The following is a 144,179-nucleotide window of genomic DNA, read 5'->3' on the forward strand; positions in this document are numbered from 1 at the left end:
GCTTCCTCATGAGGCTTTCACCTGGGTTCAGAAAATCCTCAACGAACACAAAATGATATGCGTTCTCTGGACCTCAGCATTAAATTTAGGGTGACCAACTCCTTCTGGTTAGCCGGAGACTTTCCCAGTTTTAGCACTAAAATCCCACATCCTGGGAACCCCATCAATCCTGGGCAGACGAAGACAATTAGTTTCCTTAGTTAACTTCATGAGGTGCTAAAGAAAGGCATTTGGAATTATATTATTTTAAATCAATCTTGCACATAAAGTTTGCAAACACAAATCTTTTAAACCAGCCTGTGGCTTCCTTCCCATGTCACAGCTGTCTTGCAAATGATCCCTGAAGCCCTCAGGGTGAAATCTGAGCAATGGCCTTGGCCTGCATTCTACACTTTTACTAATATTCCTGTTTGGCTATATGTTGAATATGCTACAGCTCAGCATGTGAAATATAATTAATAGCATATTTCATAATTAAATTAAAAAACATGATACAGGAGCTTCCCAGAGAAAAGCTATAGCACTAGATCCTTCAGGGAAGGCAAGAGAAATCTGTTTATAATCTCATTAATTCTAGGGATGAATAAAGGCTTAGCTATCACGAACCATAAAGAACTCACACTCTCTAGCGCTAACATTATCCTGAAACTTCAGACAGTGCATTCAAGTATAATTTGCGGATTGAAAACAATGTCTTTGATCTGGTGCATTAGAGAGAACTGGAGAATATGAGCATTTTCAGATCTACGACCCAAGCTTCCGGTAGATGGATCATCTTGGAGATTCTTTTTCCCGGATGATTCACGGTGTTGAATGTTTGCATGTTTAGATTTTAAAATATTCTTCTCAACCAAAACCAAAACTTAGTGATGCAATCACCCTGGAGTTTGTTTTGCACATGCAAAAACATTTGTGTTACTAAAATCAACTGTTGCACATGACGGTGGCGTTTCTCTGGCCGTGTGTGTGAGGGGTTAACGGAGCCAGAGTTGCACAATCCAGCACAGTGCATTCCTCAGAGCCAGCAAGCTCTGTCTGAACGTGTTTACAAAGCAGATACAGAGAAACTGACCAAGTCTCCCAAGGGCAGCGTGCTCAGAGGAGCCGAAGCACCCATGCTGCTTTTCTTCTTAAGAAATTGCCTGAAGGACTCCAGAAAATGCTCTTTTCTGACTGTGTGAACTCTGCCATGTCCTACTTCTCGATCCTTCCAATCCTTCCACGGTATGACTCAAGTTCTTGGACGGACTTCACATTTTTGCTCACACCGGCTATTAGGCTCGCCACTTCCTTCCTTCCAGGCACTATTTTCGGTAGCAGAGCCCCTGCACCTGTTGTCAGTGTGGCCACAGAAGGAAACCTCAGAAACCCTTGTCTGTCCACCCAGCAGGGCCAGCGCTGCCCAAGCCAAGGCAGGGGATGGTGCCAGGGTCCAGAGGGCCGGCAGCCTCAGGAGCGAACATCTCACCCACCATCTTCTTGTGTCCCCTGACCCAAAGTTTGGCACAACCTGGGGCGCTCCTCTCCAGGTCTGTGGCTGGCCACGCTCCAAAGGGGGACAGCCCAGGGGCCTGGCCCTGTTCTTTTGACACTGGTATGTGGATCCCAGGGGAGGAGGAGGAGATCCCGGGGGTGACTGCCTAACTTCCACATGTGGGATGCAAATGTGACTGGCACACAACCTCGAGAAGCTCCCAGTCCCACGGACTGGGGTCCCCTCAGGGAGGGGTCTACTGCAGCCTGGGAACAGATGGAGAGCTGGTTCCCAGCCCCCTTGGCTGGTCAGGTTCAGGTCCCACTGGCTCTGACCATCCTGGCCCTGGAGGCGCCAGGGTGTGGCGTTTCAAGATGAGGTAGCTGAACACCATCAGGTAAAAGCCAGTTTCTGCCTCCTTTCTCTCCGTAAACCAAAACTGCTACTGAGACGCAGGGTACCTGACACTGCACGCCAGGACCCATCTTGGCTACCTGCTTGCAAACTTCTTCCTAGTGTGCTTTTTCTGTCTTGCCTCAGTAGAGATTCGGCAGAATAGCGGGCTTCTTATTCTCACCTTTTATCTGGGTCTGTTTGTCCATAGCTAGAATAACAGGGGGGCTTTTAAAACCTAATGAATTCAATCTTCAAAGAATGGCCTCAAGCAAATGGAATGTCTAATGTTCCATTAGGGCAGGAGGCCATTTGGGGCTTAACATCATTTTCATTCACATGCAAAATACTTCCAAAAGCTCAAATTTGAAAACTCAGAACCCTGAAACCCAATCGCGCACCTTCCTCATTCCTAAAATTTTGATCTCAGTAGTGGTTACTGATAGTTTAGTACACTTTAGATTTGGGAGGGGAAAAAAAAGGAGACTATTTTGGGGTTCTGATGGCCAATGGATTTGTGTGCATTTCTTTTCCATGTGTATTTCTTGTTCTCTATAAATACATTTAAATAGACTAAACACCTCCTTTGGCAGTTACTTCATCAAAACATGGAAAAAATGTTATGGTTGAGCATGGATTTATTTGGAGACTTGCAAACGGCATTCTGGAAGCCCTTTGTGGTTCAGGATGTGCTGGGTTCTCTCAACCTTCTGAGTGGGCGGAAGTTCCTGTCACTGGATTCACAGTTCACATCTGTACCGGCTCCTTCTTACCAAGGGGTGACCTAGGTGCTGGCTGCAAAGTAAGCCGCTGAGCTTGTTAGCTACACACACACACACACAAACACACACACACACACACACACACACAGGGGTGACCTAGGTGCTGGCTGCAGAGAGTAAGCCGCTGAACCTGCTAGCTACACACACACACACACACACACACACACACACACACACACACACACACACACACAAGCCCATCATAAAAGCATATCAGCTCACACAGACGCCAGACGAAAGCAGCACGTGTCCCCAGCACTTCCTGTAACGGACAATGAGGTCTGAGGCTGCAGTCCCCGAGTTGCCCCATCTCATTTGTTTTTCTTCCTCAGGCCAACCCTAGGCATGGGCTGACTAGCGTCCTTTCCTACACTCCTGGCAAGTAACACAGAAACACAACAGCCTTTCTCAGAAATAATTTAAACATGATTCTGTTTTCCGTGGCCTGCTTGGCAATGGATGGTCACCTTTAGTCCCTCAGTGGTGCATTTCCAGATCCCCCATCTTCTCTCACCTGGTAAGATGCTGTACTTCCGGTCATAACCGTGTAGGAGGAAGCACGTGAGGTGGCGTCTGGGCCCCGCAGAGCTGCTGACAGGGGTCAGGAAGTGAGCTGCGGGTTCCCTCTGCGTTTGGAAGAGGGAAGGGGCACAGGGACCAGGAGCTGGCCTTAACCCTTTGATCTCCAGGCCATGTGATTGAGCGCCCCCTTCCGTTATTGGTTTCTAATTTATTCTAAACCAGGATGATTCAGTAGAAGCATTTAGATACAAGTCGCAAAGAACTGGACCTGTTTATTCAGGATCTGGGAGAAGGGTAGGTCTCCAGTGACGAGCACAGAAAGCGAGGCTTTCCGTGAAGCGCAGGGAGACCCAGAGTCACCAGGGCGCTCCTCGCGGAAGCAGTCAACCATCAACCCCGGCATTTCAACCACAGCACAGCAACTAGTAAAATGCTTCAGTTAATTTTTGTTCAGGGCTGGATAATTTTATGGCCACTAATTATATCTGCAGCCACCCACAGAGAGAGGCATTAAAATTAGCCCTTTGTCCTTTCACTGAAGGAACCTTTTCAAATATTAACCTAGCAATCTCCTCCAGAAGCCCCCGAGAGGTAGTAGGGAGGCGGCTAAGTCTTCGTAGGCTGATTTTTTGGACATCGTGGAAGCATGAGGGGTGAGCGCCGTGGCCTTCTTTTCCAAGGTCAGAGACTGGGTGGTGGGTGAAGTCTGGGGTTCTGGAATTCACATTTGTCACTAGAAAAGACATGCCTTAAGTTCTGAGGGCAGGGCCTAGGTCTGAGGCCCCAGGTCTTAGAAAGAAGACTGACTTTGACGAGGAACCCAACAAATGTTTCCTGTTCTCAAAAACGTCTTATCTGTGAGCCCGGTATGTGACATAAACACAGAATTTTAGTCCTATGTTTAAGAACAAGAAAAACACAGATGTGGGTGGAATTTGCTGACAGTAGAGAGTAGTGGGAAAGGGGAAAAAAAGACTCCTCCAGAGTCACACCAGCCTTGGATTCTGACTACCTACGTGACCTTGAGTAAAGGCATTTTCCTTTTAAGTCTCCATTTCCTCCCTGTGAAACGGAGATAAATCTCTATCCTGTGCACAACCTGGATGAGTGAACAAGTGAAATCATCATGTAAGACACGCAGCACAACATCCAGCTCCGGGCGAGCACCTAACAGAGGAAGCCATCTCACAACAGAAACCTCCAGGGTCGAAAGGGGGAAAGTTCTGGTCCACCAGAAGAAACGATATCGCACCAGTCCAATCCCGTGACTGTGCTCTAAGGGACACACACACAAAGCCAGGCGTGATGCCCATTAAAAATTTAACTATATATCATATTCATTTATTATCAATCCACAGGATAATTTGATTGCTACATGAGCTCATAAAAGCTTTTTCACCTTTACAAAATTAAAAAAAAAAAATGTGCCACAAGGATGTAATAACAACTGCCGATAAACAAGAAAAGGAATCTTAAAATTATAAATTTGCTGTAGAAAAGATAAAAAACAATTATATTTTCTTTAGAATTTTACCTTGAATAAAATATTCCCCGGTATAAAAAATAAAAAAGCTTGCTCTGGTTAGAATTAGAGTATTTTTCTCTTCAAATCTGGGAATTTGCATAATCTCTCCATGATAGTTTTCCTTTGTACCGCGTGGCATTCAAGCATAGCAGATTAGAAAGATTTTTTTTCCTTTTTTTTTTTTTTTTTTTTTTTTTTTTTAAAGCAGTCTTTTAAAATGGGACATCTGTGGAGAAGTTCATTTTCTTCTCCTCCTCAGGGACGTGGAACACAGCCTTTGAGGGGAGGAAAAGGAGGAAAGAAAATGAAGGGGATAGGAGGGCAGGGGAGGGGAGGGGGTGGGATGAAGGGGAGGCAAGCGAGGGGAGGGGATGCAAAGGGAGAGGAGATGGGAAAGGAGGGGCTGGGAGGGGAGGGGATGCAAAGGGAGAGGAGATGGGAAGGGAGGGGCTGGGAGGGGAGGGGATGCAAAGGGAGAGGAGATGGGAAGGGAGGGGGTGGGAGGGGAGGGGATGCAAAGGGAGAGGAGATGGGAAGGGAGGGGCTGGGAGGGGAGGGGATGCAAAGGGAGAGGCGATGGGAAGGGAGGGGCGGGGGGGGGAGGGGATGCAAAGGGAGAGGAGATGGGAAGGGAGGGGCTGGGAGGGGAGGGGATGCAAAGGGAGAGGCGATGGGAAGGGAGGGGCTGGGAGGGGAGGGGAGCAGGGAAGAGAGGTGCTGACTGTGCTATGAAACAGAGCAGGATCACGAGAAGGTCTATCTGTAAGTGCTTTAAGATAAGGTGCAGAAGCAGACTGCAACGTCGCTAGTACTGCCCTATGTACATATTCACAAGAATAAAAAATTCCAGCTAGTTCACATTTTCTCCTCCATTCAGAGGCATCCGTTCCACCTTGCTGGCCTTGACCGCAGGCAATGCAGCACCTCACCGCCCGTGTGGGTGTTGGTCCTATGACGTCCTTGAACTTGAGGGAGCAGCCCTGGGAGATCCAGCAGGCTCTAGAGATATGCGTCTACCAAGGGGCTGGAGTCCTGAGTTAAAAAGAAGCTCCAGTACTGGAGTTGGACACAGCAATCAAAGTTCTATTGTCAAGGCTTTTTCCCTTAAGATTCGTCTAAAATAGGTGTCAGAAAGAAAAATATAATACAAACAAACAATAAAACAAAGCCAAGAAATCCCAACAACCACCAGGGGAAGTCGAAGGCTTAACAGCTCTTGACGCGGGCCTGGGTGATGTCGGAGGTCTTCTTGATGACGCTGGCCCGGGTCTCCCGGTCTGGCCGGCTGCTGCTGGGCGCTGGGGTCACGGAGGGGGCGAGGGGGAGGTCTGGGAACGGGGGCCAGGAGCTGTTGTAAGGCACGGGACAGCTCTCCTCTTTGATGGTGACCTGGAGGTCGGGCTTGTTGGAAGTGACGAAGGTCGCCATGCTGGGTAGCAGGTACGTGCTTCGGGTCCCCATGTTGCTGAGGTACTGTTTGCCTTCAATGTTCCTCTTCCGCCAGTGTGGTCGGCCCTTTCAAAGAAAATAATTATGATATACATTTCCTTTGCCTTCTCTTGAATGGCTTTTTAAAAAATGTGCCACTCTTCCCATGTGTTGGTGTCTGAATTTCTTAAGAGGCATGGAATAAACGAGAACCTTAGCGACTCCACACCCCTGAACTAAAATCCATTCCCAGCCATGCATGCCCCAAGCACAGTTTCTCTTCCCTTTTTATCCATGCCCATTGGCTACCTTCCAGAAATCTAGCCAAGACTGTCCTATGAAGGCAGGAAAACAAGGCAGCAACTTGGTTTCTGGTTCCCCTCTACTCCGGCTGCCCAGCCTCATGGTTAGGTAGCTTTGGGCCAGGATGGCTGGTGTGTCAGGGCGACTAAGTCCTCACAGATGGCCCGATCTGATCTTTGAGTCAAGCTGCATTTTCAGAGTGCGGGAAGCGAGGAACCCAATAAAAGACAGGGAACGCCCCTGGACTGCTTTCAAACGGGTACAGCTTAGAGCTCCAGAGTGCCTGCAAATAGCTGGCTTCAAGGGTGGCGTCATTCAGAGAAGGAGCTAGAATTCTGACCTTGAAGCATTCAGAGAAGGAGCTAGAATTCTGACCTTGAAGAAACAGGTTCCGAATGTATGTGCGCATCTACACCTACTGTCTTTTCAGAATTCCTGGACTATCCTTTAAAGTATTTAGTACATTGGGAAATGACTAATTCAGACAACCACTAGTCAGTCAGTCTGTCTGTCTGTCTCTCAATCACTCAAACACAGACACAAAGCAGGCTTCGCAGGAATGCTTCCCCTCACAGTTACAGCCATTTCCTGCCATTGTCTGAGCCCAGCCAAGAAGAGGGAGATCAGAAGCAAAGCCCCTGGAATCCGGACTGAACACATACCTGGCCCGTGGGCAGGGATCACAGGGCGGGCCGGGGGGAGGGGACACTCCGGTATCTGGGGAGCTACTTTTGCTTAGCACTTTCTGACACTGACTTCTTATCGTTGCCTTGGGCCACTTGGACCTTCTGTTTCTGCTTGTGAATTAGGATGTTTATGGCGGTAAGCATAGCAGCGTTTCTTGGCCTTTTCCTGCCGTCCTAGCCTCCTTTCTTACAGTAACATCTTACTCCCTTCCCTCCCGTTTACTTCCCAAAGCTTCATTTTGTAAGTCAAAATCCAAAAGCACTGTAAATTTTATGTGATGTATATTTTACCACCACCACCAAAAAAAATCCAAAAGTGAAACTCATGATCAAAAGAAAAGAAACTTCACTAGCAGCAGGGAAACCGACGTGCCAGTTGGGAAGGCTTTGCCCCGGTGCCACCATGCTTACCTCCGAGCTCTCTTCATCACTGGGCACACTATCGGTAGTTTCGCTTTCTGTTCACAGAGAGAAAAACACAGGCCCATCATTCCTGCCACTCAAACTGTTTCGAGGCTCAGGCAGTGTTTAAAAAAATACATCAGCACGTCTTTCTTCAAAAGAGAAATGCATCACTAAACTCATAACCTCCGTCCCCTTGTGTCAGGTCAAACGCGTGTGCCTGGGAGATGCTAGGGCAGAATTTATAGAGTTGAACGGTGGCTCGTTTTCCCAGGGCCAGGCTGTGTTTATTTATGGCCTCTCTTCCCAGGATGCGGTGCTGGGCCCCGGGCTGCCCATCTGCGTTCTGCCCACCCCTGCCCCCCGGCCCTCTGCTGGCTCCACTCAGGCCCTTTCCTCACAGCTGCTCCGTCACAAGCCGCTCACTGGTCTTCTTTTCCCATTCACGGCAGTTGGTTCATTTAAGTCCCAGCCCAGCCTCCCCAGATGAGCCCCATTCTCCTCAGATCCCTCCTTTCCCTCACGGCCCTTCAGTACTCATATCCTGGATTAATGAAGTGGCATCTTCCCCCTGGGTTACTGTGGGTGCACAGATTCTAGGGTGGCTCCCGTGAGCCTCAGCTCCTGGCGTTTACCTTCTTGTGGGGTTCCCTCCTCTGGAGGGCAGGCGGGGCCTGTGACTTGCTCTGAACCAACAGAACACAGTGGAGGCGATGGGATGCACGTGATTACGTTATGTAAGCCTGCAACCTGTCTAATGAGGAGACCATCTCCCTTGCTGGCTTTGAGGAAGCCAGCAGCCATGGCGGGGAGGCTCACATGACAGACAACTAAGGACCGCTTCCAGCCAAAAGCCCAACAAGAAACTGAGGGCCTCGGTTTGACAACCTGCCAGGAACTACATTCTGCCCCAAACCATGTGAGCCTGGGAGCAGATCCTCCCCGATCCCATCCTCAAATGAAACAGCAGCCCTGGACCAGACCTCAACTGCTGGTCTGTGCAGAGAATGCCCTGAGCAGAGGACCCAGCCAAGCCATGTCTGCTCTCCTGACCCTCAGAAACTGTGGGATAATAAATGTGTGTTGTTTTAAGGCACTAAGTTTGTGGTTATAGGGTCACGCAGCAATAGATAACTAACTCACTTACCATCCTGATTCATCCTGCCGCCTGTGAGACACAGAGCAAATTACTTAACTTCACTGAGGCACAGTTTCCCTATCTGTAAAATGGGAGTATAAACACCTTCCAAAGAGGATTACATAATGAGTGAGGGAAAGGCCTAGTACGGGGCCTGGAACACAGCCCACACCCAGTAAATGTTGGTGCGCCTTTGTCCTGAGCCTCATTCAACAGGGGACCTGCACCACACGCTAGGGTGACAGGGTCACAGTCACTAGCTAGTGATTACACATCACCTGTACATAGAATACAAGATTTTTTTTTTTTTAAGATTCTTTTAAGTCAAAAAAAATTTGATTTTTTTAAAGCAAACTAATTTTTTTTTTAAGTAGAAAAATGTTAATTGTTTTAAGTACAAAATTGATGGTGTGCAGTTTTTCAGGGTTCAGAACATTGAGAAAATGAAAGCACAGCGGGTAGAACTTCCAAAATACACAGACCCTTAGAGAGCCCTGAGTCTGGGTCATTCACTTCGCAGACATGGCCTGAAGGGAAGCTGTATTAGTGAACGTTTTTGGGGCACGTGGGCCGGTGCTCTGCACGCAGGTCTTGTTCAGTCTCTCAAGGACCCTAAGTCAGGGAGCAGGTCCTGTCACCCCTTGATTGTGCAGAAGACCTTGTGTGTTCTTGTGCCTTCTACCCCTTCCACCCCAAACCTACAGAGGGACTGGCCTCCAGCCTCACGTCTTGCTGGTGGCACAGCTGTGGCCAGGTGGCTCCCAGCCCAGATAGAGTCCTTCTGACGACCCAGGGCACCAGGCCCAGGCCAGGCCCTCCGTGAATTAAAGGCTAAGGAACAAACGGACAAACTGAGGCACAGATTCATTCCTCAAACAAAGAAACCGAAAGTTACTACACGGGGCCCACCCTGGGGCCTCTTTGCACGTTTCTCGGCCACTGTTCTCCTCCAGTGACTTCACCCGGGCACAAGTGATTGCCGAGCGCTGACCCCCAGCAACTAGAAGGCGGGCCCGTCCACTCCTCAGACTCAGCAGACTTCCCGAGGCATCCCCAGCGGGGGCAGCAGAAGCCCGGAGAAGGCCCAACCCTAGTTGTCAGGGCAAACTGGCAACGCCGGGCACAAGAGAGGTTTCCACACAAAAACAAATTATACACAACAGCAAGGGAAAATGCCCCTCCTCACTCAAACTTCAGGCTAGCCCAGCACCCCGAGGAGGCAGGAATCAGTGCTGCCACTCCCAAGAAAAATGCGGAACAGAGACGTTGAGAAACCAGCCAAAGTCGTCGTGGACTGAGTCAGCACAGAGGAGGGAAAACAAAGCAAGCTTCTGATTCCAGGGCCCCGGGCGCTGAAGCTCTCCTGCTGCCCCAGCCTCTGGTGAAACTTCAAGATCCCCTTTCCATTTTTATGGTTAGCTTTCTTAGTGCTCTGAAGCCCAGGTTCCTCTTCCCTTCCTGTAGGTCTAGGCCCCTCCACTCCTAATGACCCTCCATAAACACCATCATCTTCTGTTCCTCTCCCCTTCACGTAAAAACAAGATGCCACCAGGCTTGCTCTGGGCGCTGGAAATAGGCAAACACGAGCAGGTTAGACCAAGGTTCTGGGATTCCACGGCCCGAGTCACAGTTGCGGGAGGGGTGGGAAGGCAGACCCTGGGGAAGACTCCTTGGTAAAGCCTGGCACGAACCATGAACAGAATCAGAATGTTAATCGCCTGTAAGCACCCAGTTTTCAACTTCAGGGAGATAGTCGGAGACAAGACAAGTGCACACGCTCTGAACTTCTGTTTTCAGCTGACACAAACGTTAGCTGAAGAGCATCGTTTCTAAAGGAAGATCAACTGCCTCTGAAGTAGTTTTGAAGACTCTCCATATTAGCAAACTGGGAGTTCTCATTTTCATTGTTTAAAAGAATGGCCTTGAGCGCCTTCAGCCTAGGAGCAGGAGATGCTTGAAGCTCTAGCCTGAGGACCCCAAGCCCTTCTCTCTAGAGTAACAGTGGTGCCCCCGGCTCCCCCTGGGTCACTGGCTCAGAGCACTTTGTCGGGGGCACTCACGCCCATTTTCCTCTGTTTTCTTGGTTTTACTCCACCATTGCCATTTTCAAGATCGGTTCTTACAGAACAAGTGAATTCATGGCAGCTCCTGCTTCCAGATCAATGTTACCACCGACACAGCAACATTAGTTGTTTCATTTTTCCTTCCGATTACTTTGGATTTGGTTTCGTCCTTGCTTTGAGTAGAATGGAATTAAAAACAATTTTTTGGAGTTGCTTCCCAAGCACGGTCTGAGTAAGTTGCAAGTGTTTACAGAGTAATAACAGGTACCTAAGCAGTTTGTTTCATCTTTCTGGTCTCCGTTTCCTGGAAAGCGACTGGGGTGAGAGGGAAGGAAGAGGTTTGGATTAGAGGACCCCAAAGATGCTTCTTCCAGAGCTGCAGTTTTGCAATGATGCTAGTCTCAGGTTCATACTCCACTCAGCCCAGTTTTTTATCGTCAGACCATCTCAGGAACATGACGGGGAGGGAGACGTCTTTTGTCACAGCCTTTTTGCGCTACGACATCCTGGTACATTTTCTGGAAGGCTCTTGTTCAACAAGTTTTATTAAGAAGATGGACAAGGATTCCTTTGCCTCAATCATTTCCTTAATTACTTTCCCTAGAAGGCTCAATGAAGAGGTTCAAATCAGAGTCCTCTTACAGCACTTTTATCTTTGCCGCACCCAACAAAATGCAAGTCTGCTACGGTTTCCAGAAGGACCCAAAGTCTTTCCCGCTGGTCACTGGTCAGAAGGAAATCTCCCTTCTCTCAGTTATCACCAATCAATCCTTCGTCTTATACTTTCTTCTCCATACTCTCGTTCAGCCTTCCCCAAAATACTACTGTGGCTTTCTTTCACTAAACCACCCACAACCTAATAAAATCCTGGTGCCACACAGCAGGCAAGAGGCCACTTTGCGGTAGATCTTTAAAAATAAAAATGACTTGTCTCTAGAGTTTCCCAAGGTTGGGCTTTGGGACATCCCTCCCCAGGACATAGTTTTATGAATCCAACTAGAATTTCATGTTGTCTTAAAACAATCCAATGCAAGTACGTCCACTCAAAGGAACTGTCCCTTTTCTTGCTCACCGTGATATTTAGACCATGGAGAAGACAGACTTGCAAAAATGAATGTGGTTTTTGTAATACTACTGGGATTATATTTCAGTGATCAGTAGGGGTGGGGGAAATAGCCAACAGCCGCTTCCAAATACCGATTTCTAAGTGAATGAAGTGGTTTGAGGAGGCTGAAATTCAGTTCAGTAGTCCACACAAAGGGCCCCTGTCATGAAAAACAGGCAAACAGCCTATTCTCGTGGGGAACGTAAAGTTAGAAAGTGAATACCACCAAAGAGCTGCCTTTCCTAGTAGCAAGCTATGGAATCCCTGACTGAAAGATTTTAGCTACCCATGGTCAGTAACAGATAAGTTTCTTATGTGTCATAGGCTCTAGAAAAGTAGCAGCGATGACTTGTCTTGACTCTATCCAGGAAGCTTCCCTTCACAGGTTTCTAGAAAATTCAGACAGTGAAAACAATCGAAAGAACTAAAGGCCAGGCTGAAACACCAGGCTCCAACCAAACCCGCACTGCCTGCCAGCCTGGCACTAAAATCCTTCTTTTCAAATCTTGCAAATGTCCTGAAAAGGGTAATGAAATTTTCATTTCTCTCTGCATGAATCAGCTGTTCTTGGGATTCTTCTGCTAAAGCAAAATGCCAGTGCTGGCAGAACAGCAAGAAGAGGCCTTTCCAGAATCCTCAAGAAGACTTCAGAAAAGTCTAACTCAATAGATAAATAGAAAAGTCTATTCTAAAGCTCCAAGCCCTTAAGAAAAAAGAAAAAACCAAAACACTTGGGGTGTAATAATGCCTGCAGCAGCATGATACAGAGGAAAGTCACACATTTTCAGCCATCGTCAGGGAAATGTAAGCACAGTGGCTTAGTGTTGCAAGTTTCAGTTATCTCAACTGTAAAATTAGGGCATAAACATCCTGCTCTGCCTCCTTTGGCTGGTCCTTGAGATCCTGGGAGGTGGGCTGTTCTGAAAGGCAGAGCTCCACACGGTCCTGCAGGGCAGCGGCGCAGTCCAAGGGCTAAGAGCAGGCCTTTGGCATCAACCACGTGTGGGTCTGACTGTGCTACGGGTTGTCCGTTTCTGGACACGCTGCTTCACCCCACTGACCTCAGATACCTAACTTTTAAAGAGAGAATAATGACAGTACCCAGGCTGACGGGGTTATTCTCATGATAATCAAATAAGCCAATCGATTTCAAGCACTTAGCACGGTACCCTGGGTACAACAAACACGCAACAAATAGTAATTATTACGAGGACTGGCAGATATCCAAGAGGGCCTGGCACACGGAGGAGTTCAAAATATGTTTCATGAATAAATAACTGATGACAAGCTTATCCCGTCTGACAGATTATAGGCTTCTTGTAGCCAAGGTTCGTTCTCACTTTCCTTTTATGTTCCCAGCACGAAAGAAAGTCAGGACCTTGAGGACATTCTGCGAAGTGAAATAAGCCAGTCACAAACGAACGAATATTGTAGGATTCCGCTTATACGAGGTACCTAGAGTAGCCAAACTCAGAGAGACAGAAAGTAAAAGGGGGCTGGCCAAGGGGCTGGGGGGAGGGGGAGGGGGAGTTATTGTATAATGGGCACAGAGTTTCAGTTGTGCGAGATGAGAAAGTTCTGGAGACGGAGGGTGGTGCTAGTTGCACAACGATGTTAAGTCACTTAATGCTGCTGCAATGTGCACCTAAAAATGGCTAAAAGTGGTAAATGTTATGTTGTGGATATTTTACCACAATTGAAAAAAATAAGTTAAAATGAAAGAAAGTTGGGGTTCAGGAAATATGAGGTTAATTTAGCGGCGGATAATTCACAAACAACTTGTCATTTGAATCAACCTAATTCTAACGCTGACTCTGTGCCACTCACTGGGGTGGCGTCCTGACTGAAGGACACGCTATTTGGCAACACATAGAGGACACTGGCAAGAATTCCTGAACTATTTATTAGAGCGACTCTGGTTACCCATGATAGGGCCTCTGCTTTTTATCTGTAATATCTGCAAGCAAGAACCCTGACTCAGAACTTATATTTCATAATTATAATTGAGTCACCAAAAGTTAAGTGGAGATCGTCAGAAGGAGTGTATGAGGTGATGTAATTAATGTTGGTGGGGAAAAGGAGCCGTCACTTTATCCTGTAAGGATGGAAGAACCCACTGAACCTGGTGCTAAGCCTGTGACTGTCAGGGCCAATTCCTGCCATTCTGTGGCCATTCCCTGGGGAATTTGCAGTGGGCTCAGTCCCTGGCCCAGCTAGAAGCTGTATGAAATTGAAAAAGAAGAGGAAAATACGTGGAAGTGCCAAGTAAACTTGGTGAACGACAGAATGGAACTTGGGGTCTGAAGGTTTAGTTCGAGTCCTGACCCAAACACTTACTGGCCGTGTGGCCTGGAGGAATCCCTTCTATTCCAACGAAGGAACCGGAAGAGGTGATCCCTACGGTCCTATCCAGCTGGGTCAAACTCAGATTCCATTAAAAACATCCTTCCGAATTTCTGATAACTTGCGCAAATAAAATAGACTCAGATGAACTACTTCCCCAAAGAAATCTTCTTATTCGTTAGTCATGCACGAACATGTTATGGGTGATCAAGTAAAATGCTGTGACTGAGTCTTTGAATTGAGAACAAAAATATCCAAGAAGCTGTTGGTTGAGAACATTAAAGCAAGACTAGTTCCAGACAGAATAATCCTTAGGACACAGGAGAGGTTCTCTGCTATGTTGGTGAAACCAGTGACCCTAGACTAAAGGACCGCCCTCCCTGGTTCCTTGCTCAGTTCCAGAGTTTCCGACCCCCCCGCTTACCTGCGTAGGAAGACACGGGGGAGATCTGCAGGGGGTAGAGCTCGCTCATGCTGACCGGCTGCTCATCACTCTCGGTGGTCACTTCCACAACTTGGCAGATGTCTGGTGGATTAGTGACAATCTCTTGATCCTCAATGTTGCTCCCCAGATGTGACTGTCCTACGACTTCAAAGAAAAGACCGCCATCATGCACCAGCATCACCTGCCTTCACAATCCTAGCACACACTCTCGAGAAAGGAAACCTCCCCCCAGAGAGGCCAAGGGTCAGTTTCCTGGTCACCAAATGTCATCTGCCACGAAACAAGAACAAGCCTTAGCTTTGGGCTAATGTCCCTGGAGAAGCAACCTGCCAATAACCTGGCTCGCCAGGGCTATTTCCAGTGTGCCTGCCAATGGTGCTTACATGTGGCAACATCCCAAACTCAACCCGGCCACAGCCAAGGCTGCAGGACGAGAGCTGCATCCAGACCTAGCCCCAGGGCCAGAGAGATAAACAGTGCTTTGAACCTGACCCATTTCTGTTCTCTGCTCTTGCTCTAAAGGAAGCTGCTGTGCTAGTTTCTGGGTCCTGGGGTCCAGAGAGACATCATCAAACCTTCATAATGAGGAAGGACCACCAAAATCCACCCTATTGTGTCATTTCTAGCTGTGGGATGCTCCTTTCATACTCCCAGCCCTCCTCCTCCTCTGCAGACAATGGATGTCATATCAAAACAATGCAAAAGAAGGCTTTCCCAATTCTAACACACCTTCGGAGCATCAATTCCTCAAAACGCTGATAATATGAATTCTGACCACCCTGCCTCTGAATCCTGACTCAACTTTTTTTTAATTAAACTTTTCAGTCTGAGATCATTGTAGATTCATGCGCAGTTGTAAGAAATAATACACAGATCCCGCGTGCCCTTTACCCATGTGCAAAACTATCATACAGTATCAGGATATTGACATTGACCATCGATGCATCTTGTTCAGATTTCCTCCGTTTCACTTGTACTCCTTTGTGTGTGTGGGTTTGTGCGTGTACTTAGTTCTGTGCAATTTCATCACATACGTGGTTTCACATACCCACCTCCGCAGTCAACACACCAGTCTCATGAGCACAAGCATCTTCTGTAACTGTATCCACCTTCCTGCAGCCTCCTCCCCTGGTCTCTAACCCCTGACAACCACTCATCTGTTTCCCATTTCTATAATTTTTGTCATTTCAAGGATGCTTCATAAATGGACTCACAGTAACCCTTTGAGATGGGCTGTTTTCACTCAGCAGAATTCCCTGGAGATTCACCCAAGTTTTTGTGTGTATCAGTAGGAACTGTAGGTTCCTTCAATTGGAGGAACCCAATTCAATTCACCCATTGAAGGAATTGTAGGTTCCTTTCCATTCTTTGGCTATTACAAATAAGGCTGCTATGAACATTCATGCACAGGTTTTATCTGAACATAAGTTTCCATTTCTCTGGGACAAATGCCCAAGAGTGTAATTGCTGGATCACATGGTAATTATATGTTTAGTTTTACAAGAAACTGCTAAACGAGTGTCCAGAGTGGCTATACCATATTACATTCCTACCAGCAATGTATGGACAAGCTAATTTATGCACATTTTAGCCAGCTTTTGGTGTTGTCACTGCTTTTTGACTTTAAGTCATTCTGATAGATGTGTGGTGATACCTCATCTTTGTTTTAATTTGAATGCCCCTAATGCCCTGTCCTACTTTCAAACAGAGCTGACCTTATACTTCTGTTGACAATTGATTGGATGGAATATCTCTGAAAACTGGCACCCATAAACAAATGGGACCAACAATGTTTTCCCAAGGGCCTCTCTCAAAGCACTTTGCCCTCATAATCAATGTTTTACTCATGCCTGTATAAGTCATTTTAACATTTCAACACATGAGAATGACAGGGAAAGCATCATTATCCTGTTATAAATGAAGAGTGTCAGGCACAGAGGAGTACAGTCGCTTGTCCAAAGTCACACAGCGTGGATTATGGGCAGTGCTCTACGTCCCCAGCCACCTGTAAAATGTTCAGATTAGGCGGGAAGGCGGCCACATTCCAGTCTCCTTGAGAAGTTAGCATCATGGGCCAGTTCCTGTTTTCACTGCTCAAAGTATAATATTTTGATTACTCAAGTATTTCTGCTTATACGTGGGTTTCTGTTTTAATTACTTGAAGGGGGGTGATGAAGTGACTAAGCATTAAGGCAGGGAGAACATTACCTGATTTCTACTCAGGTAAGGTTTTAGAAGGCAGTGAGAATTCATGGATTTTCTAGCAAAGAAAAGAAAAGCACTGAAGAGGCTGGGAAAGGAGATTTGGGGATGTGATAAAAGACTCCACAAAGCCACAGCATACAGAATGGAAGGGAAACTGGATGCCGTGTGGGTTTTCCTGGAGGGGATAAAATTAAAGAAAAGGAAGGCAGGCTAAATATGGCAGGCAGACTCCCAAATTCTTATTTTATCCTTTGGACTATACTACTTGAGCCCGAGAGCATCAATTATGCAGCTCACCAGACACAGACTGAGCGCTGACACTGACCTCTCTCAAGTTTCTTCTGCCTCCTCTCCCAAGTAAAATAAGACGGCAGGAAAACAAGATGGGTCCTGTCCTTTCCCAAATTGGTGGGTGGAGACAGAAACCAAACGGGACGTGTGTGTGTGTGTGTGTGTGTGTGTGTGTTTGTGTGCGTGTGTGTGTGTGTTTGAGGAGGGGGTGGATAAAACTGATACCTTACATACTAAGAAAATTACGATCTTATATAGATTTGATTTAAATCAAGGCCCCTTTAACTTCCAGTCCTCCAAAATTCATTTCTCCCTTGCACTGTCATTCCTGGGAGTATAAACTACGGCAGCCATTCCAGCATCTTCCTAATTATGTCCCTTTGTTCTGACCAGGAATTCTCTCCCTCAGTGTTTTCCCCCATAAGTCCCAACTCAGCCATTCAACTAACAGAGATTTCTCGAGCATCCTCTTTGTACAAGGCACGGTTGTCAGGTAGGAAGGGTAGAGGAAGTGTAATCTAGTCCAGGATCTGGTTGGTAAGAAGTCCAGTAGGACTGGAGGCCAGCCCACAATGATCTAGAGAATAAACTGAGGACAGTAGTGAAAAGGAAAAGGGGGGAGGGGGGAGGGCCCGTGATGAAAGTTCAGGAAGTGGGATATTTTTTTTTCCAGTTCCAGGAAATCAAAGGCTTCGGTGAGGCGGCAGCGCGCTGGGCGGAAGGGGGGGGTGAGTGCCAGGCAGGAGTCAGATGCCTCTGCTTTCGGGGGGCCTCTTCCCGACCCCCCAGAACAGACTGCCCTCTCCTTCCTGCGGGGCCCTCGCTTGCTGTCCCCATGGCTTGGCCAAAACGACAGCATGACACGACCTTGTGACGTGCCTTCACTTTCGGCCTCGTGTGCCCAGTTAACGCAGTGTCCCTTTATTTAACTTTTTATTTTTACGTGTTGTCTCCCAGCCACACTGTGGCTCCGGAGAGAGTTGAGACCCTGCATTAGAACTTTTTGTCTCGAGTCACAGCACACGTTCACGGCTTGTACCAGAGAGCAGCTCAGTGAATATTTGCTGAGTAAAGAGATGAATAAACAGAGCAAGGCTCCCAGACTGCAGCCAGAGGCCCGCAGGAGTTCAGGACCATTTGTGAATACCGAATGGAACGACGAATGTTTTCTAGAAAATTTCAAGACTCCTGGCAAGCGGGTTTTTTAAAACCTAGGTGAAGGGATAAAGACATAGCAGGCCATAGCTGCCAGGGGCTGGAAGGAGGGAGAGGAAACATTTGGGGGTGAGGAAAATGTCCTATGTCTTAAATGTCTTAAATGTAGGATGTCTGTCAAAATTCATAAACCTGAACGCCTAAAGGGGGTTAGTTTTACGGTATTTCACTTAACACACATGCCTTAAGACAAAAAGTAGATAAGCATCTCTATTCAAATTTTAAGTGTATCCTGAATGCTGGTGACCAGGATAGAAAAATAAGTTTTAGTTTTCTGGGCTACATCTGGATACCCAGTTAATAAGATTACATGATCTCTAAGGCCAGGCATTGCCCTAGGAGTATGTGGCTTTGTGCCTGGGACGACCACTGCTCTCCATCTGAACACGACTGAGGGCACTTTAGAAACTTCTGAACTCGTAAGTCGCCAAGTCCAAGAGAGAAGCTGGGAAATCCCAACATGTGAGATGCTCTGTGGAAGGGCTTTACGCACCAGCCCTAATCCGTATCTCTCTCTTTATCCATCTATGGAGATGGATGAGAGCTGATTTCCCCTGAACCACCAAACTTTGCCCTAAGGGACAACACAGACAGTGCCACTGACTCCTAACAAATGAAAAGTCACAAGAATAGCAAGCTTAGCAAACTGCTACAGCACATAAGGTCAGAAGTGGGAGCCCTCTAGGTGCTACAGTATCATGACTGATAACCGATAATAACAAAACCTAGCATTTCCTGGGCCCTGAACTTTGTCTTTCTCACCTTGACCTATCACCTGCCAGACCTCACAACTCCACGGGAAAGACACAGCTATCACCCCATTTTAGACAGGAGGAAAAGCATCGTGGAGAGTTAAATAACTAACGAAGAGTTCAATGACTAATTCAAGGTCAGACAGCCGGAAAGTGGCAGCCTCAGGAGGCAATTCAGCTTTCCCTCTCAACAGCACCGTCTCCCTGAAAGAAAGAGTTAGGAAGTTCAAACTGAGTTTCCCGGGCTTTCTAAGCCCCTCTTAGGATAAAACCTTTCAAATCTCACCTTAATAAGACTCTGGGCTCATAACCAATAGTGAAATTGCTTTTCAACAGTTCTATATTGGGTGCCAAGGAAATTCCTGAATGGTTAGGGAACTAGAAATCCACTAAGCTTCTCCAGATTATGAAGGTCAGCGCATCAGGAAAAGAGTCCCCTGCAGGCATGTAATTTTATCTGGACCTCGGTGCTGAGACTTACAACAATATTATTCATGGCTGGTTACTGATGAACCGGTTTGATTCCTTAAAAGGTCATTCTTACCTTATTAACAATTGTTGACAATGCAGGGCTCCACCTGAGAAAGTAGTTGCCCCCATGCCTCAGAGAAAGCCCTTAAAAGTAGACTATTAGGAACGGGAAGGTTCTGTGAAGGTGGGTTGGTCCTATCACTTTGCAGCTGAAAAAAGCTGAAACCCAGGGAGGTTGGGTAAATTGCCAAGGTCACTCAGGCAGCTGCAGGGTCAAGATAAAAGCGTATAAAAGCCGGCCATCTGCATGCTGCCATGGAGAGAAATTTCTTCTTGCCCTGATCTGAAACTTCGAGAATTTAAACTGTGAATACCACCCCTGATGACGCAGCACAGATGGAGGCAATGTCTCTTAATCAAATATATTTTAATATGATTTGATAATACCACAATCATAATATTAATTTTACCACCTTCTAACCACACAGTGAGTTTTCTGTTACACCCATTTGGTCCTCACAACAATCCTGTGAGGTAGGTGGGATCAGTTTTATCATTTCCACTGTATTTAATTTTTTTTAAAAAAATGGACCATTGATGTGGACCATTTTCAAAGTCTTTAATGAATTTGTTACCACACCGCTTCTGCTCTATACCTTGGTCCCTTGGCCATGAGGCATGCGGGATCCTAGCTCCCTGACCGGGAACTGAAACTGCATCCCCTGCATTGGAAGGTGAAGTCTCAACCACTGGACCGCCAGGGAAGTCCCCTCGTTTCCACTTTAGATAACGAGGAAATTGAGTCTCAGAGAGGTGACGGAGTTTGCCTAGGATCACGTGATAAATAAAAACCTGCAGAACTAGGTCTAGAACCCCAGTCTTTTAACTTCTAATCTGGTGCTCTTTTTGTTTTCTTTTTTTTAAAATAAACTCTGGCCATGATTCGGTTTAGGCATCCAAGGGTGACGCTGGGAGACACAAGTCTCTACGGGGTTAGTACTTTCAGAGAAGGGGCCAGACTGCCTCAGCAGTGACAGGTCGACATGGGCGCAGGGTGTGGTACACACTCTGCATTTCCACGAGGAAACCGCATCACATGCTGCTCTGCTGTAAAGGGGGGCAAATAATATGTTCTAGTGAAAACTCAGTTGAGTTCATCGCCGTGTCTCAAGGGTCAGTGGTCTGGCAGCAGAAACCTGGCTAAGACCTCATGGGCTGGCAGCACACCTTTCCCGATGGACCCGCCTAACGCCCATTCCTTACTCTGCTGGGTTGACAGAGCTATAGCGTCCACCCCACAGTAACAAAACCCACAACCCAAACCTCTCTTTCTCGCTGGATAGGCACATGGAAGTCCAGCTGTTCAGAGGAATTCGAGTTCAAAAACAAGTATAAAAGAGGTGGACAGGGGCCAGGTCACCAGGACCCTGGGGACATGCGGGTCTTTGTTCTGGGGGGTTGGGGGCAATGGTGACATGGTAAGACTGGCATTTTTTAACAAATGACTGTGTGTGGAGAAGGGGCAGCATGGAAGCAGAGCTGAGGCAAGCACGAAGGTGACTGGGAGTCGCATCTGAAATAGAAAGAAGGGGACGGATTTGAGGAATAGGACGGGGGAAGACAGGATTCGATAGTTAATTATAAATAAGGTGGCGGTGTCAAGGCGGAAAAATATATACAGCCTCGTAAAAAGCTGGCAGCTTTCCTGGGTAAATAAAAACTCCCTAAAGGTTGAAAAAAACCTCCATGTCCACTGCCCTGGGTTGCCGGTGCACGTGGTGACCGAGGGCACATCCCATGCAGCCTCAACTCTGTGACCTTGGCTTTTCCAAGGTCCAGTTCACTGAAGAAAAACAAGATGTATTATCGGTTGTGTCTGGGTTTACTGTGAGACCTGGGTTCACACCTCACACGGACTTTCCTATTGCTAAGAGTTTTCTAGGGGTCCTGATAAAACTGGATGCCTTGTCACTGGCCCCCGCTCCTGAGGGATGAACCAGCATGGAAAGCCTTCACTCGCTCCTTCTCAAGAGGGGTGCCTTCCATCTAAAGAACCACCCCAAATCTACTTTTTATCTTGTAGATGGAAATTTTCATATCTTAAGCACCAGAGAAAATGGCAAAAAACAAAAGCAAACAAACAAAACAGGGAACAAAGGATCTGGAAAAGTTGAAGACAGTTCTACAGCCTGGCGTCACCTTTGGCCATCCTCAAGTCATTATGAATTCGGGTACCAGAGGCTGCCAGGCTTGAGTTATAACTGTGAGGCCCTGGGGGCACCCTAAGTTTGGTCTCTTAGTTGTGAATCTGTTTTGCCCCCTTTTTTTTTTTTTTTTTTTTTAACTTTTTTGTTGTTGTTCTGCTCCTGTCGATATTCAAGTTTCTAAGCTTGGCTGAAAAAAAGCTACTCAAGGTTTACTTTAGATAAAGTTGGTCAAATTTGGAAGCAACTACCAAAAAAAGGTACACCCTAGAAGGTGCATTTTGGGCCACCAAAATCGACAGAATTCAAATTACATTATTTCCTAATTGTCTATGTCTAGTCACCTAAGGCCAGCTTGATTTACTTCAGGGTCATGAAGAGCCTCCCTCATTTCACAGCAATCTTTGTTTTCTTGAAGGGTGGGGTTACCTTTTATCAAGAAACACAATGGGGTTATGAAGCCCCGCCTAGGCCAGGGAGAAAGAATGTCCGCACCTGCTAACTTCTCACACTGGCCTGGAGGTGATTTCAGTACAGCTCAGCGGAGGCCCTGCTGACCTGGGCAAGAGGCCGGCAGGGAATTATCAGAACCATCCAACATGTTGCTGGGTTCTTCCGCTTCCTAAAGACAGAAGTTGCCGCACACACAAAATAATTCGATGTGAAAGAAAAGTAAAAATAAAAATGAGTCTTTTTCTCCCTCCCCTTAAAGGGATAGCAGGAAAGATCTTTGGAGGTGCTGACCTGTGCATTTAAACAGGAGGGAGAGATGAAACGTGAAAAGACCTGGTTTAAGTAGTGAGATGCTGCCCTCCTGCTTGGAGCGCACAGCCTGCTACATCTGGATGTACATTCAGTCGTTCCGGACAAGAAGGCAAGAGCAGGACACTGCCCACTGACCATGAGCGTGTGCACACTCGTGCATGTGTGTGTGTGTGTGTTTTCCTGCCATGATCGGCCGCAGAAATAAAAGTAAAACACAGCAGCAATCCAGCAGGAGTTCAGCTGTCAGGGTAACAGTACATTTCGTGCTTTACCCCCTTACTGGATTCACTTACCAAACAGCACCCTTCCCTCCAGAATAAAAATGTACTAGGTGGCTGGCCTCCACGGGATTAAGATACTGATTTTCAATCTATCTCCCTAGTGACAGAGCCTACTGACAACGAGAAAAATGCTCTCATAGTAAGGACTCGTTTCAGCTCCCATTTTTAATCTTATAAACATGGGCTTATAAGAGTAGAATGAAAACATCTTGAGGTTTTCATGTTGGTGCCTGGATACAAAACTGGCCGGAACTCTGGGTTTAGAGACAAATGAATGGAAAGCAAGAAACGGTTTCGTTTTTAAATAAAGCATTTTTTAAAAAGTAAAGAGAGCCCGAAAGAGAATCTCTCAAATGCCACAGCGGCCTTGGAATCAGAACCCCTGTGCTTCTCATCTCGGTCCACACATCGCAGAGGCTTGGATTGCTAATTACTGGTCACTTGGGAGAGTGTAGACAAAGCTCTGCGAAGGGTTTAAAATCTGAGCTAGTGCTACTGTCAGCAATAATCACAAATTACCCACTTCTTTAAAATACTTGCATGGATCTACTTCATTTATCATTACATACCTTCACAAGGGTCACTGACTAATTACAAAGAGATATTCAAACTCATTTTACTGGCATCCATTATGATTTTATTGTTAGGAAGAGAATCATTTAATCCAGTAGGTGACTCTCTAACCAAACCTGGCCTTCGTCTTTGCCCCAGGATAGTGACTCATTAAATTAGTACCAACACCGTGTAGCACCAATCATACCATAAGGGCAATGAACAATTGACCTGGCAGAGAATTTACATACTGAAGGCTCAACCAAAATGTTAAAAAAAAAAAAAAAAAAGGTAAAGAAAACTGGTCCAATTCTGGCTTTTGTTTGGCATTTTATCTGAGGCTGAATTCACCTCCTTAATGAAGGGGAGCTCCAAAAGCCAACCAGCTGCCTCGAAATAAGCTGAATCTTAAGAAAGCGTGCCTGGGAGATTGGCAAATATCTTCCTTTTTAAAAAGGGCTCAGTGGGCAGAGGCTTTCCGAGGACAGCCTGCTGAGAAAGGGATGACAAAAAACCCAGGTGCTGGGGAAGCAGCTCTCAGCCGTGGAAAAAAGGGCCCAGGAGGGAGGAGAGCTGGGCTTCCGGTCAGGCGAGCGGCCTCACTCCAGAGGGGAAGTGAGAAAGATGCTCTCTCTCTCCGAGAGTTCGCGCGGCTCAAGATGACTGTGGGGCCATCTGTCTCTATGCAAAAGTGCCCCATTCAGACGTGAGCCCAGCGAGGAAGGCAAGGCCATCCCGACATGAGATACAGCACGTGCTGAGTCTCAACCCAGGCTTCGTTCTTCCTTCACGCTGCACGCTGCTGGAGACCTCAACGTGCAAGGGAGACCCTGCACGTGTGATTCGACTTCCAAACTCCAGACAAAGCCCAGGGGAAGGGGCAACGGCCATGGCCTCCTGTCCCTGCTCAGCTGAGAACCCGCACACGGAGGTCGTCAGATGTGAGGCCCGCTCTTGCAACAGGATGTTTCCTGTTCTTACCAGCATCAGAAGCCCTAATTGTTTACAAAATGGAACAAAATGTAATGAACCAAAAGGTACTGAGGTTCTGGATTCCAGGGCTGGAGTCAGAACACAAGGTCAGGCCTGGGCCTCCTCCACTCTTGCAGAGTCCCTACCATCCGTGCTGGCAGCACCCCAGCGGGACTTTAGTGAGATGTAATTCACACTTGTCACCCACCTGCTGAAAAGCCTCCAGGGGTGGTGCTTCCATGGCGTGTGTATGTAAAACATTTGGGCACTTTACTATCTGCTATACTTCAATTTTTAAAAACTTAAAAAAAAAACCAAAACAAAACCCACACCCTCCAGCAGTCTGGGGATAAAACCCAACCTCCTTCCCGGGGTCTTCAAAGGTCCCCGTGAGCCCGCCCCGCCTCCCTTCCGAGGGGCCTCACGCGCCCTCCCCAGGAGCACTGGCCTTCCCTCTAGTCCTCCAAGCGCGCTCCTGCGTCGGGACCCACGCTGCAGGTCCTCACCCACTGGCGGCATCTCATCTCTCCACTCTTTTCCTCTGGCACATTTATCACAGACGGTAATGCTGTTGTTACGTGCAGTTTTTATTTGTTTATTATGTGTCTTCTTCCATGAAACTAGGGATTGGGCCCGCCTTGCTCCCCAACCTATTTCTGGCTCACAGCGCTACGTCTGGTATACAGAAGGCACTCAACACTCTTTGTGGGATCACAGTGTGCCCTCTGGCCACGGGCCTCTGTTTCCCCATCTGTGAGATGAGCACCACCTCTGTGGCAGGCCCATCACGGAGCAGATGCTGAAAGGACTCATGGGGACAGTCTCCCCCCTCCTTGTTCCCAGGTTAAGTAAGTCACACTTTTGCCCACGTGACCAATTATTGAAAGATTGAGAACCGCTAATCCTTAGCCGCTGGGGGGAACATCCCCATCTCATCTACCTATTTTTTTGAGGCGGACCTGCCTCAGTTCCTTTATCTGATCCTCAAAGGCCTTTATTCTTCAGCCCTGAAATCTGGGGGCCTGAACTTGCATTTTGAAATGGTTCCAAGACCTCCTCCCGCTGACTAGGTTATTTCAAATCACGTTTTACAAATTCTCGACCCCAGGGAGCTACTCGTGTGTATAAAAAAATGAGATGTCAAAACAGTTTACCTATGATGTTCACCGTACTATCCACTTCATTTTTTATAGCTGAAGTCAGGGCCGCATACTCAGGAGAAAGATCACTTACTCCATTACTAAGCCCCAAAGATGACTCAACTGGTTCTTGCTAGGAAGAAGAAAAGAAAAAAGAATTGAGAACACTTCCTTTTCCCTCCCTGTGCTTAGCTTAAATTCTACCCTCTGTCCACTTTCTTTAATGCCAAGGTCATGTTCGTCTCCCAAACGCATTCCCTACGTGTTTTAAATCAGCCTGGAGCTTAAGAAGCACATTTCTGTGTAGAGTGTCTCGCCAAGGGTTCCCTTTCTTTCCTTTTCCTTGGAGGAGACGGTATCCGTGCACCTGGCTTGCCCTCCTGAAATGCTTACCCCTGCACAAGGTAGCCCTAGGGTTAAGCGGAGCTGTGTTACCGCCTAGGTAAAGCACTTTGCTGCCGAGATCCCAACTCATCCTTCTCTGAGGGAGGGGTGCGTGTAAGACTCAGCTCCTGGCTTTCTCTCTAAGGGAGGAATCCTGCCACCTCTTTTATAAATTCAGAGGAAAAGCTCTGCCTCAACTATCAGCCCAAGGACGAAATCCAGAGGACGTGGTGGATGAATTCTTCTTGGATAGGGTTTGCTCTGGATTCTGGCCACTTGAGCATCCTGCCCCAGGGTCGGGGGGCAGGTGGCCGGTCACACGGGCCAGACTCATAGCCAAAGCCTCTGCCACCCCGTGGAGTCCAGTGAAACAGCCCACACCCACGGCTCCACAGGCATGCCTTCCGAATGCCCATGCAGCCCAAGAGGCTACACATTCATATTAATGAAACTAGGAGAACAAACTCCTCTCCCTAAGCTTGGCTCTCAATTCTGCTTTACTCAAGTGCACCAGAGCCCTCCAACCTCTGAACGCGCCAACAGCTCTGGGAGAGCCAGCGCTGGAGTACAGACTGACTTTCAGCGTTTTGATGAGAGAGCTTCTCCTCAAGGGGAGATTACACTGGCGTCTATGACAGCAACAGAATCAGACAAAAAAAGCCACACGTGACAACTCCTGGGGAGACCAAACTGGAGAGGAGGGTGGAGGGGTGGGAAGAATCGAAGACAGGAGCGGAAGATCATGTGAGGTGGATATGACTGTGCTTTGAACAATTTAGAGTGGATGCTCCAAGGAATGCAGGGTGTTCTTATCAATTTATGTGCTGCTTGGAACCAATGATGAACCCCCCCCAAATCTTAGGGAAGCCACCTAGGGAAGGAGGGGGAAACTACCCCCTCCCTCCCAATCCCACCTGGCAAATTCCTGCCATGATAACCATGGCTTCAAAGACATCACCTCACTGTATAGCTCAGTTCTCAAAAAAACAAACAAACAAACAAAAATCACACACGGCAGGGTTGACCAGATGTACCAAAGGTTGAATCCAGGAAGGGCCCAGGACAGCCCCACTGGGCAGAATGTTGATCCCTTTCTCCTGCAACATCTCTTTTACAAATTCCAAAGAGTTTATCCTTTCTGGGAAGAAACTCCCTTGCCTGTGACTTGAGTCACCACCTTTCTCTTCCTTTAGAGGCAAAGTCCTGACTGTGCACCTGCCTTCCCACCATCACCTCCTCACTGCACCACCGTGAAGCCTGCAGTCTGGCTGCCACTCCACTTGTGGAATCAAACTCCCAGCTTCTGGGGTAGGGGTGGTGAGACAGCCTGGCTTTGGAATCACATGAGCCTGGGGTCCAAGTCTTCCTCTAGTTATAGGACTTCAGCCTCTTTAGTGGTCTCTTAGGATAATGTGGACAGCTGTAAACTGAGGACAGAGTAATAGGACCCACGTCATAGGGATAATGGGAAGATTAAATGAGATAAATATGCACCTGGCACCTATTATTAAATAAGCACTCACTATTATCTAAGGTCACCAATAAAACTCTACTATCCCAAATCCAGTGACCTTTCCGCAAGTCTCTTTCCCTCAACCCCACACTCTGACATCCAACAGGAAGGCCTGTACTCTCCCCCCTTGGCAACAAAATCTATCTGTTTCTCCACCTTTCTGATGGCATCCTTCTCCCTGGCTTCCTCAACGGCCCCCTTCCCACCTCCCCACCATCATGCCCCACGTGTCATCTTCTTCCCCTTCCACCTCTTCAATTCCCCAAAAGGAACTAAGAACATTTTAAGGAATTATGGAAAGAACTGCTCGTTTTCATGGGTTTCTTTTGTTGCCAAGTTATTATTCACTCATTCTGCCTCTAGGCTTCTTATAAAGGTAATGAGGCAGTCAGACTTGCATATATTTAAAAACCTAAATTATTCTGATTTCTCAGTTGGAGACTTCAAAGAGTTTCACATGATCTACAGTGTAATTAGTGGCAAGTGATACTTCTATCACACTACACTTGAGAAAACTATGACTCACAGATGAAATTAGTTTTCCAAGATCACACTGCTTTTACTCTGAGGAGATACAGGAACTGAACTCACATCTTTGGTCAGGCAACATGGTCCAATTCCAGTAGTTTCTGTCTTAATAAACCCCTGGATCCTGTACTAATTCCAATGGAGATTGAGACTGAACTATTTTCAACATTGTTCTACTCCCCAGATCCCCACCTTGCCTCTTGCACTCCTTCTGTAACGAAACAGAATACTCTTCCAATGGAGATTGAGTTGGACTACTCTGAACATTGTTTTATTTCCTCCCATCCCCACTTCCAAAATAACCTGCCAATCTCCAAGTCTTCAGTGCAAACCTTCTCACTGGTTTTAGGACAATATAGCAGATTGTATAGTGAAATGCAGCCAGCACCTCCCTGAAAGGTCTCCCTCCAGGGTGCAGAAAAACAGGGATCTTCACTACACTCAGCTGAAATTTTTGAAATGACTAGAATAAGAAGATCGAAACCTAAACTATGTATTTTTTTTTTAAAAAGGCAAGGAACCCAAATTAAGAAAATGGGTGAACATTTCTCTACGGAACATGTACAGAGATCCTGCAGGTCACGCACGGCCTTTTTGCCCACAGCATCTCCTCCTCCTCTGTGATGCCCACTCCTGCCCTGTCCCCCGCCTGGCTGTACCATGACCTGGCCTGGTGACTCCTGAACTAGCCTCCTCTTTCTGTTCCCTTTCTTACTTTAGATATAGGCTCTCCTGTAAATCACCTTGCCCCAAAGAAAACCAAAAAACAGATTGTGCTTGGGTTCGGACCGCTCCATGATCTATTAACTCTGCCAAATATTTATGCCCAAGAACCCTTCTTCTCATGATAGAATCCAAGGTTCGTTCTACAGTCTAAGGGGCTTTAGGCGGAGCAAACCAGCACCAGAGAGCGCTCAGGGGCGGAGGCAGGGGCGGCCTTCCTCGGACCGCGAAAATAACATTCCTCTGGTTGGTCTCAAAGCCATGCTTGCTGGAGGGGCTTGGGGGTGGGCCGAACGGAGGACAACCAGGGCCACTCATTCTGTCTCATCCTTGTGCCACAGCCCTTGTCTAGATGTTCCCTCCTTTGAGGCCAAATATAATGGCCGTGAGACCATTTCCCATCCCCAACCTCCAGAAATGCCCTACTTCATCTGTGCAAAGCCAGTCTCCTCAAAGCCAAATATTTAAGGGCATCTCCAGGTCTCTCTACCAACAAAAATCTCAGGCTGACAGCTGGGCTTCATGAAAGTCAAAGTCGGCCCGGGGAACTGCACACTCTATACCTCGGAGGCCCCGAGGCCACTAAGAGCAGGAGTGCGACTGAAACAGGCTGCGGCCTCCTGCCTAGCCCTGGGAACACCTTCCTCCCTTGAACTAGGCCGTCTTCATTCTCTTCCTCGCTGCTCCCACTGTAACTTCCCCTTAGACTTCTTTCTTTGGGTGGCTTTTCTCCTCGTCTTCTCCTTGGGTCTCCGTGTTCATCTCATGTAGCTTCCCTCTTGGAGAAGGCATCTGTTCCCACGGCCTCCAACATCGTTCTTGGGCAAATGACCACACACCTGGCCTCCAACACTCACCCGAGCTCGGTGCCTGTCAGATCCAACTGTCCACCTGGTGTCTGCTTTAGAGGGCCCTCTGCCCTTTCTAGCCCATCAAGTCCACAGTGAAACTCACCCTCTTCTCCACAAAACATGCTCCGCTCCCAACATCCCCTCCAGGAAGCTTGAGAAGTCAGGGCCACCTCTTGGATCCACACCTGGCTTCCTCCTCCACCTCCTCTTCCAGAGAAATGTCCCCTCCTCTCCATTCCAACTGCCACCATCTTCATCTAAACTCTCTACCGCAGTCTCTCCCCCCCCACCTGCTGCTTCCCATCACGGTGAGAAAAGCCTCCCTTAAATATCAACTCCTCCATGCTCCAGATCCTCCCCAGGGAGCTCAGCTGTGCCTTATCTCACAAAAGCATACACGGAGGTTATTCAGACAACCAGTTTGCAGACTGTGCTCTGAGCAGTCCTCTCAAGAGCCACCAGGAGGACAGGGAGGCACCAGAGCGGGCAGGGCAGGCCCCTCACCTGCTCCCTCCAGGGCAGCTCTGATTTCATCTCTTGAAAGTTCAGGTGGGTTGCCGGCGTGAGGCTTAAAAACTGAAGACCCCTTGCAACCCATGGAAGGATCACTCCAGTATCAGCCCTGACGGGTGGTCGGTCATTCAGCCTGTCTTTGGACAACGGCAGGGAGCATATTGTTTCGTATCCGGCTCAAGTCACTGTTGGCGGTGAGAGCTCTATTAGAAAGTTCTGCTCAGCCAATACCTGCTTTTCTGTAACTTCCACCCAGAGGCCTGCACTCAGAACTAATACAGACCAGTCCTAGTCTTTACCAAGTGACATAAGAGACAGTCCCTGATTATGTTTTCCATCATCACACCAATGTTTTAATCTGGAAGCACTTCACAGTTTCGAAGCATGCATATGTCCTCTGCAAACAATCCTCTGAGGCAGGAAGTATTAACTCCGAAGCCTCCCTACCTACATGCCTCTGTTTCCCCTTGTACCCTCACTCAGGCTCCGGCTCTAATGAAGCCAGTGTCCTGACTCATCCAGCGAAGACCAAACAGCAGCTCTGATCTCCAGGGCTTCACGTATGATCTGGTGCTGGGGAGTGTCCACCAATATACTGGAGAGTCCCCCAAGGCCTGGATCAGAGCCCACAGCTTCCGAGAGGCTGAGAGGCACTGAGCGCCGTGAAAGAGCACAGGTTCTGAGGTTGGACTAACCTGGAATCAAATTCCAATTCCATAAAGTGGAGCAACTCTGGGAAAATTACTCAACGTCTTTGTGCCTCCATTCCCACATATGCGAAAGAGAGAAAACCTGCCCATCACAGGAAGAACTAAATGAGATAATAATCAGAGCTGAGAACCGGGTAGGGGCTCCAAAATGTCAGCTACCACCTCACTGTTTTATCCACCTCTTTCCTTACTGATCTCGGCCTTGTGACATTTTCTGAAACACCAATATGCTCTGATGATGTCCCATCTCGTACCACTCACTACTGTGTTTCTTACTCATTTCCTTAGACAGCCAGTTACCTCCACGCAGGCAGGGCTTAGTTCAAGTAAAAGATGGCTCACTGAGTGCACAGCAAATACTCCCAAAGAGAACATCAGGGGATACAGGGGCAGCATTTCTGCACCTATTACATGGTCAATGAGCCTTGGGTCTCAGGGAAGCTATTTAGGGAGGAAACAAAGAGCATGGAGATAAATTGCCTGAATAGCCCAAGAAATGTTCTGACAGTGGGCCTGCATGCTCTAAACGCCCTTTGCTAGTTAAAACTTCAACTTGATCAACTCTACTCCAATAAAAAAAAATTAATTAAAAAAAAGATTAGGATTTCTTCAGGTATCTTAAAAAAATTCAACTTGAATTAAAGGAAGATTGGGAAGAGCTTGTTTTAACAGCAAATTTTCATACCTAGTTACTACATACAAGACAAATTTTCTCTGCGGAAGAAACCAACCTAGTCTATCCAGTTGCATATATATATATATATATGCACAGAACGGAAAACTCAGAGCTTAGGTGTTTGACAAACAATAAAAAGTAATGTATTAATAGCTCAGTAAGGATAAGGTCCTTTATATATATAATTCCAGACAACCTAGAGAATTAACTTTGGACCACTCCACAGAAACATTCACACTATGCAGTCATGAACCACAGAACTTGGGGAGCCCGCTCGCCTTATCCACGTTCCGAGGCTTCGTCATAGGACAGGTGCGAGTACGTTTAAATTCAAAAGTTAGGCTGCTCTTATTTCCGACGAGTCACCTGCCTTCTGCTGAAGGAACAATGTCTCTATGAGGGCCATGTTTCGGATACTGACCATATCTACATCACAGGAGGATTTCTCACTGTACTCTCTGCTGGGACCCACGTGGCGGCACCTGAGAGGAAATCTCTCACTTGCTTCCCTGGGTCAGTGCGGGGCCTGGCCATGTGGAAGACACTGCCATTGGTGATATGACTGCAGATGTCCTTTACTTACAAGAACACCATGTGTCATCAATTCTAAGGTGCACGTTCCTCACATTTCCACACCCCTGAAATGGGATGTGTCTTCTAATCAATTCTGTGTCATGATTTCACTGCAAGCAGTTTTTTCTTGCTTACAGAGAACATAAAATAATGGTGCATCTTCCAATCGCTGGCATCTGATATTCAGTGAAGTCTGGTGGTTATGTTTGAGCAAAGCTGGCTGAAAAGTGAACATCTGTTACTCCATTTTCATTTCTCCATGAACTGAGATTGTGAAATTAAATCTGCATTCTAACCCCCCCACTCCCTCCTCCCCATATATTACATTTATTTATGCATCTATTTAGTCAACAAATACTCATTCATCTATTCAGTGATCAAATATGTATTAATTATCTGTTCTGTACCAGACACTGAGCTAGATGCTGTGAAACTAGTAGCAAATATGATATAGCTGTACTTAAGATTATAGCAGATTCTTCAAAATCACATATTTGTGGAAGTTACACTTTTCTGACTAAACAACAATAATCAGAATGTAGACCCTAAAAAAATCCAAACTGTGGGGAACTTGATACAACAAATAACAGGGTTTTTTCATTGCAAGAAAAAAAATAAATTTTTTTAAAGTAATTTAGGGGAAACCCATAGGTTACAAAAACTTGAGACATATCCAAAAATCACAACATGTGGACCTTATACGGATCTTGACTCAAGTAAACAGACTGTATCAAAATTATGACACTTATGAGACAAACTGGAAATTTGAACACTGAGTGGATATTTGATGTTTTTGAGGAACTACTGTTAATTTTTTCAGATGCAATAATGATACTGTGTTATTTCTAAAGAGTGTCTATCTTTTAAAGATATATACTGACATAGTCATGAAAGAAATAAGATGTTTGGAATCTGCTTTAAAATTTTGGGCTGAACCATATGAAATTATTTTTGTAAGTCAAAAATGGTTGAACATCTGCAGTTTCATATTAGATGTATGGAAGTGGAGGGAAGTACTAATGAAATAAAATGGCCACGAGCTGATTAATGCTGAAATCGGGGTGATGGTCTACGAAGTACGTTTGACTCACTTGCCTCCTTCCTGTGTATCAAGTTTTTCCATAATAAAAAGTTATAACAAAATGAGGCCTATACTATGCTATATTTAAAATAAGTCACCAACTAAAAATACTGGAAGTGGAAACTGGAGGTCTCACTGCTAAAACACTCTAGCTAAAAAATTTATTTTCCATTGCAGGAGTAAATGTGTCTGAAACTTTAACAGTTTACCTAAGTTTTCCCTCTACCTTCACAAGTCAAACTGAAGTGTATTTTTTCCGATTATTTTGACTAAGTGGCTTGCTTTTAAACATTGTGCTGTCTGGGCAATTTGGTTTTTCCTTCAAGAGTTATTCTAGAGTACAAACCAGAATACTTGGCATCTCTTTTAAGTTCAGTTCTAAATAACCGTGTGAACTTGGCCACATGTCCCACTGCCCTTGGGTCCATGTCACTCAACTCTCTTGAGCCTCTGTTTCTTCATCTGCAAACAGGGCGCGGTGAAACAGACCATCTTCTCTCTGATGGTCTATCAGTCTGGACTGTAGTGTCTGCTCTTTGCTTAGCAACTGGAGCTCACCCTCGATTTTGCATGGGATATTTGGCAGCTCTCTGGCTATTGAACAAGGGCCACCTAATCTACACACAAAGACCCTCACATTGCAGTGGATTTCAGACTACACAGCCCACTGAAAAGCTCACACACACAAACGCATCCCTACGGAAAACTTTTGGAAGTTATGAAAGCTGGTTCTATAGTGGAGCAGGAAAAAAACTATTGAGATCCACACGAATAGAGGGCTTGAACAGAAATCTGTGTCCCCAAACTAATGGCTTGTCATGGAATATCTGCATACATACATACATACATACATACATACATACATACTGGGTTGGCCAAAAAGTTGGCCAACACAATACATATACATAAATATAGGTAATACATTCTAATATAAGTATATACTATTTAACATACTTTTAAAAATATTTAATGGCCTGAAAATATACTTAATATTATCAGATAGTAGCTGGTTGCTGGAGCTTAGCTGGAACTAAGTGACATGCTGGCAACAGTTGCAGGGACCAGATGGAGGCTTGAGACTGTCAAGCTCAGCATGGATTTGTGAGTTCATTCATAAATTGCTCAGGGAAGTTGGATGAAGCAGGGGATGTGTGTACTTGAGTCTACAAGTGGGTACATGCCAAAGAGGAGACGTGTAAAGCACATGAAACACAACAGCAAAAGAAGCAAGATTAAATACTTCACAGAGATCACATCACTTATTTTTATGAGACAGAATATGAATCGTTAGTCTGATCACAACTTTGGCCTCCTCTCCGAACAAAGATTACCTTGATGTGCTTCACTCTGTCTTCTTTTTCTGTCTTTGGTTTCTTTCCTGTGGCAACAAAAATAGTTCTGGATTAATTCATGAAGAACAGAGAGACATTTTCCCTAAGTTAAATTCTTTCTGAAACTCTCAATGAATTTATTGCTTTAATCTGTACATGGCCAAGATCCCAAATGCTTCTTTTACTGCTTTTGGGGGCCCTGAGGGTCATTTTCCCCAGCCAGGTAAGGGCAGAATTATCATCCACAGTGGGAACAAGGGTTGTATCCTTGCTGTGACTACAGATGTGGAAATAAAGAAATCACAAAGGCACTATGAGGTATATTAAGCGATCGTTGTTTTAGTCAGTAAATATCTTTATCTACCTTTCTTAGAAGGTCGTTCAGATAAAGGCAACATTCGGTAGACTCTGAAGGCATTGTTTCCTTTCTTTATGCTTTTATCCTTGACTTCTTCAATGTCAGGCAAAGAGTTCATGGCACATCGAAAATTCGCCTTCCATGTTTTTGGATCAGGTTTATCTACTCCTGGTTGATGCTTTCCTAACAAAATAGTTGAAAGAATTAAGGTTAAGAAAAAGAGGGGAAAAATTATTTCTAGAGTAAAAATTTCTGGAAACAGGATTGCTGGCAGATAGTACAGAGAACCCTTTTAATTCTAGGCCACACCTACAGTGAGCAAACCTCCTGGTTTATTTGGGGCTGAGAAGGTCCTTGGGATGCAGGAATTTTTGTTTTAAAACCCAACAGTTCCAGGCAAACTGGGACAAACTGGTCACCCTGGCTCTACGAAATAGCTTGAGAGAAAATTATAATGGTAGAAGAACGGACAATCAAGGTAAGGAAAAGACAAAGCTAGGAGGCCAGTAGACCGACAAGCACAGGCAACTGGAAGGTCTCTTTTTCATCTGATTCTCAAACATTAAGTAAAAGTCCGTTCCTGCAAATAGCTCGCTAGTTAAATTTTGTTACAAATAAATATAATCTTGACTACCTTTGGGGGAGATAAATTTGACCCAAGTTTATACGATGCAAAACAAATAAGTTCTATATTCCCCTGGTACACACCTGGGGAACCTCATCAGAAAACCACATTTACAGGAAATTTAAGGACTACATTTTCTATGGAATGGGTTAAGCATCACTCCTTTTTTTAAAAAATAAATTTATTTATGTATGTATTTATTTATTTATTTATTTATTTATTTATTTATGTATGTATGGCTGCGTTGGGTCTTCGTTGCTGCGCGCGGGCTTTCTCTAGTTGCGGCGAGTGGGGGCTACTCTTCATTGTGGTGCACAGGCTTCTCATTGCGCTGTCTTCTCTTGTTGCAGAGCACAGGCTCTAGGCGTGCAGGCTTCAGTAGTTGTGGCTCACGGGCTCTAGGGCGCAGGCTCAGTAGTTGTGGTGCACGGGCTTAGCTGCTCCGCGGCGTGTGGGATCTTCCCGGACCAGGGCTCAAACCTGTGTCCCCTGCATTAGCAGGCGGATTCTTAACCACTGCGCCACCAGGGAAGCCCGAGCATCACTTCTGAGTGATGCAGGCTGTACCCCACGTGTCCTAGATGTGCCTGGGAACAAGTCCCAGGTTTATCAGAGCTATTTTCATGAAGTCATAAGCCAGGAGATTTTATATATGTAGTAAAAATAAAAATAAACGATAGCTAACAGTCTACTGTATAACTGAAATTTGCCAAGAGAGTAGAACTTAAACATTGTCACCAAAAAACAATGTACACGTTAAATATTTTGCAATTTAATTTGTCACTTATACCTAAAGGCATGAAAACAACCACAAAAAAAGCAACAGTGCTGGGCTCTATAAACAATGCGGGGTTAATACCTGTATGGATGGCCCAGTTTCTAAAGAGCGGTGCATCTTTTTCCACATCCCACCCGTGTCTAGCTGCATGCATCCAGGGGATCTGAAAAATCTTCTTTTCCTGAAAAAAAAAAAAAGTAAATAAGCACTGCAGCCCTGGGTTTCAGGCCACCATTGCAGAGGATTATAGCTAGTTCTAGCTAGTAAGATTCCCTGCTAAGTATCACTGGGTTTGCTGAGTATCTACTGTAAACCAAACCCACTTCCCCACTGGGCCCCAAACCTTGACAGTCTACCAGGTGAGATTGAGAGGCAAGTGGAGTCTGGTAGGATAAAAATAAATTCCAAGGTCAATGGTGATGATCTGGGAAATGCCAATGTGCCTCCTTTCCTTTATAGGAACACAGGTAACTGGCCACTTAATGAAATTTCTAATGCTTAGTCTTATGATCTACTCCCATCACTTGGTAAAGAGGAACTCCTTCTGCCTTAGGTAAATTAAAAATTAGGCAACTCTCCAAATGAGCACTCATTTTGCTGCTAAAGGGAAGTTGGGGGTGTCTGCAGCCATCACAGAGACTAATTTGTCACAGAGACTAATTATCTCAATCTGCTCACGCAGCCAACAGAAATAAAAGATTTTGTTCTAATCCCTATGTGTCTACTACCCTGTATGAAATAGCAATAAATACAAACAAAGATGTACCAATTATATGAAGATGATACTCCTTTTCTGGAGAAAAGTCCCTCAAGTACAGTTCTTCTTATACCAGGCCCTCTCCATCTCTCTTATATCCCAAGAAGTAACTCAAAATTGCTTAAATCAATCCTGGCAAACATATGATTAGAAACCAGTGCTTTGGAAACAAAGTCACACTTGCAGTAAAACTACTTATGTGAAACTTGGTTCACTTGGCATGTTCACATGGCCTCAGTTTTGGTTTTTTGCAACACCCTAACGAGCTGCGTGTATGTTATTTTTTCTGCTTTACAGTTGAGGAAACTGAGAAACAGAATTAAATTTTCTAGCCAAGGAACGTATAGTAGTAAGTATCTAAATTCGAAACCGAGGTCGTGTAATCCCATATTCAGTCACTTACTCATAACACCCATTGTCTCCCAGGGTTTAGATTTAGATTTCCTGTCCTACAACAGATCTGGTGACTTGGACTCCATGGAGATTAAAACCCAGGAAAACCGTATTTTTTTAAGCTCTCAAGGTAGGTCTGATAATCTCTAGGTATGCAGATCTCTGCACAATACACTGGAGCAGGAAAGAAAATGTCAGTAGGGATTTTCCACAACTTTAGTCTCACACAATGAAAGATACAAACGGTCCCCACCGACCCAAAAGGGACTTGGCCCTCCCCATAGAACGTATTGCAAAGCCTGAACTAAAAATATGTCAGAACATTTGAGATCTCCCCAGAACTGTTAAAAGGGAAAATTCTATGTATTTAAAACTTAGTAAAGAAGAACTGAAAGCGAGAGATTTTTCATAAATCCCTCCTTGTTCACGCTGTATCATCCACCGAGAGAGGGCAGGGTTCCAGGTTGGCCAGATTCAAAAGGGCAGTGGTCAGAAGAGGGTTGAGTGAAACTTTATTTCTTACCGTAGATGAAAATGAGAGGGCAAAATCACTTAATGCAGTTTCTGACATTGACATGAAAGCGAAAAACACGCAAATGAATTTATCTCGGTGAAAGATTTTTTTCCTGAACTACACAACCAGAATCTAAAGGTTTATGCTTAAAGATATAGATCCTTAAAGAATCTGCTGTTGTACTTTGTTCTAGGACAAAGGAGACCTGGGGTGACACAATCTGAAATCTATCTCCTAAGACACAAAATTGATTTTATAAGCAGACCTTTTCAAGCATTTGCGTGTTTGCAGGCACACACACACACACACCTCCCAAAACTAGTCTCCCAGAAACCACGCTCAAACCATGAAACCACAAAAGTAATGACTGAACCTAGCAATTATCCACCATGGATCCCCTTTAAATGGGCAAAGGACGTGAATAGACCTTTTTCCAAAGAAGATAAATAAATGGCCAATGAGCGCATGAAAAGATGCTCAACGTCACCAATCATCAGGCAAGTGCGAGTCAAAACAGCAATAAGAAACCGTTTCATATCCTCTAGGATGGCTAGAATTTTTTAAAAAAATAAACAGAAAATAGTAAGTGCTGGTGAGGATGTGGAGAAACTGGAACCCTCACACATTGCTGGTGGGGATGTAAAATGGCGCAGCCATTCTGGAAGTCAGCTTGGCTGTTCCTCAAAAAATTAAACACAAATTACCACATGATCCAGTAATTTCACTCAAAGAATTACAAACAGCTGTCCATGCAAACATTTATACATGAATGTTCATAGCAGCACTACTCACAGTAGTCAAAAGACTGAAACAACCCAAATGTCCACCCACTGATGGAATAGATAAAGAACGTGTTATACATGCATAAAATGGAATATTATTCAGCCACAAAAAGGAACGCAGTTTGATACGTGCTACAACAGGGATGAACCTTTAAAGCACTGTGCTAAGGGAAAGACGCCTTCCACCAAAGGCCACATGTTGAATGAGTCCATTTATATGAAATATCCAGAAAAGGCAAATCCAAAGAGACAGACGGCAGATCGCTGGTGGCCACGAACCAGGGAAAGGAGAGTGGGGAGTGACTACTTCATGGTACAGTGCTTCCTTCTGAGGTGATGAAAAAGTTCTGGTGGTGATGGCTGCATAATATTGTGAATGTACTGAATGCCACTGAATTGCACATTTTAAAATGGTAAATTAAAAAAAAAAACTACATGTAACTTTTAACTAGTTTTTCAAATTGCAAAACTATGTTGAAAGATAAAGATGGCAAAACTCATTTTAAACCTGAAAGAGATTCTGACCAGTAAACATTCTGGTTCTATGGGACAGGGAGGGCGTTGCTCTGTGTAGACTCTGTGACGTCAGGATGTGCCATCAGAATCCCAAGCGCCGGGTCCCCACCCGTGGTGTCTACACACAGCGTGTAGGGAAGGACTAAATGCAGCAGCGGAGCTACTCATGTTTAGATACATAGAGACCTCTGCCCGCCTGCAGGCAGGAGAGAGAAGCCCCGCTCGAGTTGAGAAGACGAGATAATCTTGAGCAAAGCAGAGCAAACATACCTTGGCCCCAAACGGAAACTAGTCCTCTTATCTCCCTGTGCCTCTTCACTCCTCCAATATTTAGAAGATGTTCCAATGTCGTTTGCTATTTTTGTTTGGACTTCTTACTTTGTTCCGAAATGGCCTGATATTTACACAAGCACAAGCCTGCTCTCAAAGCGCAGAGCAGGAAAAGGTCGGGAGCTACCTGATGATCTCCCAGGCTTGGGGAGGGGCCTTGGTGCCCAGTCCAGGCAGATCTCCGGTGAGAAATAAGAACGTCAATAACCAAGGTTGGGGGACTTCCCTGGTGGCGCAGTGGTTAAGAATCTACCTGCCAATGCAGGGGACATGCAGCCCTGGTCCAGGAAGATCCCACATGCTGTGGAGCAACTAAGCCCGTGAGCCGCAACTACTGAGCCCGTGTGCCACAACTACTGAAGCCCGTGTGCCACAACTACTGAAGCCCGTGAGCCTAGAGCCTGTGCTCCACAACAAGAGAAGCCACCGTAATGAGAAGCCCGTGCACCTCAACGAAGAGTAGCCCCTGCTCGCCGCAACTAGAGAAAGCCCGCGCACAACAACAAAGACCCAACGCAGCCAAAAATAAATAAATTAAATAAAACAAAACAAAACAAAAAAAAAACCAGGGTGGGCATCAATCGGAGCGACAAGAAAAACGGTGAACCTGAATACTGCCGCCTCCTTCCTTCCTCAAGAAACAGCCCAGGGAAACCACAAGCAAGCATGAGGACAAATCCAGAACTGACCTGGTCTCTTCAACAAGCCAATGGAGAGACGGAAAACAGGGAGCGTGTACTGCTCATGGTCAGGAACCAAACACAACCTGTGGGCATTCTTTGGATTCTGATTGAACAAATCAATTGTAAAAAGGTATCTGGGGAATACTCAAGGCATTCTGAATATGAACAGGGCAGTAATGACATTTTAAATGACGATTACTTACGATTAATTTACGATTACCTAATTGATAGTGGTATTGTGGCTCTATAAGAAACGTTCTTGGATCTTATAGATGTACAGTGTCAGGGAGCTGCTTTACCACACACCGCACAGATCCTTTTTAAATGTTAATGATTGTTCAATCTAGATGTGAGTTTTAAATCTAGATGGGAATTTACTGCGCTATTCTTCCTAGTCATTAGATCGTTCAAGCACACTATGTCTATTTGCAAATATTCATAATAAAATGTAACTGGCCCAAGCCACAACCCCTTTCAAGAACTAGTTATAATATTGCTTTGCCAAACTTCCTCACCGCTCCTCCAGAGGAACCCAGAGGACCCGCTCCATCACCCTCCACCCTTCATGTACTGAAAGGAGGAGGCGGAAACACATTTAAGGCATTAATTAACCACCTATTTGTCTCTTACTAAGAATGCACTGGGTTTGACGGTGTCCCCATTTGAGAGACACGTGACAGCTGCCAACCCAGTGTTCTTAAGTCTAATTATCTTAACAGAACAAAAACAGAGTCACTGATGTTTCTCCCTTTCAAGTGCCCATCGTTCATCCATTCATTCTCAGCACGACGTTACCTCCTGAGTGTCGGGCACGAGGCCTGGCACTGAGCTCGTGGCAACAATCAAGACAGCCCTGGTGCCCGCCCTCTGGCACGGCCAGCCTGGAGTGCCTCACCGTGAGGACCGACACTCCGAACACAGCTAAGGCACAAGTGAATGACAAAGCGCCACAGACAGCACAGGTGTTCCAGGAGTCATAATAGGCTTCAGTGGGAGAAGAGAATTTGGAATGGCCTCAAACCACTCAAAATACGAACAGGGATTCTTAGGCTTATGAATGGGCAGGAAATAACAGTAGGGTCTGAGTGAAATATTTATGTGGACAGACGAATGCCATCCAGCCTAAGTTGGCAGAAACCTATAAATAGATGCCCTGGGGAGGGGTGGGTACGGAGAGGAAATGCCCTGAGGCCAGCTGAGGTCTACAGGGACAGGGACGGCTCTGTCCGCATTGGGCGCTCAGGCAGCCCACAAGCTCCTGGGGCAGCGCCGTCCTGAGAGGTGCCGTGTGCTGTAGCCACAGCGCACCCTCCTTCCTTCAGCCTGGCCCACACCAGCCCAGCAGAGGACAAGGGGACGCTCTCCTGTCCCTTTGTACCAGGGAAGGGAACTCACGAGCCAAGAGCCAGGTGAGTGAGACTCAGCAGGAAGGGCCGCCGGAGAGGGGCCAAGTGTTCACTTGCACCAAGAGGCATGCATTCACTTTCTGGTCCTCTATCCGAAAAACACGGGCACAGTGGCCGGAGGAAAAGGTGTCTCAGTGGAGAGTACCGGTGAGGAAGCTACCCTGCGAGGATGTGTAAGTTTCCTACAGCCGTCGTAACAAACTGCCACCCACTGGGTGGCTTACCACCACAGAAACGGATTCTATCACAGTTCTGGAGGCCAGCAATCCAAAACCAAGAAGTCAGCAGGGCTGCGCTCCCTTCAGAGGCTCTGAGGAGAATCCTCCCCTGCCTCTTCCGGCTTCCGGTGGTTCCAGGTGTTCTTGGCTTGTGGCTGCATCACTCCGGTCTCCGCCTCCTCTTCCGTGGATGTGTGTCTCCTCTTCTGTGTCTTGTAAGGACCCCTGTCATTGGATTGGCCCAGCGGGATAATCCAGGATGATCTCAGCTGCAAATCCTTACGTTAATTACACCTGCCAAGACTCTTTTTTCCAAATAAGTTCACATCCACAAGTTCTGGGGGTCGGGATGTAGACCTATCTTTTGAGGGGGCCACCATTCAACCTACTACAGAGAACAACAAACTGTAGCACATCAAGCACCCACCTGGTGCAGGAGATGCAGTGACACTGTAAGTGCGCCACTGCATCAAGCCAGTCAAAACGGGTGGGTGGGTTTTAAAAAAAGAAAAAGCAAAACCAAACCTACTTCTCTTCGGAAATCAGCAACATCTGCTTTAATTTCACACCCTAAATCAATAATAGGCAAAGTTACTTCCTTCTTCAAAATAGAATCCTACGAAACCTACAAGCCTTGGTTTCCTTGTCTGCAAAATGGAAAAAATAACAGCATCTACCCCATAGTGGGGATTATGGGAGTGAATGCACGAGCTTGTGTAGAGGAGTGCCTGCACTTCGTAAATTAGTTTTATTATGATCATTATCACTATCGTTATTCTTGTTCTTGAGGACCCTATGTCTCTTCAACTCTCCTTTGACTATCATCTCCCCTTTACTGACACCTCTACATGCGCCCCTGCTAACCTAGCAGGACAAGGGGCAACCTGATTTCTTGTTCGTTTCTTTGGAACAGGCTAATTACAAAGCCCCTCCAGGATATAAACCTAAAACACTATAGACATTGCAAGCCTAGAAAAATACATTGTTTGCCATTAGACCTTAAAATATATGACAGGTCACGTGAAGTGAGCATATGCTTAACTTAAAAGTATTTCTGTTTACTTCTACCCCATCTTGTTTCAGAAGGGACTCAGATACGTTCAAATACAATACACTGTTACAGTTAAAATAAGTGAAAAAATAGGTAAATGAGGGGAAAAGAACAAAAAGAAATAAGATTTGAGAGATATCTGAAAAAATAAAATGAAGCAAGGAGTAATATTAGTAAAAAAAAATTATGCTGCAATATTTTGTACACTTGTTAGGAACGGCCACAATCTGGCTCTAAGCTCTGGAGCACGTGATACAAAGGTAAAGGCTGACCTGCTAAATTATTCATCGTGTCCTTAAGATTAAAAACGCAGGGCGGAGGTAGAAGAGGAAAAAGACATTTGCTCAGAAGAACTGCAATATTCCTGGTAGTGGGAGAGCAATCTCTCTCTTGGGCCATCTTAAAGAAAGCATGATGTATTCGTTGCTTTTCTAGATTATAACTAAATGTTTTCAGGTGGTCTTTATTTTACATCCAAGGTTTTCCTGATTCCCCCCATGAGAGGCAGGATCAACTAAACTGAGAGTTTTCAGGTTGATAAAAGTAAGGAAGTATTTATGTATAGATAGGGGGTGTAAATGATGGAATACTGCTTTTTTAGGACACGTAGGCACACAAACAGGATTTCATGATAAAAATAAAACCATTTTTTAAGACAAAAACAAAACTTTTCTTTACATAAAGAATACTGAAAAGAATATCAATATGCTCCATTCCCAACAGAAAGCCCTACAGGTTCCATGTCCTCTAATCCTCGAAAACCAGAAGCAAGAAAGAAATTTAGAGAAGGAAAAGGGTGAGAATTACTTAACAGAAATACAGCAAGAAGCTTCCCATCAACAGTCATCCACGAGACCAGAGACTCACCTCGGGGTCGAGGCTACAGTCTGAGAGGATGATAAGTCTTCTTTGTAGGATAATTTCATATTTTCACGATCCTTTTTGCTTGGTTGTTTTTTGTAAATAATAAGCATAATATTTTGAACACGAAGAACAGTTTCACTTGCGGTGATCCACAGGCGCCGGCTTAGTAAGGATCTCTCTCACACAGATACACACACGCATGCGCATACAAGCAGACACGCGCACACACGCACTTACCTTGTTAAGCCACTTTAGCCCTGGTATCGTGTTTGAGTTGATCTGTTCTTCCAGCCACGGGCGCATGCGCATCCTCTCCACCGGCATGGTGCCCTTCTGCAGAAGAGAAGCACGACATCAGGCATTTCTGCTACTCACTGTCATGTCTGCACCGTGAAGTCTGACACCCCTGCCTGACCCTCTTCTATTTTCCTCTCCCTCAAAACCGCACAGCTTATGTGTACATGGGGGCTGGGGGGCTCTGAGAGCGTATCAGGGGCTTTGCCCTACAGCCCCCTGCCCCTGCTTTCGTGCGCTGCTCATTCCCCAGGGGCCGTCTCGGTGGGGCGGTGGTGCAGGTCACCCCTGCTCTCAGCTGAGAGGGTCCCCATGACGCAGAAACTCAGCCAGTCACAGGGCCCGGACACCTAACGCTAGGCTGTGTTTACGGCAGGTACCTTCAGAGGACCAGGGTCTGACAAATACCTTTGGGTATTATCCTTCCAAGAGCCAAGGGTGGACAGAGTAACCAAGTCATTCCTTGAGGGTATCTGGGTTACAGACATGCGTTGAAGCCCCGGCATGGGCACTTCCAAGCGCTTACGGAATCAATTCACGCGGTTCCAAGGCTTTCACCCACTGGCCACCCCTCCTGATGCGGTCTGTCTCCCTGCAGAGTGCACCAGCCTCTAGCTCTGGCTTCAGCATCGCTTTGACGTGAAAGCATCTCTTATTTGGAGTGTTCCCTCAAGGGTCTTGCCTCACTGCCATCCGCCTCCTCTGACCTGGGGTCACCTTTCCTCCACCAGCCCACGTTAACACCTCTCTCCCCTCCTTCCAGCTGCATTTCTAGACAGTCCTTCCCTTGTCCACCTAAATATACCCAGAGCGGGATCACTAACACACTGCTGTCTATCACTCGTCTTCAGCCTGTTTACACGGAAGTTTAAATTCGATGCAGGACTCAAAAGCAGAGACAATGGCGACCAAGCATCCATTCCACAGGACTTCGTGCACAGTGGGACATGATCCTCTTCTCAACCCCTGGCTGCCTCATCTTTCCTTTATCCATTTTCTCCTCCAGAAACGAGCTCTGAATATTCTATTCAGATGACTTCAGGCTGAGATGGTCAAAGTCTCAGTAACCTTCTCCTCCAGCTCACAGAGGCCTTCCCGTCTCCTCTACGTGCTGCCTGCAGCTCGCACCAGAGGGCAAGTGCCACTAGCGAGCCACCTGGGGCCCCGCCCTCTGCCTGTAGAGCCTAATTCAATTCTAGAACTAAATTCTAGCCCCTGCCTTTCCCTTGGACCTCTCCCCCACTTCTGACCGACTCGCCGTCTCAGACACGGCCTGCTCCTGCCTCTCTCCTCCTCTTTCCGGGCCTTGCCAACCCCCAGCCGTCCTCCAAGACGCAGCCTCCGCCCTCCTCCACCACAAGGCCTCCCCAGACGCTCCAGCTGAAGGAATCCCTCCTCCATGCCCCACAATACCCACGGATCCTGTACTGCTCATTTGAAAATCAAACATTGCTTCAGGGCAGCTATTCCAATGTTGTCTTTATTCTTACCCAGCTCTTATCTTAAATGTAAACTTTTCAGCTGTGCTCAGCCTCTCTTCCTAACCAAAGTGTAAATTCGCTGGGAGTAGGAACTCTACCTCTTCTAGGTCTCTGGATAATCCTACAAAGCCTAAATGCGGCCGTCCCGTCCCCCCACCCCGAGACGTGCAATACAAGGACCAGGCCAGTTCTGAAGATCAGCCAAGGTGCGGTCACCACTGCAGGCTGGCCCCGTGCACTCATCTGGTGGCTTCAGGAGTGACAGGAACTGCAGGGACAGTCCAAAAGGACACGGAACGGCCACAGGGAGCCCCCGACACAGCTGCTCTGAGTGGGTCTCAAGTGGTTCCACTCACTCACTCTTTCATCCACCCAAAGATCATATGTCAAGAGCGATGTTCCAGGAATAGGAAGAAAGAAGACAGTCCCTGCCGTCTAGGGACTCCCAGTCTAGCGGGAGACAGGGGAGCAGATAATTCCCACAGCCCACGGAGCATCCTGTGCCCAGGACGATAAGGAGTTATGGAGAGTTCTGGGAGCGTCAGGAAAGGCCGTCCACATTAGATCCACTGGGTGAGCGAGCCCTGTAAGGGCCCTGCCCAGTCAACCGGTCAGATCCTCCTTCTTGACAAGATCTTAAGACACAGAAAGGGCGCAGCTAAGTCAGGGCAGTAAGGAGGGTAAAGGAGGAGCAGAAGTTACAGTAGGTACGTAGTGACACGTGCCTCTGAGGGGACAAGGTGACAAGCAGAACCGCAGTGGCTCAGGACCCTGCGGCCCCGCCTAAGCTCAGCAACACGGAAACACGCCTGCTTCCGATCCGTCATCATAATAACATATCCCTCCCCTATGTTTTCCACAGACAACCCATTTGGAAAAAACGGTCGCCTGAAATAGTTCAAAAAGCCTTCTGTCTTTAAAACTAAAGCCTATGTGGGGAGATACAGTCAATTTTCATTATTCGAGGACTCCATCTTTGCAAATGTACCTACTCACTAAATATATTTATAACACCCAAATCAATCCTCAGGGTGTTTTCCTGGCCCTTCACAGACATGCACAGAGAGGTGAAAAACTTGAGTCATTCAATGCACACGCTCCCAACTAAGGTCAAACAGGTGACATTCTGCCTTCTTATTTCAGCTCTCACACTATAAATATGCATCCTTTTCACAGTCTATCTAGTGCAACATTTTTCACATTTTCCTGCTGTTTGTTGGTGATTTTGTCGTTTAAAATGGCCCAGAGAGTGGTCCGTCTGAAACGCGATCTAGCATTCCAAGCTGTGATGTGCCTTATGGAGAAAATATGTCTGTGAGATAAACTTCCTTCAGCTATGAGTTACGGTTTGTTGGCTTTGAGTGCAACGTTACTGAATCTACAATACGTATTAAATATGGAGCCTTTAAACAGAGACACACATAAAACAAGATTATGTATCAATGGGTTGATGAAAATGTTGTGACCAAAGGCTCACAGGAGCCTAATGTCTTTAGAAGAAGAGGGAAATTTGGACACAGACACACACAGAGAGAACATCATGTGCAGACAAAGACACAGGGCAGATGGCCATGTGAAGACAGAGGCAGAGACCAGAGTGATGCAGCCACAAGCCAAGGACTGCCTGAAACCACCAGAAGCTGGAAGAGGCAAGGAACGATCCTCCCCTAGAGATCTGAGAGGGAGAACAGCCCTATACTTCAATTTGGTGCTTCCAGCTTCCAGAACTGTTAGAAAATACATTTCTGTTGTTTGAAGCCACACAGTTTTCGGTACTTTGCTATGACCGCCCTAGGAAACCAGTATAGAAGGTAAGATACTCTGAGTCAGAAAACAGGGCTCCTACCCCATCTACAGGTAAAGGAAGGTGAGGAGGGTAGGCAGTGCAAAGGTCCTGGGGCAGGAGGACCAGCTGCAGAAGGCAACCAGCAATAGGGATGATGCCAGAGACAGGCTGACCCTGCAGGCCTGGGAAACCATGTCTAGGATTTTGGTCATCAACCCAAGACTAAAGAGAAAACTGGAGATTTATACCAATGATCAGTGCTGTATGATCAGTGTTGTTAATAGCAAAGATAAGAGCTGATTACAAAACCTAGACCAGTGCTTCACCAACGTTAACGCACGTACAAATCTCAGTTCAGCAGGGTTTGGTGAGCCCTGGGATTCTCTATTTCTAACAAGCTCCTAGGTCCTTGGGCCACACTGCGGAGCAAGGCTCCAGCCTCACCTGGCTCTTCCGCGACTCGCTACAAAGTCTGGTCATCCTGGCAGACAGGCCTCCCCTACTAGTCTCAGTGTGGCAGGTTCTGCTGCATCATCTACCCGTTGGCCCAGCCCCTATTTACATCCTGTGTGTTTCTAACAAGGATGCAGCTCAGCCAAACCTCAACATTTATCGCTCACCTAGCCAAAACACTATGGAAATCACACGTGTAAAAACTGTTCTAAATCAGTCATCAGGGCTGTCATTAATTACAAGCAGATTTTTAGGAAAAGCAAATATAGCAAATATCTGATCCAAGTAGGGAAAATTCTTTTATCAAGGGCTTCACTTATTCCAGGTTCTATGGTGTTGCTGTTTTTAACAGCTAGGACATCCCCGATGATACACAATGAAAGGTAACCCTTTTACCTGGAGGCACTTCCTCTGTCTTACTTGATTTTATAGCCTGCTCCCCCGCCCCCTGCCACAAACACACTGAACAGGTAATGAATTACCAGTGGCCTTGCCACACAGCCCAGAATAAAAAGGTTGCCATTTGACATAGATTTCTCATGACTATCAGAGGTCGAGTATGCATCCTCCGGTGAAAGAAAGGAAAGGTAGAATTCTACATGCAGCTAGCACCAGAAACTCATGCCTATGTGGCATGTGTTTTCTAGCTTCTATCAGTGAAATTCAAGACGATAGACTGGTCTTCCTTCTTTAAGGCAAGTTTCCCATGGGCAGCAACACCCAGGCCAGTGTTGCCTGAACAGACCTGAAGAAGGCATGGAACTCGGCAGAGAAGACAAAGAGGTGCTATTTTTGCCAAGAGGACCAAAATACACCAGAAATTGGGACGCTCGTGTTCCAGTCCTGGCTTTGTCATTACCACTGTGTGTCCTTGGGCCAGTCACTCAATCTCTCTGGTGGATACTTTGATCATCTAGAAAAAGGAGAGGTTTCACAAAGATAATTTCTGAGGTTATCTGTGATTCTAGGAATCCGTTTGTAATATGAAGGCTCATAATCTGATTTATCTTTTTTGTAAGCGTCATTTCTTGTACACTGTGCTGTTTTTAAAAGTGAAATGCTTAAATTTATGGTTCTATAAACCTAAAATATGAAGCTTCTACCCTCAAGCCTGACTTTGGAAAATCAGCTATCCTTACATCTTTGAGATTTCGGGTTGGGATCATCTTCAAAACCATGGCATTGGCTACAAATCAATTCAGTACATGGCAAGTATTTAGAATATTACTGGCACCAGGGCTGCTGCATAAAGGCACATGAGCTGTTCACTGTGACACACAGGACATAAATCGCATCCCCCATGAAGCTGACAATGCTAACTATGGTCCTGATTAGTGTTATTAACAGTGATCTTGAATTCTAACTTAGATAATTGAGGTTTGTGTCTTGGAATAGTAACAGCAATGGCTACCACTTACTGAGCACTTCCTATATGCCAGGCATGAAAACCAGGGTTTTCTGTGAGTTTCTCACTTCCCTTTTAACCCTAGGAGGTAGGGACTTTATTACCCCACATTTCAAATGAGGGGATAGGTTGGGGAACTGCCCAAAGGCAACCTGCTGGTCAGTAGGGGAGCCCAGACTCTCGTTCAGGTCTGTCTGCAATCCCCAGGCTCAGAAACCATAATGCCTGCCTTCCTCTCACTTCAGAAAGTATTCAGTTATGATGGTCTTTTAACTGTTCTACTTATGGAGATATTCCCAACTCCTCTCTGTTTTGCATACCACTGACATATCAATCATCCTAAAATACCACTTAAATCATGTTAGTGTTCTGTATTACAGACTTCTAAACATCTCTGCTAGATTTTAGATAATAAAATCCTTGGCTGACAGGGCGCTGCTTCTGGTAATGGCATGGTAGGTAATTCAGACCTAACTCTCCTGGTGAATAACTAAGAAACCTAAACAAAGTGTGTGTTTTTTGTTTTGTTTTTTTTAGCTGCATTGGGTCTTTGTTGCTGTGCGTGGGCTTTGTCTAGTTGAGGCGAGCGGGGGCTACTCTTCACTATGGTGTGCGGGCTTCTCCTCGCGGTGGCTTCTCTTGTTGTGGAGCACGGGCTCTACGTGTGTGGGCTTCAGTAGTTGTGGCACATGGGCTCATTAGTTGCGGCTCGTGGGCTCCAGAGCGCAGGCTCAGTAGTTGTGGCACATGGGCTTAGCTGCTCCGCGGCATGTGGGATCTTCCTGGACCAGGGATCGAACCCATGTCCCCTGCATTGGCAGGCGGATTCTTAACCACTGCGCCACCAGGGAAGTCCCACAAAGTGTGTTTTTAAAAATATGTTTAGAAACATCAGAGAACTAAGATGGTAGTAAAGAATTAGGAGGGCAAGATCTGGGAGAAGAAAGAAACCCGGGATGGTAAGCCTGATGTTTGGGGCAGCTCTTCTCCTAGCCTAGGGGAATCTGCTGAATCCAGAAGAGGAGGCTTTAGGGCATCAAAGCTGAGCAGAGCTGTTGACACACTCAGTGACTAGGGGGATAAGAATTTAAGATAAAGACCCAGCTAGGAAAAGGGAGTCCTGGAAACCTCCCCCTTTCCAAACACGCAAGCTTTGTAAGGGATAAAACTAAATGGAAATAGACTAACCTCAAAGACTAAATCCCAGCTTTGATTAATCTCAATCCTTGACCAAATTAAAATGATCTGGAACTACCAGAAGTTAATTTAAATCATATCCTGAGGAAAGATAACATTATCCTAAGATTCATATTCTCTCTGCTGTTTTTCAGATACAATGGCCAGCATTCAATCAATACAGCTAAGAATACGAGGCTAAAAGACAACAAAATAGAAAACCAAGGGAAGTAATGAACAATAGAAATGGACCAATAGGGATACATGCACAGATTTTATACAGATATAACAAATATACACATACCAAATGTTTCCAGACATAATCTTTAAAACAGCTATGCTTAATACATTCAAGGAAATAAAAGACAAGATGGAAAATTTTTTCAGAGAACTGGAAACTACAGAATTTATAAACTATAAATTCTACAACTAAAGTATAAATAATAAAAATTAAGAACTCGATGGATGGGTTTACCAATAGATTAGACATCACTAGGGGAAAAAATAGTTAAACAGAAGACAGGTCAGAACGAAACAGACAGAATGAAGCACTGAGACAAAAAAGTGGAACATGTAAAAACAGACCTAAAATCCATAAAATCCATAGACTGGATTTTAGACCTAAAAATGTCTAAACATGGGTAGTTGGAAGTTCCACAAAGACAAGAGAAAGAATGAGGCAGGAGCAAAATTTGAAGAGACAGTGATCAATGACCATCTAACCACAGGTTTAATACTCACTACAGACCCCAAACTGACAACTATAAATAAAACCACACCTAGGCATACTGTAGTACACTTGATGAAAACCAAAAATATAGAGAAAAATCTTTAAAAAAGCCAGAGGAAAAACAGGCTCATGACCTTCAAAAACCAAAAACCACAAAACCCAGAAGGCTTACAGTGACTACTCAACAGAAACAATGGAAAACAGAAGACAATGGAAAGATGCCTTTAAAGCACCCAAAGAAAATAACTGCTATTTTAAAATGTTACATACAGTGAAAATTTCCTTCGGGAACAAAGAGGAAATAAAGGCATCTTCACTCAGAGGAAAACGTAGAGAATTTCTACCAGAAGCCCCACAGCGCACCAGTTCCCAGTTACAGCGTCACAGGAGATAAGCCACAACCGGGCAAGAGGGAAAGCAAAGGGATGGGAGCTAAGTTGCTAAGCACAGGGCCTAACTTTGAGGCTGTGTCACAGAAGCCAATCACAGCAGTGCTCAGTGCCATCTCTTCTGCAGCTGCATCATTTGTTTTAAACATGCCTGTGCAGGCTCCTGTCCCCTAATAGTTCTCCCCACATAGCCATGCGCCACCCCTCTTATCAACCTACATAAATGTTACCCTCCCAACAAAAGCCAGCTCAAGTCTATTTTCATCCATTAAACCTTCTCTCACAACTCTAACCACTGGACCCTATCCTCCTGTGGATGTGCTGTCTGCAGTATCCAGTCATCCAGTGTACCAACAAATATTTATTAAATACATGTTATTACAAGGAACTGTGCAAAGTGCTGTGGAGGATTCAAAGACGTGTAAGACAGGATCGCTACCCTCAAGGAATTAATAAATTACCTGGGGGCATGAGACATAAATCATATAAAGCTAACTAATAATACTATAATTATAATAATAAAAGACTGCAATAGAGATCCGAAGGCAGTATATGATTAATTGCCAACTAGGTGAACTCGTTCATAAATCATTATGAGATGGGTTCGTAAGCGAAAGCTTTACGGTAAAGGAAGAGCTTATAAGGTAGGGAGGAATCACTTAGGCAGAGAAAAGGCTGCAAGTCAAGTCAGACAAGGTAAAGGTTGGTATTAATGGCCGAAGCAGAACGGAGGAAGATGTCTTTGCTGATGTGGGCAGAGCAACCGATGTGTGTACCAACACGGGGGAAGCTTCATAAGAGCCAGCCAGAGGGTGAGAAGCACGGACTGGGTAGTCTACATACATCATCACCAACCCTCACAACAGCCCTACTCAGTTAAATATTATTATCTTCATTCTAGAGATGAGGAAAAGTATAGCTTGAAAAGGTTAACTTGAAAAAAAAAAAAGAAAAAAGTGTCTAAGTCACACAAGCCCCCAGATGGGGAACCAAGATTTGAGCCCAGGCCTTTCTGGAGGGTCTCCAATGCCCAGCTAGACACTCAGCTTGTTTACAGGGGCTACTAAAAAGTTCTGAATGGCCTCGTTTCCTCATGAACCAAACAGCACTCTATACAGGAACACGTGGAGGCAAGGAAGCCAGTAGCCAGAGCTACAGCTCTGTCCAGGATGGTGGCTATGGGAACACACAGGAAAAGAAAAACACGCACACAAGTGGCAATACATTTGTAGGAATATAATAGCAATTTTTAGTGGTGATTTTTCCTGGATATGCAGTAATCCTTCCCAAAATATAAGTTCCTCTTACATAACATCCTACACTCCCCACACTGACTTTTGTGTACCTTTTTGGAAAAATAAGAATTTCAGTTCAAAATTATGTGAATTGAGAGGAAGCTGTAGTTGAAAACTGAATATCACCACCACCACCATTATCATCATCATCATCATTCTCTTTATCCCTGTCACATTGGCTCAGGCCCTTACTAAGAATGAGATACCAATGCTTTTCCTGCATTATTTCATTCCATCTTCAAACAATCTATATGAGGTATAGTATCTTATCTCCACCTCTACAGATGAGGAAATGAAGCTACTTCCCAAGATGCAGAGCTGTCAAGTGGTAAAGCTAAGATTCAAATCCAGATCTTCCTGACTGGAAGAATACGCCAGAAACCTCTAAAACAGTTTTTTTTCCAAACATCCAGTAGCAACCCATTAGAGGGTCAGGAAATCAATTTATTGGATTAAGATCCGAATTACAGAATGAAGATCAGCACTTTAGCTTTAATGTATGAGAATACAGAATAGAAACTATGAGAGCCCCCCAAATAAGCATAAGCATTGTTTCATTAAACTTTTGTTTCAATTTTATATTATTATATTGGTACTGTGGCCAAAAAAGTATAAAAAGCATCGTACTGTGCTAGACTGGTTCCCAGCTGTGTGTACAGATGTGTGTGAGCATGTGGATGGTGGGGGAGGCAGAGGTCATGGTGGAAAGTAGAAAACGGAAGAGAAGGATACAGAAGGGAAGCAGCAGCAAACCCTTACAGCGATAACTGACTCCCAGGAGACAGAAGTGAAATGTACAAGAGAAGTTCAACAGCATGTGCTTGGCAAGAAAATACCATGTTCAGAGCTAAGGTGAAAGGACTCTGTGCATTATGGAGGGGGTTTGAGACTTACCCATTTGGCTATACTTAATACTTCTCTGCCTACAATATTCAAATCACTCTACATACTCTGGTGGGGCCGTGGGGCCAAGTCAACAATTAGCAGTCAGGAAATCAGAAAGACATTCAACATTTGGATGGAGCGCTCGACACAGAAAAAAGCTTGCCTCTCAGCATAATATTATCCACACCAATGCAAAACCAATTTTAAAGTTTTGTGAAACTTCAGGAGAGCTAGTAAGCAATGGAAATCAATTGTATGCTATCCATTCTATCACGGATATAATTTCATGCGTTTACTGTTTTACTTTATTGAACGTTAAAAAGACACGTCATAGATTCATTTAAGTATTTTAGTCTCTAGCCCAGTGTTTCTCAGGTTTTAAGCAATTCAACCATGAATTCTCCTATCATATAGATTTTTCAGGAACCCAACCTTGAATGATGTGGCAGGGTTGCTATAAATAGCTCAATATATCATAACCCAGTATGGCTCAGTATATCATAAGCATACTTTGCTATACTTTCTTTCCACCTATACCAGCATCCCAAAACTGCCTGTGCAACATTATTACCTGGGGAATCAAAAAAAAAAAAAAAAAAAAAGGTTCCCTGGCCCCATCCTAGAACTACTGAATAAGAATCTCCAGGGCTTAAGAATCAGTTATTTTTTAATTATCCTCGGATAATTGTTATGCAGCTAAGTGTAGGTATCGCTGCCATTTAGTACCATTAGCCAATGGCCTTCCAGGTCTCGTATGTTTCCTGAATATCTCCAGTTGAGTCATGGGAAAACAGGGAGGCCAATGGGGAATAGATTTCATCATGAATGGAATATACATGCATACGAAATTAAAAGTCTAAATACTTCTAAATACCAAGAAACAGTTTCCCATACTGAGAATCATCCAAACTATAGATTTTGCATATTTGCCATTCTACCCACAATTTTCTTATTAGGCATGTTTTCTATACCCTTTTAGAAGACATTACCATAGCTCCTTTACAAAAATTTCCCTGCCTCTGACCACAATCTACCCTGGTACCTGAAAGAGTATGATTTAGACTCTGAATCACAACCATAAGCTGACAGAGAAATTGACTTATGGCCTCCACACATGTGCTCGAAAGACACCAAAATATCTCTGGCTTTCAGTACTGCAGGTGAGCCAACGGTCATTCTAGAAAACAGTTCTCAACGCAGCCTAAAGAGAACAGAAGTTCTCCACCCAGGGAGTAAGCCTTAGAAATATATGGCACACATTGCATCTGTGCACATGTGCACTTTTCCAAGAGAGGATCCATCCCTGCCCTTCAGGCTCCACTTCCCCGCTTCCTCTCCCTAGTATGTCCACTCTCTGGTCCCACTCTTCCCAAACACAGCTGCCCAACCACTTTACTACATATGGGTCTCTCCCTCTTGTTTGCTCCGGTGGCAAAAATTCTGGACTGGGCTGAAAAGTACCCAGTCATAATAATAATAATACCATTATAGATTTACGGTTTATCACCTCACCGGAGCTTTCAAAAAGTCTCTGCAGGTCTTTTTTTTTTTTGCTTCTCTCCCATCAGTGCTTCCTGTTCCCCATGGGAGCACTTTCAGATTTTTCCAACCTCACTTCCAGACTCATCAATCCCAGCAAATGATCTTGCCTCCAGCTCCAGAGAAAAAAACAGAGGTGGGCCACCACTCTTCTTTCTGAATGTCTGACTCCCTTCCTTCTTCAAACTTATCTGTGACCTCCTTTTGCCCTTCTTCAGGCCACTCCGCAACAGGGAATGTGGAAGGTTTAAGAGGAGAAATACTTTGTATGATCATCTTTGGGTCCATCCATGTTGCTGCAAGTGGCCTAGAGATGCTCATACTGAGCGAAGTAAGTCAGAGAAACACAAATATCATATGATATCACTTATATTGGATCTAAAAAAATGATACACATGAACTTATACAAATCATAAATAGACTCACAGACACAGAAAAGAAACTTATGGTTACCAAAGGGATAGTGGGGTGAGGGGAGGTAAATTGGGAGTTTGGGATTAACATATACACACCGCTGTATGTAAAACAGATAAACAACAAGGATTTCCTGTATAGCACAAGGAACTATATTCAATATCTTGTAATAACCTATAATGGAAAAGAATTTTTTTAAATATATATATATATATATATGTAAGCTGAATCACTTTGCTGTACACCTGAAACTAACATGATATTGTAAACCAACTATACTTCAATTTTCAAAAAAAGAGAGGAGAAATACTGAGATTGGTTTCAGGTCTTCTGAATTTGAGATGTCTTTGGGATAGCCCAAGAGACGTTGGATGGGCAATTAGATATCTGAGGCCAGAGCTCAGGAGAAAGGTCTTGCCTGGAAATAGTCAGGCACCCCTCTACAGACTGTTCAAATGCCATCTCTTCCACAAAGCCCACCCTGGCCAATTCACAACTGCCCTTGAATCCATAAAACACACTGCCTCTAACATACATCTTATGCTGCCTTATATTCTTTGCTGCAATTTTATGTGCCTTTCTCCACTGAAACAAACCTCTGTTAACATTGCTACATATGTTAACATGTAGAACTAGTCAGCCTTGCACTATGCACCCAGCAGGTAGCCAATAAATGCAGACCAGCCCCATCCAGCGATACTGGACATGTTCTATATGCACACAGCTCAGCAAGGTAGCCACTGGCCACACACTGCTACCCAACACCCGAGATGTGGCTGGTGTGAATGGGGAACCATTTGTTCCCAAAGATAGACACACAGTTTCAAGGCCGGTTCTAGTCTTTCCAAATCACAGTGAGTGGTCCAGTGTTAGGTAAAAACAAAGTATCTTCAGAAGACACCCCTGTGGGGTTCCTGAAAAGGCAAGTTACCCACCTGAAACTGCACTCTTCTGAGTTTTTAGTCAGGCCAGTTTGAAAAGGCCTGACTCACCCTCGGCAAGCTGAATTAACTTTGGGAAGCCAGCCTGATGTTAAGTGGAGGAGCTTCTGTGTGAGCCATCCTTATTCCCGCCTAGACCTGCGAGCCCTGGAAAACAGGGATTGCCCAGAGTATCCCATGCCACACCACCGTGACACTAACACTAGATAACAAGGATGAAGTGTCAGGCAAGTTCTAAGCTGGTCAGGGGTATTACTTCACTTGATTCACAGCAACCTTGTAAGGTAGGTACTACTAAAATCCCCATTTGATAGATGAAGAAACTGAGGCACATAAAGTTAAGCAACTTGTCCAAGCTCACAGAAGGTGGTAGAGCTCAGATTTAAACAGGAGTCTTAGGCCCTTACTTAGCCTGTGGACTATTGAGGCCAAACTGGGGACCACATAAAGGGGCATTGAGAGCCCAGTGCCTCCCAGTCTGACCCGGCACCCGCCCTAGGAGCCCTGCCGGCGGGAGCACTGCTCAGGCTGCACTCGCCGGGCCTAAAGAATAGAAAGCAGCGTCCCAACCTGGTTACCCAGTCCACCCCCTTCAATGCACACTTCCTGCCCCTTTTAGTACCTTCCTGGCTGGTGGAAATCAGCAAGACGCACTGCATATCCTGTCCAGCTGGAGCTTTATTTTTGTAATTGGTACTAGGAAAACAGTATTTCTCTACTCCCATACTCCAAAATAAAAATATTTTTCCACTCTCCACCCCTTTACCTCCATCCCCTCTTTAGGAAGCAACAGGAAAGAATTAAGAGTTTTTTTTTTAAACTTGAGTCACTGGGTGTATTCTCCAGTTGTTTCATTTTAGTCTCTGCCTCTGCCATAAAACAGAGTCACCTGGCCCCAGCACTGGCCACCTGGGTCCTAGAGGGGTCTTATGAAACCAGGCAAGGAGGAAAGTGCACCCTGCCCGGCTCTGCCTATTACTGATTAACCTGGAGAACTATTTCAGGAACACAAATAAACCCCATGGAAGCCATGGTATACCATCTCAGAGTTAATTTCACAGGAACACTCTTGTAAGGTACTGAAAACCAATAAAGTGCTAGGCATTATGGGTATTTGTCAATTTCCACACCCTTCCGTGTGTATGAAGAGCAATCGCTTGCCTGTGAGGCCTTTTTTCTTCTCCCTCATTTTTAGTGTCAGGACCTCTGAAAAGTGCCAAACCCCCAGTCCACAAATTCCACTCCAACCAGCTTCAATCTCTCAGCGCCACTGTGTCCTACACGCTCTATACCAGCTCCCTTCTCTCTTGGAATTCAGGGGCCAGTTTTAAATCTACCCTTCCAAAAAAGCTTTCCCTGACCAATGCAGATTCAACTATTACCACAAGGATCATTTTGTTCACACTGATATGACAGCCCCAAGAAATATCTACATATTAATGATAATCGATCTTGTCGGACTCAGCTAATTAATTTGACCTGGAACTTCTGAATAAGTGATTAGATCTCCACAGGGCCTAGCACTGTCCTTATTTAACTTGGTAGCCAAGATGCAGGACATCATTGGAGGTCTGACTGCCACTGTGACTCTGGGACAGCAGGTCATCCACAGGTAGGTGGAGACTAGGGATGGCCTCGGCAGCTCCTGTGTCGACCACAGCTGGGCAAGGAGCGAGTCTGTGGCTACTGCCACTTCTTCATCACCATACCTTATGTGAGACGAGGACTGGGTAGTTGTGCCCTTAAATGAGAAATCGATGTGCTATTCCCCTAAAACTTCAGAAATTCCTTAGTCTCTGCCACTATCTCCACTCCTGTAGGAGCCGTCCAGGTCTGGGAGTATCTCCATTGGTAACTAAGGCCACTCCCCAGGGCAATGCTTCAGGAACCAAATGCAGAGGGTAGCAGAACCCAAGATCCTTATGCCTCGGTTTTCTCATCTGTAAAATGGGGATAATTGCCTTAGGGTTTGTGGCAATGCTTAAATAAGACATGCAAAGTGCCCAGTCTACTATCTCGCCCTCAGAATGGGAGAAAATATTTGCAAATGAAGCAACTGACAAAGGACTAATCTCCAAAATTTATAAGCAGCTCATGCAGCTCAATATCAAAAAAACAAACAACCCAATCCAAAAATGGGCAGAAGACCTAAACAGACATTTCTCCAAAGAAGGTATACAGATTGCCAACAAACACATGAAAGGATGCTCAACATCACTAATCATTAGAGAAATGCAAATCGAAACTACAATGAGCTATCACCTCACACCAGTCAGAATGGCCATCATCAAAAAATCTACAAACGATAAATGCTGGAGAGGGTGTGGAGAAAAGGGAACCCTCTTGCACTGTTGGTGGGAATGTAAACTGATACAGCCACTATGGAGAACAGTATGGAGGTTCCTTAAAAAACTAGAAATAGAACTACCATACGACCCAGCAATCCTACTACTGGGCATATATCCTGAGAAAACCATAATTCAAAAAGAGTCATGTACCACAATGTTCATTGCAGCTCTATTTACAATAGCCAGGACATGGAAGCAACCTAAGTGTCCATCATTGGATGAATGGATAAAGAAGATGTGGCACATATATACAATGGAATATTACTCAGCCATAAAAAGAAACGAAATTGAGTTATTTGTAGTGAGGTGGATGGACTTAGAGTCTGTCATACAGAGTGAAGTAAGTCAGAAAGAGAGAAACAAATACCGTATATGCTAACACATATATATGGAATCTAAGAAAAAAAAAAAAAAGGTTATGTCCTAGGGGCAGGACAGGAATAATGACGCAGATGTAGAGAATGGACTTGAGGACACGGGGAGGGGGAAGGGTAAGCTGGGATGAAGTGAGAGAGTGGCATGGACTAATATACACTACCAAATGTAAAACAGATAGCTAGTGGGAAGCAGCCGCATAGCACAGGGAGATCAGCTCGGTGCTTTGTGTCCACCTAGAGGGTTGGGATAGGGAGGGTGGGAGGGATGGAGATGCAAGAGGGAGGAGATATGGGGATATATGTATATGTATAGCTGATTCACTTTGTTGTAAAGCAGAAACGAACAAACCATTGTAAAGCAATTATACTCCAATAAAGATGTTTAAAAAAAAATAGTGGGTATTTAATAATAGTTTCTGCAGACACAAATTTAAGGTCAAGGATGTTTGATGGAGCATTATTTACAGTAGCAAAAATTTTAAGTTGACCCAAATATCAGACAGTAGGAAGATGGTTAAATAAAATGTGGTAGACTCAAATAATGGAATATTGTAACTATGGAACAATATTTCATTGGCATGGGAAAATGCTCAGAATATATATGTTGATATAGTTAATAAACATAATTATATATTCTATGTATGTATTTTTATATATTCTATACAAGTAATATATAAGTTAATATAGCTCAGAATATAATACAAGGTAGTAAGTGAAAAGAAGCAGGGAGTGGGGTCGGTTTTCAGGCATCGGGGCAGTCAACTTCTAGGGCAAGCTGGGCGGTGGTGGCTTCCCCAGGCTGCTGGGTCCCAGCACGGACAGTGCTCCCTTCTCGGCCAGTGCTGATGACAGTCAGGGCTCACCCTTCCGAAGTGCTCCAGCGATTCTTCAGAGACAGCTGGCAGCACCGCCTACTACGGGACTGACAAGGGGCACCAAGACACTGTTGTTTGGAACTGGGCAGCTAGGGGACGGGGGGTCGGGGAGGGGGCACCCCAACCCCAGGCAGCACCATATCAAGTTTCCTGAACAGTTAGAGTAACGGGCTGCGATGCTTTCCAGCAAAGGTATCTTGAGGGGTGCAGTCCCCGTGGGGACTTGTAAAGTCCCACGACATGACAATGAGTGCCATCCTGTGCTCTCTCCAATTCCTGCATTTTCCAAGAGTCCTGATGTCAGCAGAGCACCCTAATTTTAGCTTAGAAAATAAGAATATGGCAACAGAGAACATTCTTCTCGAAACTACTAAGAGAGTTCCTTCTACCCTTCTTTCCTCCCTCCCTCCCTTTATGAACGATATAGTGCAAAAGCACATTAGGTGGAACTGAGCAAAGCAGAGGCAATGGATTGAACGGTGCTCCCCCAAATTTATGTCCACCTGGAAACTGTGAATGTGACCTTATTTGGAAATAGGGTCTCTGTAGATGTAATCAAGTTACAATGAGGTCATACTGCCTTAGGACAGGCCCTAAATCCAATATGACCGATGTCCTTACCAGAAGAGGGAAATTCGGACAAAGGCCCACAGACAGAGGAGAAGTGATATGAAGACAGAGATAGAGATTGGACTGATTGAAGATTGGAGTGATGCGTCTACAAGTCAAGGATTGCCAGCAACCACCAGAGTCAAGGAGAAACTTCTCCCCATGGAGCAGATTTGTGCTTAGAGCCCCAGAAAGAACCAAATCCTGCTGACACCTTGTCTTAGGACTTCTGGCCTACAGAACTGTGAGACAATAAACTCCTGTTGTTTAAGCCACCCAGTTTGTTGGTACTTATGGCTGCCCTAACAGACTTAATATGGCAGACATTAGGGAAGCAGGGCAGAAGCATACCAGTGTGGAGTATTGGCATAAAGAGGTGGGTGGGAGGAGGCCTGGAGTGCTGAAGCCCACGTGTGGCAGTGAGGATGGATGCAGGAGGGAGAAGCAGCCCAGAGCGGGGTTCAGGGCCCAAGCAGAAGGAAGGGTCTCCTGCACAGGAGGGCAGCAGTCTAGCCCAAAGTGTAGGAACCCACAGAGTGAAGTGAGGTGGGGCAGCCGTGGGAACATGAGATCAGAAACATTCAGGCAGTTGAGTAGATCAACTAATACATTAAGGATAATGGGACCCAGGTTTCTCACTATGGGAGAAGGAAGTTCAAATACAGAAAGAAAACGAGACTAACCCTGGGTGTTGCATTAGAATAGGACCGAATTCACGGTTTTTCATATATCTCCATAAATACAGAAATAAATATAGATGTAAATAGTAAGTGTATGTGTAAGTATACATATAAACAGTACAAATATTCCCTCACGCGCTCCACTAAGAGGGTCTGGGGACAGCAATACACCAATGGTGATGAGCACATGTAATGCCCAAGTCTTAGTTTCTAAATACCATTCTCCACTAAAAGGAATCAGGGCTTCTTGGGAAAATGGCTGATTCCAGGGCTAGAGCAGGGAAAGCAAAAGATGAGCCTGAAGCATCTTGGGGGCCAGAAAGTAAGGAATTGATCAAAGAACCCTGGGAACACATCAAAAGAACATAGCAGCCAACCTGAAGGGGCTCCCACTGGCCAAATGTGAGACAATCTGAGCATCAAAATAATGATAAAATTGTGTTATAGCCCATTGAACGAAGTAGGGATCTACGGAAAAACGAAATAGGGAGAAGAGGAAGCTTTTCCACAAGGTGCAGTGCCTGCCATGGAAAGACGCTGGAACTAGAAGATCACCACCTGGCCGCGATCCAAGTAGTAATTATTCAGTTAAGAAACATCATGGGGGCTTCCCTGGTGGCGCAGTGGTTAAGAATCCGCCTGCCAAGGCAGGGGACACGGGTTCGAGCCCTGGTCTGGGAAGATCCCACATGCCGCGGAGCAACTAAGCCCGTGCGCCACAACTAATGAACCTGCGCTCTCGAGCCCGCGAGCCACAACTACTGAGCCCGTGTGCCACAACTACTGAAGCCCACGTGCCTGGAGCCCATGCCCCACAACAAGAGAAGCCACTGCAATGAGAAGCCAGCACACCGCAACCAAGAGTAGCCCCCACTCGCTGAAATTAGGGAAAGCCCTCGTGCAGCAACGAAGACCCAACGCAGCCAAAAATAAATAAATAAATTTATTTAAAAAAAAAAAAAAAAAAGAAACATCACGGATGTTAAAACCAGTGGGTGAAACGTTGATGAGAAGAGGACACCTACATAGTCTCAAAGCACCTCCCACAAAATATTTTTTATTACAAAGGGGAAAAGAGTAACTTTACAACGGAGAAGCCTGACAGATACCTCTGTACTCAAACGATCAAATGAACATCACCAATAAAGGAACAAGTCAAAGAAATACACCACCTGAGAGGAGGCAACAAAAAGAACAGAGCATCACGTCTGAAATATCCTTGCAGAAAATGCATAATCTGAATCTAACCATGAGGAAACCACCAACAAACTCAAACTGAAAGACATTCTATGAGATAACTGGCTTATAATCATCAAAAATGTCAAATTCATGGACGTTAAGGAAAGGTGACAATGGCACGACACCTCAGCCTGGATGGAATTTTTTTTTTGCTAAGAGGGACATTATTGAGACAACTGGCAAACCTGAATGGGGTCTGTGGGTTAGATGGTCCTCATGTCAATTGCCTGATTCTGACGGTCACGTGGAGTGTGCCCTTGTCTGCAGGACAGACACGCTCAAGGATTCAGGAGTGATGGGACTTCAGGTTGGCGAGTTACTCTCCAGAGGTTCAGCAAAAAAAAAAATTCTTTACAAATATTTTTGCAACTTTCATAGAAGTATTAAACTAGTTGCAAAGAAAAAGACCTGGCACAAAAGACAATAGTGAAGCATTCAAGTGATTTACAGTCCGGAGGGAGAAACGACAGCATTTCTGCAAATACGACAAACTCTAGCAAATTCCCCCTGTGGTGCTTAAATTAAACTGTTGATAGTATTTTCTTAATCCAGGCACGGCGACTGTATTAAGTACACGCATCAATCACTTTATGCGTCCATCCATAAGGGGCCGCGCAATCAAACGACAATGATCTGAACAAGGAACCTCGAAGCTTCATTTCCTGGGGAAGATGGTCCACAAGTCATTTAAAGTGTCGGGTGTGTAGAAAACAAAAAGTGAGATGAACCAAAAGCCCACCTGCATATTTTATTTTACTTTTTAAAATAAATCATTTATTTTTGGCCGCATTGGGTCTTTGTTGCTGGGCGCGGGCTTTCTCTAGTTGCTGCGAGCGGGGGCTACTCTTCGTTGCGGTGCGCGGGCTTCTCATTGCGGTGGCTTCTCGTTGCGGAGCACAGGCTCTAGGTGCGTGGGCTTCAGTAGTTGTGGCTCACGGGCTTAGTTGCCCCGCGGCATGTGGGATCTTCCCGGACCAGGGCTGAAACCCTTGTCCCCTGCATTGGCAGGCGGATCCTTAACCACTGCGCCACCAGGGAAGTCCCCCGCCTGCATATTTTAGAGAAGGCTCTCAGATTTCAGCATCAAAGATTTACCTCCAGTTAAACTTCTGAACTAATATTTACATGAAGTTATTTAGATTCTAAAACATGAGGTTGGCTTCCAAGTGACATTGCTTCACCTCATAGGTTAAGTTAGCAGTGGAAGAAAGAAGTCATAAGCACCGGTCCCTGGGCTGCCAGTGACGCAGAGTTTAGATATTCAGTCCTCAGAGGCCCCAGCCACAGGATTCTCTGTAGGGCATTTCAGGCCAGTCTGAGTTGTCACCAGAGCCCCCGAAGCTGGCATTCCTGGCATAGTTTCATTTTCTTTCATGACAATAGTTCCGGATCCCACAGCTTTTCCACCACTTGGCTCAAGAAAAGCCCACCATGAGTAAGGGTTTTGCTTTTTGTTTCTTTTTTTTTTTCCTTTCTTTCTTTTTTTTTTTTTTAACAGATCTTTATTGGCATATAATTGCTTCACAATACTGTGTTAATTTCTGTTGTACAACAAAGTGAATCAGCCATATGCATACATATGTCCCCACATCCCCTCCCTCTTGCGTCTCCCTCTCATCCTCCCTATCCCACCCCTCTAGGTCATTGCAAAGCACCGAGCTGATCTCCCTGTGCTACGCTGCTGCTTCCCACTAGCTATTTTACATTCGGTAGTGTATATATGTCCATGCTACTCTCACTTCGCCCCAGCTTCCCCCTCCCACCCCGTGTCCTCAAGTCCATTCTCTATGTCTACATCTTTATTCCTGCCCTGCAACTAGGTTCATCAGTACCATTTTTATTTTTTTTTTTAGATTCCATATATATGCGTTAGCATACAGTATTGGTTTTTCTCTTTCTGACTTAACTTCACTCTGTATGACAGACTCTAGGTCCATCCACCTCACTACAAATAACTCAATTTCGTTTCTTTTTATGGCTGAGTAATACTCCATTGTATATATGCACCACATCTTTATCCAATCATCTGTCGATGGACATTTAGGTTGCTTCCATGTCCTGGCTATTGTAAATAGTGCTGCAATGAGCATTGTGGTACATGCTTTTTTTTTGTTTTGTTTTGTTTTTTGAATTTTTGAATTTTATTTTATTGCTTTTTGTTTCTTATTTACAACTCTTCCTCAACTTGGGGAAAACGGAAGCCTGAATAACCTGCAGTTCTACTTGCTCTCACTTGGCTGATCATTTCAGTAACTGCTCTGGCCTCCAAGTAACAAGCAGAGCACGTATTTACTGTTTCCCAAGAGAGTAACTATAACACTGTAAGAATAGAGAGTGAAACCAGCGGGTCCAGAACAATTCCTTCCTTCAGCAAAGCCGGCACCAAGCAGCCATTCTGACGGCCCCCCACCACCTCCCAACCCCAGTCTGCTATCCGCCAGGCAGCCAGAACGCTCTCGTAAAAGCATAAACATGATCTGCTTAAAGCCCACTGTTGTCACCCACACTGGCTCCAGCTTCCCCTCCCTCTGCTGGCCTTACTCCCTGACCCTCCGGCCAGCAGGGCAGCCCAAGGCCTCTGTACCTGCCATCCTCAAGGGCATTCCCTTTCACTGGCTGACTCACACTGTTCAAGTCTTAGCTTCAAAAGCACGTCACTGGCAGGCCAGGCCAGGCCTCAAATCTGTCTGCCTTCCTAGACAAGAATCTCCATGAGGCCCAAGACCAATTCTGTCTACTCACCACTCTGTTCCCAGGGCCTAAGAGTATGGCAAAGACTGATGCTAAGTTAATAAACTATGACCTGACTGTGGATGCCAGGCATCAAAGATAATGTGAAGGGGAACAGAGAGGGGGCTTGCAGCCTAGTAAAAGAAGGCTGGTACACAAGCAATTATGATAAGGAAAACGATGATTTGCCCTTAAAAAAAAAGTGTATATATAAATACTATGGAGAATTCGTCTAAGAAAGCAGTGGATATGTATTTTTACATTTTAAAAATTATTTCTTATAAACACTGCTTTACATTATTTTAGGCTTTCAAGATATAATCTGGAAGCTTATTTATTTCAAAGTTATACATATGGAAATTCACAAGAAACTTATTGATGCCCATCAGCATTCCGTTACCCAGAATGCATAGATGGTCAGTATGATGACCAATCATTTATTGTCCAAAATGGAACAATTCTGAGCGTGAATGGGGCCTTATTAATAATTATACCTTTCCTCTAAACAGATGTAAAGAGAAACTGTCCCTGGAAAAACCAGGATGAGGGGATGTTCAAGTCACGGGAGATAACTGCTCTTTTATTCCAAATCCTTGGACCAGATATGTTTCAGAATTCAGCAGCCTGGGGATTTTAGAGAGATAATATGGTGCCGATACCATATAGAACATAACACCCCCAGCAATCTCCAGAGCAGAACCCCTTAATCTAACACAGTAATATTTCTGCAGTAAAACGTGAGCATTCACACTGATTGGGATTAGTAAAAGCTATAAATAGCTTCATGCCAATTCGAGGCAGACTCCACTGACAAGTGAGTCATGATAAAAACTTTCAGTTTTCAGAGCTTTTTGGATCGCAAAGAAGGGATTTGGGATCTGTAATTAATTTCAAGTTATTTCTATCCTTGGAATATATTATTGTTCCCATGTTATACAAGAAAATCAGCATCTTCTTCCTTAAATTGTACTTACATTATAAATTAATCTGGCATGCACTGTGCTTGAGTTAGTGAATAACGGCACATTTTTAGTCCTGAAATGGAAAACTTTGATGCAAACTGCTTTTGCATATTAAAAAGTTAGGAAATACTTTTGCTGAATATTTTTTTTAATTTGACATCTGAGGTAGCCATTTAAAAATTATTACTGCCTTTACAGTAGTTCTACCTAGCAATATGTATACATTTTTCTTTACCAGTCTAATACAAAAAAGACTTACTTATAAGAAAAGCTTTAAATAAGATTCAAAATTTCTTTAAAATATCCTCCCTAGGGTTCCCTTACAATAACATTTGTAATGACATCATTCCTCTTCCTACATTTTAAATATTTGATTTCAAAAATTAGATTTATTACAAAGAATACTTTCATGGGTATCAAGTTAAATCACATTTATTTGCTGCTGTTCATTATAGTTTATGCAGCGTGAGAACTGCATCATCTGTTGAGACCGGTACATGAACCACCCTCCCACTTCTTATAAGCCCTACTGCTCTGTGGAAACCATCATGTGAAACAAGAAGACTAAATACTCCAAGTGGCACAAATGTAAATTCACTCAAGGAATTGTCTGGAAAGTTTAACTCTTACAATTAAAATAATTTTGAATGAAAGCACAGGTATATCATTGCCATGTGAGACGTCTAATGTACACTGAACTGTTTCGGTTCTGCGGGACTTGGGTAGAGATTCAATTCAGAGATCCTTGCACACACACTTCCTCCAGGCAGTGTGAAGAAAGAAAACATAGCAAGGCTAACGACGGTCAAGGTGAAGGAGCCCCAGAGACCTCCTACCAAAACGGCCAAGGCACTCGCCAGAGATTACATTTACATGCACTGAATTGAATTGCTTATAAATATATGCATTGAAAAAGTCGAACTTGCCTCCAAAAAAATGCTCTCCTGATTCCTCAGCAGGTAAAGATGATGGTGGCATGATGATGGCAATGACTATGCTACGTACCTGGTATTAAACTCTACGCTCTTTCTATATTATCCCCTTTAACCCTCACAATAACCCTATGAGGTAGGTACTATTATTATTTCCATTTTCAGAGGAGGAAGCTGTGGCTTAACCCCTGCCAAAGCTGCTTCTCCATCGCTGAGCTCCTTTATCATGAGACCCCAGCATCCAAGACAGGCTTCAACCTTGAGTGGACAGGATTCATCTACACGTGCCCTTTGGGTTCTCAAACATACACACTAGAAAACGGGTGTGTTTCCCAAGCTTATCTTGGACACCATGCTAGTTCTGACAGTTGCTTCCTCACGTCAGGAACATTTCAGGAACATGAGCGTTTAAGTCCTGCGGGCCTACAGATCCAGAAAGAAAACACAGAGCCGAGTCGTGGTGGCATTTCCCTACACTTTCTGTTTTGTTGGGTCTCCGTTCCGAGGGCAGAGCAACTAAGAATACAAATCACCCACAAACAAGGATGGAACAAGAAGACAGTGAGCTGTCTGGGGCTTTTCCTAAAAGAGGAAGTCTTTTGACCTTGTATGACTCCAGGGCTGCACTGGTGAAAATACTGTGTGTGTGTGTGTGTGTGCACGCGTGCGCGCGCATGATCCGTCTCACCAGATCCAGCAGCAAAGAGAAGCAAGGGTTTAAAAGCTGAAGTCCCCGAGCAAAACTCTGCAAAACCTTCCCACCTCTATTTGACATGCCCCCCGGGGAATGCTGGCACCCACTCGAGCCTCCCAACAGGCATCCATGATGGGTCCTACTAACACCTCCGTGAGGGAGAAGGAGGCAGGAAAAAGGGTCATAAGCGTAAGATTTTAACAGTCTCCTGACTGTCTAAGCCTGCAGCCAGAACAAGGGAGCAAGAAAGAGCTGAGGAAAGGGGCTGGATTTCAAAAGATCTCTCTTTGAGAACACTGTCTGAATCGTACAGTTTCTGAAAGAATGTAAAGACCAAAGTTTTTGCCTCAGGAAAATCATTCTGCACCTCTCTTATCTGATGCATCCAGAATAAGGGTTAAAAAAGAGCTTCTCTCCACACCCAGGGACTCACAGAAGGAAGAAAGAGTCTCTTCACAGCATCCCTTGGTTAATTTCCTCACAAGGGCTGCCATGGCAGTAACAGAGCAGAAAAGGCAACAGCGTGAACTCCAGCATGGTTCTAAATCCCAGCTCTATCACTTATTAGCTGTGTGACCTTAGGCAGGTTATCAAGCCTATCTGTTCCCAAAGGGCTTTGCAAGGATTAGATAAGGAACCCTGTAACACATCTAGAATAGTACTTTACATCTCATATGTACTATGGGTTGGAGTACAAATAGGTACAAATTTTCCAGACAGTAGCTTGGCCATAGGTATCAAAAATTTTAAAGGATACCTTTTGACCCAGCCATGGATCAAATGTTTCCTAGGCGATTTAACCATGTGTGAAACATGTTTTTTAAAAAAATAAACAAAAAAACAAACAAAAAAACACTACAATGATCTAAATCTATATGTATGTTACTATACAAATGTAATATTCTTTCTTGTAAAAATAATAAGATGAGAAAGCTGTGTGAAGTCACACAGATAAATTACTTTCCAGATACAACTAAATTATGAAACTCTAAGAGCATTTTTTTAAAATCCATCACCTTTTAAAAGAATATTTTCTAGAAGAACTCATGGAAGGCAGTAAGGACCTAAAAGGGTAGACTGATTTTTAAAAAATATTTCATAAATTTGAAATCATGCTGGGACCATTGGGTGTGTTTGGCCCCAGACCCAAGTACCTAGATGGCATCAGATTCTGCAATTCAGCAAAGCAAGAATCATGGACAGATTTCAAAGCATATGGACTCAGGCTCATACTGCATGTTCAAACCTTCTTTCCATATGGAAAATGGGAAAAGGAACGACCCTATTTTTCCCTTAATCAGCATGTCCTCTGAGCACTGCCTTTGCAGTAAAGCAAAGTCTGAAAGGCACGACTTCTCCTTTTGGCAGTTAAGTGGGGAATCATTTCAGACTGTCCCTCCTTCCATGAATAGATGGGTGAACCTGGAGCCATCCAGCTAAGCCAGCAATACAAAAGCCCGGAAAAGACATCTTGGTCCTCAAGTTCACGGGGAAAGTACAGGAAAAGTTAAATAAGATGGTGCATGTGAAAAAACTATGGACCACAGAGTGGATCGCTGAGACACACAAAGTAGCTTGGGAAGGAGGAACGTGGCAGGAAATGGGCAGGACCTAAATTCTCTGAGCTGTTTATATCCCCCAAGTCACTGCATACCACCTGCCACTGCCGGATGATTCTCTATGACCTACGATGGGAATGTTTTGGCCCACAGGGAACACAGGAAAGACAAGGGGACGTGAGGAAAAAGGAGATGGCAATGCTTTCATTACTTAAGTTTGGAAAGTCAAATAACAGGGATTCTTAGAAAGATCAGCATACTGGAAACTTCTAAGAAAACCTATTTGCATAAAATGGCAAAATTATTTGCTACCATCTGATTTCAAATCCATTACTGGCCGATGATGTTGAAAACCGATGCTTCCCCTAAGACAGTTGCCTGAAAATAATTTGCTCTGAAAAAGGTTGGCACTGAAGGGCAATGTCTATCTCTTCCCCTGGATAAGAATAAATGACTCCCTCCCTCATTCCACATCCACAGGGTCCCTGACAGCTTCCTTCTTGCTGCCACTTTTCCTCTGGGGATTTCCTCTGAGTTGTCCCCTCAGCCAGTAAACTCTCTGTAAAGGTTACTACTGTTGCTTCTTCTTTTTCTCCTTCTTCTCCCTCTTCTTCTTCTTCTTCTACTACTACTTATTATTACACTTGTACTACTACTTATTATTATATAATATTATAGAGCCATTCAATCAGCTCTTTTTGTTCAAATCAGGTTGAGAGCCAACACACAAACTATAACCGTACACACTAATGATTCTATTCCTACAATAAGGCATCCTGATCACCAATGAATTCCAACTGGAAATGAGAGGCGGCATGGCTAGCCACCCTACATACAATAAGACCTCTGAATCAAGAACACATCTCTCCTCTACAAGCTGCATAAACGTCTTCAAATATTTTTAAAAGATACTTACTGCCACTAAACAAGTTCCAAACGGTACCTGAAAATTGGATTTGGCATCCACTGTATTGTTACCATTTCTCCCTCTCTGCCAACCCCTCCCAGGACCACACTGGTTTCCTTCCCCCTCCTTGCAGAAGCAGACGGTGCTTGCAGAGAGCTCAGGTTTGGTGTCAAGCACACCTGACTGGAACCTCACCGCTCACAACCTGCAACCTCTCCGAATCTTAGTTTCTTCATCTATAAACACAGACCATAATAGCAACTTGGCAGAACTACTGTGAGGAAGAAATAGATAAAAAGGCAGCTTCTAGTAAAAGGAAAAGTACGGGATGACTGCTTTAGTCTCCGCTAGGACTTCCCCAAAGAAATTCCGAAGAGTAGAGCCAGTGCCTCACCTCATAGCAGAGTGGACCCAGCCAGAATCTCTCACAAGGAGCAGGAGGGTACCCAGGGTCCATATTCTGGAATATTAGCATCATCTCCACCCTGCACAGTGTTGGCCAGATCAATCTTCCCAAACATCTTATCACCTGACTCAAAACCCTTCAGTGGCTCCACAATGCCCACTGAATAAAGTCTGGACTCTCAGCCACCATAACGCAGCCCCGTCCCACCTTTCTGACTTCTTATCCCACCAATTCCTCCACCTTCTAAACTCAACCAAAGCTCACAGCTTCATGTACTTGAAAATAGGCATAGCTCTGGCTAAAGTCCTTGTGAGCAGGAATCACATCTTACTCATCTTCAGAACTCCCAACATATCAGGTACAGCTCCTTGCATATAATGATATGTAGTAATTATTTACTGATAAGAAAGTGGATGAATCCTTCCTGGAGAACCCTCTGGGGGCAGGGAATGGGGAGGAAAAGGCAGGTGACATGAACTACATGTTGTGATGGATAAAACTCAATATGAACAAGTAATAAACCAGCAGGGGAAAAATGACTATAAAAAAGCATGCAACCCAAAAAAGAATAATTTCACTATTTTTATGACATTTTCCAGGTGAATCGAGTTAAGTATGTTAACAACTTTTGAATTACATTTATTTAGCATTTCATTCAAAAAACCTTACGGAGCTTACCCAGATGACGGGGACATGATCTCCGTCCTCAAAAAGTTTACGTGGTAATGATGGAGGCTGGAACATAAACAACCAGCTCGAAAACTAGGCACCATGTCCTGAAGGTGATACTAGAGAAACAAACCACAGATGATAAAACTTTCCAGGATGTGGCTGATGCTACAATACACCCCGATTCTTTTTTTTATTAATTAATTTATTTATTTTTGGCTGTGTTGGGTCTTCGTTTCTGTGCGAGGGCTTTCTCTAGTTGTGGCAAGCGGGGGCCACTCTTCATCGCGGTGCGCGGGCCTGTCACTATCGCGGCCTCTCTTGTTGCGGAGCACAGGCTCCAGACGCGCAGGCTCAGTAGTTGTGGCTCACAGGCCTAGTTGCTCCGCGGCATGTGGGATCTTCCCAGACCAGGGCTCGAACCCGTGTCCCCTGCATTGGCAGGCAGATTCTTAACCACCGCGCCACCAGGGAAGCCCCTCACCCCGATCCTTGAACTCAAGCTTTCAACACAACTGTTTCTTGGTTCATTCTCTGCATCGGACTCACCCCAGTCATTTCATTAACCTCCCAATCCAAGGACCCTGCATTTTATATAGGTGAGTTTTTTGGAAGGCATTTCGGGGGAATTTTACTATATTATGCCAAAGCCCGGAAGAGAGAACACTGGAAGGCTTCAAAGAAGAGGGGGCGTCTGAAGTGGGCCTGGAAAGGCAGGGGATTCTCAGGCGGAAAGGAAGGAAAAACATTCCAAACAAAAGGAAGAATAACAACAAAGGCAAGAGGGAGGAAGCGTGATAGCAGGTTTGAACCATTAGCAATACGGAAAAGCTGTGCCCCAGGAAAACTGGGCGGATATGGTAGAGAAACAGCTGGAAGGCTCACTAAGGCTGGCCAGTTAACAGAGAGACATTTGTCCTTACACCTTAACAAGGGTCCCTGCCGACTGATGAGGGGAAACACCCTGGTACACCCCAGGGCACATGCACACGTGGTTAAGGTGCCTCCCACCTGCTGCCTGGTCCTCCTTTCTCACTAGAAAACCCAGCACATGAGCCCCATTAGCTCTAAGGTCCTACCAAGGAGTCTGTCTGGAGAGGAAATTACAAATGCAGAACTAGGTCAATCATTACGATTTAATTCATCCAACATTTCTTGAGTACCGGGTAGATGCAAGTCATTTTGCTGAGCCCTCACATAACGGCACTCCAAAATTTATAATCAGGTCAACAAGGCAGTCGTTGATAATAAATATAGAGCATGATATATTGAAATATGACACAGAAATATCTTGGGACTTTGAATAAAATCTTCAAACCTAAGTGAAGAGCCCAGCATATATCCAATAAATGCCATCAATGCAGCCATCAACCAAGTTATGGCCTTCATACCGGATGGTGGTGCCACTGTCACCTGGTCATGCTGTGGGGATGCAGATGGGAAGAAGCCCCACCTGGTGCACCAATACTCCCGGCTCCCTCCAGGCTTCCTAAGTCCCTGCAGTTGAGGCTTGACTCTAAGGTTCCATGAGCCAGCCCTTCCAGGGTCTTCCACGGTGTCTCTCAGAGAACATGGCCAAGCACACTGCATGTCCTACCGCAAATGCCAGTCTCACTGCTGAGATGACAGCCAGATCTAATCACTCTCGGAGCCACAGGGATGCCTTGCCCAAACACTTCCGCTGTGCGAAGCTGTTGTTTGGGGGCACCTTGCCATCATCTTGGTTCTCTAACTTGGGTTTCTCATCTGTATTAACGGCAGCCGTCTCTATCTCCCCCGCACATAAGTATTGTAAACCTATTCATAATAACTTCCCTCTCTTTATAAACTAAATCAAAACAAACAAAAGAGGGTACAAAAAATATTTTTGTACCTGTGTATCATTTCCTCTTACAAAGGTATGAAAGCATCACAAAGACAGGTCTGGTTATTATCAAGAGCACAGTCTGGTCCTTCCTGCAATGCCCATGTGTCTATGAGTGAAATGCATGCGTCATTCTTACACCTTCTCATAGCTCCTCTTAAGTGTGGCAGGCTCACAGCTCTGCCACATCCAACTGCCAAGAGTCATTACGTTACCATCTTCTAAAATGTAAGGGAGGTAGATGTTCCAAATCCTCAATAACCCTTCCTCCCAAAAGCTTGCTCTATGCTCAGAATAAAGCCTTTCCTTGCTAGAAAACACAGGAACACATGCACTGAAGGAACTTTTCGTGGCCACCAGGAACGGTCCCTGACACTCCCTTGACCTGCCTGTTCCCATCAGACCAGAGAACTCTCCATCCTCCAAGAGTGTAAGGAATCTCCAACCCTTCATGGTTTCGCTCTTACTGCGCTTTCGACCAAAGATGCCCTGAGCACCCATGGGCCACCGGTTGACCCTGCCCTCCTCCTACCGCAGGTGGGAGCTCATGGTGAAGCTCATCCCTGGTCAAAGATAGAGCTCCTTCCTCTTCCCTCCCGTAGCCTTTTGCTGCTGTGCTTCTATTAAGCACATATTTCATTCTTTTTGTTCCTATAGATGGTTATTTCCCTGCCTGTCTCTCTAAGTAAATGATAAGCTCTGTGAGAACGTGAAATTGTCAAGTTTGCATCTCCCCGCACCAGGCGTCACACCAGCAGTCCAAAAACATCTGTTTGAAGGAATTAACTCTTCTGAGAGTTGTATTTAAAATACTTGTTTGCTGAAAGGAATCTTCAACTTAACTTCATCATCACATTTCTTTTCATATTACTTGAGGCTAATTTTACAGACTTTTTAAAAGCCTTGGGGGACTTCCCTGGTGGCGCAGTTGTTAGGAATCCGCCTGCCAATGCAGGGGACACGGGTTCGATCACTGGTCCAGGAAGATCCCACATGCCACGGAACAACTAAGCCTTTGCGCCACAACTGCTGAAGCCCAAGCGCCTAAAGCCCGTGCTCCGCAACAAGAGAAGCCACCACAATGAGAAGCCCGCGCACCTTAATGAAGAGTAGCCCCGGCTCTCTGCAACTAGCGAAAGCCCGTGCGCAGCAACGAAGACCCAACGCAGCCAAAAATAAATAAATTTATTTTAAAAAATAAAATAAAAGCTTTGGCCCCAAGCCTGAAGGGAATACAAATTTTTGCAGTTATCTATCTGCTTCCCAATTATTTACAACTGACTCCTAGGTATAATCTGTATGTTATCTTGTCAGCCTACCTTATTCGATAAAGACCAACTTCTCAAAAGAATTGAGTGAAGTGAAAAATTTGAGCAGAGCATAAAAGTAAACCAACAATAAATTTGCTACTGCAAAGTTGATATTTCACTGCATTTTTTCATCTACTATAGCTCTTATAAGGACAAATAAATGGCTTCTCATTCTGTTGATTACTCACAATAAATACACAAATGCTTTTATTCATTTTTCCTAAGAGATCTGTTATTACAGCAATATTTTTTTTCATCCACTCAAGTAGTAGTATTGAACCATTACTGAATGCATTATGTTTAAATTCTCATGCCCCCAAATGTTATCCGGAGACTGCTTTTACTCACTTTTATCCTGAAATACCACAATACTAGGGCTTTTTGATGAGCCCCAAGTACTGAAGGTACCATGTGAGAGGCTGCTACGATTAATTCACTACCATATTCAAGCACTGCTATGTCTTTCCTCTCACCAGAAATTTTATGATTCAAAATATAACAGAAAAAAATTAACTCTTTACTACAGAGTTCAACAAAATGTACTAAGTACTTAATCCAGCCACATGACCCTGGGCAGGTTGCTTGATTTCTCCAGCTGTAAAAATGAAGGAGCAGACTATAATCTCTAGGAAAACTTCCAATTCTAGTACTCTATGAGAAGGTTAAGTACTTTTAGCTGATTCCCCATTTCCCACTCCACTCTGATGTGCTTTATTCAGTATAATTTAATTCCTCAATAGGTGCTTTATCAGCTCTATAACATCTCAAAATTTGAAAAATGGTTTTGTGCCACATGCTACACATACAGTAATGATGGAGAATCTTTTGAGTTTTCAGACCATACTTGTATGTAACTTTGGAACCCACAAAAAGAATGACTCAATCCTACAACTCAACAACAAAAAAACAAATAACCAATTCAAAAATGGGCATAGGGAGGGTGAGAGGGAGATGCAAGAGGGAGGGGATATGGGGATATATGTATATGTATAGCTGATTCACTTTGTTATACAGCAGCAACTAACATAACAACGTAAAGCAATTATACTCCAATAAAGATGTTAAAAAAAATGCGCAAAGAACTGGAATAAACATTTCTCCAAAGAGATATACAAATGGCCAAGAAGCACATGGAAAGATGCTCAACATCACCAACCATTAGGGAAATGCAAATCAAAACCACAATGAGAGACCACCACACACCAATTAGGATGGCTATTATCAAAAAAAAAAAAAAATTAAAGAAAAGAATTTTTGGCAAGGATATGGAGAAACTGAAACCTTTGTGCATTATTGATGGGAATGTAAAATGGCGCAACCGCTGTGGAAAATGGTTTCTCAGAAGGTTAAACCTAGAATCGCCGTATGATCCACTGGATTGAAAGAACTGAAAGCAGGGACTCAAAACAGATACTTTTACGGCAGTGTTCAAACCAGCAAGATTCACAATAGCCAATGGTAATGACAACCTAAGTGCCCATCAACAGATGAATGGAGAAACAAAATGTAGGAATATTAGTCTTTAAAAGGAAGGACATTCTGACACGTGCTCCAACAGGGATGAACCTGGAAAACACTCTGCTAAGTGAAATAAGCCAGACACAAAAGGACAAATACTGTCTGCTGCCACTTAGATGAAGCACCTAGAGGAGTCAAGTTCATAGAGACAGAGAGTAAAATGGCCCAGGCAGAGGGGGGTGGGGTTCTAGCTTAATGGGTACAGAGTTTCTGTTTGAGACGATGAAAAAAACTTCTAGAGAAGGATAGTGCTGACAGCTGCAAACACTGTAAATGAACTTTTTGCCATTGGACTTTATACTTAAAGATGATTTTAGGGGCTTCCCTGGTGGCGCAGTGGTTGAGAATCTGCCTGCCAGTGCAGGCGACACGGGTTCGAGCCCTGGTCTGGGAAGATCCCACGTGCCGCTGAGCAATTCGGCCCGTGAGCCACAACTACTGAGCCTGCGCGTCTGGAGCCTGTGCTCCGCAACAAGAGAGGCCGCGATAGTGAGAGGCCCGCGCACCGCGATGAAGAGTGGCCCCCGCTCGCCGCAACTAGAGAAAGCCCTCGCACAGAAACGAAGACCCAACACAGCCAAAAATATAAATAAATAAATAAATAAATAAAATTTAAAAAAAAAAGATGATTATAAAAGCAAATTTTCTGTTAGGTAACTTTTACCATAATAATAAAAAAAAAGAATGACAAACACGCATTTATGAATTCACTACTTGCTGTCACTGTTTCTTTGAGTCCTACCGTGGACAAGTCATTCTTTACTTCCAGGTAACTTGAAGGTAACTTACTGACCCCTCCCCTCCAGACACACACAGAGAGAGAGGGAGACAGAGGGAGAGAGAGGACGGATTTTCAAAATTAAATAAGGGCCCACTTCCCCTTCATGGTGATGCCATCTCAAGCCGTGTGAGGGAAAAGCCTCTCCTGGATGGTACGTGAAGAGAGAGGTTCTCCCAGCACAAACCTGCAGGGAGGGCTTCAGAGCCGTCTGTTATCAGCAGCGCTGCCAGTTGCCATCTCCCCTCAGGGAAAGGGAAGTAGAAAGTGGAGATAACTATCGAGACTCAGCCACTTCGTGACAAAAGACACCAGACTACAGCCAGCCAGCTGAATGCGACATGCCAAACTGAGGGGGGGGGCAACGGTAGAGAAACAGCCAGAACAACAAAACAAGAGGCTGTTTCATGCCTATTACATGATTTACGAAGACTCTGTCCTTTAGAAAATAAAATATACACAGTTGGCCCAAAAACGTGCCACGTTAGCACTGTCACCTCCCCTACAATCTGAGACAACCCCGTGCGGCCCATTGATGGGTGGAAGAAGACCTCTAAAAGGGATGCTCAGACACCGAAAATCACTGCCGGAACTGAGGTCTCGGCCGCCCAGACGCAGGCTCCTCGCTGCGGGGAGCGCAGGTCATCTACCGAGCTCACTCAATTCCAAGCTGAGGACTTCGCTACCTTTTTAGACCTACTCCCTCCACATGGAGCTGAGTACACACCTGTTAAGTAAGCGACGACTGGATGAATGACCAGAGTTGTCCACTGTTTCCTTTCAGGGCCCAGACTGCAGCCCAAATTGCACCCTGACTTTGAAAAAAAAAAAGCAAAAAGCAAAAAAAAAAAAAAAAAAAAAGAAGTCTTGATGCATTCAAAGCACCTGTAAGAGAGGCAAATAAATAAATCCTCTCCTATAATATTTTAAACTCACCCAGACTTCCTGAATCACCAGCAGAGCCACACCCAAAAGTGGAAATAGCAGTTCATCCACATTCCCTCCTGGGGCCTTTGGACTTTGCTTTTGTAAAGGATAGAAGAAAGGGGACCATCTGGGTTGGTCTTCCGGAGCCACCTAGAGCACCCCACATGCCCAGGGCATCCTCCGGGGGCACCAGCTTCTTGTCTCACTTCTCTGTCCCTCATCCCTGAGGACCTTAACTTTCCAGGTCAGCTCAACAGTGCACATGAGTTAAGTTTTCCCATACAAACAAAATCCCAACATCCCCACAAAGAGTCAATAAAGATTTACCTTCAGGATTACGATTTTAAAGTGAGATTACACTTTCCTGTTCTTCTGTCAGTTGCAAATCCCCAAACCTACTAGAATTCACTTAAAACTAATCTACAGTGTTTTCATTGGAAGAAAGCAATCACGAAAGCTCTGACCTGCTGAGCAGCTGGGAATTTCTTTGCTGAAGGTTTGGTTTAGTCTTTATTTTTCTAGCTGCTGGCCCTGCTAACATGATTCAGTGAAGGTCGTATTTAATCTTATACAGAAAAGCTACCTAAGCAGTTCTTAGGTAGGCTTCAGTAAAAATAAATTGCCTGGGCTCTGTGGATAAGTCTGTTGCTTCTACCCAACAATTACAGTCAAAGAGAACAAATGAAGGCAACTGTAAGATACCAGTGCTTGATTTCAAAAGAACTTCCCTGCACATAAGTTATAGGCTGAGTGTTTGTTAATAACAAAGTTATTGTTAATAATTAACCCACCAAGAAAGTAGCAGCTCCCAAATGTATACCTCCGGTTTATCAGCAAATACAGCTTATTTACATGTACAGGAAGGTATTACTATCAGCATTGGGACATAAATGTCAAAGGAATAGACTGATAAGACTTTTGTTAAGGCCTCGGTAAAAAGGAGAAAACCGAACAATTTTTTCCACCTTCTGGATGTTGAACGCCTAATACAAAGTGACAAATCCTATTGCAAAGTGACAAATCCCAATGTTTATGTGCTCAATACATATACCATTAGGTTTCTAACACAAAGGAGATCTAGGCCAAGGTCCCAAGCTGGAATTCAGCCTTTGAAGCTAACCTTTGCTTTAGGGCTGAAAATCAAATCAACAAATATTTATCTAGTGCTTACTGTGTATCAAGCACTAGTGGAGAATGCGAGGAAATACGACACAATCCCAGCTCTCAGATAACCTGCCCATGGAGGTGTTGCAAATGGGAAAATCCAAGGAATCGACCTTTTTCACAATAGTTCAAAGGGTGGAAAAGAGTCAAGATGTTTGTGACTAATTGCCAAAGGAATGGCACACACAGTGTGTTGCTTCTGAAGAGATTCAGAGCATCTTATTATTTCAAGCTGATGAGATCGGGTAAGGTTTGTGGAGGGAGGCACAGTGAGATGCAGTTATAACCAAACTACCTAACTCTGCTTTCCTCTGGTTTTTTTAGGTTTAGCCTTGTATTACAATGTTTCCCTGTATTTCTCTTCACAGCTTGCTTCATTTCCTAACCCTGCACCATCCAATATGGTAGCCACGAGCCACATGACTACTGCACACTTGAAACGTGACCAGATTGAATTAAGATGTGTTGAAGGTGTAAAAGATACACTGGATTTTGCAGATTCAGTATGAAAAAAAGAACGTAAATAATCTCATTAATACTTCTACATCCGTTTTATGTTGAAATGATAATATTTTGGACACATTGGGCTAAATAAAATAGTATTAAAATTAACTTCACCTACTTCTTTTTACTTTTCTAACGTGGCTACTAGAAAATTAAAAATGATACCTGTGGCTCACATTCTATTTGTATTGGACAGTATTGTCCTAATCAATACTCATTCTTCTCCGCTGTGCTTTGGCATTCTGCCTCTGAACTCCTTACGGTTACGCCCAACCCTAGTTTCATAATAAATGCAAAAAACGTCTCCCGTATCTATAAAGGGATCAAAACTATTCTAAATTTTTTTCCAGACACAAATTCAGGATTTGTAAGCTTCTTCAGTTATGGAAACTCAGAAGTCACACTCGGATTGAGTCACACGAAGTCGTTCTCCCGTGGGGACTTGTAAAGGTTGCTGTGTGGGGAAAATAAAACTTCCCTGGATTCCTCAGTGCTCCTGTAAAACAGCTGAGCCACCTGAGACACAGGAATGAACACAACATAAAGATAGTGAATAAAAGATAGTGAATGTTTGCATTCACTTCCCCTGGAAACATTTTACTCTTCACCTACCATGAGAATTGGATGTGTAGCCATTTGTCTAAATTAATTACTCTGATCCAGAAGGATAATCAAACTTCTCTTATCTCCTCAAGAGGGCCAAATGGTTACAGCCTTGACTAGGTCCCTGGGTTAAGTTTGCAGGGTTCCAGGAAGACCTATGTCTCTAAGCATGTACATTTCAAAAGGGATGAAGCCCAGACCTTAGCCCAGACCTTCCGAAAGGTTAGGATGAAAATCCTGGATCCTTTCCACCCTGACTCAAAGGAGCAGAGGCGCTTGCTTGCTCGTGCACTCTCTCGCTCTCTCTCTCTCTCCCCTCCCCCCAACCCCGTGCCCCCTCCTTTGGCAGAGGAGGGGGATGGTTGCTCTGACCGTACCACACCCACATTCCATCAGCTTTCATGGCATCACTTATCACTTCAGGGACTAGGTATGGGGGACCAACAATGCAACATCTCTCTGGCCGCTGACCTGGTTGTAAAGCTCAGTAAAGAACTCTTTCCTCCAACCTCCATGCCTGGGGCATCTGCAGTATTCACATACATAGAAGACATATCTGTGAAGTGGGGTAACATCTCAGACCCTCCACAGTTCTTGAGAAAACAGTGTGTCCCAGCCTCACCACAGAGCCATCAATCTCAGTGTCTTCAAGTAGTAAGAGATGAACAGGGACAAGGGCATCTCTCCGCACTGGCTGGGAAAGCCCTGATTCTAGAGCCTGGCTCTGCACATCAAGGCACAAGGGGCCCAGGAAGGGCCAAGTTCACGCGCACCATCCCCCTGAGCAACATCCAACTTACTTGTCCTCCGCCTATGTTTACCAGGCGTGAGGTCAGAGGGAACACTGCAGAGCTGTCTTGAGAATATTTTTCTGGTTATAAAAGTAACTGTGCTGTTGTATTAAATTTGGAAAATACAAGTGTTTCAAGGGGAAAAAAAGAGCCAAACATCCATAATCACACCATCGAAATGCTTCCTCCCAGTTTTTTCTTAATGATGTGTATACAGATACACACACACGTTTTAAAAATAAAATTAGGGTCACAACTGAACATCCTCTTCTTTCCACTCAGCATATTCCACAAACATCTTCCCACCATTAAATACAAACACAGGAATTTCATCGGCTATCTATACTCCGTGTGTGGACTGCGCCGTAACTCATTTAAACGTGCTCCTACTGTTGGGTGTTTAGGGTGTTTCCGAGTTTTCACTATTACAGAAGCTAACAGTAAACATCCTTGTACATAAACCTTCGCTCCACCTCTCGTTAGCTCACATATGTAGGTTCCTAGAAGTGGAATTACGGGAGCAGAGAGTTCAACATTTTAAGACATTAAGTGTAACATTGCCAAACTGAATTCCAGAAAGTTTATTTCAAAGTACAATGCCCCAACTACAGTATGAAGTGTTTAGTTTCAAAACCAGTGGTCTGCAGTACCAGCGATGCCATCCATGGTTCAGTCTTAACCTGTGCCTTCTATCCTTTAGGGAAACACGGTATCGGCCGATTCTATTTTCCTGACTCCCTATTTACCTCCTGCAGCCTGGTAAAAATAAAACAGCAGCGAGGAAGACCAGCATGGGGGAGGGAGGACAGCCTAAGAGCTATGACAGTACTGCTAATCCATTTCATCAACATGCATCTTCCTCGAGGGAACCACGGTTGCCTCCAAAGGCAATTTAGACTGAGTCTGAGGCCTCAGGTCAGGGCACCAATTCCTCCATCCTCTCCGGCTCCAACACTGCCTCTAACGTGGCTTCAACCATGCCCAAGTGGTGACCACTCACAGCCTCCTGTTTACTTGTCTAAAGTTGGCCGATGCCTAGCAATTTGCCCCCCCCAGATAAAAGGGCCAAACTTCAAAGTCAGAAATGGAGGGTCCTCCGGCATTTCATTTCAACTTGTCCTGCAGTCACTATCAATTAACTACCAATCTGTCCCCTCTACCTCAAGACGCCTTCAGTGACATTTGTGGCAGACACAGGGTCTACCTGCCTGACTCCCTCGGGTCTCCCACTCAGGAATTCAGGAGGCATTATTCTACTCTCCACCTTAGTCTCTTTTTTCATCACCTCATTCTCCCAACTGTCACCTTCCAACACCCTCCCCACTCATATTCTACCACCCCACACACCCACTAACATCCTAACCACGTGCCAGGACACTCTGGTCCACCACTGTAACTTTTCTCATCATCTTCAAAGATTGTAGGGTAAGGAGAACAGGAAAAGCTCTCTTCAAAAATAACACGTTAGATATTACTTGAAACAAAGTTATTTGTATGCACTTTCTTCTCACTCAAAATGTCAACCTCATGAGATGGGAAAATCAGTTGGATTTTAAGCTTACGGGGCCAGGACAGTGTCTTCTATCTAGAAGGTATTTCTTTGGCTCCTACAAAAACCTGACATCCATAAGCTCAAAAAGAACAAATTCAATAGGAAGCTCATCTTTCCTTTGATCACATTAGGTGTGTGAGTATCAAATGCTCTTACACATATAGCAACAGATTGCTAAGGACGCTGGATAGGAAATTATTTATGAAAATGACAGAGCAAGTAGTTAACTCTCAAAAATGTTTAATCAAATGGGCGGAAGACCGAAATAGACATTTCTCCAAAGAAGACACACAGATTGCCAACAAACACATGAAAGGATGCTCAACATCACTAATCATTGGAGAAATGCAAATCAAAACTACAATGAGCTATCACCTCACACCAGTCAGAATGGCCATCATCAAAAAATCTACAATAAATGCTGGAGAGGGTGTGGAGAAAAGGGAACCCTCCTGCACTGCTGGTGGGAATGTAAACTGATACAGCCACTATGGAGAACAGTATGGAGGTTCCTTAAAAAACTAAAAATAGAACTACCAGATGACCCAGCAATCCCACTACTGGGCATATACCCTGAGAAAACCATAATTCAAAAAGACACATGCACCACAATGTTCATTGCAGCTCTATTTACAATAGCCAGGTCATGGAAGCAACCTAAATGCCCATTGACAGACGAATGGATAAAGAAGATGTGGCACATATATACAATGGAATATTACTCAGCCATAAAGAGAAACGAAATTGAGTTATTTGTAGTGAGGTGGATGGATCTAGAGTCTGTCATACAGAGTGAAGTAAGCCAGAAAGAGAAAAACAAATATCATATGCTAACGCATATATATGGAATCTAAAAAAACGGTACCGATCAACCTAGTGGCAGGGCAGGAATAAAGATGCAGACGTAGAGAATGGACTTGAGGACACAGGGGAGGAAGGGGAAGCTGGGACGAAGTGAGAGAGTGGCATGGACATATATACACTACCAAGTGCAAAATGGATGGCTAGTGGGAAGCAGCCGCATAGCACAGGGAGATCAGCTCGGTGCTTTGTGACCACCTAGAGGGGTGGGATGGGGAGGGTGGGAGGGAGATGCAAGAGGGAGGGGATAGGGGGATATATGTATACATATAGCTGATTCACTTTGTTGTACAGCAGAAACTAACACAACATTTTAAAGCAATTATACTCCAATAAAGACATGAAAGAAAAAAAAACTGGATAGGCTTTTATCACACAAAACCCTAAAGTAAGATATTTTGTTGAACTAAATTGGTCTTGCCCTTGATATAAAAATGCTTAGAATCCATCACCAGAAAGAACAGCACAGCCTTCTGTTTCTCATAAACATGGGGCTACAAGGCATGCACACAGGGCATGGGACATACGGAGACATTTTTTGCTTGCCTCTGGTTCTTTCTTGCTTATCGAAGCTGAATACTAAATTGATAAAAGGGACTATAAGCCAAAACAGAAACAAACAAAAAACAAACCCATGACTCTGTGTCCTTCATAGAGAGAGACATACTCGTGAAACAAAGTCCTTCTTGCTTGTTCAGAATGGAAAATTCAAAGTATCACAACTGTACCACGAATCCCATTTTTTTTTTTTTCCCATTTTTGTATGACAAGCAAGGTCAACATGGGCAGAGCCAACAGGGAGGGACCACAGATTCCCTAATCAAAGCACTGCCTAAAAGGTGGGTAACAAGTTCCATCTGCTTGCTTTCCTGCATAGCCTGGCCTCAATGAAACAATGAAAAGGTTTGGCCCTGGGAAGAGATCCTTGATTCAGTGGTTCTCTGCCTTTGCTCTGGCCCACATACCTGAGTGATAGGGATCCAGGATACACTGGTGAACGTGAGAGGCTTAGTATGGAGCGGGAGGAGGGGTTCTAAGGTCGGGAGAGACAAAGAGAAGAGGGGGCTGCAGACAGTCTCAAGTCTGAAGGTTCTGTGTGGTTTCTAAAAGCCCCCTCCTCTCCATGATTCTGATACACACATAAGTCCCGTCCCTCGAAGATGACAGAACCATGCAGCCCCATTTTATAGATGTGAAAACTAAGGTCCAGAAAGGAGAAGGGATTGGAGAGTTAATGAAAGAGCTGAGTCAACTCTGGGCCTCTGGACTCTTGAGTTCATGCACCTTCCACTACCCAGAGCCTTGTACATATTTGTCTGTCAACAAATATTTAATAAATAAATGAAATAAGGACTCAGTGTTTGCGTTCATTGAACAAAATAATCGCCCGAGTTACTGCAATGGTTCATATCATGGGGTCCCTGGATCCCCAGTAGAACTCAAAGTTACTGATGGGAGTGGGTAGGTGGTAACTAGTTTTAGGACCTCAGAAGGCCCGATAGGTCTAACAGCTTATCTAAGAAACGGCTGCCCAGGCTGCCTACAACGTCGAGGTTCTCTATTTTGGGCTGGAATTAGATCAACTAGATTTGCTGATGCTGGTTCTCTCAAGCCAACCGGGAGTTCTGACTGCAAGTCTAACGTGTTTCTGAATAATAAAAATGGGCATATGAAGTCTTCCTAACTACACACAATCTGTTTCAGAGACCATTTGTCAAAAGATGGAGCTGGGGAGAGGGGAAATCATTTGAAAAGGCTCTCTCAAGGCAAAACGCTGGTGACTGTGGGTCCTCTGGACGGGTCAGAGCCCAGCCTCAGGTGCCTGTGGACGTGACTTCCTGCCTGTGTATTTCCCTTGGTATTATATATATAATACTGACTTCAGGTTTAAATCTGGACCCTATAGATAACTTACCATTCTTTGCTGAAAAAAATCAACATTTAATCAAATCTCGTCACTGCCAAGCCCACCAGCACCCCTCCACCGCGAGGGCCACTGCTTGACCCTGCCTTGGGCAGACATCACAACCAAATACTGATCACACTCAGGCCAAAAGTAGGGCACGAATGGGGCCAACAGGGACAGAAAGCCCTGACTTCCTACCCCTGTGTGAGAAGGAACACTGTGTCCCATACAGACCAAAAGAAGAACTGATTTTATTGTTAACAATGACTATTTCACAGCAATTTATGTTATTTTTATATACCACTTTATGTATTTTATATCTATTGTAAATATATACTATCTATCTATTTTCACATATGCTGTCACATATCATTTTCACATATATAGTGTTAGGTACATAGTAAGCATTCAATACATGCAAGTTCACTGAGTCCCTTTAAAGATGTTACAGCAAAAACGAAAATCAGTTAAGGGCATACAATTAATAACATAGTGAATTGAAGAGTCTTCAGCAATGATGAAGAAAATTCAGACTACAGCAAAGTGAGCTTGGGAAGGTTTTTTCTTGATATGAAGAGGGAAAATACATTGGTCCAATCATTTTTATTTCCATATCATTTGGTCTCCATGGACACCATCTAACTTCTCTTCTGACAGAAAAAATACTCACTGACAATATCATATGTCACTGTTAAATACTTTAATGCTTCACATAAAATAGTTATGCTGTGTTTAATTTCTTACCATTATTATTTTCTCTCAGAACAAGTAAAATCCCTCCTTGCTGAAAATTCTATAAGAGAAAGTCAGTGCTTAATCCACAGTCATGATTCCCTGGCTTTTCAAGTTAAGAATAACCTGATAAAATTCTGAAAGTGAATGCCTTACACATTTGTAGATTGCTATAACTTACGCAACCTTCTTTCATAACAGTATCTCATTTGTTCCCAAAAGCAACCTTATCAGATATACAGTTAAGTATTATCACCTTCCGTAGCACTCACCCCTAAAGGTAATTACTGTCTTTATTTTTTAGCTGGGTATTGTCAGCTCACCAACTAGAATGCAATCTCCCCAGAGGGTAAAGAAACTGTCTTCCTGTTCCCAGTTGAACCCACAGAACGTAGCACTGTGTCTGGGGCATAGTGAATGTTCTAGGAATAGTTATTAAATGAATAAACTCCCTTATCTGCTTTAAGCCTTTTTTGGTATAAAGAACATAATAGAACCATGTCCCAGATACCCCATTTAGAGTTCAGTGGTCTGTTCTCTATCAAAAGGAAACTGTGCAAAAATGCTCTAAAAACAAGGAAGCTTATACGCCATAATACTAAGAATAAAAGTACAGTGTCCTTGGAAACATGAGAAAATCGATGCATGTCAAACATCCAAAGTTTCAAATTTTCCACTACTAGGTTTAAACATGTTTAACTAGCTTTGGTATACTAAATATTGGCCTAATAAAGCGGGAAAGTAGAGGAAGAGAAAAGTTCGGTCATGGTTCACTGAGCTGTCAGGACTTTTGTTTGCCATTATTGGCTTCCAATTTAACCACAAACGCTTACTTTTGATTATGATGACATTTTTACAGGTAAGTAAGTCTGAAATATGCAGAGTTATCTCTAACTTCTGAATGTCAAAAGAAAAAAAAAACCCAACTCATTGAGAATAAAGTAAGTAAATGTTTAATATTAAGACTCAGTTACGAATCATAACAGACAAGAACCCGGATCTAAGAGGCCAAAATCTAACTTCTTACACAACAGGCTAAGTTATAAATTATAATCATTCACTAATTACAGTGAAATTCTGGACTCTGCCCCATCAATCAATAGATTTTTCAAGGTTACCCCTTAAAATTACCAGGTTAAGTCCTAAATATTCCATCTGCTGAACTCTCCTTAGAAAACACAAGTTTTTCCAGGATTTCACCCTTTCCCTCTCCAAGGAAGGAATGATGGGGGGTGGGGGGGCGGGTGAGAAAACTAGAAAATCCTGAATCTGTGCGCATGAAGTTAAACAGGCGTCCCCCTCCAGGTCGTGGCAAGGAGCGTGCATCTGCCTAACATCAAGACCATCCACCTTTCCCATTCAGCCTGTCACCAGGCCCCTGTCTGCACCTGCCCCTAAGCACCAAAAAGCGCAGGCTGCTAAATCCCAATGTTATCTGCAGTCGGTCTGAAACTAATAAATGAATGCAGGCTTGACAGCAACCTTGGTGATTCCTGAAAATCCACAACAGGAAATGTAACTATCCTCCACCCTCCCTCGCCATTCATCAAAAGCAGACCGAGTCACAGCAACTGGGAGGCCGGTGGCAGAAGGCAAATGCCAGCACTTTTCCTCAAGGAGGAAGCGTCTGCGTTTTCTTAACCAAGGACAGGACGCACTACCCGTTGCCCACACCGCAGGCAGGAGGCTGCAGAGGGAGCGAGCAGGTAAAACGTCCCCAAGTTCCAAACACTATACTCTGGGGGCGAAAACGACTGAAAGCCGCGCCGCTCGCATGTGGCAACCTCGACTGCTAGTGCCAGGGGTCACATTCACAGCGATGACCAGCGGTCCTGCCTACACCGACTGACCTCAGCGCCTCGCCTGGTCCCCAGAAGGCTGTTTCTGCGCCCGGCTCGGGCTGCCAGCCTCCTCCCCGCTTCTCCCCCTCTAAAGGGGTAAGGGGGTGAGGGCGGCCCACGCAGCCACACCTGGGGCCCAAACAGAGATGCCGGCGCGTCCCAGGAGGGGGATGAGCTGCATCCTGAAACCCTCTGAACTTAGAAAGGCTGCCCGAGCCCTCTCGGGGCCGGCTTCCAGGCCGTAGCACCCCGAGCGGGCGGGCGCCACGATCGGCCACGGCTGGCATCGCTCGGTGGGCGAGCCCGGCCCGCGAGGCGGAAAGGAAGTGGCTGCCGCGGCTTTGCACCAACCACGTTCGGCCGGCGGGCGAATGCCACTCGGCGCCCCGAGCGGGGTCGGAGGGCGCGGGGCGGGCACTCCCGTCCCCACCCCGCCGCCGCCGGCGCCCCGGGACCCTCAGGGGACGCCGGCCCCGGGCCTGCCAGCAGGGCGCCGCTCGGTCCCCGGAGGCTCCCCGCCCCCACCTCGCCCGCTCCGTAGCCAAGGCGGGTCAGGCCCAGCGCGCGAGTACGGCCCGGGGGCGCCCGCGGGGACCCGGAGGCGCCCGGCGCTAGGCCGCGGCCGGGCCGCTGACCCCTGGGCGCGGCGCCCTCCCGAGACGCGCCGCCCGAGCCCCCCGCGCGCCGGGACAAGTGCAGTGACAAAGCCCCAGGGCCAGGCCGGGCGCTGGCCGGCGGGAAGGAGGACGCGGCGTCCCTCCCGGGCGGTGGCGGCAGCGGCCCAGCCCCCAGGAAGCCGGGCGCGCCGGCCAGGCCCCGCGCGCAGCCCCGCTCCGAGCCCGCCCGCCGGCCCCGGCCGCTGGCACCCGACGCCCGCGACTCTTCCCCGAGCCCGGCGGGCGGGTGAGCCCCGGGACCGCCGCCGGGCGCCCCATCAAGTTTCCTTTGGCCGCGGCGGGAGGCGCCTCTCCCGGCCCGGGCGCGGGGCGCAGGCTGAGGGTGGACTGCGGGTTCCTGCCTATTTACGCCAGAGGCTGCCTGGAGAGAGGCACCGCCGCCGGGCAAGGAGAAGGACCCGCTCCCCTCCTTCGGACCTGGTGGCGACGGCCTCCGTAAACATACACACGCACACACATGCACGCGAGAATTTTGTTTTAAAAGGAGGCCCGACTCCAGCGGACCTGCACCCCCCCCAACCACCTGGGGCGCAGAATCACACAGAGCAGGTCTGTGTCCATGGAGCCACCTCTCCGCATCTGCAAATCCAAAAGTGAAATTAAACCTCCACCAACCTCCTCCTCCTCCTCCTCCTCCTCCTCCTCCTCCTCCTCCTCCTCGCAGCCTCAGCAGCCCCAGTGGCAGCAGCAACAGCAGCAGAACCTGCTTCCCCTAAAATCAGATGATCCATAACAGCGCCGACTGTTCCTCCAAAAATCAGTATTAATATTTATGAACCTCAGCATTTTCCGTCTGCAAAACATCGTGTCAAACCATCAGGACGCGCGCACACACGTATCCCCTCCAGTCCTCATAAACATGCCCTCGAGAAAAACACACACGCACAGTCACAACTATTATTTGAAAAATGTTACCTCTCAGTGTGCTTTTTCACGCTATCAATACAATTCCGCAAGGCTTAAGTGTTGCTAGGATGTGTGAAATGGAAATGAAAGCCCGTCAGTTGAATAATCGCAGGAACAAAACTAAAAGTTACTCCCCGGCTTGCCTGAGAACAGTCCAGATCGAAAGCAAAACAAGGAGAGGAAACTGCGAAGCGCTGAGGCTGGAAATCCCCCCACCCCCCGCCCTCCTGGTGCCTCGCTCCCTCCCTCCCTCCCTCCGTCCCTCGCTCGCTCCCCCCTCCGCCCTCCTCCCTCCGCCCTTCCTCCCCAGTGTTTGTTTCAAGCTTGTGCAACTGGGAGGTGGAGGCGGAGGGAGGGCGCGAGCTGCCCGGCCTGGAGGTGCGGAAGTTCGCCGCCGCTGTTCATTGGCAGGCAGCGCCGCTTTCATCATTTCTCAGAAAAGTCAATTTCATTTTCACTTCCCCACGTCGCGGCAGCGGGAGCAACAAGCGGCTGCGCGTGAGTCTGCTGCTCGCACACCCGGGCGCTCACACTCGAGTGGGGGTCCGGGGGGTGGGGTACTGGGCGCGAGCTTGGGTTCCGGCCGTAAGCTGGCGGCGGTAGGAGGGGACAGCAGGTACCTACCTGACTCTCCATCCTAAGGGTCACCTGAAGGTAGGGAAGGAGGGAGGAAGAGGGCGTGTCGGGGAGGCAAAGCTCTTGCCATGCAGTTGGTGGGGCAGGTGTCAGCGGTGTTTAGAGCCTGTTTTCTGAGTGAATAAAAATTCACTTTGTAACACTGCCCACTTCCAAGGAACACGAGGAGCAATTAACTGACAAGAGAGCATTACTTAGATACTAGTGCAATAACTGGGCCAAGTAACGCATCCTTAACTTTATTTGAACCCTTATCAGTAGCTGAGTGTGTAACCATTTGAAGGGCAGCTGTCATCAGGGACACCGCCTGGAGCTCCGTCTGGGGGCGAAAAGGAAGGCCTTCCCCTAGTAAGTCACCAGCAGCGTCCTCCCAGACTGAGTGTGCAACAGAAGTTCCCTCCCTGCAGGATGAGATGGGCAAGGGTGAGAGCTAATTTTCCTGAAAGATGTCTTAATGTGGCTGGTCCAGGAGAGGGGTTTTATACTGTAGTACATGCAGCTAGGTTCAAATTTGGCCTCTTTAACTTACTAACTGGGCATCTCCAGTCAAGTTGCTTAACCTAACGCCTCAGTATTCAATGCCTTGAAATGGGGATGAGTGAGAGAATGCAAGAATACAGGGGCAGCACCTGTCACCTTCAAGGTGTGTTAGCTCAAACTGATACAGTTCACTTGGGACCTGCCGTTTTTGGGGTCCCTTGTTTTAAAGTATAGATTCTCACCTGGTTATACCTGTTTCTTCCCCCACATGCAGTTTCATTGGCCTTCTCCCAAACTTCTCTCCCCGACACAGGAAGTCCCTTCCTGAGAGGCCAGAGCTACATATATGTAAACACTTTTCTAAAAACATAGCTCCAACACCCTCTTTGTCACAGAAGTATTGAGTTCTATGGACTGGAAAAAGAAAAGTATCTCAGTGCTTTTGGTGAGGAGACAGCTGAGGGTTTAGGCTTCTGTTTTGTGGCCGTGGTCTCAAAAGTAGATTTCCCATGCACCATTATTTCTTATCCCCTCATAGAATACTATTTGACCCAGCCAGTCACTTTCTTATTTCATAAAGCAATGACTATTATAGGTGATTAGAGTAACTGTATACAAACTCTGTAGGACAGTTGTCACTCTTTACCACCCATGGGCCCAAGTTAAAAACCCAGTAGTCCTTAATGTTTTCCTTCCCCCCAACACACATCCAATCAATAGTATCCTACTGACCTGTTGATGCTGACCCCAAATCTCTCTGGGCCTGGCCCCTCCTCCATCCCCTTTGCATCGCCTTTATTCAGCTATGACAGTGGCCTCAGAACTGGGCTTCTTAACTCGGGCTCATCCAGGTTAACAGCCAAGTTAAGCAGAAAATCAACTTCAGGTGAAGCACAATTCCAATCCAAACTCCACCCCTCAAAAATCTCTCCACAGCCTTCAGAATAAAGTCCATATTATTTGACAAGACATAAAAAGCCCATTATAATCTGGCACCAAACTTCTTTTCCAGCCCCATCTCCTGCTACTGTGCCCCACAAGCTCTACACCCCTCCCTTGTCAACCCAGCTTCCATTCCTTTTGGTAAAACAGCAGAGCCATCCTCTTGTTCGTTGTTTTGTCCTTAGCATGGTGTCCAGCACAGAGGCACTCAACTACTTGGGAATTAATAGGTACTTGCCCTGGGTTCTCAAAAAATATTTTAGACTTTATCAGAGTATTTTTAATATAAATGTAATCGATATTTATTGTGCAGAATGCAGGAAGTACAGAAAAGTTGAAAAGAAAATATGACACCTGCAATCTTACCAGTAAGGAATAGACCTGGTGATATTTTATGTATTTCCTTCTAGTAATTTTTTTGGCTCCACCACGCAGCATGCAGGGCTCTTAGTTCCCTGACCAGGAATCGAACCTGTGCCCCCTGCAGTGGAAGCACCGAGTCTTAACCACTGGACTGCCAGAGAAGTCCCTCTAGTAATTTTTCTAAAGGGCCATTTCCAGTCCTCATCTGCTCAGCGTCTCTGTATCATTTAATAATTCCCATCATACTGCCTGATGCCTATGTGACATCCTTCTCCTGTTTTATTTCTCGGCTGGCTCCTCTTCTGCTGCCAGCCTCCTAAATTATGGTGTTTCTAGATATTCTGTCTTCACCCCTCCTATTTTCTAATTCTACATGCTTTCTCTTTGAGTGCTCTCACCCACATCCAAAGCTTCAGATATCACTATTTGGTGATAACTCCATCATCTATAATTTCTAAGCTCTGGATGCATTTATTCTAGATGTTCCTCGGGTACAACAAATTATTTATGTCCAAAACTAAACTCATAACATCTTTCCCTACCACCTTGTATTTGTCACTTCATTAACCAGCCAGGAAACTGGGAGACATCACCAACTCCCACCTTTCCTGAGCCCCTGGAGCTCCCTGGGCATGGGTATCATTTCCAATTTCCAGGCCCCTAAACTCATAAAACATAGACTGAATTTCATTCTGTTCTTATGCCCTTGAAGACATGTAAATATGACCCCAAAATCCACTGTGTATTGATATACATCGTCAAGAAATATTTTAGCCCTTTGATGAGATGCATACAGTCATAAATCTCTGTGGAAAACGGATCAGTATAGCAAAATATAACCTTTTTGAAAGTTTCTGGAAAAAATAGCCTTTGCCATACCAAAGAAATCGGAACAAACACCTGGTCTAAAGCAACAGATGTTGTTTGAGCAGTGTAGTATATTGAAACTAGAGTGAGCTCCTGAGTGAGGCGTGTTTATGTTTCACCTGCAGGATGGAACATCCTAGGACCATCTACCTGGATGCATCAGGACTCATTTCTTTTCAAGGGAGTCGAGAAAGGAGAGTGATTACTTGGCCATGCAGCAATTGACCTCTCCATGATTGAAACTTAAAGATACATTCAAGGTTAGCCCCTCTCAAATGGGTTTTTAATTTATTTTTCTAATAAATGAGAATAGTTTGATAAAATAATCATTTAAGCAATAATCCTTTATTGAGTCAAGTAATAATAATTTATTGAATCATTTATTGAGTCAAGTAATAATCATTTATTGAATGCCCAAGAAATTTTCTTGTGAACAAAACAAATGAAAATATCTGCCTTCCAAGAAGTTTTCTTACAGTCTAGTAAATTGGAATGTTAATTTCCATTGTATCATCCTAGTAATGGCTCGGACATCACCTCCATCTATAATCGCAGTCTTTATAACTGTACGTTAAAGTTATGAATGTAGAATATGATGGCATGCTCACTAAAGGGTTAAGTATTTATAGCTGTGATTAAATCAGTGCCCCCCTCATCAGTCTGTCAGTTGATGCCCTAATTTTCCCCACAACATCTCTGGTACCACTTCGGTCCTGGCCACCAAGGCTCTCTTCCATGCTGCTATAATTTAGCAGAGGTTATAAAATCATGGAAAATGAGTGTTCCACACTTGCCAGAGCAGTTGGCCAATACAAAGCAAAGAATATCATTGTGAAGTCCACACTGAATAAATATACAGCCATATTAGATTGCAGTTGAAACAGCAGAACTGCAGAGATGTTGAAAAAGCCATCAATCAAAGTTCAGGGACCACAGGCATCAAGTCGGAGAAATATTACCTCATGTAACAGTTTCTTCCATTGTGCTAGAAACTCTAAAATGAGGTGCGTTTTGTTGCAATTATTCTCTGAAAATAATGAATTTAAATTGAGTAATATATTGCCCAATCCTTAGTAATAAATATTAATTTTGTCCTGTTCTTCTGATGAAGTAAGGGAAGAAATGCTCTTTAAAAGTGCCAGGATGTGTGTGTGTGTGTGTGTGTGTGTGTGTGTGTGTGTGTGTGTGTATGGGCAGAGAGGGAGAGAGAGATGAGTGAATTTTTCTTGTCCAAAAGGAAGGGTTTCAACTTTGAAAACTTCAAAATTTTTTTTTGCTATAATTTCTCTGTTTCATCCCAAATGGCTTTGAAATATTCATTATTTCTCTAAGGTGATAAACTATAAAGTAGTGCTTTTAAAGTCAGAAAGAAAAAGTGCCTATAGCCTTGCCTTGAGGTTCTTTAGAAAAAATTACTATAATAGTTTCAAGTATTAAAAAGATTTTAGGGACTTTGCTGGTGGCGCAGTGGTTAAGAATCCGCCTGCCAATGCAGGGGACACAGGTTCGAGCCCTGGTCCAGGAAGATCCCACATGCCTCGGAGCAACTAAGCCCATGCGCCACAACTACTGAGCCTGCGCTCTAGAGCCCATGAGCCACAACTACTGAGCCCGCGTGCCACAACTACTGAAGCCCATGCACCTAGAGCCTGTGCTCCGCAACAAGAGAAGCCACCGCAATGAGAAGCCCGTGAACCGCAATGAAGAGTAGCCCCTGCTCAACGCAACTAGAGAAAGCCCGCGCACAGCAACGAAGACCCAACGCAGCCAAAAATAAATAAATAAAATTAAAAAAAAATTTTAAAATAAATTTCCAGTTTGTAACATAAATTCAGCAAACCACATAATTCACTGAATCCGAATATTTGAAGAATTTTTGTTACAGCTTCCACCATTTTCCTATAAGCTCCTCATTCACAGCATGTGAACCTTGATGATGTTCAGTCTGTTCTCTTTGTCCCCAAACTTCTGAGCATTTTGAATAACACACCTTATCCTATTGGAAAGTGTTTGGAAGTTTGCCAATCAGAAAGACAGCAGAGTCAGAAAACAAAGGATTGACAGTATTTTTAAATACTCCTACTTCCTCAGAAAGTTTCATCTCCACTACATCCAAAAGGTGCACGACAATTCACACACACACCTCCCGGCGCTGCCTCCTTCTCCTGAGATGCAACTCCAAGGCATTTCCTAGCCATGCTCCTGACAAGCCGGTAAGAACAGGGCAGGACCAACCCCTGCTCTCCTGGAGCTTACATTCTAGTGGGGGTGATGTCAACAGACAGACAGACAAACCAAGGAAATAGTTACAGATTTGTATCCGTGTCCTGAGGGAAACAAACAGGACTTTGGATAGAAAATACTGGGGGATCTAGGCGGTCAAGGAAGGTTTCTCAAGGAGAAAATGACATTTAAGCCAAAACTTGGAGGAGAGGAGACTGTATTCATTTCCTGGGGCTGCCACAACACAGTACCACAAGCCAGGTGGTGGAAGTAACAGAAATGCATTGCCTCTCAGTTCTGGAAGCTGGAAGTCCAAGATCAAGGTGTCCACAGGGTTGGCTCCTTCTGAGGGTTATGGGGGAAGGACCTGTTCCTTGCCTCCTGGCTTCTGGTGGTTGGCCAGCAATCCTGGGCATTCTTTGGCTTGTAGCAGCATCACTCCATCTCTGCCTTCATCTTCACGTGGTGTTCTCCCTGGATGTGTGTCTGTATCCAAATTTCCCTGTTTTACAGGGACACTAGTCTTACTGGATTAGGGGCCCACCATACTCCAATATGATCTCATCTTAATTCATTACGTCTGCAAAGACAATCTGAGGTATTGCGGGATTGGGATTTCAACATATGAATTTTGAGGGGGACACACTTCAACACGTAACTGATATCAACTGTGTGACGAAGCCCCGAGCCAGGGGAAAGATTGAAGACAAAGGCCCTGAAAAGCAAAAGGGTCTGGCATATTCTGGAAACCAAAAGAAGGTGAATGTGACTTCAGAGTTCTGAATGAGGGTAAGGAGGACACAGGCAGGTGGGCAGAGTCCAGATCAAGGACTTCGGATTTTATTCTAAGATCAATGGGAAGATTTTGAAGGGTTCTGTGGTTTTAAAAGGTCATGCTATAAACTTCCCAACTGTCTCCTCAACGTCAGTGAGATGCAAGGATTTCTTAATTTGTGGATTTCTCAGAAGAATTTGTAACTGTTCTTGCACTGACCTCTCAGTTCATTACATGATGAATTTGTTGAGGAAACAATGCATTGGGGATATTTTGAAACAGTTTAATCTTCTTTTTCATTTCTTTTTGGTATTCCTAAGGTATTTCTTTCCCTTTAACTTTCTCTCTGATTTTCATCTCCACAAATAAATGAAGTAAATTTTTACTTCATTCTTTTTACCCTACCCCCATAAAAACTTCCCTTAAAAAAAAAGAAGATATATTCAACTGTGGATTCCAGGCACATGCTATTTTCCTCAGACTGTTTTGAGTGAATGATGATAATTTTCAGAGATTGTGTCACCACAAAATCAACATTCATTCCAAAATTTAATGGTTTCAAATGTATTTCTTTTTTTTGATTTCTAAAAATTTTCAAATTTCTTTTCCATCAGAAACCCCTTGTGTGTAATAAATAGTTTCCACAAAACTGAATTTTTGTTGGCAGAACAATCGGCGTAAGTAAAACTTCACGATTTGCCTTGGATGTTTTGTAATTTGAAAGCAAATGTTGATTTAAACAGCCCACCACTATTTTCTCAATGTCCAGCTGTGGATGCTGGGTTTTTAGCACCACTTCTCTCCGGACAACCAAAAAAAAATATCACTTTCTTTCCTGTTTTACATATTGAGTTTCTGCGTAAGATTTCATTTGGGGAAAAGGTTCTGTCGCTTTAAAAAAAAATGTGAAAAAGATCAAAGCCACCAATACCACTGGCAGTTAGTTTTGCTTCATTTTCCCATAACTGGAGATAAGAAAGAAAACACGACAAACTATAAGTGAAGAACCTTTAGACTGAAGGAGAGAAAGAAATATGCAGACCCAGGAACAGACGCCCGAGGGAGGGTTAATGGGTGAGTTCACGCTGGGTGGCTCGGCGGAGCCTCGGCGGAGGGGCCAACATTGTAGGTTCACCCTCACTTGAGTTGCTCAGATTGTCTCCATATTTCCTTGTCTTTATTTCCTACCTTGATGAGAACTTTTCATCTTTTCAGGGATGCAGAACCAACAGATTCATGACGACTCGTTTCACAATGTATGTGGTTGATGTCATGTTTATATGACACTTTTCACCAAGCCTTTTCCCTCATTGAGAAATTAGAGGAACACTAACCCAGCCCTGTCATCTTCCACAATGCTTACAAATATTTTACCACATATACACTCTTATTGGTATTTTTGCTTATGATGAACTTAAGTAAGATAGTAGGAAATTTATGCTCCATCGAGGGTAAAAGGAAAACAAAGTTTCATATGTACAGTAAGGTCACCCTAAAGATGTTCATATAAGTAAGGTGAAAAGGAACTACATCAAAACATTAATAGTGGGTGTCGTTGAGGAGTGGAACTATGGGTGATTTTCTTCCTTTTGAAAAATTAACATTTTTAAGAATAGATTTTCCTTTTATTAATGTAAACATTTTAATATATTTTTATAGGTGATTTCAGAAAATTATTTCTTGATATGCTTATGATTTTTATGTAAAGGACTTGTAAGGTTTTTTTAAAATTTATTTATTTTATTTTTGGCTGCGTTGGGTCTTCGTTGCTGTGCGTGGGCTTTTCTCTAGTTGCGGTGAATGGGGGCTACTCTTCGTTGCAGTGCACGGGCTTCTCATCGCGGTGGCTTCTCTTGTTGCAGAGCACGGCCTCTAGGCGTGCGGGCTTCAGTAGTTGTGGCTCGCGGGTTCTAGAGCCCAGGCTCAGTAGTTGTGGTGCACGGGCTTAGCTGCTCGTGGCATGTGGGATCTTCCCGGACCAGGGCTTGAACCTGTGTCCCCTGCATTGGCAGGCGGATTCTTAACCACTGCACCACCAGGGAAGCCCGACTTGTAAGTTTTAGCTAGTTTTATCCATGGGACTTCAAAAAACAAAGCACTGGTTAATACATCTTATATTTTACACTACATTCTTATAAGAATTTTTAAATCTCTGTGTAGAAGATAATTTTTTCCTACAAATGCTATATAGTTTCTCCCAGTTTTCAATTTTATCAAAATATTCATTTTTAATGACTCTCCAAACAGGACTCTTCAAAGGAACATATAAAAACAAACTAACGTGTGTCCAGATCAATGGCTATTAATAAGTGATACATTCCATAATCATTATTAATATTTAAATAAGCTTTTGCTTTGATTCACATCATGTTTTAACTATGCCGTTTGAAAAAGTTTGACTTAGGAGAAATCTATAACAACTAAAGAATCTCTTCTACTTGTAAAGTTTCATTTCATTTGTATGCAAGAATATTACTATATTCTTAGCAATCAAATTCAAATTCTTAGATCTCAAACATGAATGAAGACTCTAAGCAAAATATCAAAATTTTATGTTAAATTTTTTCTTTTTTTGCCTTTCTTCTTTCTGGCACTTTCACATTTAGTCATCATATTTCCTATTTTGCTTGCTCAATTTCCACGTATAACAGGATTAGCAGAAGGGAGAGAAAACAACTCATTTGAAGGCAGTAAAGGGTAGGATGTCTCTCTCTCTCTCTGTCTCTGTCTCTGTCTCTGTCTCTCTCTCTCTCTCACACACACACACACACACACACACACACACACACACACACACACAGTAGAGGAGGATTCTCTGCATGCAGAAACTCAATTCAGAACATTTTTCCCACAGAAGTAATAAGAAACCATGATGGTACAAGTATATAGTTTTCCTTCATTATGGGTTAAATTAAGAGTTTGTGGGCTGGCCCGGGAATACACCATTTTATAACATTGTACACATGGGAAACTTTCATTCTGAAATCTAGACAGCTGTTTTCAAAAGACACTATGAGGGCTCAGTGCGTTGTGTGGGCCTGCGGCTGCCCACCCTCCACAGGACCGTGCTCAGCAATTTTGGAGGCGACGAAGAAGAAAGAGGCCTGCTTCCCGATCTTGAGGCATTTGCGGTCCACGTTGGGAGACAGGGCCCACAGTGCAAAGATGATTATTTCAAGACAGAAATGGCATGTGGCCCCACTCCCAGGTAACATTTTAATACATTCATTTATCTGTTCATTCAGCATCTGTTTCTTGACTTTATAGTAATTATCTCTCTATTTTTATAGTCTAAATGATATTTTCTAATATAAATAATACATGATTATAGAAGAATATTAGAGCAATACAGACTTCTTTGTAGTGACAAAATCAGAAAGAACTTGAATGTTGATAACTGAATGATTGAATAAACTGGGGTTGATCCATTCTGTGGGATGTTATGCACCAATAAAAAAGAACAAATTAAGAATATCTGTTGTTCTGGACAGGGGACCAGGATGTATTATAAAGAATGAAGATCAAAATGCAAAGAAAGGTTCATATTTTGATCTCCTTTTTGCAAAGACAACAGTGGACACCCCCTAAAAAAAGTTTGAATTTAAAAGGATAAAGGTGTAGATATGAAGCTGTTAATATTGGTCACCTTAAGGACAGGTGAGCTACTAATTTTTTTCTTTATTTATTTTTGTACTGAGGAAAAAGATGATAGGGCTTCCCTGGTGGCGCAGTGGTTGAGAATCTGCCTGCCAATGCAGGGGACACGGGTTCGAGCCCTGGTCTGGGAAGATCCCACATGCCGCGGAGCAACTAGGCCCGTGAGCCACAACTACTGAGCCTGCGTGTCTGGAGCCTGTGCTCCGCAACGAGAGAGGCCGCGACAGTGAGAGGCCCGCGCACCGTGATGAAGAGTGGCCCCCGCTCGCCACAACTAAAGAAAGCCCTCGCACAGAAACGAAGACCCAACACAGTCAAAAATAAATAAATAAATAAATTTAAGAACAGTTTTTCCTTTAAAAAAAAAAAAACGATGATAATTTTAAAACAGAATGAAAATTTGGAAATACAGAGCAGATTAAAGAGAAAGATTAAAATCACTTTGATTTCTGATTTCTGTGTTGCTTGGTATTGTATGTGTGTGTCAGAGAGAGAGAAGGAGAGAGAGAGAGAAACTGCCCTTGATAATTAATTATCAATAGACTTTTTTTTTTTTTTAATAATTTTGCTTGTGGCCTTTTTTCAAGTTTATTTATTTATTTATGAAGACCCAACACAGCCATAAATAAATAAAAAAATAAAATTTAAAAAAAAATGCTCACACAATAAATAAATGAGCAATTAAAAATAGATTTGTGTGTGTGTGTGTGTGTGTGTGTGTATACTTAACAGCCAGCTTTAAAAATCCTTCACAGAAGCTTTCAGACTTTAAAATGTCCTCTCATCCCACACAGAACACCCATCTAACAAATTCATCTGGTCCTACAGTCCAGGCCAGTTCTGTGTTTAGGCCAAAGGGATTTTGTTGAATTATACATTAAATATATTGGTATAGTTAGGAAACTAGTTTTTTCAGTTAAAAAGTGGATATGGGGGCAGAAAGACTCCTACATCCAACATGTGGAAGAAATATGTGCATTTAAGAAGATCTCTAAGGCAGCTCTTTGGCCTCTAAAACTATAGGCTGAGAACTATTTCCTTGGGATACTTTAACTGATTCCATGGAATGAAAGCGAAAGGTGACAGTCACCAGATCAGTGCCTGCAGATAAAGAGCCTGGAAGCTCTTAGGTTAGGGCGTGTATCAGCGGACAGGCTGATGTAATGTAGTGGATCTGTCCATGGCCACGTTCAGCATGTACAGAAGAGTAGCCTCAAGTTATTTGTTAAATCAGCATTCCGCTCACAAGTTACTTTAATTACATGGCTATGATGATTCCAGACAGCGGTGAAAACTAAAGAAGAAAATATCTAATGCTCAGATGTTGAGCTTGTGGTCACGTAGGCAAAACACCTGTGCACTAAACTAGTATTTTATCTAGATGTTTGATGACCTCTAACCCTTTTTCTATATACTTCATTTCTTCCTATTAGCCAGTATAAAGCTCAAATTAGATTAAAATTTAATTTATCTCCAAGTTTAGGCTTTAATGAAACAAAAATAAAGGAATTATAAGAGTCCTGTTTTCTGCTACAAAAATGTGGGAGACTCTGGTTTCAGAATGACAGAGTAAAGACATACCCACCCAACCACCTTCTCTCAAAATTCACCAAGAAACATCAAGGAAAACAGGTAACAGAAATGCATATCCATCATTCGGAAACTAGGAGATGTCTGTGCCCACAGTATATAGAGAGAGAATTTGGAAAGATGAATATCAAAGACTAAGCAGAGAGAAGGAAGGTCGAACCTTAGTGGCTGCAAAGGGAGTTGAGGAGTGAGCTAATTTTCCATACAGAACCCAGAAAAGCACAGGAATGGGAACAACTGGGCAGGGGGCAGCAGGATTAAATTGATCCCTCCAGTTCTCCACCCCCACCCAGTTCCCAAGCAGTTTGTTGACCTCTCTTCTCCCTCCAGACTCTGAGGTGAGCAGAGGTGGAGTTCCATCTGAAGCAAGAGAATAGAGGGAGTCTGTGTGTGGAACAGTGAAATCTCCATTTCTTTTCTACTGCTCAGACCCAGAACACCAACATCCAGAATAAAATTCCAAGAAAGGAGATTGGAGGGTGCTACCCCAGAGAAAATACTTATAAACAGTGATATTTGCAGGGCCTCAGTAAAAACAACAACTGGTCCCCTGATCTGCCTCAGTGAAGACCACCAGTGTATAAGACCAACACATGTATGCTGAGCTTCTGGTCAGGTGAGCTTTTTGGTGCCTTACTTTTAAGAGTGAACACTCAAGGGCCAAGAGACACTCTAATATAACCATGATGAAAAAAAACAGAACAAAGAACTCAGAGGAAACAAAGATGGTGCGGGAAAGAAAATGTCAAAAAATGTAAATATCATTAAAGATGTGAGAGAAGATATTACATCTACAAAAGAAGAACAAAATGATATTAAAAGGAACAATTAGAGAATACAAAAGGGTTCCTAGAAATTAAAAATATGACAACATTTTTTTAATTCTATAGAATAATTGGAAGATAAAGTCAAGTAAATCTCAATATAAAGCATAATAAAATAATAAAGAAATGGACAATAGGAAAAAATAATAAAAAATGGATACTCAGTGCAAGAGATCCAGTATCTAGTACAAATTTTAGAAGATGAGAATTGAGATAACCGTGGACAGGAAATTAGTAGAGGCATAAGAAAATTCCTCAGGAAATTTTGAGGGACATGATTTTCCAAATTTAAAAGGCACCCCAATGTCTAACTCAATATGTAAATGAAGATATGATGTGAAGATCTATATCAAGACATCACAATTAAGAAAGGAAGGGATAGTTTGGCCATGAAAGAGTAATAAGGACTAGACTTGACAACCTGCAGTAAACAACTAGAAAACTGGACAAAACATATGAAACAACAGTTTTTCAGGCAGCACAGGACAATGATCCTTGAGAAAAGGAAATCAGATGAAGTGAGCCCTGGGCTTTCTGTTGCAGGTGATTTCCATGCTGCAGCTGCAGGGATGGGGGGACCCAAATAGAAGCAGGGAAGAAACTGAGGAAACAAAGATCAGACATCAGAGAAGCTTAGATAGATGGAAGTTGTGAGGCAGAGTTCTCAAAAAGACGTAGTACACATAAAAAGAGCTCCAGAAATTTGTACGGTCCCCTCTAGCGTTTGCTGAGTTCTGGACTAGGCATGTGAAAACCAGAACTCCAAAAGGCTGGACAAAGAATGACTGAGGCATGGTAAACGAAATATTCCCAGAGCTTACACAGACCTTGGAATTGATCAAATTCCCAACAGGCAGAATGGAGATGCCAAGCCATTTATGCCTCTCTGTTAGGGCTGAACAAACGCTGGAGCGGGGCTACTTTCCATATGTCTTAGAAAAATTAAAATCAGGTCTTGAAGGGATAAAGCTGAAATGCGAGTAAAACTATTTGCCTAGGGCTTCCCTGGTGGCGCAGTGGTTAAGAATCTGCCTGCCAATGCAGGGGACACGGGTTTGAGCCCTGGTCTGGGAAGATCCCACATGCCGCGGAGCAACTAAGCCCATGAGCCACAGCTACTGAGCCTGCACGTCTGGAGCCTGTGCTCCGCAGCAAGAGAGGCTGCGACAGTGAGAGGCCCGCGCACCGCGATGAAGAGTGGCCCCTGCTCGCCGCAACTGGAGAAAGACCTCGCACAGAAACGAAGACCCAACACAGCTAAAAATAAATAAATAAATAAATAAATAAATAAATTTAAAAAACAAAACAAAACAAAAAAAACTATTTGCCTAAACAAAGCCAAAAACTCATTAAAGATGAAAAATCGAACAAGAATTCAAACATTCAGCAACATAAAATACACAATCTAAAATCTAATCTAAAATCTAAAATCTAATAAAAAATTACTAAACATGCCAAGAAGTAAGAAAACATGACCGAGAATCAAGAAAAAAAAGCAGTAGGAATAGATACAAATAAAAGCTAGATATGATGGAAGTAGAAGACAAAGATTTTTTTTTAAAGATCTTATAATTGTGAACACATATTTAAAGGAAAATATGAACCTAATGAGAAAAAGAAAAGGAAGATATCAAAAAGAAATAAATGAAAATTCTAAGATAAAAAGTACACCATCTCAAAGTTTAACTGGATGAACCCAGAACCAGATCTTGGTTTCTAAATCCATTCTCCAATAAAAGAAACCAGGACTTCTTGGAGAAATGAGATTCTAGAGCTGAGGCAGAGAATATACAGAAAGCAAGAAAGTTCTCAAAAAAACAAAATGATGGAGGCATGTCAAAGGAACAAAGGAGCCAAATGAAAGACCTATGCTGAAACAGTTTGAACAACAATAACAAAAAAATATTGGATTATAACTCAAAGTATAAAATAAATATTGATGAGTCCATACTAATAAAAATCAATGATAATAAATAAATAAATGCAAATATGCATACAGAAAAATTTCAAATAATTTTATGTAGGTCCTACTCCCTCAAGGAGGTAGAGCATAATTCTAATCCCTTAAGTGTGGGATGCGCCTAGTGAATTCCTTCCAAAGAGAACAGTATGGAAATAGAGGCAAAGATAACTACATAGTGGAGAAACTTGACAAACTACCTCACCCAAGTGATCAAAGTTAACATCATCAGTGATAAATCATGTTGATAGCATGAACCCTTAATATGATGTAATGAAAATGACTCAGTGGCCTTTGTATCAAAAATCCGTAACTCCAATGTGGTAGGCAGAATAATGGCCCCCAAAATGTCCATATTCTAAACCCCAGAATATATTACTTTATGGGCAAAGAGACTTTGCAGATGAGATTAAGGATAGGGACCTTGAGATCCAGAGACTACCCTGGATTATCTGGGTGAACCCAGTCTAATCACATGAGTCCTTAAAAGTGGAGACCTTTTACTGCTCTGTCGCCAGAGACAGAGAGAGAGATGTGACGATGGTAGCAGGTCAGAGACGGAAGGTCAGAGAGAGTTGCTCGGTTTGTAGATGGAGGAAGGGACCCCCAGCCAAGGGGTTGTAAATGGCCTCTAGAAGCTAAGACAAGGACACAGAATCCCCCAGAACTTCCAGAGAGGAATACAGCCCTCTGACACTTTGATTTTGACCCAGTGAGACTCACATCAGACTTCTGACCTACAGAATTGTAAGTAATGTATTTGTGTTGTATTGTTTAAGCCACTAAGTTTGCAGTAATTTATTACGACAGCAAAAAAAACCTAATACACTCGGTCTAACCATGCAGAAAACATCAGACCAACCCAAACTGAGGGACATTCCGCAAAATACCTCCTCAAAACTCTCAAAGGCATCCAAAACAAAAAAGTATGAGAAACTGTCACAACCTAGCAAAGCCTAAGGAGGCATGATAACTACATGTAATGTGGCATCCTAGAGGTGAAAAAGGACATTAGGTAAAAACTAAGGAAATCTGAATAAAGTATGGACTTTAGTTAATAGTAATATACCAACGTTGGTTCATTAGCTGTAACAAATGTGTCACAGTAATGTAAAATGTTAGCAATAGGGGAAACTGGGTGAGGAGTATACAGGAACTCTGTACTATCTTTGCAGTTTTTCTGTAAATCTAAGACTCTTCTCAAATAAAAGTTTATTTCAAAAAAATTCACTGGATAGGAATAGCAGCAGATTAAGCACGAAAGGCCAGGGAATATGAAGTGATAGCAATACGATCTATCCACAATGAAGCACAGAGATTAAAAAAAAAAAAGACTGAAAGAAAATGAAAATATAAACAAAGACTGAGTGATCCTTTGAGGTAATGTGAAGCAATCTGACACACATATATTTAACTGAAATCCCAGAAAGAGAAAGAGAGAGGAGTGGGGGAGAGGCCAGAAAAAAATCTTTGAGGAAATAATGATCAAAAATTTTCCAAGTTTGATGAATCCCATAGATGCAAGAAGCTCAACAAACCTTAAGCAGGACAATCAATCAAACAAACAATAAAACACAGTGAGGCAAATCATAACCAAATTTCTGAAAACACATGATAAAGAGAAAAATCTTCAGAGCAGCCAGAGAAGAAAAAGGTATTATATAAAAAGGAACAAAAATAAAGATGACAGCAGACTTGTCGTCAGTTAAGGATCTGGAAATGAGATCATTCTGGGTCATCCTGGTGGGCCCTCAATCCAAAGACTAGTGTCCTTATAAAGAAGAGAAGAAGACACACCCACAGAGGACAAATCCACGTGAGGACAAAGGCAGAGACTACAATGGTGCAGCTGCAAGCCAAGGAACGCTCGGAGCCACGGGAACTGGAAGAGGCAAGGAAGGGTTCTCCCCAGAGCCGTCCTGGGCCAAGAACTACGGTCATATGTATGCTTTGCTGTAAATATAATACTAATAACTACTGATTAACCACCTCTACCTTTCTAAGTACATAAAATCAAATAGGTCTAAAATCTTTAACCCTACAACTGTCTTACTTCATGCCCAGATTCTGGATTGGTTAGATTTTTATCACGCCTCATCTCAACCTCATGGTCTTATGTGGTCCCATATGGGATCCAGGGTGATTCATCCCCCTTTTCCAAGTTGATAATTTGCCAATATCAGGCAAATTCGTGACTTTGGTGTTTCTTACATTTTTATGCCGATTCAATGCCAGATGAGATTAAGAGATTGGGAGAACATGGAATGGTGTATAAAGGTTGGTTTTTGTTAATTCTGGCAAAATGATCAAGTTTGTTTTTTTCTCTCGGTACTTAAGGATAATTTTTAAAAACCTTTTCAATATATTAATTCTTTTTTCCAGTTTTATTGAGAAATAATTGACATACATCATTATATAAATTTAAGGCATACAGCATGATGGTTTGATTTACATATTAATACTTTTAATGAGGACAACTAAATAGATTAAAACTAAATGTATTTTCAGAGCACCAATAAGGCCAGTGATCTCAATAAACCTTAATCAGTAGAAAATTTTAGCTATTTCATGTGGCTCAACAAAAATATGAATACACACACACACACACACACACACAAAACCTATCACAGAGTCATTAACAAAACTTAAGTGTGTGTCCACTCACTTTTCATGATATTATCTGACTTATTTTTAGTAGAATGACTCATTTTTCTGAGAGTGGTGAGAGATTTGGACCAAACCAGTATTCCAGCCTTTTTATCACCAAAGAAGGAAGGAAAGTGTAGGGAACGTACACTTACTGAGAACATGCTATGTACCAGGTGCTCTGCTCAAACACCTATCCCCCTGATGGGCCACTCCCTCTGAGGTTGGGGATCTAATTCCCATTCCAGGATTTTGTCGTCTCTTCCTGGTCTGATGGAGAAGGCTCCTTACTGGTATCTCTGCTTCTACTTTTGTCTCCTGACAGTCCACTCTAGACTCAGATGCACCAGAGTGTTATTAAAATATATCACGTCACACTCCTGCCTAAAGCCCCTCAGGCATTCCCCACAGCAATTAGAATAAAATCCGCTCTTGCTTCCATGGCCTACAAAACCCCTGCATGGGGTCTGGCCTGCGCCCACCTCATTCTCTCTCACTCCATCTGGGACTACTCTTTCTCCCACTCGCTCCCCATGCTTTAGCCCTGGGGTCAGCAAATGACAGCCCATGGGCAAAACCCAGCCAACTGCCTGTTTTTGTACAGCTCCTGAGCTGAGAATGGTTTTTACATTTTTAAACGGTTGGGAAAAAAATCAAAAGAAGAACACTATATTGTGACATGCGAAAATGATAGGCAATTCAATTACCAGTGTCCATAAATACGGTTTTGTTGGAACACAGCCATGCCCATCCGTGTATGCACTGCCCAGGGCGGCTTCTGTGCTACAAGAGCAGAGCAGTTGCGACCAAGACCGACTGGCCTAAAAGCTTAAGATATTTACTAGCTGGCCCTTTGCAAGGAAAGTTTGCTGAACCCCGCTTTCGTCACACTGGTCTCCTTCCCGTTTCTAAAACTCACCCTGTTCATTCTCTCCTCAGGGCTTTCTAGTTCCTGTTCTCTCTTCCTAGAATGTTCTTCTCCAGCTCTTTGCATGGCTGCTTTGTTCCATGAGGTCTCACTTAACATGGGCAAAACCAGCGGAAGGTCATACACTATCAGACTGCATCTCTTACCTGTAAGAGGGTCCCTGGGTAGAGAGACTGGATTGAAGGTCCGTTCTTTCCTTTCTGGCAGCAGCGAGGAAGGGAGACGCTTTCTGGAGGCCAGGCTCCGAACTGCACTGACCTGGTGATCCGTCCTGCAGTCCGGTCGGTGCGAATGGATGCTCCTCACCTGCACAGCAGAGCCTGAGGAGCTGCAGGAAGGGAGGGGGAGCTCCATCTCCCAGGCTCCAGGGAACAGAGGAGCCTGCAGGGACCCTCCCCGGGGCCACTGCAGCCACGGCCCTGTCAGATTATAGCCAGCGAGGCGGTGCGCACTGCCCAGAACTCTTGGCACACTGTGTGAACAGGGGAAGGAGGGTGGGGTGTTCTTTCATCACAGCGCCCTGGTCCACAGGAGAAGTCGGTCGCCCTGTGGATAAAAAGGAACCTAGGGGCAGGACAGGAGTAAAGACGCAGACGTACAGAATGAACTTGAGGACACGGGGAGGGGGAAGGGTAAGCTGGGAGGAAGGGAAAGAGTGGCATGGACATAGGTACACTACCAAATGTAAAACAGATAGCTAGTGGGAAGCAGCCGCATAGCACAGGGAGATCAGCTCGGGGCTTTGTGACCACCTAGAGGGGTGGGATAGGGAGGGAGGGAGGGAGACGCAAGAGGGAGGAGATATGGGGATATATGTTCATAAAAAAAGAAAAAAAAAGGACCTGAATTGAGTGTGAGGTGGAGTAAAAGCGCACAGCTCTCAGACCAGAAGGGCTTCTCTCTCCACGCCAGCTGCAGGATCACGGACAGTCACCCTCCCTCCTCCGTGACATACCAACTGGTCTAAGCCTCTGAGAGATTCTTAAGGGGCCAGTGAGAAAACATTTGTAAAACTGCCTTGTAAATCGTGACTTAACGGAATATAAAGTCGCTCACTCACCCTCTCTTAATACCGTGAAACGAGAACACGAAATTCTACCAAATACACACCGCTGTGACAGCCCCACAATTAAGCCTATTTGGTTAAATCGGTACGTTCTTAAGTGTATCATTTTGTTCTTAAAATATAAAAAGGAAAGATGTGTATAAGATTTTAAGGGATGTTGGCTTAAAATGCAACCACGTTCTGTGAGACGGAGGGCGGGCGTTGCTGGACGCAGCCATGAGCAAGGGAGATTCTGAAAAAGAAAAGGCGCAGACGTAACAGACCGCGGCCAGCCAGGGGGAGAAATGCACCAATACCTCCCCTCACATTTATGTGGCAGTTTCAATTTGGAAACAGTATATTTCCCAAAGCAACTCAGTGAACCGGGCTCGGGGTACGAATGGTTTTCATGGAACCGAGTGTACTGAGTTCCAAGGGGAGCGTTCTGACAGAGGCTATGGCCGGGGGAGGAGGGGCACTCACTCTGAATCGGGATTTAGAGGGAAATGCAGTAAATGCATAGAGAGTGAGGACAGTGCTGTGCTAAGGGCTGTTTTAACATAAACCAGTACTTCTGTGAAGGCTCGTGTGAGGGCCCCGGCCCTGGAGTCGGGAGACGGGGGGCCCGAGCTGACGCTCTGACACGCTCTAGCCATGAGAAGCTGCTCTCTGGGAGCCCAGTTTCTCTGTAAAATTGGGACAACGTGCTCTCTTGTGAGGAGTAGAGATACTGCATGTAAAGCAACTTGCACCGTGCCCTGCTCAAACGAAAGCTGTCATTACTGTGCTAACCTGCCGGGTCAGTCGCTGTTGAGACGCACACTTCGTTAAAATCATATCATCTTCACTAGGCTGCGAAGATACCAGTTTGAAAGCTTAGCTGACATTAGAAGCTGACAAATTCTACCTGCAATGCCTGGAGATGATTCACAATGAGAGCACGACGAGAACAGAAAGAACCATCCGCTTCCGCAGGTGCCAAGGTAGTGGCGAGGGTCCTCCCTTGGCTGAGGTGTGGAGTGAGTCTGGGGTCTGACTCAGATAATTCCTGCAAGGCCAGAGCCACAGGAATTGCTCAGAATGGGACGCAGGGCCCAGGGGAAGAACTCTAGCTGAAATGAGCATTAGGCTGGAAAGGTAAGATTAGGAAGCAGAAAGTAGGCCGCGGGCCGGGAAAGGCCCGAGCGAGTGGTATATACAGCTAGATGGCTGACTGGGTTCTCTGAGCTGGGCTGTGGCCAGGGGCTCTTTCTTCCACTGCCACTGCAGAACTAGCTGCCCGTGCAAGTCAGTAACCTTTGTCACCCATCCCCACCCACTCAGAACTGGCCTCACCTTCCTGGATGGGTCCTTGCCCAGCTGCCTGTCACACCCCAGTGGTGTCCACAGCTCTGCTCCTTTCCTCACCTGCAAAGAACAAGAAAACAAAGAAGTGAGCAGAGGCTGGGCCAGGTGAAAGGCCAGCAGCTATAGGTGAGCAAGGAGACTCCAGGCCCCTAGCAGTCTGGAAGATGCCCTTGGTACAGGTGGAAGAGGCAATTCCATGTGGCAAAGGCCAACCCTTTTGCCCCCTTACAAAGCGATCTCTCAGCGTAGATCTACAGAAACTCACCAAGCATCTTCGAAGTTTGAGGCTTGGAGGGGCCGAGAGAGCAGCACAGGTTCTGATGAGAGTTGGACCTGAGTTCTAGTTTGTACTTGCTTTCCTCCGCCTCACGTGCATTTCCCTGCCTGACTGCCACCACCAGCTGGCAGGTTGGATCACCGTGCAATTGTCCAACATTACTGGCCAATGTATAAGAGACAAAAGATGGTTTAGGATTATCGACAAAGAATGTATACAATGGTGGGGTGTGTTAAAGATGAATACTGGATATTTTTCAAGACTTAGTATAATCTGTCATATACAAATAGACTTTGTGGATTTCCAAGAAGAAAATAGAGCATGTACTATTGCTCAAACTTTATTGTACTACAGAAAATGTTATGGGCTGAATTGTGTCCCCCCCTCTAAATTCATATGTTGAAGTCCTAAACCTCAGTACCTCAGCACGTGACTGTATTTGGAGATGGGACCTTTAAAGAAGTAATTAACTTAAAGTAGAGTCATCAGAGTGGGCCCTAACCCAATGACTGGTGTCTTTATAAGAGGAGATTAGGACACAGAGACACCAACAGGTGCACCCACAGAGAGATGACTGTCTGAACACAAAGCAAGAAGGCGCCGTCTGCAAGCCAAGGAGAGAGGCCTCGGAAGAAACCAACGCTGCCAACACCTTGATCTCAGACTCAGAACTGTGAGAATATACATTTCTGTTGTTTAAGCCACCCAGTCTGTGGTACTTTGTTGTGGCTGCCCTAGCAGACTAATGCAGAAAACCTATCAGCATCTTAATGATCAGTTTGGTATATGCTGGAACAGCATTAATCATCACTTTAATAGTTTTATTAAAATTTATTCTGGACGTTTATTCATTTTTATTTGCTAGTTTTGTAGTATCACTGGTTTATAAATACTAACTTTCCTACCTTTATGTGTGTTCTTTGCACTTGATTCACACACATCCTCAAATGGCCAATCTCTGCCATTACAGAAAGACAAACACTTCCTGTGCATTCTCGGGCTATACCCCTAACCCCTAGCCAGCAGCTTGGAGACTGTGGTGGTTTTGTACGATGTCAGTGTAGCTAAGCTGGAACTATGGATCCCAGAAAACCTGAGCAACATTTGGAAGGCAGAAGTGAAACGGGAGCAGTGTTTGCAGGAAGTCAGAAGGTCCATGTGGGGTCAGGTGCCGTGGCAGCTCCCAGCACAGCGGTGCCTCCACTGGCTCACCTGGCGATGGAGGGCAGCAGCTCGGCCTCCAGGCCCTCCAGCTGCTTATTCAGCTTCTCCAAATCCTGGTTAGGTTTGCGTGTAACTCCACAGCGAAGTGCACCAGCTCTTCTGCAGGTCACCGAAGTTGGAGGATTGGAGGCACGAGAGACCGAGGTGGGACACACGGGTTCCCATTCATCCGTCCATACAGGTTCCAGTTTGCCCCGCCATCTTCACTTCTCCACTTAGCATCCTTGCCCCCCTCCCCCCCTACCTACCCCATGAAGCTTGTCCATCCCGCTGACTCAGGCCCAGGTCTTGACTCAGCATGGACAGATTGCACAGACTGCATCACCAGCTCCCATAATCATGTGTGTTCTAATCCCCACAATATATGCCTTACTTTGCTTAAAGTGGTTTTGCAACTCTGATCAAACTTTAACTGATACAGAAGTTGGAACCAGGGTGAGTGACGCTGTAATAAAAACCTAAAACACGTGCACTGGCTTTGGGACCGGCCTTGCACGTCTGTCGGTGGAGGCTCAAATAAACATGAGGAAAATATTCTTGGAATCTGGAAGGAAGGAGACATTTTTATACAGTGGTGGGAAGTTTAGCAACATTGACATCCATGGTAACTTGGAAAATAGAAACTGTACCGATGAACCATGTGATCTAGCCACAGAATTGTCCAGGCACAGTGTTGACAGTGCCACCTGCCCTCTTCCAACTCCTACATTAAAATGAGAGGGTATAAAGATAAGCTAAAGAACAAACACTTAAATATAAAGGTGACAGGTCTTGCTGAGTTTGAAAATAAAATTGTTTCTCATTCTCAGATGACAAGCAAATCTAAAATTATTAAATGGCTCTGGATCTGGTTCCGGTCAAGATGGAGTAAGCAGACTCCTCGGTCTCTCTCCCACTGATTCCGTCTATAAACCCTAGACAGAACACATAAAGCAACTAACGAAGACTGAAAGGAAATAATAGCAGGTAGATTGGGGAGGGAAATCAAAACTCCAAGAAGGTCCAGTAAGATGGTGAGTGTCCTGGGTTTTTTTTCCTTCCACATTTCTTGGCATAGATGCAGGACAACCTGGAACTCAGAACTGCTTAAGTGGCACACACAGGAAAAAGTGCAAGAGAAACTCTCTCTTTCTGATCAAAGGAAAGGACAGAGAGAGTCACAGTCTTTGAGGGTCTTGGGGAGGGGAAGGGGCGTGAGTCACTGTGGCAGAGGGCAGCCTGTGGCTGACTGGATCACCCGAAGACGGCCACCACAGTATCTTCCTTCCCACATGCTCCTTTGACAATGTGGTTTTGTCATCTCCCATCGAGAGGTGGAGTCTGCGTCTCTTCCCCTTGAACCTGGGTGGACCTTTGTGACTACCTCAACCAACAGAGTATAGCAGAAGGGATACTATGTGACTTCTAAGAGTAGATCATAAAAGGCAATGCAGTTTCCTCCTGGATTTCTCTTTGGATACTTGCTTTTAGAGCCCAGCTGCCATGCCGTCCAGAAGCCCAGATACACGAAGAAGTCACATGTAGTTCTGACTGACGGCTGCAGCTGAAGTCCTAGCTGACAGCCAGCGTTAACTCCAGATTCCAGCCCCAGCCCCTACCTGACTGCATCCACATAAGAGACCCCAACTGAGAACCGCCTGCCAAAACCAAATCAACCCTACAATTTTGAGGGGTAATAGCACTGACTGATTTTTGTTGTTTGATGCCAGTGAAGTTGGGGTGGTTTGTTACACAGCAATAGGGAACTAGAACAGGGATCATAAAAACAGCTGTTTTGGTGTCTTGCTCATGAGCTCTCAGACTTTCTCCAGATCTACTGTCCTACCTCCCACCTACATCTCAGTCGCTAAAGTTTCCCCACCCTGTTGTTCTCATAGTGTGGTTTGCCCTTCTCATCTTGGTCTTCAGGAAAACCACTGACTAGTCAATCCCTCATTGACTAAGGATCCCCATACCCCAGACACTGACACTAGGAACACCTCCAAGATCCACCCCCAGTAACCTCACCCATCAGATGTGGAACCAGCAAAGTAGGAAGTTCCTCACCTGTCATGAGGTGGGAACAATAAGCCTCGATAGATCAGAAGCTCAGCAACCCCTTGTGAATGTGGGGAAGAGTAATGAGTGTAATTATTATAATCAAAGTATCACATTATGGAAATCTAAAGAAATGTTTTAGAGAAATACAGAATAAATAATGATGGAAGAGAGAAAAGGAGGAAAAGATAAAAGAGGAAATTAAAAGAAAATGGGCAAAAAAATGAAAAAAAAATAGATACAGGGTCAGAGAAATACCGAGAGAAGAGATAAAGATCATTAGGTGAGAAACAAAAAATGAGGAGAAAGAAGATCAAGTACAGTCCCTAACACTTGAGAGGTATGCCAAAAATACCTGCTGAAGGCATGCAAACTCGAGTGCGCACGAGCCAAGGGACTGTGCAAAAAATGTACTAGCACTTCACTGTATGTAATCTATACTTCATTTAAAAAGTAAACAAGGGACTTCCCTGGCGGTCCAGTGGTTAAGACTCCACGCTTCCAGTGCAGGGGGCACGGGTTCAATCCCTAGTTGGGGAACTAAAATTCCACATGCCTTGCGGCCAAAAATTAAAATAAAATAAAGTAAAAAGTAAACAGCAAGAAAAAAATGTACTAACTAGACTGATGCATATTGATCTTACATCTCTGCTGTTAGAACAGTAGCATTCAAGTGAGTTACTATCTATTTACAATGCAAAATTATGACATTTGGAGATGGGACCTGAAATTTGAGTATATTATTAGAAAAGACGTTATAAGGATGACTCTGCTTTTTATGGTACATACAGAAAGACTGAGAGAATGTATTGAATGCTGGAAGTTGGCTTCCTGACCATCTGTTAGGATGTTAATCATTAAGGAACAAAGCGTACTATACCATTAAATAAAGCATGCTGAAAGAAGACAATAGTCATGATAAGTGTAGAAATAAGCAAGAACAAAATAAGCAACAGTGTAGAAGCCAACAGTCCTCCCTTTACAGAGAGACACCAAACCAAAGAAGCATATTCTCTCCTACCTGCAGCCCTTGTACAATAAACCATCACTGTATGTGGAGGACAAAGGGAGGTTGTGACCTGCATCTCCAGTTTTGGGTGAGGAGAAATTACTCTACCAATCAGAGACAGATGCCAAGAAGAGAAGACAACTTAATCTAGTTTTACTCCTGGTAGCACCCTGGTTTGAGAGGGCCTGTGACACAGCATTCCAGACAGTGTATTTGGGCAAATGGGTTACAGGCGGGGCCAAAACATTGAGTCCCTCATCCCTTGGGGTGGCCACGTGCAGCTCCACACATTTATCCCAGCATGCAATACACAAATACAATTTTCTATCATTATCACTCTCTATATGTGTCCAGTGGGATGAAGAAGGTTGGGAGACTGTGTTGTGGTTGAAATGGTTCTTGATTTATGAGGCCTTCATATAGGTAACAAAATTCTGTGCATAATCTACCCTGATTCCAACCAGTTAAGAAGTAAAATCCCCTTCAGACTATCTCACTATTCCCTTGGGACTCTCCCTGCCCTCACTAACCCACATTCTGCTCCCAAATTTACACAGAGAGAAGTAAAGTTGGAGAAGGGTAACGGGGTAAATGTTCAGTTGTCACTGATCAGCTTAGTGACCTTGGGCAAATTACAAAGATCATATAGTGAAATCACTTCAACGTATAGATGAGGAAACCTAGACTGAGGTTAAATAGTTAGAAATATCAAAGATGTGCCTAGTGGTAGCACCAAGACAAGAACCCCTATTTTCTCCAGTCCCAGTATGCGGCTGTAACTGCCCTTGAACCAGACTACTGCCCTACACGCCTCAAGTAAATTATTCATTTAAATAAAAGAAAAAAGCACCACGTGCACTGTCACTATGGGAGATCAGCAGAGCTGTGATCCAAGGATACTGGCTTCCACCAGACGGGACGGTCGAAACGGGCAAAGAGCCTTGGTATGCTCACCCCACTTAAAGATCCGGGTTCTGCTTTGCTGATGCAGAAACCCCAGAACTGGGTGCATCATGGGAGGACAGACTCACACCAACTATCCCCAAAGACCTGAAAGCTAAACCAGAATGCTAGTTTACTACTGTATAAGGGGGAATAGGTCTTTCCAGACTGTTTACTCCAACCTCAGCAGCCCCTTCTCATTTTCCAGGTCCCTTGGAGGCTGCTTGATGAGCATGAGATCAGAGCACAGGGATTCCCAGGCCCCGGAACACCTGATGAAGCATCCTGTGCCATAATAGGGGATTTCAGTGACTGCCAGTTACTTCCTTCTCCCACCCCCTCACCTTCCCCCCACCCCTACTGCCGAATTCCTGCTTGAGAAGGTGGTGTTCAGCCATCCGCCTCCTATTAACAGTCATTCTTTCCTAGATAAAGCAAACACAGTTGATTCGTATTCCTCCAGGTTAATAACACCTATTATGTTCAGCCTCAGATAAGTTAATACAGATGTCCTGATATAAAGTATTGATTAGCTTAGGGCAGCTCTATCTCCTTAGTCAATAATTTACTGACTACATTCATTATCTTTTGATACTTCCTCATTGAGTCCCAGAGGTTAACTTCATCTCAAAGTTGTGTCTTATTGTTACTCCATGTACTAACTACAATATCTGCTACAAGCAATGCCTAGCAACTAGTTAGGGTGTCAACCAAAGAATTCTCATGGACCATCTTTTGAGAAATCATGAAGTGTAGCACGTATTATAGCTGCTCATTTCATATTTTCACCCTATGGCACATGGGGCTGATTCTGCTGCACTGAACCACACTTTTCCGTAACTTTTCTAGTTATTCTCACCCCCTTTTAGTTCATTTGTCATTTCTTTTTTTTTTTTCTTTTTTAATCTTCCAGCTACCTTTCGTCTCCATACTTATACCAGGGCACGCACGCAAGTATCGGCTGTACTGACAAACAGCCTCGGTTCCTTCTGGAAGGCAGCAAAGATGAAATCCTTATTTTTGGTGCAGAGTGCCACTGCCAGTTCTCAGCCCTGAGACCTTGGAGCCTCAGTTTCCTCACCTGCAAAATGATGACAGTCACTTTTGTCACCTGTTTTCTTCACAAGATTGCTGAGAAATTCAAATAAGATAATGCAGGTAAGAACACTGTGAAAGGCTCAGCAAGCCACACAAAGGTAAGGAAAAAATGCAGATAATTTGCAATAAAAATAATTAGGCATTCATGTTCACTCATTTAAATGTGGCTTTGCTCCTTTTTTGCATCAATTAAATCAAGAGAAATGTCAGGTATGATTCTTAGGGACCAAGATTATGTTTTTGCTGGGCAAGAGAAATATGCCCTCGAGTGCCTTGGGGATATAGTTAATTTGGTTTTTCTATGCTTTAGAATTAAAGCCCTATCTGGAATTCTCATGCCTTTTTATCCTTCTAAGCATTTTGTTGCTAATGTAGGAAAGTTCAGAAGCGATGAATATTCTAAATATATATTACTTTATTTAATGAGTATCTTCATTAATACTTATGGTTCATCACATGACTGGCTTTTTCAAAAGCAAGAGTAGGTGGATGGCAAGCCAACCCCTGTGCCTGCACACACAAAAAATTTGGAGACCCAAATAAGTAAATTTAATTAGAGATTGCACATGGCATGATTGTGGGATGCAGGCAAATTTACCCTGCCCTACAGCAGGAGGGCTTTGTCCTGGTGTGTAACATTTCAAAGGCCCTTGTTCATGGGAACCATTTCTCCCTTCTGCATAGATGATTTTGCAGCTGCTGTCAGGTGTAGAGATTTCATTTTAAATACTGAATGTTGGGCTTCCCTGGTGGCGCAGTGGTTGAGAATCTGCCTGCCAGTGCAGGGGACACGGGTTCGAGCCCTGGTCTGGGAAGATCCCACGTGCCGCGGAGCAACTAGGCCCGTGAGCCACAACTACTGAGCCTGCGCGTCTGGAGCCTGTGCTCCGCAACAAGAGAGGCCGCGATAGTGAGAGGCCCGCGCACCGCGATGAAGAGTGGCCCCCGCTTGCCGCAACTAGAGAAAGCCCTCGCACAGAAACGAAGACCCAACACAGCCAAAAATAAATAAATTAATTAATAAATACTGAATGTTCTCCAGCTCCTGTAATAACCTGCAGCTGTTTGACCACTCGGTGCAAGAGGCTGAATGTTGTGCATTGTCCCTGGAGCTGCTTCAGACCAAAGCAAAATATTTTCCACTTCCAAGAATCAGTGAAGGGCCACCTATCAGTGGAATTTAAAGTATTTCTCCAATTAAGCTCCAGACCTACAGAGTCAGTTTTGAAAGTGAGAAGAAAGGGACAGCAAGTCAGCAGAGTTGCTCTAAAAAGAACTGTTCTTGAGATGACAGAGTTCTCTGTTTGGAGCAGCCTTCGGCCCTCTTTCTGAATAAGGAAACACCTGCGTGCAGCAGGGGTGCAAAGCCCTCATTCCCTCCAGGCAAAATGAGAGAGAAAAGTCTGTGGATTTTTCAGTGCTGTTATCTAACGGTCAAGAAGTGAGTGCCTAACTAACAAGCAGCGTATATAGTGGATAGACAATACATGTTAGTCGAATGAATTAATTAGTGAACACCATAATTTTAATAACATTTTAACATTGCAAAACTCCATCAGTCTGAGTTCGAGTTTTTTCCTTAAAATTCTAAAAATACATGCTTGTGAGGTTGCAGCACCGCTCCAGGAGGGGCACCCACAGATGGGTGAAGGGAGAAGGTGCATATCTGCCTGGCAAGCCAGATCAGTGAACCCAAACCTGGCTTGGCACTTAACGGGATCAGAGAGATCCTGGCAGATTTCACTTATATCCCATGTCCTTTTCTATCTGGGCATTTCAGGAGCAGACATTAGACGCTGGTTTATTGCTTGGCTATTAATTTTTTTTTTTCTTTTTAGATTGTTCAGGATTGACCACACTAGAGTTGGTCATATTCCAAATACTTGCACCAAGTATCTGTAACAATAAGTGCAAACCTAATGGTATTTAGTTGTGTTCTGGAGGAATTTTGGGTAATGATTATAGACTCTAGAATTAGGAAAAGAAATAATGGGTGTGATTATCATTGCCTTCTGTTATCTATTCAACCCCTCTGTCTTGCTTTTCTTTCCGTCATAAAAATAGAATAGAAACAAAATGTCAAGGTTTTGTTTTTGCCACTGGATTGTCATATGTATTCATTTAATTTTTCTCCTCCACAGAAACAAGATGTCCTTGACTGAGGGGACATTTAGGGCCTAGAATACAAGGTTACACAATAGGGTTTGGTGCACAGAGATGCTGAAGCTGACCCCTTCTGTCTCCTTGTCCCAAACCTGAGGACCTTACTCAGAAGAGACTCTGGGATTTGTCATATTGTAATGTCCACAGGAAACAAGCTGTGGGTCTGAGAAAGCCGAAGCCTGCAGACTTGGACACCAGGATCCCAAGAGCAAATGTCTTAACTCAGAGCTGTGACTCAGGGGCCTCGGTAGAGGGTCTTCATCTTAACTGTGTTTGCCCAAGAACTGAAGGGCCCTTTACAGTGGAGTCCTTCAACCACGAAGGGAATTACAATTTGGGATCCTTGTAAGATACACTAAGAGGATACAGGAAAGAAGGAGGGCAATGGAGAGGAGAAAGGGAACATTCCTTCATTTACGCCCCAGCATTGTACCTAACCTCACAGCCTCACCAAAGTCACGGGCCACAGCTTCCGGCAGCAAAGCTGCGAGATCCAGGAGTCTCCCGGGACAACTCCTGATGAATGGTTATGCTGAATTGTTGATCCAACCTGGAGCAACTTGCCTTTCCTTCTCTCCACACCTCTGACGTCTCTGAGCTTCTTTCCAATGAGATCACTAGTTTGAGGGCAGTGCAAATGAAACCTAACCACACTGCTGTGCCTCTTTTTATTACAAACTTTTTCCTCCCAACACATTTCAGGGTGCGGTGCGTAAATGTACACGCGAACTTTTTTTTTGTCGGAACTGAGAAAAACGATGAAGCATTAGGGATGGCCTAGGTTTGGATATGCAATAGCAGCAGATCCTTCCGCTTAACCCCATGTAAAAAAAAAAAAAAAAAAAAAAAAGCGAGAGAGATTCTGTGTATTCCAGCCTCTGTCACCCTGGCAGCGCCTCCTTCAGGTCACTCCTGTGAGCTCGGACTTATGACCAGTTTTCAAAGACCGTCCCTGAGCGGAACCGAGAGGCTAAGGTACAGTTTTCAAATGTGGAGTTTCCTCTTCAGGACCTCCCGACTCATTTGTGTCCCAGCCCATCTGGGGGAGGACGGAGAGAGTCGCTTGCTAAAAGGCTGAGTGCCCACAGCTGGCCGCACTGAGCTGTTTCTGAAGCTCAGAGCAGCTCTGACTCATCCCTCCCACAGCCCGTTAACTTCTCACTCCTCTCACGAGGCCAGCTCCCCTTCTCACTCTGACTCCTACGAACCCACTTATTTTCAAATTTGCTCAATAACCGTGACATTCAAACCCAACCTGCTCCTTGCACAGGATGCTGAGAAAACACACAGGGGAAGTCGAGGGTCTGCAGTAAAAAATAATGACCATAAGGTGAGGGCTATTTTCTTGGGCTCTGGGTGGTAAGAAATAGGTGCTAGGAAGAGACTCCAGCACGTTTTAGGACACGTGCCCTCTTGCGCAATCAAGTTAAAGGAATTCAGTCATCCTAAATGGTGATTTTCAGGAAGTCACACCAGATTTTAACTGAATTCACAGGCTCCTGCATGATTAGGAACATAATACTTTGGGTACCCAAACAGGATTGAGCTGGTAACAATAGAGCTAAAATGATTTTCTGCCATAAAGTAGTAATGCTCAAAGTTATTCTCCCTGTGACACCTTCAGGCCCTGTTGCCAAAGTCACAAAAGTTAAAAAAAAAAAAAATTTTTTTTTCAGAGAAGGTTCAGGTCTTTCCTCCATGGCTCCAGCTGCCAATGCGATTAAAAAATGCAACAAATGCATAAAGGAGATTTGCAGCTAGATTTAAGAGAAACGTTTTTGGAAGAAAGGGCAAAAAAAAAAAAAAAAAAGCCATCAGTTTGGTGCAAAGTCACTGAAACCAGGTAGCAAGTAGCACCAACTCCTCCCATCCTTCCATCAGACACTGTGAATTTAAATGCATCTTCAGTTGTGCAGCCATTTCTGAGTTTGCCTCCTAAGCCCACCTACATTCAGTCCAGGGAATCCAGAAGCCTCCAAAACTTGGCAAAGAGGAAATGTTCAACTGATTCACTTAGCAAATATTTGTTGAGTGCCTACCATGTTTCAGCACTAAGACATAGACAATTATCCTAACAATAGTTGGCTTGGATATCAGCCCCCCAAAATTAACCACTGGACTATCAGTGGCAACCCCAGATATATATATATATATTCAACATAAGCCTGAATTAAAAATACAACTAATTTTCCACATTGTGATTTTTTTCGTATTTCTTTGCTTTAAAAGTTAGATCAGTACGGGCTATAGCCCTTTACTTTGAGCTCTGGACATCTGTATGCAACTCTCAGTGGAAGGGTCACCAAGGTGTCTGTCTAAGCGGCTCTTTAATCTCAGAGTGTTTAAATCTGAACTCATTGTCTTCCCTCCAATACTGTATGTCAGCTGGTGGCAGTCAATCACCCAAATCCATTCCTGTGAACACCCTTACCTCCAAGATCTGATCAATCGCCACACCACATCACTTTTACCTTTTAAACACTATTTAAACAACACAATAATGATCTCTTTTGTAGACACTGTACTAAGCATTGATAGATGGGTACTATTATTATTACCCCCACTTTACATGTGAACAAACAGGACTACAGAGGTTAAGTAACTTGCCTAAGATCACACAACTGTATATGGCAAACCCAAGTCTGTCTGATTCCAAAGACCAGGGTGTTTAAACGCTGTGCCTCTAATTTACCAATCAATGCCCTAGTTTAAGCCTCATCCCTTCTTCTGTCTCCTTATTGGTTTCTCTGCCTTCAATCTTTTTTTCTCATTTCTTTATTACCTTTATTATATTTTTGAAAGTCAAGCTTATAAAGGTATAAGATATAAAAATAAAATTCACTCCCTTAAGAACAGTTTGATAGGTTTCGACAAATGTATATGGGTGTGTAACCACCACCATAATCAAGATACAGAACATTTCCATCACCCCAAAAAGTTCTTGACCTTTGACAGTCAATCCCCTTTCCTGGTTCTTGACTTTGGCAATTGCTAACTGATTTTTCTCTCTGTAATTCTGCCTTTTAAAGAATACAATGTAAATTGATATGTAACCTTTGTATCTGGCTACTTTCACTTAACATAAGCCTTCTGATTTCATCCATATTGTTGTGGGTATCAATAGTTCAGTCCTTTTTTTTTTAAACTTTAAAAAAAAATTATTTAATCATTTAATTATTTATTTATTTATGGCTGTGTTGGGTCTTCGTTTCTGTGCGAGGGCTTTCTCTAGTTGTGGCAAGCGGGGACCACTCTTCATCGTGGTGCACAGGCCTCTCACTATCGTGGATTCTCTTGTTGCATGCTGAGCACAGGCTCCAGACGCGCAGGCTCAGTAATGTGGCTCACGGGCCCAGTTGCTCCGTGGCATGTGGGATCTTCCCAGACCAGGGCTCGAACCTGTGTCCCCTGCATTGGCAGGCAGATTCTCAACCACTGTGCCACCAGGGAAGCCCAGTTCAGTCCTTTTTATGGCTGAGTTGTATTCCTTTGCATGGATGTGTAGAGATACATTGGTTTATCCATTCACCAGATGAAAGACATTTGAGTTGCTTCCATTTTGGGGCTACTATGAATAAAGCCTCTAGAAACATTCACAGTTGGGTCTCTGAATGAACACATGTCTTCCTTTCTCTTGATTCCATAAATACATAGGAATGGGGTTATGGGTCATATAGAAAATGTATGTGTACACTTGGCTTTATAAGAATCTCTTGAACTGTTTCCCAAAGTGGCTGTATAATTTTGTATACCAACTGGCAGTGAATAAGTTCCAATTGCTCTGCATCCTTACCAGCACTTAGTATTGCCAGTCTTTTAAATTATCTAAGAAATCTTTGCCTAAGCCAAGGTCACAAAAAATGTTTGCGTGTAGAATTGATACTATATATTGATATTTCTTAAACGGTTGGTAAAATCACCATTGAAGTCATATGGTGTGGCATTTCTTTGTGGAAAGGTTTTTAATTACAAATCCAATTTCTTTAATTCAATTTCTTTAATAGAAGGCTGTTCAGGTTATCTGTTTCTTCTTGAGCTTTTTTTTTTTGAGACGTTTTTAAATAAATTTATTTATTTTGTTTATTTATTTTTGGCTGCATTGGGTCTTCATTGCTGCGCGCAGACTTTCTCTAGTTACGGCGAGCAGGGGCTCCGCCATGGCAGTGCACAGGCTTCTCATTGCAGTGGCTTCTCTTGTTGTGGAACATGGGCTCTAGGCGTGCAGGCTTCAGTAGTTGTGGCACGTGGGCTCAGTAGTTGTGGCTCACGGGCTCTAGAGTGCAGGCTCAGTAGTTATGGCACACGGGCTTAGTTGCTCCGCGGCATGTGGGATCTTCCCAGACCACGGCTTGAACCCGTGTCTCCTACATTGAGGGCAGATTCTTAACCACTGTGCCACCAGGGAAGCCCGAGTGGGCTTTAATAGTTTGTGTTTTTCAAGAAATGTCTATATCTAAGCTATCAAACTTATTGGCATAAAGTTGACCATAATATTTCCTTATTATCATTTTAATATCTGTAGACTCTGTAGTGATGGCCCTCTTTCATTCATAATATTGCTCATTTGTGTCTTTGTTGTTCTTTTTTGTCAGTCTGGCTAGAGGTTTATCAATTTTATTGATCTTTTCAAAGAAACAGCTTTTTGTCTTATCTATTTTCCCCGTTTTCTAGTACATTAATTTCTGCCTTTATTTTCATTGTTTCTTTCCTTCCACTTGCTTTGGGTTTAATTTGTTCTTGTTTTTTATAAGGTGAAAGCTTAGGTTGATAATTTGAGAACTTTCTTCCTTTCTAATATAAGCGTTTAATGCTATAAATTTCCCTGTAAGCCCTGCTTTAGCTTTATCCTAGAAATTTGATATGTATGTCATCAATTTTATTAAAATTATATTTTCTAACTTTCTTTGTAATTTCTTCTTTAACCATGGGTCATTTAGAAGGGTAATGATTAATATTCAATATTTGAAGGTTTTTTCCAGATATATTTCTGTTATTGATATATAGTTTAATTTCATGTGATCAGAAAAGTTACTTTGTATGAATTTCTGCATTCCACACTTTTCTCCTCAAAACCACACTAAATGAAAAACATCTCTCTGTATTGCTATGGAGTGGTTTCCAGAATACAGTGTGAATAAAGCAAGGTGGAGCTACATTTATATATGTTTTTAAATAGAAGGCTAAACCACAAATAAATTTGAAAAAATAATTCCCTAGATTGAGGGAACCAGTTAGAGGTGAAGGGTAGAAACTAGATTTCTCTGAAAAAACTTTGTTTTGTAGATTTTACTTGGGAAGCATGATTATAAAACAAAATTGAATAAAAGAGAAAAAGACAAAACTGTTAAAATAAAAAACAATAGGCTCACAAAATCATACAGATGAGCAAACTTTCTAAGCAAATACAGTGCTTTGTATTTGCTTAGGAAAATAAACAAATGTTTCTTCATTTGGACCTTCTTAGAAGAAGTATTGTGGCTTAATGAACAAGCATGATACACATTCCCTCAGGGGTATCTGAGATGATTTTAAGTGATCCATGGATAAATATTTTCTAAATTTTTAATTGTAATGCATTTATTGTAAAGTGTATTAGAAAAATAAAACTGGTATAACAAAACTGTGATTTCGGGGATATTATTGCTTAGGCCAAGATTAAGTAAAAATGAAGTGATTTTAATATTGAATAATATTATAGAGACAACACGGATACGGCAAAAATTTAAAAAGAGGGTGGGAAAAAAGCTGTTTTGGAAACAGTGGCTGACGAGATGGAGTTCAAGTTTTTGCACATGGCACACACGGTGCTTACCTCTCCAACCTCATTTCTTGCCACCTCTTGCTCAGCATTTTACGCTTCAGCAACAAACACCAAATACCACTGGTTTTCCACTCTCCCATCGGTGTCTTGCGTTCCTAAGCCCACCTTTTTCTACTCACCTACCCTCTGAACTCCAAATTATCCTTTAAAATAGCTTTCAGGCAGACCATACACCTGTACTTCTGCTCTAACTGTACTTGCCCACAATATCTGGGAATGATCTCTTTGTGTGTTTTTAACCCACAGGACTTTGAGCTCTCAGGGCAAGGGCTGTCTTATTTATCTTTGTATCCCCAGTGGTAACACAGTAATTATTAACTCAGTAATTTCTTGCGTAAAACCTAGAGTCGGTATGGAATATGTTTAGTCATAAAATGGTAGTGCTTTTATTGAAATCTCTTCTATGTGCAAGGCACAGTAATGGACAATTGGAATCAAAGAAGAATGAGAATAAACCGTTCAGGGAGGTTATAATGATCTCATTTAACCCTCAGAATGATTTTATGGGTTAGGAATTATCCTCTATCTCACAGATGAGAAATCTGAAGCTGAGTGGCAGCAATATAGCATAATGGCTAAACGACTGATTTCTGCCATTAGAAAGCCTGTGTTCAAATCCATTTAATAACTCTGAATGGGTTACTCAACCCCTGTAAATCTTGGTTTCCTCTTCCATAAAAGGGAATACTGATAACAATACCTATCTCTTAGGGTTGTTTTCAGGATTAAATGAGATAAGGTTGATAAGGCCACTTCAACAGTGCCTGGCACATAGTATTTATTAAATCTGCATATATATATCACATTTATTAAAATATATATCACAATAAGTATAATATAATAAATAAAAAAGACTGTTGTGCTGGTTCAAGGTCTGCCTCAAAAACAGAAGACATAAGTAAATTATATCCAAAAATAATTTAAAAGCAATTTAAAACTTTATATCATCTTTTGAAAATGCCATAGAAATTTTCCTTTATAATACACAACAAAATGTCTATAATATCCTCCTCATCCAGCAAAAAAGCCCTACTGATCACAGCATTCAACTACATCCAATCTTTTTTTTCCATGTCTCAACCCCATCCTCCCAAAACAGAACAAATCTCTCTCTTCAAACACACCTTATGCTGGCTCTTTTACTTTTTGCCCGTCTCATTTCATCTCCCAAACCTTTTATCTTCTTTCCCCAAGTAACTTTCTACCTGTTCATTGTAAATCAATTTTGCCGTGAACCTAAAACTGCTCTAAAAAATCAACTCTATATTTTAAAAACATCTTCAGAGCCTTCTTGGTGTATATGCTACATCACAACTCTTCAGCACAGTCTGGACAAAACCGACTATATTTTTCATTAGAGTAATAATAAAATTATAACAGCTAGTATGTTTTGAACATTTCTTATATGACAAGCACTGTTGTAAGTACTTCACATACATTATCTCATTTAGTCCAGACCACCCCATCCCCACGCCGCCAGCCCTTAACTTCACTCTGATCTGTTGAGTAAGGCAAAGATACCAAGATGGCAAAGACAGATGTATCCTCATCGGGCAGGACCTTCTAAATATGTTACCTCTTCTTTCCATGTCTCATTAAGTTAACCTCCCCAAATCACATACTTAGTAATGGAAGAGGTAACATTTCTCTCTGACCCAAAAACCCACAGTTTTTGCAAACTCCATGAGGATAAAAGACAAAATTATTCAAAGCAGAGCTGTCTCAAACTACAGTGTTGAAGAACAGATCAGTGGCTGCCAGAGGTGAGTGTGAGTACAAAGATAGAGCACAGGGAACTTTATGTGGTGGCAGAATTGTTCTGTATCCTGACTGCTGCTGGTTACATGAATTTATATGTGTTAACATTCATACAAAGTCCATTTACCTGTATGACGATTTTTTTTTTCAAAGCAAAGCTGTTTCAACACTTAGAAATTTTCTCCTATACAATGTGGATAAAATTGAAATCGATTCCAAAATTAAAAAGTAAAAAAATCTAAGCTGTCTTTCCGTTCTTCCTCTAGCAGAGCTGTACCCAAGGGTCAGCCCTTGGTAAAGCTGTGACTAAGCAAAGGCTCCTCTTACCCTCTTCCTCCCTTTCCGAGCACCTGTCTTCCTCTCCCGATTCCCCACACCCCCACAAACCACAAGCAGGGAACCCATGGGTTCATGCTGCCCTCCCCCCAAATGCACAGGCTTTGCTATGTGCAACATCCAGGTCCACTGCCCTTGAGCCCCTGCACTGGGGAGCTCCCCCATTCCACAACTGTTTATCAAAACTCATTTCCTTCACATGAGGTTCTGCTCTCAGCTAATTGCCAGAGCAGGAAGGATCCAGCAAACCCATCTCACCAGTGGAGGTGTTAATAACCAAGGATGATTGAATGGGATAGAAATATCAGTCGGGAGGAGACAGATCACAGGGAAATCTTGGGCAGAGAAGCTTTCAGAACATCATTCAACTCATTCTTTGTAGTATGAGAGGCCTGCCCAGTCCGGCCTCAAAATATACACAAGCCATCTCAGAAAGATGTCATTCCTTAGAAGCCTTCAGAATCGTAGGAGAGGCTGTACGTGTGTTGGGGGGCAGACTCTCTGTACTTTCTGCTCAATTTTGCTGTGACCCTAAAACTGCTTTAAAAAATAAAGTCTATTTAAAAGAGGTCTTCAGGGACTTCCCTGGTGGCGCACTGGTTAAGAATCCGCCTGCCAGTGTAGGGGGCACAGGTTCAATCCCTGGTCCAGGAAGATCCCACATGCACGGAGCAACTAAGCCCGTGGGCCACAACTACCGAGCCTGCTCTCTAGAGCCCGTGAGCCACAACTACTGACCCCACGTGCTGCAACTACTGAAGCCCGCGCGCCTAGAGCCAGTGCTCCGCAGCAAGAGAAGACACCGCAATGAGAAGCCCGCGCACCGCAACGAAGAGTAGCCCCCACTCAACGCAACTAGAGAAAGCCCGTGTGCAGCAATGAAGACCCAACGCAGCCAAAAATAAATAAATAAATAAATAAAATTTAAAAAATAAAAGAGGTCTTCAGAGCCTTCTCAGGCTATATGCTACATTACAATTCTTCAAAACTGACTAGGGGCTTCCCTGGTGGCACAGTGGTTGAGAATCTGCCTGCCAATGCAGAGGACACGGGTTCGAGCCCTGGTCTGGGAAGATCCCACATGCCGCGGAGCAACTAGGCCCATGAGCCACAACTACTGAGCCTGCGCGTCTGGAGCCTGTGCTCCGCAACAAGAGAGGCCGCGATAGTGAGAGGCCCGCGCACCGCGATGAAGAGTGGCCCTCGCTCGCCGCAACTGGAGAAAGCCCTCGCACAGAAACGAAGACCCAACACAGCCAAAAATAAATAAATAAGTAAATAAAATTTTAAAAAAAACCAAAAACTGACTATATTATTCATTAATAACAATAGTAATAAATATTATACTATAGATAGTATTTATATATATTTAATAATTTTAGTATTATAAATTTATATTTATAAATTATATTTAATAATATATAGTATTATAAATAATGATAGGATAATAAAATAATAACAGCTAGTATTTTTTGAACACTTATGACAAGCACTGTTCTAAGTGTCCCCTATGTGTTACCTCATTTAGTTCTCTAACAATCCTAACAGGTAGATAGTATTATTATCTCAGTTTAACAGGTGAAGAAATTGAGGCAAAAGAGGTTAAAGCAATTTCTTGTGATTGACATGGAGATGTTGCACCCAGATGTCCCGTCATGCTGCCCACCTGCGGGGAGCAGAGTGGTCAGCCTTCTGCTGTCAGCTCGTTCAGAGTCGGCCGCAGGTGCAGAGCACCCCTGGCCTGCAGTCCTCCCGCTCTGGGGCAGCACACAACAAACTTCTGCACAAGGTCCCTGTAAAAAAGGCCTGGCCATTTCAGCCCAATGCAGGATACTGACAGTTGGGGTTGGCTGAGGCTGTGTCAGACCTGCATCTCACTTCCGTCCCTTCCTCCAGCCAGTCCGGCTCTTGCCTTGCCTTCCTAAGTCCTGATCCTTCATAAACATCCTGCCCCCCAAACTCTGTCTCGGTATAGGCTTCCGGAGGACGCAACCTACAGCACTCACCAGGGGTCACGCAGCTGCTAAGTGGTGATGCCATTTGGCAGTCTGACGATCTTAAGCACTGTGAAACGCTGCTTCCAAATATAAAAACAAATACAGGACACTCTGATAGTAATTTAGCAAGGGCTGAAACAATTACTTGGAATATCTGAAACTGTCTTTAATTTTTTATATCTGCTTTATTAAAATTCACATACCATAAAAATTCACCCCTCTCAAGTATACATACAATTCAGTTTTCAGTATATTCCCAAAGCCGTGCAACCATCGCTACTATCTAATTCCAGAACATTTCATCACCTCAAAAAGAAAGCCTGTACCCTTGAGCAGTCACTCCCCATTTGTCTTCAATTTTGGTCTTCCTGAACAATAATTAAACTATTCATCTGTTTGTGCCATTTATGAAATTTATCTACCATCATCCAAGGTACAAACTTTCCTAATTTCACCCTCTTTTAAAGTACCAAAGACATAAACATGTTCAAATTCTTGTTTGGTAATCTCATTCTTGGGAATTTATTCTTTTTTAAAAAATTACGAAAGATGGGGGAAAAATCAGTTTGCATAGTTTATAAAACTGAAAAACTGGGTACACCTTTTGTTCATCAAGGGGATTTGGTTAATTAAATCATGGCACATTAACAAAGTGGAATATTATGTATCCATTAAAGACTAAAGAGCAACAAGAAAAATGCCTGGTGTAACATTAACCATAAAAGCAGAATATAACATTGCATCTACAACTATGTGAAATATGTACACATGGATAAGGATCTAAAGGAAATGGAGAAAGATGAAAACAGTTGCTGAGGCAGGATGTTGAAAATGAATTATTTTCATTCGTCTGAGTTCCTTTATTATTGTCAAAAGGTGGTCCCTGCAATGAATAAGAACTGGAGGGAAATTCCATATAATCTACTCTTGCCAATGAAACTTCTCATTCAGAAGGGGAGGTAAGTACAGCATACAATTCTTGTTAAGAGCAAGGATTTTGGAGTCATATGGACTTGGATTTTAATTCTGGCTCTGATACTTCGGAGATGTGACCTCAGGCAATAATCTAACCTCTGTAAGACTCATTTTCCCCAACTATTAACAGGGGCTCATGGCACATCTGCCCCATAGGGCTGTTGCGAAGATGCAGTGAGATAGTCGTTTCGTGTCTAGCACCACTTTGGTAGCTACTGCTAGTTTTGCTGCAATGGTTCTGGGAGTGACGGTGATGGTACTGACAAGGGGACAGGAGAACAGAGGTTTTTGTTTATGAAAATATTACTAACAAACACTGAAAACCTTGAATGGCAGTAAAATTTTACACTGAATACACAGGCAGAGGACTTTCCATTCTCTCTATCAATTGATTACTCCAATTCAGACCAAATGAGCATTGCTTCAAAGGAGAGCTGGAGTTGCAGGTGTTATTATCCCTTCTCAGTTGGAGATACCCAGAAATCTGTACCAACAAGATGCTCATTGGTGTCCTGGTTGAAAACATCATCAAAGAAAATCAATTACTGCAGAATCTGTGTGACTCATTTTATTAATGAAGACAGTGCCTACTAACTGTTCTCATTGTTGTAATTGTTGATATTATCATCATTACTAACAAAGAGCCAGTGTGGCACATCAAGCAAGCCTCACCCTTGCCTTTGTCTTTACTCCCGTTGTGGACGAGCTCTCCTCTTCTCCAAGGCCCATGCCTCCTTCGCACACAGGATACCAGCCCAGACTTTCCTGCCCACTCAAGGACTCTGTCAGTTCCTCTTACTTTTGCATCTGTTTGTCCTCTCCCCTCAACAGAATATAAACATGCTATAGCATATCCCAACTTAACAAGAAACCAAAATCCATGCTTGATCCCATATCCCCTTCTAAGTACGCCGCATTTCTCGACTCCCCTTTACCCCCAAACTCCCTGAAAGAGAATAGTAGAATCCTGAAAATTACTGAAGCTATAATTGGCACACAGTAAACTGTATGTATTTCATATGTACAATTTAATAATGTACAGTGGGCATATGCATATACCCATGAAACCCTCACCACATTCAAGATAGTGAACATATCACCCTTGAAAGTTGCCTCATGCCCCTTGGAAATCCCTTCCCTCCCACCCCTTACTCCCGACAACCACTGATTTCATTCTGTCACTATGTATTCATTTGCGTTTTTCCAGAATCCTTATAAATGAAATCATACAATATGTACTCCTTTTTTTCGGTCTGTCTTCTTTCACATAGCTTAATGCTTGTGAGATTCATCCATGTTGCAACATGTACAAATGTTTCATTCCTTTTTATTGCTGAGTATTATTTATTTATACCACAGTTTATCCATTTACCTGTTGATGGACGCTTGGGTTACTTCCAGTTTAGGGCTATTACAAATAAAGCTACCATAAACATTCATGTACAAATCTTCGTATAGAGATATGCTTTCATTTATCCTGGGTAAATACCTAGATGGAATGTCTGGATCATTTCAAAACAAATGCAAAATTGTTTCCAGGGTGTTTGTACAATTTTACATTCCCACCAGCAGTGTAGGAGAGTTCCAGATCCTCCACATCCTAATCAACACTTGGGATGTAATCAGATTTTATTTTTTTTATGATTCCAATAGTTGTGGTTTCTCATCGTGATTTTAATTTGCATGTTCCTACTGACGAATGAAGTTGAGCATCTTTTCATGTGCTTGTTTGCCATCCAGAAACTTTTTTTGGTGAAGCGTCTGTTCAAATCTTTGCCCATTTTTTATTGAGTTGTTTTCTTATTGTTGCGTTTTGAGAGTTTTTTTTAATATCCTGGATATATATCCTTTCTTGGACATAATTTACAAATATTTTATCCCAGTCTTTTCATTCTCTTGACAGTGTCTTTTAAAGAGCAGAAATTTAAATTTTGATAAGTACAATTTATAATTTTTTTATGCATAGTACTTTAGGTGTTCTATCTAAGAAATCTGTGCCAAATTCAATGTCATAAATGTTTTATCCTATGTTTTTGTCTAGAAGTTTCATAGTTTTAGGTTTCATATTTGTCTATAATCCATTTAATTTTTGTATATTGTGTGAGGTATATGAATTGAAGTCTTTTTCTTTTCTTTTCTTTCTTTCCTTTTTTTTTTTTTTTTTTTTTTTTTTGGTATCTAATTGTTCCAGCACCACTGGTCGGAAAAACCATCTTTTCTTCACAGAATTCCCTTTGCACCTTTGTTGAAAATCAATTGTTCATATGTCCGTGGAAATACTTCTGGTATCTTCATTCTGCTCCACTGATCTATTTGTCTCTATGACAATATTACACTGTCCTGATTACTGTACCTTTATAATAAACCTTGAAATCAAGTAGCGTTAGGCCTCCAACTTCATTCTTCTTTATAAAAGTTGTTTTGATTGTTTTAGGTCCTTTCATTTCCACATGAATTTTAGAATCAATTTTTCAATTTCTACAAAAAAGCCTGTTGAGATTGTAATCTGGATTGTGTTAAATCTATAGACCAATTTGAGGAGATTAACATCTTAATAATATTGAGTCATATATATGTATGCCATTGAATAAGGATCCTCCACACACTTAGGTCTTCCTCTCAGCAATGTCTTATAGTTTTCAGTGTACAGATATTCCACATCTTTTTCAGATTTATCCCAAAATATTTTATATTTTTGATGCTATTATAAATGGAATTGTTATTTTTAAATTTCAATTTCTGATTGTTCATTGTTTTTATATGGAAACAAAATTGGTTTCTGTGTATTGGTCTTGTACCCTGCAACCTTTCTAACTTCACTAGTCCTAGTAACTTTTTTGTAGATTCCAAGAGACTTTCTACATAGACCAAGGGTTGCAAACTACGGCCCATGGGCCAGATGTGGTCTTGATGCTTGTTTTTTAAGTGAAGTTTTACTGTAATACACACATGCTCATTTGGTTATATATTGTCTACGGCTGCTTTGGCACTACAATGGCAAAGGTGAGTAGTGCAAAAGAGATAATACAGTTAAGCATGTCACATGCAAATAAAGACAGTTTTGTTTCTACAACCTTCAGTACAATGCTGAATAGAAGTGACAAAAAGCATTCCTGTAAGTATTCTTGAGCTTTGTCCTGGGATGTTAAGATACTTGGAAATGATTTGATCTTTTTGGATCTTGCCTTTAAGATCTTGTTCTTGTCAGACAAGAGCACAGAAATGTTCCAACTATGGCTAATTAGTCTCATTACTGAGGCAAAAACTTCTGGGTACAGTACCAAATGCCATGTGAATCTTGCTGTTTTCCACTGTGGATAGAGGAAAAAGGCACTGTTACCAATACTGTGTGAGCACCAGACACTGTTTCTGCTAATCATTTTAGAGGGACCATATTCAGACGAGTATTCGGATAAAAAATCAAGAGGGACCCTCTGCAGATCTTTGAAATTCTCTCTCAGTGCTCTCTTCTCTCCAGTACTCTGTCCTGTGACCTCCAGCCTCCTTGGTCTCCCTAGACTCTCAGCTCTATCTCCTCAACTCATGGAGTCCACCAGGCTCTGTCCCCCTCCCTGTGCTGAGACCTGAAAACTCTCTCAAGGCAGTAAGCTGTAGCAGTCATATGTCTCACTCATTTTTTTTCTTGCCTCTCAGGCATCATTGTCTTTTGTTGCCCGTTGCCCAAAGTCTTTCAAACCACTCTTTCATATATTTTGTCCATTTTTAAATTGTTTCATGCAAGAAAGTAAAAATGGTCCCTGTTATTCCATCTTGGCTAGAAGTGAAAGTCTTCCTTCCTGCCACTTTTGTTCATGAAAATGTCTGTAAGTAAAACAAATTAAGAAAAAAAAGTGGGGGGAGAAAAAAAAGAGGGACTCCTTGAGTCTTCCATTTCCACTTCATTCCTTCCCGTTCTTTCTCAAACTCACTCCAATCTCTTGTCCCCAACACTGCTGAATCAAGTTCTTCGGTGAACTCCAACACACGACTCTCAGTCCTCATTTTACTCACACTCACAGCCTGTGACACAGTTAATCACTTCCTCCATCTTTTTCCCCTTCACATCCAAGATACCACACACACACTCTCCTGGTTTTGCAGCTATCTGCATCTCTTTTATTGGACCCTCTTCTTTTTTCCAATCTCTCAAAGTTGGGGTACCCCGCAATCCATCTTCAGAACTCTTCTTTTCTCTATTCATACTCCTTCCTTTAATCACTTCATTCAGTCCCAAGATATTGAATACTGTCTGCACACTTACTTATATTACTGCTCTGATCTCTTCCAGAATTATACACATATAATTTTTTACTTGACAGTTCTATAAGGATTTCTAATAGGCATCTCAGACTCGCATGTAAAAAGCAAAGTCTTGATTTTTTGTCCTCTAACCTGCTCTCTTTCATGAGGGTTCTGCATATCAGTAAATGGCAACAGTGTTCACTCAGTTGCCTACATCAAAACCTTTAATCACCCCCAGTTCCTCTCTTTCTCTCACACCACAATCTATCTACAAACCCAGAGAGTCATATCTTCAAACTCTAACCACTTATCAATTCTACAGCTAACACCCCATTCCAAGCCAATATCATCCTTCACCTGGACTACTAAAAGTAACCTCTTAACTGGTTTCTCTACAGTATGATCTCCATATAAACAGCTGTAGTGTTACTTTTAAAGCATAAGTCATCCTAGTTGGCTTTTTTACAGAAATTGATGAGGTGATCCTAAAGTTCATGTGGAATTTCAAGGGACTCAAAATAGCCAAAAAAATATTGAAAAAGAAGAACAAAGTTGGAAGGCTCATATGTCCCAATTTCAAAACATATTACAAAACTACAGTTTTCAAGACTGTGTGGCACTGGCATAAGGATAATATATAGCTCAATGGAAGAGAATAAGAATCCAGAAATAAACCCACACATCAATGGTCAATTGACTTTTGACAAGGGTGCTAAGATAATTCAATTAGGGAAATAGTCTTTTTATTTTTTTATTTTTTGGCCATGCCATGTGGCTTGTGGGGTCTTAGTTCCCCAACCAGGGATTGAACCTGGGCCCATGGCAGTGAAAGTGCCGAGTCCTAACCACTGGACTGCCAGGGAATACCCAGAAATAGTTTTTTAAATAAATGATGCTGGGACAACTGGATATCTATGTGCAAAAGAATGTATTTGGGCCCTACCTCACACTATTTACAAAAATTAATTCAAAATGGATCAAAGATCTAAATATGAAAGCTAAAACTATAAAACTCTTAGAAAGAAACGTAGATATAAATCTTCATGTCCCTGGGTTAGACAATGGTTTCTTAGGTAGGAAAGCACAAGCAATCAAAGAAAAAATAAATAAATTGGACTTAACAAAATCAAAAACTTGCTTCAATATATACTACCAAGGCAGTGAAAAGACAACCTACAGAATGGGGGGAAAAAAATCTGCAGATCACATGTCTGACAAGGGTCTATTATTGAGAATATATAAAGGACTAAACTCAATAATAAAAAGACATAATCCAATTTAAAAATGGGCAAAACATTTGAATAGACGTTTCTCCAAAGAAGATAAACAAATGACCAATAAGCATATGAAAAGAAGCGCAACTTCATTTTTCATACTTATTAGGGAAATGCAAATCAAACCATAATAGGATACCATTTAACACACACTAGATGACTATAATCAAAAGAAAGAAAATAATAAGTGTTGGTGAGGATGAGAACCCTCATACAGCCGCTATAGAAAACAGTCTGGCAGTTCCTTAAGACGTTAAGTATGGAGTTACCACATGATCCAACAATTCCACTCCTAGTTATATTATCCAGGAGAAATGAAAACACACATCCACACAAAAACTTATACCCAAATGCTCATAGCAACTTTATTCATAATTGCCAAAAAGTGGAAACAACCCAAATATCCATCACCGGATAAATAAAATGTGGTATATCCATATAATAGAATACTATTCAGCTATAAAAGGGAATGAAATACTGATACATGCTACAACATGAGTGAACCTTGAAAACATTATGCTAAGTGAAAGAAGCCAGACACAAAACACCACATGTTATATGATTCCTTTATGTGAAATGTCCAGAATCAGTAAATCCATAGAGATAGGAAGTAGGTTAGGGGTTTCGAGGGCCTGGGGGAGGAGAATGGGGAGTGACTGCTCACCGGCACTGCTAAGAGGTTTCTTTGGGGGATGACGAAAGGTTCTGGAATAATATAGTGGTGGAGGTCGCACAATCCCGTGACTGTATGAAAACCACTGAATTGTACACTTTAAAAGGGTAGGTTTTACAGTTTATGAAATATATCTCAACAAAAGTAAAATATGGAGTATAAGCCACATCTTGTTACTCTCCTGCACAAAACTCTCCAATGGCTTCCCATCACACTTACAATAAAATCCAAAGTCCTTCCTTAGACTACAAGACCCTACATGATCTGGCCCTTGGTTTCCTCTGCAGTGTCTTCACCCATCACTCTTGCCATCTCTCATGTGTGCCAGTCACTCTGCCCTCCCTGCTGTTCCACGGCTCCCTCCAGCTTCAGGCCTTTGGATTTGCTATGTCCTTCTTTGGAATGTTCTTCTCCAAGATCTTTGTGTGGCTCATTTCCTCACTTTATTCTGGAACACGTCACTTTCTCCAAAAGACTTTCCTTAGGCATTCTATCAAAAATAACAGTACCGGGGGCTCCCCTGGTGGCACAGTGGTTGAGAATTTGCCTGCCAATGCAGGGGACACGGGTTCGAGCCCTGGTCTGGGAGGATCCCACATGCCGCGGAGCAACTGGGCCCGTGAGCCACAGCTACTGAGCCTGCGCGTCTGGAGCCTGTGCTCCGCAACAAGAGAGGCCGCGATAGTGAGAGGCCCGCGCACCGCGATGAAGAGTGGCCCCCTCTCGCCGGAACTGGAGAAAGCCCTCGCACAGAAACAAAGACCCAACACAGCCATAAAATAATAACTAAATAAATAAATAAATAAAATTAAGAAAAAAAAAAGCTTAAAAAAAAAATAACAGTACCATCATTTTCTAATCCTTTACCATTGCCTGTCATTATATAATCTGTAAACTTGTTTATTGTATGTCTCTCACTAGAATGTAAACTTTATGAGGGAAGGGCCTTTTCTTGTGTCCTGTTCACTGTTATATTCCCATACCTATTATCTTTGCCTGGGACCTAATAGGGGTCCAGTATTTATTTATCAAGTTAAATAATGAAGAGGATAATCTATCTAGCTGGGTAAAAAATACTTTAAATTAAAAAAATTGCTTCTCTTCTTTTTAAGGAAGTATAACATAATTCATATCAGTTAAAAAGTAAGACTCGTATCCACTTAAAATAAATGATAGAGAAGGGAGAAAAGACTCAACATTTTGAAACTCTTGTCAATGCTGAGGGGTAGATGAACATTGGCGAGCAGGACACGTTAATATGATTTTTGGATATGCAAACATAAAGCCCAAAGCTGAGGTGGGCGTGTAAGGCTAAACTGCCCTGTATGCTAAAGACAAAAATTTTAATTTCCTTGGAGAGCCTAAATGAAAAGAGGCCCAAGAAGTAAAACCTGGGACTCCATGTGAGTTGGAAAGGTGAGGGGAACCACACACATGAAAGGAAGCAAGAGTTCGAAAAAAAGATGTCTGGTGAAAATCTGGCAAGATAGAACAAAGGGTCCTTCCACGGAGGCTGAGATAGTGAGTCAGGTGAGAACAAACAACTCAGAGCCAGAGCGTCCCTGGAAAGTGGAAGGAACCATGGGAGCTCAATCCCCATTTCACTCAAAAAGTGACCACAACTGTCCTATCTCAGGAATGAAAAGAACAAGGTAAAAATAGAACATCAATTACTCACCTTTTAGGAAGATGATGGAAATAAGTCATCAAGGTCCCCTCCTTGAAAAAAACTCACAGTTTGATGTGAATGACACCTCCTGGGATTGTGCAGTGAAAGGCCTGAGGCTCTGAAACAAGGTTAACTCAGGAGGCAACCATTCCATCTCTGCTAGGTGCTTTAGTTATCAGAAAGGATACAGATATGGACAACCCACCATGAAAACAAAATGAAGTGTTGAAAACAAAACAAAGTGTTAAGTCCCACCCAATTTCATCCAAGGTTATTCCTATTAGAAAAGGGTTTATCAAGATATTCTAATGCTTTGGACAGGACATCAATCAGTCTTAATTTGACACTGAATTAAACTGACATTTGATTATCCTTAATTTGAAAATAATAAATGTGAAAGTACTGTTTTGATTCTTTATTATGAGCATGTCTCAAACAAAATACACAGGAAAGCAAGGAGGAACTCCATTTAAATCAGTGGGGTTTTTTTTTTTTTCACTTGGGAAGCAGCACAGAACAGTGATCCTTTTTTGAGCCACACCTAACATTTAGACAAGAAATTATCTTGTAATCTTGAAGGAAGGTCGAGGTGACCACTGTTCCCCACCAAAGTCCAGCCATCCACAATTGGATGACACTCAAAAAAAATGTTACTCCAAATTCCACAGTCCTCTATGTGAAGAAATGACCTTGGGTCAAAAAAAGAACTGCTGAAAGAATCTCTCATTCTTAAACGCGGCTCTCACTCCCGTTTATTTCTTATAACAACGGAGCAAAGCAGAAATCAAGAAGCAAAAACATAGCTCAGAATGCTGCAGCCAACTGTCTATTTTTTCACAATCTGCCCACTCCTTAAACAAACATGAAACGTTGTAACTAGCTGTAGTCAGATACTATGGGAAGCAGGAAGACCAGAAGAAAAACCTCAAACATCCGGCCTTCATCTTTCTTCTACATGAAATCTACTTGTCTTCGTGACTATAAATATTTCCTCCCAAGAGGTTAAAATCAGACATGATGTCACAGAATGACCAGGTCCACACTATGTCTTTCAAAATTAGTATTTTTCTGACGAACACACAACCCACATATCGGAAAAACTATTATGTTTTATCAGAGGGGACCAAAACTAGAAATTCTGTTTGTATCAACAGGTAAGCCACAAGACATGCACTGGGTTCAATGTGAGTATGTATTCCTTTGGATCTTTTTAAAAACGCCTGTTAGCTGTATATGGTAATAATTATGGTGGAGTTGGGTCAGGGTAGATAGAAAGCTGTTTTGGAATCTACCATCTCTCTTGTTGCCCAAAGCAAGAACCTCAGGAGAAAACAAAAGAATCCTGGTGGGCAAAACATCAGCAGCAAAAATGTACATTTTTCTCTCAAGTGTCGGTAGGAAGCAAATGAATGGGACCTCTGACCTGGAACCAATAAGCCCTGCAGTTAAAATGGCAGCCTGGGGCAAACTGAAGGGTTTGGTGTCAATTAATCTGTCTTCTGGGCTGCATACACTGAAAGATGTTCATTCTGTTTTGAAACAAAATTAAAGGACCCTGACCTAAAGTGAACTATGCCCCTAACCCTCTGCAGGACCCAAACTTGTGTATTAACATCACTTCAGACTTTAGCATCCAACCTCACAGGCCCTTCGTCTTTTAAATTCCAATAATTTTACTTTTAGTCTACTTCAATGATTCTTATTAATGTCTCCACTTTGATATTGAATGATAGCGATGATATTGACAACAGCTACCTCTTACTTGCTCACCATGTGGCAGGTCCTAGGCTAAACCTATTATTACATCAATTCTTCATTATTGGAACAACCCTGTGTACTAAGTATTATTATTCTCAGTTTACAAATGAAGAAACTGAGGCCCAGAGACATTAGATAACCTGCCCAAAGTCACACAGCTAAGTAATAGGGCAAAGGGAATGCACACCCTGATCTGTCTATGCTGTTTCTTCACTACTTCTTCCACCTCCTAGATATGAACTCTGAAATTCTTCCTTTTTTTCCTACAATCTACTATCCTTCCACCCTTCAAGAGAGTCTGTTCAGGAATACTTCAGGATGAAACCCTCCATGTATTCCACAAGTATTTACTGAGTACCCACCTTCAAAATTCCTTCAGTCATTCACAAAGATTTATTGAGGGCCTACTGTGTGTTAGGTACTGTTCAACGTGCTGAGGATACATCAGTAAACAACATACACAAAAATCCCTGCCCTGTGGAGCTTATATTCTACAAGGGGCAGAAAGACAGTAAACATAAGAAATCAAAAATAGGGCAATGGATCAAAGATAATAGGTGCTAAGGGAAACATTAGAAAAAGAAGAGGAGGGTAGGGAATGTAAGGCTGTGTGTGTGGAAGATTGCAATTTTAAATGTTATGAAAACATAATGTTGAGCAAAGACTTTCCAGGATATGATGGTCAGTTTTACGTGTCAACTTGGCTGGGATATAGTACCCAGCTATTTAATCAAACACTCACCTAGATGTTGCTGTGAAGCTATTTTGGAGCTGTGGTTAACATCTACAAGCTGTAAGGGGGAGACTACCCTCCATAATGTGGGTGGGCCTCATCCCATAATGTGGGTGGCTTAAAAGCAAAACTGAGGTTTCCCCAAGATAGAAGAAGTTTTGCCCCAAGACTGCAACATTAGCTCCCACTTAAGTTTCCAACCTGCCTACAGATTTCAGACTTGCCACAATTACAGAAGCCAATTCCTTGAAACAAATCTCTTAGTATACCTTATATATGTGTGTGTGTGCTACCATATGTGCATATATGTATGTCTATACTGTATACATATAGTATACATGCATATAGTGAGTATGCATATATGTATGTATACTCATTTCTCTAGAGAATCCTGACTGATAACATGGGGTAACAGTGTTCCAGGCAAAGGGAAGGTAAGAGCAAAGGCACCTTATGCTGGACACTGTGTCAGACATCAAGCAGACAACTGTGAACATCAGATGTGGCTCCTACCTTTCTCAAGCTTAGCAACAAGACAGAAAGAGAGAGATACTGCCAGCTGACCCATCTGTCTTCTCCCAGAATCTCAGGCCCTTCCCAGTTTCATTTGCTTTACTCTTCAGCCTTGACCCCATGGTCATTAGTTTCAACCCTTCTTTTAACTGGTGTTCCTAGTTGCCCTGGCCTTTCATTACACTTGCCACATTACTATCATTACCAACTCACTTTCCGGTGATTATGGAGTTTAAGAACTATGTTCACATATTATACTTTAACTTGCCTTCACAAAAACTGTCATGTGGGGAGGAAAGGTAAAATCATCCTTATTTCACAGATGAGGAAACTGAGATTCAAAGAGGTAAACTAACCTGTGTGAAACTACAGAGTTAATAAATGGCAAAGATGGGTCTCAACCCACCATCCAGCTTTCTCCTCAACAAGAACACATTTTTTGAAAAAGCAATTTGTGGTCACCTGTAATTGTTCACCTCCCACCCACCATTCACTCTTCAACCCATTTCTCTCTGACATTCCCCACTCTGGAACTGGAGCGTTTCTGCTTTCAGCGGGATGGGGTGGGGATTGTAGTTTCCCACACATTACATTTATTAATCATGTCATATCACATATATTAATTACATATACCAAGAGTGTTAGTCAAGAGGTGCGTTAGGAGACTTCTTATTTCCCCTTAAATACAGGCATTCCTCCAGGATTCTCTCTTCAGAGCACATTAACAATTACGAGTTGAAAGATCATGAAAACAGGGATCCCAGGCCCAACCGAAACAAAGTACGAAACTATAACTAGGAGCAATCTTTCAAGAAACGCGCGTGGATTTCCAGGGTAAAATATCTGACTTGGAGCCTCCTCTACAGTCTACTAATTTCCCATGAAATGCCTGCGAAGATATAAAGAAAAGAAGGAAAAAAAAATCCACCACTCCAATAAAACCCAGGACTGTCAGCCTCTCCCACAACCTGGGAAGGATGCTGGACAACTCCAAGGACAAGCTGACTGCAAGGACCAGCTCAAGGCGTAACCACCTGTGCAAGTACCTGAAAGACCCCTCTCCCGGTTCAGAAAAGCCAAGCCCGTGCACACCCGATATCTAGGCAGCTGCACATCAGAAATCTGCTGCAAATCTGCTGCTTTCTTGTGACAGAAAACAAGTAAGCAACTCCTAACAGCCTCCCAAGCAGCCCACAAACTCCGCCCACCTTTAACTTTTCTTGGACTCGCAGAGACGCTGTCACTCATGAAACGCCCCAGCAGGAAGTAGAGGGGAGAGGGCGGCAGCACGATGCAGTCTGGGAGTTGTAGTCCATGCTCAGAATGCGCAAGCGCAGGGGTGGAAGCGGGCGCCCAGGAGCAGAGCCCCACGGGAACTGTAGTTTCTCCTGCATTACGTAGACTAAGAGTGTCAGAAGGTCAGATGGCGGCGTTCTGAGAGTTCTCATTTCAGACAGCGAGGGTGCTCTCAGCGAATGCCTGACGGACGGGGAGACTTGGTTTGGCAACTGTGCGTGTCGTCTTCCGTTCGACAGTAGAGCTCAGATGGGTTGAGATAGCCCCCAAGTGGACTGAGTGGGGCGAAAGACAAGCCACCAAATCTGCAAACAGGACTATGGAACTGTGAGAAAATAGTGTAGAATTAAGGTAAGAAGCCGTCCCAAAGACTCAGAGAAAAAACGGACTTCAGTATCATTCACCTCATGAATCAGAAGAACATTTTTGAGAAATTTTTGCCTCTTCGAAAAGAATACCAAAAAAATTATGTATATAACGTGCAGGCTAATGAAAGTATGGCCCAGTCTGGAAAAATATGCAGCAAAATGTTAACATTCTTTTTAAAATTAGTTAATTAATTAATTTATTTATTTTTGGCTGTGTTGGGTCTTCGTTCCTGTGCGAGGGCTTTCTCTAGTTGTGGCAAGTGGGGGCCACTCTTCATCGCGGTGCGCGGGCCTCTCACTATCGCGGCCTCTCTTGTTGCGGAGCACAGGCTCCAGACGCGCAGGCTCAGTAGCTGTGGCTCACGGGCCTAGTCGCTCCGCGGCATGTGGGATCTTCCCAGACCAGGGCTCGAACCCGTGTCCCCTGCATTGGCAGGCAGATTCTCAACCGCTGCGCCACCAGGGAAGGTCCGACATTCATTTTTTAAAATGAGGGATTACTTTCTTTTTTTTTCACTACGTGTTTTCTGAATTGTTTACAAGGACTAAGTATTCGTTTTTTGGTATAAAATACTTACAATATGAAGAAAAGTATATAGAGCAATTTTTAATTCTCCTGGAGTCTACCACAAAGCTTTGTCTTACTTACTTTAGGTCCTCCCTCCCTCCCTTCCTTCCTTCCTTCCTTCCCGCTTCCTTCCTCCCTCCCTCCCTCTCTTCCTTCCTTCCCCCCTTCCTTCCCCCTTCCTTCCTTCCTTCCTCCCTTCCTTCCGTCCTTCCTGTCTTCCTTCCCCCTCCCTTCCCCCCTCCCTTCCTTCTCCTCCCTCCCTCCCTCCCTCCCTTCCTTCCTTCCTCCCTTCCTCTCTTCCTTCCCCCTCCCTCCCCTCCTTCCTTCCCTCCTTCCCCTCCCTCCCTCCCTCCCTCCCTTCCTTCCCTCCTTCCTTCCTTCCTCTTTTTCTCCTACCCTCCCTCTTTCTTTCCTGCATTCTGAAAGAAAAAAATTACAGGGGAGTGGGGGGGAGGAACGCTACAAATAGAGATGTCCCTTATGTAGTCCTTTCTCCTCTGCGGAGAAATACACACACACACACACACACACACACAAACACACACATTCTTAAGAGTTTTTATGTATATGTTTGTGTATATCAACATACAAGTGTGTGTATATTGTATGTTTTTCAGATAATGGTATCATACATACTGTACGAATCATTATGTAATTTGCTTTTCTCACTATGCTGCATCCTGTTTTGTTTTTTTTTCAGGTTTATCAAAAAACAGAATACATATAGTTCTAATTCATTTATTTTAACTTCTATAGGCTATTGCATTGTGTGACAATGACACAATTTAATTAATCTGATAAGGGATATTTACTCTGTCCCAAATATTTTGCTCTTATAAACAATACTGTTATACAGATTCTTAAGCAAACGTGCAAAAATTTCTCTAGGGCATTTACCTGTGAAATTGCCAGGTCTTGGGAGTATACCTGCTTTTAGCTTCACCAGATGCTGCCAAAATGCTCTACAAAGTACTTGAACCTCTTTTCACTCCACCAAAATAGACTGTGAATCTCCTCTGATCCACATTCTTGCCATAACTGAGTGTTGTCATAATGTCTTCTTTGTTAGCCTGATAGACTTACACTAGTATCTGGTTATTATTTTAATTTAAATTTACTTGATTTTGTCAGAATTTTAAAATTTTAAAAATGGGGCTCTTATTCATTTTCTCCTTTGGTTCATCTAGGTATGGTAATTTTCTACAAGAAACACATATTATTTATGTGGCAAAGTAATCTATTTTAGATTTACATTGTGTTTAGATAATGGTGTCTTTCTCTTTATTTTAAGTTTTCCATAATACTTTATATTATTTCTATATTTTAATTATTTTAAATTTTATTACAGTACTTCTCAATATTTTTCTTTATGCATGCCAAGGACTGAGCAACATTTCCCTGATAGTGTAGAGAGCACCATATTTCTAATGAGTTCTGCTTAAGGCTGCCTTAAGTTTTTAGCTGTTATGGCAACAAACACAGAGTATTGTATATTGTGTACTCTTTACTCAGAGTATGTGTATGTATTAAACCTGTAGGCCACAGAAAGCTCCTGATCTTTTTCTCCTGAATGGCTTCTCACCAGAAACTAGCTTTTCCTATTTTTGGTTACTTTCAATATTTCTAATTATTTATTATTTTGTTGTCTTTTTCTTTGCCCATTTACATCTAAGCCAGTTCATTGTTCTACTCATTTTTTCCCCAGGCATTGACTTTGTATCTTGCTGTCATACATAACATTTTTAGGGGTCAGGTTTATTGAGATATAATTTACACATGGTAAAATTCACCCTTTTTAGCGTACAGTTCTATAAGTTTAGACAAACACATATAGTGATGTAT

The 144,179-nt window shown here is 43.7% G+C and overlaps 1 protein-coding gene and 2 long non-coding RNA genes across 10 annotated transcripts in view; 2 read left to right on the forward strand and 1 right to left on the reverse strand.

Annotated features, from left to right (window-relative positions):
- Positions 1-5,341: 5,341 nt before the first annotated feature.
- On the reverse strand, positions 5,342-89,527 carry IRF2 (interferon regulatory factor 2). Of its 2 annotated transcripts, none has more exons than XM_036838753.1 (9): positions 89,333-89,527; positions 43,852-43,947; positions 36,182-36,281; positions 34,704-34,880; positions 34,340-34,386; positions 25,472-25,589; positions 14,589-14,753; positions 7,525-7,571; positions 5,342-6,211 (listed from the first exon to the last, which is right to left on the reverse strand). In XM_036838753.1, exons 2-9 carry the CDS (start codon positions 43,936-43,938, stop codon positions 5,903-5,905), a joined length of 1,050 nt encoding a protein of 349 aa, XP_036694648.1. In that variant the 5' UTR covers positions 43,939-43,947; positions 89,333-89,527; the 3' UTR covers positions 5,342-5,902. The 2 variants fall into 2 exon arrangements, with proteins under 2 accessions (XP_036694648.1, XP_036694649.1); XM_036838754.1 differs by lacking the exon at positions 89,333-89,527 and adding an exon at positions 77,587-77,641.
- Positions 89,528-89,721: 194 nt separating this feature from the next.
- Positions 89,722-99,369, forward strand: LOC118887876. Of its 7 annotated transcripts, none has more exons than XR_005018185.1 (5): positions 89,722-89,821; positions 90,218-90,382; positions 92,737-92,871; positions 98,600-98,817; positions 99,101-99,369. It is a non-coding gene; the product is annotated as an uncharacterized LOC118887876 (long non-coding RNA). The 7 variants fall into 7 exon arrangements; XR_005018187.1 differs by having other exon boundaries at positions 99,308-99,368; XR_005018184.1 differs by having other exon boundaries at positions 98,600-99,369.
- A 42,153-nt stretch (positions 99,370-141,522) lies between these two features.
- The window catches only part of LOC118887868, a 12,297-nt gene continuing 9,640 nt past the window's right edge, over positions 141,523-144,179 (forward strand). The window contains exon 1 of the long non-coding RNA XR_005018183.1: positions 141,523-141,752. This is a non-coding gene — a long non-coding RNA (uncharacterized LOC118887868). The remainder of the gene's footprint in view (positions 141,753-144,179) is intronic.

The sequence above is a fragment of the Balaenoptera musculus genome, chromosome 21, assembly GCF_009873245.2.
Source record: "Balaenoptera musculus isolate JJ_BM4_2016_0621 chromosome 21, mBalMus1.pri.v3, whole genome shotgun sequence".
Taxonomy (NCBI): Eukaryota; Metazoa; Chordata; class Mammalia; order Artiodactyla; family Balaenopteridae; genus Balaenoptera; species Balaenoptera musculus.

Excerpts from the sequence above, each read along its gene's own strand:
- IRF2 (XM_036838753.1), bottom strand. The coding sequence starts at position 43,938 with ATGCCGGTGGAGAGGATGCGCATGCGCCCGTGGCTGGAAGAACAGATC. Across the intron at positions 34,881-36,181 it reads AAACTGGGCCATCCATACAG|GAAAGCATCAACCAGGAGTA; the intron begins GTATTAACCCCG and ends CTATTTTGTTAG. Across the intron at positions 34,387-34,703 it reads TGAACGACCTTCTAAGAAAG|GAAAGAAACCAAAGACAGAA; the intron begins GTAGATAAAGAT and ends TTGTTGCCACAG.